General features: G+C 38.3%; 2 protein-coding genes across 10 annotated transcripts; one reads left to right on the top strand and one right to left on the bottom strand.

The window, feature by feature from the left end:
• The first annotated feature begins 28,767 nt into the window (after nt 1-28,767).
• On the top strand, nt 28,768-81,452 carry DNM1L (dynamin 1 like). Of its 8 annotated transcripts, XM_047739521.1 has the most exons (21): nt 28,768-29,003; nt 51,635-51,782; nt 55,040-55,078; nt 56,484-56,530; nt 56,929-57,000; nt 59,578-59,664; nt 61,595-61,757; nt 63,639-63,759; nt 65,124-65,255; nt 66,322-66,528; nt 69,903-70,023; nt 70,249-70,404; nt 70,648-70,737; nt 74,109-74,201; nt 76,772-76,828; nt 77,891-77,968; nt 78,281-78,313; nt 80,154-80,330; nt 80,489-80,598; nt 80,730-80,889; nt 81,172-81,452. In XM_047739521.1, the coding sequence occupies exons 1-21, from the start codon at nt 28,902-28,904 to the stop codon at nt 81,226-81,228; spliced, it is 2,250 nt and encodes a 749-aa protein (XP_047595477.1). In that variant the 5' UTR covers nt 28,768-28,901; the 3' UTR covers nt 81,229-81,452. The 8 variants fall into 8 exon arrangements, with proteins under 8 accessions (XP_047595477.1, XP_047595478.1, XP_047595470.1 ...); XM_047739522.1 differs by lacking the exon at nt 78,281-78,313; XM_047739514.1 differs by lacking the exon at nt 55,040-55,078 and having other exon boundaries at nt 28,771-29,003.
• On the bottom strand, nt 77,491-102,865 carry YARS2 (tyrosyl-tRNA synthetase 2). 2 transcript variants are annotated; one of them, XR_007129211.1, is made up of 6 exons: nt 102,066-102,865; nt 101,083-101,250; nt 87,477-87,632; nt 87,049-87,219; nt 84,205-84,447; nt 77,491-78,764 (listed from the first exon to the last, which is right to left on the bottom strand). XR_007129211.1 is itself a non-coding variant. In XM_047739523.1 (5 exons), the coding sequence occupies exons 1-5, from the start codon at nt 102,842-102,844 to the stop codon at nt 84,288-84,290; spliced, it is 1,434 nt and encodes a 477-aa protein (XP_047595479.1). In that variant the 5' UTR covers nt 102,845-102,865; the 3' UTR covers nt 78,824-84,287. The 2 variants fall into 2 exon arrangements, 1 of the variants encoding a protein (XP_047595479.1); XM_047739523.1 differs by lacking the exon at nt 77,491-78,764 and having other exon boundaries at nt 78,824-84,447.
• Nucleotides 102,866-107,744: the final 4,879 nt, after the last annotated feature.

The following is a 107,744-nucleotide window of genomic DNA, read 5'->3' as shown; positions in this document are numbered from 1 at the left end:
ACGCCTGGGTGGCTCAGTTAAGCGGCTGCCTTCAGCTCAGGTCATGATCCCACTGTCCTGGGATGGAGTCCCACATCGGGCTCCTGCGGGGAACCTGCTTCTCCCTCTGCCTTTGCCTGCCACTCTGCCTGCCTGTGCTCTCTCTCTCTCACTCTAATAAATAAATAAATGAGATCTTTAAAAAAAAAAAAAAAGGTTATTAGAGAGAGTGTGTGGGGAAAGGGTGAGGGAGTGAGAATCTCAAGCTGACCTCACTGAGTGCAGAGCCCAATGCAGGGCTCCATCTCAAGACACTGAGATCATGACCTGAGGTGAAATCAATAGTCAGACACTTAACTGACTGAGCCACACAGGCACCCCAAGGATTATTCTTTTTTATGACAGAACATTCCATTGTATTTGTATATACCACATCTTTATCGATGGATACTTAGGTTGCTCCCATATCTTGTCCATTATAAATAATGCTGCAATAAACAAGCAAAAAAACCCACATCTTTTTTAATTACTGTTTTATTTTTCTTTGGGTAAATACCCAAAAATAAAATTAATGGGTGTTATGATATTTATATTTCTATTTTTAACTTTTTGAAGAAACTCTGTGCTGTTTTCTTAAGCAGCTTTGTCAATTTGCATTTCCATCAACAGTCATGAGGATTCCCCTTTCTCCATCCTTGCCAAGACTTGGTATTTCTTGTCTTTTTGATAGTCATTCTGACTGTGTAAAGTGATACCTCATTGTGGTTTTGATTTGCATTTCCTTGATGATTCGTGATGTTGAGCACCTTTCCATGTGTCTGTCATGCATCTGTAGATCTTTAGAAAAATACTTTTTCAGGTCCTCTGCCCATTTTATAATCAGATTATTTGGCATTTGTGTGTGTGTGGTTTTTTTCTTTACATATTTTGGGTATTAACCCCTTATTTAATATATACTTTGCAAACACCTTCTCCCAACTAGTAAGTTACCTTTGTTTCCTTGATGGCTTTTTCCACTGTGCAAAAATTTATTGGTTTGATGTAGTGCCAGTTATTTATATTTGCTTTTGTTCCCCTTGCCTGAAAAGACATATCTAGAGAAATATTGCTAAGGCTAATGTCTGTGAGTTTACACCTATGTTTTCTTTTAAGTTTTGTGGTTTCAGGTCTCAGGTAGGAGTCTCTAATCCATTTTGAGTTTGTTTTTGTGTGTGGTATAAGTGGCCCAGTTTAATTGTTTTGTATGTGGCCATCCAGTTTATTGAAGAGATCATCTTTCCCCATTTTTGGTCCTGTTGTAAATTTATTTACAATATATACATGGGCTTCTTTCTGGGTTCTCCATTCTGTTTCATTGATTTATGTGTTTGTTTTTATGCCACTACTGTACTGTTTAATTTACTAGAGCTTTGTAGTATAGTTTGAAGTCTAGAATTGTAATACATCTAGCTTTGTTCTTTCTCAAGATTGCTTTTGCTTTTGGGGTCTTTTGTGGTTCCATATAAATTTTAGGATTATTTGTCCCAGTTCTAAAAAATGCTATTGGTATTTTGATAAGGATTGCCTATTTTCTGTAGGATTTTTATGGTTTCAAGTCTCACATCAAGGTCTTTCATCCATTTTGACTTTATTTTTGTGTGTGGTGTGAGAAAGTGGGCCAGTTTCATTCTTCTGCATGTTGCTGTCCAGTTTTCCCAACACCGTTTGTTGAAGAGACTTTTTCCCATTGGATATTCTTTATTAAAGATTAATTTGACCACATGGTTGTGGGTTCATTTCTGGGTTTTCTATTCTCTTCCAATGATCTGTGTGATTATTTTTGCGTCAGTACCATATTGTTTTGATCGCTATAGCTTTGTAATACAGCTTGAAGTCTGGAATTGTGATGCCTCCAATTTTGCCTTTTCAAGGTTGCTTTGGCTATTCTGGGTCTTCTGTGGTTCTGTACAAATTTTAGGGTTCTAGTTCTGTGAAAAAATGCTGGTGGTATTTTGATAGGTGTTGCATTAAATATGTAGATTGCTTTGGGTAGTATAGACAGTATTTTTAACAGTATTTGTTCTTCCAATCCATGAGCATGGAATGTTTTTCCATTTTTTTGTGTATGTCCTCTTCAATTTCTTTCATCAGTGTTTTATAGTTTTCAGAATACAGGTCTCTTACATCCTTGGTTGGGTTTATTCCTAGGTATCATGTTGTGGGTGCAAATGTAAAGAGGATCACTTCCTTAATTTCTCTTTCTGCTGCTTCATTATTGGTATATAGAAATGTAAGAGATTGCTCTATGGTGATTTTGTATTCTGGAACTTCACTGAATTCATGTATTGGTTCTACCAAATTTTTTGGTGAATTCTTCTCTACATAGAGAATCATGTCATCTGTAAATAGTGAAAGTTTGACTTCTTCCTTACCAATTTGAATCCCTTTTATTTCTTTTTGTTGTCTGATTGCTGAGGCTAGGACTTCCAAAACTATGTTAAATATGTTTACATAACATGTCAAACTATGTTAAATAACAGTGGTGATAGTGGACATCCCTTTATTTTTCCAGACCATAGAGGAAAAGCTCTCAGTTTTTCCCCATTGAGGATGATATTAGTTATGGGTTTTTCATATATGGCCTTTATGATGTTGAAGTATGTTCCATCTAACCCCACTTTGTTGAAGGTTTTTATCTCGAAAGGGTGTTGTACTTTGTCAAATGCTTTTTCTGCATCTATTGAAATGATCATATGATTCTTATCCTTTCTCTTACTAATATAGTATATCACATTGATTTGCAAATATTGAACCACACTTGTAGCCCAGGAATAAATCCCACTTGATTGTGACAAATGATTCTTTTAATGTACTGTTGGATTTGCTAGTATTTTGTTGAGAATTTTTGCATCCAAGTTCATTAGAAATACTGGCCTGTAGTTCTCTTTTCTGAGGAGTCTTTGTCTGGTTTTGGAGTCAGAAGAACGCTGGCTCCATAGAATGAGTTTAGGAGATTTTGTTCCATTTCTATTTTTTGGAACTGTTTGAGAAGAATAAGTATTAACTCTTTTTTAAATGTTTGGTAGAATTCTGCTAGGAAGCCATCTGGCCCTGGACTTTTGTTTGTTGTGAGATTTTTGATTACTGATTCAATTTCTTCAGTGGTTATTAATCTGTTCAAATTTTCTATTACTGTTATAGTTTTGGTAGTTTATATGTTTGTAGGAGTTTATCCATTTTTTTCATATAGTTTTTCATAATCTTTTATAATTATATTTTTATGGTGGTGTTATTTCTTCTCTCTTTTTACTTATTTTTTAAAGATTTTATGTATATATGTGTGTATGTATGTATTTTTGTGATGTTATTTCTTCTCTTTTCACTTATTTTTTAAAGACTTTATTTATGTATGGATACATACATACATAAATATGTATTTCAGAGAGTGAAAGAGAGCCTGAGCAGGGGGAAGAGCAGAGGGAGAAGAAGAAACAGACTCCCTGCTGAGCAGGGTGCCTGACATGGGACTTGATCCCAGGACCCCAGGATCATGACCTGAACCTAAGGCAGACACTTAACTTACTGAACCACCCAGGCATACCCTATTTCTCCTCTCTCTTATTTTTTATGTATTTGGGTCCCTTCTCTTTTCGGTAAGTCTCGCTAGATGTTTATTAATTTTATTAATTTTTTCAAAGACCCAACTCCTGGCTTCATTGATCTGTTCTATTGCTTTAAGTTTCTATGTCATTTATTTCTGTTCTAATCTTTATTATTTCCTAACTTCTGTAGGCTTTAGGCTTCGTTTATTCTTTCTGTAGCTCCTTTAGGTGTAAAGTTAGGTTTGAGATTTTTCCTTGCTGCTTGTGGTAGGCCTATATTGCTATATGCTTCCTTCTTTCCTTTTGTTGCATCTCAAAGGTTTTGGACTGTTGTGTTTTCATTTTCATTTGTTTCCATGTATGTTTTTAATTTCTTCTTTGATTTGACCCATTTATTGTTGTTTAGCCTCTGTGTATTTGTGGTCTTTCCAAATTGTTTCTTGTGGTTGACTTCTAGTTTCATAGTGTAGTGGTCAGAAAAGGTCCATGGTATGATCTCAGTCTTGTATTCGTTGCGGCCTGTTTTGTGACCTCATATGTAATTTATTCTGGAGACTATCCTATTTGCCCTTGAAAAGAATGTGTATTGTGCTGTTTTGGGATGGAATGTTCCAAATATATCTGTTAAGTCCATTTGGTCCAGTGTGTCCTTCAAAGCCATTGTTTCCTTGTTGATTTTCTGCTTAGGTGATCTGTCCATTATATAACTGTGGTGTTAAAGTCCCCTACAATTATGGTGTTATTATCAATTAGTTCCTTTATGTGTGTCATTATGTGTTTGGATGCTCCTATGTTGGGTGCATAACTGTTTATAATTGTTATATCTTCTTGTTGGATTGCCCCCTTTATGATTATTTAATACCCTTCTTTATTTCTTATTACAGTCTTTGTTTTAAGGTCTAGTTTGTCTGATACAGGTAATGCTATTCGGGCTTTCTTTTGACATCCATTTGTGTAATAATGAGTCTCTTGGGGCACCTGGATTTTAAGCATCTGCCTTCACCTCAAGTCATGATCCCGGAGTCCCAGGATCAAACCCCACATTGGGCTCCCTGCTCAGCAAGAAGTCTGCTTTCCCCTCTGACCTCCCCCTTCTCGTGCTCTCTCTCACACTCTCTCACTCTCTCTTTCTCAAATAAATAAAATCTTTAAAATAAGTCTCTTATAGGCAGCATATAGATGGTTCTTGTGTTTTTGGGTTTTGTTTTGTTTTTTTTTAACCCATTTTGATGTCCTATCTCTTTTGTTTGGACCATTTAGTCCATCTACATTCAAAATAATTATTTTTTGTTAAGATTTTTAAGTAATCTTGGGATGCCTGGGTGGCTCAGTTGGTTAAGTGTCTGCCTTCAGCTCAGGTCATGATCCCACAGTCCTGGGATTGAGTCCAATCAGGCTCCCTGCTCAGCTGGGAAATCTGTTTCTCCCTCTGCCTGCTGTTCCCCCTGCTTTCTCTCTCTCTCTTTCTCTCACACGAATAAATAAGATCTTCAAAAAAAAATTTTTTTAAGTAACCTTTACACCCAACATGGAGCTGGAACCTACGACCCTGATTCAAGAATCATACACTCCACCAACTGAGCCAGCCAGGTGCCCCTCAAAATAATTGTTTGATAGATATGTATTTACTGCCATTTTACTACTTGTTTTGTCATTGTTTCTGAAGATTTTCTCTGATCCTTTGTCACTTTTGGTTTCTCTTTTGCAGTAAAGATTCCTCTTTAATATTTCTTGCAGGACTGGTTTAGTGGTTACAGACTCCTTTAGTTTGTTGTTTTGTTGGGGTTTTTTTTTTTTTTTTTTTTTTTTTTTGCTTTTTGTTTTGTTTTTAAGTAGATTCCATGCCCAGCATGGAGCCCAATGTGGAGCTTAAACTCATGACTCTGAGATCAAGACCTGAACTGAGATCAAAAGTCACACCCTTAACTAACTTAGCCACCCAGGCTCACCAACTCCTTTAGTTTTTTTTCTGGGAAACTCTTTATCTCTGCTTCTATTCTGAATGACAGCCTTGCTGGATAAAGTATTCTTGGGTGCAGATTCTTCCCATTCAGCACTTTGAATATATCATGCCACTCCTTCTGTCTTGCCAAGTTTCTGTTGAAAAGTCTCCAGCTAGCCTTACAGGTCTTCCCTTGTAAGGTAAGTGTTTCTTTTGTCTTGCTGCTGCTAAGAAATTTTTCTTCATCATTGTATTTTGCAGTTTTAATTACAGTATGTCTTGATGTTGGCCTGCTTTTGTTGATTTTAATGGGAGTTTTCTCAGCCTCCTGCATCTGGCATTCTGTTTCCTTCCTCATATTAGGGATGTTTTCTGCTATTTCTTTCTGTCCCCCCCCCCCACCCTTTCTCTCTCTTCTTCTGGGACTCCTATAATACAAATGTTATTATGTTTGATGGAGTCACTGATTTCCCGGTTTATTCTTGTGTTCCATAGTTATTCTATTGTTCAGCTTCATTTTTTTCCATTATTTTGTCTTCTATTTCACTTATTTGGTTCTCTGCTCTTTCCAGCCTATTTACTGCATTAAATCTATTTTCCAAATCTCATTTATTGGATTTCTGACTCAACTCTATTATCTCGGTGGTAAGGATCTCTTCTGATTTCTTCCATTATCTTTTCTCAAGTCCAGTGAGTATCCTTATTGTTGCTTTGAATTCTCCATCAGGCATGTTACTTACATCTGTTTTGCTTAGATCTCTGGACATGGCCTTATCTTGTTCTTTCATTTGGGATAAATTCCTCCATCTTGGCATTTTGTCTAAGTCTCTGCCTTCTTCTGTGTGTGAAAAAAAAAGCCAGTTATGTCTCCTGATCCTAAAAGTAATGGCCTTATGGAGAAGAGGTCATGTAGTACCCAAGGCCTGGTGCTTCAGGGAATGTCTCTGGTGTGTGCTGCATGTGCTCTGCTGTTGTGTTGTGGGGGCTCTATCCTTAACAACAGTCATCTGCAGGGGCTCTTCTTGCATGCTGTGCAGTTTTTGGTTTCTGGCCTGAATGTGGTAACTTTTAACTAGGCCTGAACCACCATCACCTCTTGCCTACATTACTGCAGTAGCTTTCTAATTAGTCACCAGGCTATCATGCCACCCCTGCCATTGTCAAATAATCAGCCAGGGGAGTTAGTTAAAGCACAAGTCAGATCGTGTTGCTTTTCCTCTCCAACCCCTCCAGGAATTCCCCCATTTCACACCCAATAAAACCTAGGGCCTTGAGTGGCCTCTTAGGCCCTATATGTCTCCTACCACCACCACCACCCTGTACCATACATCTCCTTGCTTTTCCTTAAAGAAGCCAAGTACATCACACCCTTATAACACATACACTGGCTGTACCCTCTTCCTGCAATGTTCCTTCCCCAGATACCTACATGAGTAGCACCCTGCCAGTTTAAGGTCTTTGTTCAAATCTCACCACCTCAATCTCCCTTGAACATGTTATTTTAGATTACAACTGCCTTCACTACCAATAGTAACTCTCCCATTCCTCATCTATTTTTTCCCGTAACACTTATAGCATCTTGTAGCAAAATAATTAGCTCTTTTAATGTTTATTTTTCGTATCTGCTCTACCTACTAGTAAAAAGTTCCAAATAAGGTCCATTTATCTGTTTTGATTACTGATGTCCCAAATCTACAAAACAGTGCCTGGCACATTTTAAGAGCACAATAAATACTTGTGCAGTGCACAAGCTAGGTTATGTAAAAGGGGAAAAAAGTGAACAGAACATTTCTTCCAAAGTATCAGATTGTGAGTATAGACTTTTGGAACAGAGGTCAAGAGGAAAGGAAATCAACATTTTATAAGCTAAACTGCTTTAATAACAAAACCAAATTTCTGATTAAGTGTTTAAAACATAGTCGAGGACTTCAAAATGTGAAAATCTTGGTTAATTTTTTCATAATGGATTTTTGCTTTCAAAAATCAGTCTCAACCCACTATCACCACCATCACCACAGCACCTCAACTGCAGAAATTAGAGGCAGCTGGTCACTGTTCCAAAAAGAGCCAGAGGCACTGAGAGACACATGTCCTGAGGAAGTGGGACTGGCAGGGGGGACCTCATCCAGGGTTTGGATAATGAGTGCCTAGTCTGCAGCCACTTCATAGAGGAAGTGATTCATGGATTGTTTTTGTCCTGCATTTAAGTAAAAACAAAACCAGGTTGCTTTGTCTTAGTAAAGGAAACTCTCTGCTTTTATACAGTAAGATTGGACCTTATAGTCCATTATGTTTTTTTCACAAAATCAATATTTTCAATCACTTAAATATATTATCATATACTGTGAAAAAATTAAGAATGTTGTTTCTATAGAGAATCATGTCCAATGTTGGAAGAAACATACCTTGTCCTAAATATCATCTTGTAGTTTTTCCAATATCTTCTCCACAGTATGTGCTTATGTATCTGTGTATATATGCTTGAGGAGTGGGGAACGGGCAGGCAGGAATGGGACATAAGGAGAATGAATCGAAGGATCCAGGCTCAGTTATAAATATAGGAGAAGGAATCTTCAAATATAAAAAAATTATTTATGGGGCACCTGAGTGACTCAGGCGTCTGCCTTCAGTTTGGGTCATGATCCCAGGGTCCTGGGATTGCACCCTGTGTCATCAGGCAACCTGTTCAGCATAGAGTCTGCTTCTCCCTCTTCCCCAACCTACCCCCTCTCATGCTAGCTTGCACTCTTTCTCTCATAAATAAAATCTTTTTTAAAAAAATTATTTGCTAAAGCAGTCATGATGCTTTTCTTTTTATTTATTTTTTTATCTATCTATTTATTTTCAGTGTAACAGAATTCATTGTTTATGCACCACACCTAGTCCTCCATGCAATACGTGCCCTCCATAATATACCCACCACCTGGCTCCCCTGACCTCCCACCCCCCACCCCTTCAAAACCCTCAGATTGTTTTTCATAGTCCATAGTCTCTTATGGTTCATCTCTCCTTCCAATTTCCCTCAACTCTCTTCTCCTCTCCATCTCCTCCATGTTATTTGTTATGCTCCACAAATAAGTGAAACCATATGATAATTGACTCTTTCTGCTTGACTTATTTCACTCAGCATAATCTCTTCCAGTCCCGTCCATGTTGATACAAAAGTTGGGTATTCGTCATGATGCTTTCCTAAATATACCTTTTTGTTGAGTTTTGACTTTTGAACCATCTTAATGTTTTACATACACACAATAAAACTAAAATTGTAAAACAAAACCTAATATGGAATACAAATGCAAACAAGTGAACCTATCTGTATACCAAGTAATAGCAAAAGAATAACACAGCCAAACTGAAGATAAGAATTAGAAGAACTAATGCACATTTTTATTTTTATTTTTTTTTTAAAGATTTTTATTTTTATTTGTTTGACAGAGAGAGATCACAAGTAGGCAGAGAGGCAGGCAGAGAGAGAGGAAGGGAAGCAGGCTTCCTGCTGAGCAGAGAGCCCGATGTGGGACTCGATCCCAGGACCCTGAGATCATGACCCGAGCCGAAGGCAGTGGCTCAACCCACTGAGCCACCCAGGCGCCCTAATGCACATTTTTAAATGTAAAATATTGACTACATATTCTTAAACTAAAGAAAAATAGACTTACAAACAAATATTGAATTCTAGGTCTTTTGTTTGTTTTTCCCAATGGTATGGCTTCACAATTCTAACATTACTTTTGCTGAGTTTTGGAACCAAGAAAATCAAGTAGTATGTTGAGTATAATGGAAGCCAAATTTCTCACTGTCAGAAAAGGCAGTATGGAAAAGGTGAACATGATAATAAATCCTGTTTTTTGGACTAGAATTGCAGGAATCAGTATGAATACATGGTTTTATAAAATTAGTTAGCTAGGTGGGTATAGTTATACAGATATAGATATATTGATCTGTATAAATATATAGATATGTGTGTGTTCATATATTTCCAAGCTGTCTGCTGCAAGGGTCTAGAAGAAATAACACCCCAGTAATAATGAGCATATCTATGTTGGTTTCTAAGTACCACTTTCCACTAAAAGAAATCAGAGGTCCTTGGAAAAACAGCCGGTTCCAGGGCAAGGGCAGAGAACATTCAAAATAAATCTGGAATATTATATTGTGCCAGAAAGTGGGAAAGTGCCCAAAGAATAATGGGGACATGTCAGAAGAACCAGTAGTCAGCTTAAAGAGACTCCTACTGGTAAAATCTGGGATAGTCGAACATGAAAATAAAAATGGTAGTAGTTATATGTCAACTTTTTTTTTTTTTAAAGTAGCGGTGTCCAATGTGGGGCTTGAACTCACTGATCCTGAGATCAAGACCTGATCTGAGATCAACAGTTGGATGCTCAACTGACTGAACCAAACAGGTGCCACAGTGATATGTCGATTATATCTCAATAAGCCTGGGAGCCATAGGAAATGATGGTAATGGATTAAATTCCTTTCAGTAAAATAGGAACACATGACTTCAAGCTGATATGAATGAATGAGTGAATGAATGAATGGAGAAAAAGGAAAATTTCTTCCCCATAATAAAATACAAACAAATGTAGAAGGAATGATGAAGTTTAAAAAATAACATTTTTATCTGTTTAGCATCATGAGTTCAAGCCCAGGACACTCCATGTGGAGCCTAATTAAGAAAAAGGTATTTGACAAAACATAGTAATAATTTAGGTAAGAATTATCAATAGACGCTATAACAGATGGGTAAGAAATTCTTGAGGACAAGTATATCTCTACAGTCTCAAAGTTGTACCCACAAAATTCTTACTAATTACAAAAAAAAATATAACTTTACAATGGAAAAACCTGGGGACAACACCCTAACTAAATTAGTATCACCAGTGAATACAAACTGGTATCATGGGCTATTGGTCTGAAGCACTAAGAAGGGCACAATATCATTTCTGTGGTATTCCTACCAAAAATGCAGAACCTAATCTAATCACGAGAAATACCAGACAAGCACAATTGGAGGAATATTCTACAGAATGCCTAGTCTATATTAAAAAATGTTAAGGTCATAAAATACAAAGACAGACCGAGGAACTTTTCCAGAATAAATGACTAAAGAGTTAGGACAACCAAATGCAAGGTGTATGTAATCCCGGGTTGGACCTAGGCCAGAATATTTTTTTCCTTCCATCAAAGATATTACTGAGACAGTAATTAACATTTGTAAATGAGATAATTGTATGTGCTAATTTCCCCATTTCAGTCATTGCAATGTGATTATGTAAGAGAATAGCCTTGTTCTTTAAAATACGCACTCAAGTGTTCAAGAGGAAAGAGGCATCAGGTATGCAACATACTGACAAATGGCTCAGCGACGAAAAAGTCAAAGATTAAGCCAATGAAATAAAATGCTTCTAGAGAATCTGGACGAAGGATAAACTAGAGTTCTTGTAATTCATTTCTAACTTTTCTGTAAGTCTAACTTTTCTGTATTTCAAAAAAAATTTTTTTCTAATGTTTTATGGAGTTTAACCTAGTCCTTTATTTTCCTGAATTGTTTGTAAGCCTAAATATTGCAACCTTCCTTTTCTTTATCTCTTTCCATACAAATAAAAATAGTCTCATAAAGATACATAAAGAAGAAACTGTAAATTGTCCCAGGAGAAACAATAGTTTCAAGAAATAGTTTATCTTGAATCATTCATTCATTCGACATCTAAATATTAATTGAATGCTTTCTGTATGCTAGTTGGTTATTGTATCAATATTTAAGGTCTAAGATTACTCTGAATATACTGACAGTAGGTTTCTTTTTAAATTTCTCCAAGCACACAAAGAACTATTCCCATATTTTGTCATTCCTCTAATCAGAAGATGTGTTCTTTGTAAACAAAATACCCTGGATTTTTAAAATACATAAGCTGTAGTGTCACAAAAATGTGTATTTGTCAACATTCATATGGAAAACTTTTAACCCCATACTTGTCAGCTGTGGTTCAACTTAATATAATATTTATAAAGTAAAATAAAAACAGGAGAAGCATCCTATTTTAAGCACAGTGGAAATATGTATCAACAACTATGTGGAATTTTATAAAATTATACAGTGTTTGCTCTTTTTGCTTTCCTTTTTTAAGTAGGCTCCACACTAAACCTAACAAAGGTCTTGAACTCATGACTTGAGATCAAGACCTGAGCCAAGATAGAAAGTCAGATGCCTAACCAAGTGAGCAACTCAGGGGCCCCAAATTACACACTGTTTCAAATAAAAGGAACTGGGATTGATACTAAAAGTATTGCCTTGCTACATATTAATAATTGGTTAATTTAAGTCACCCAAAAAATGGTAATAGATTTTTAGAAGAAAAAACTGTGCGAGAGGCAAAGAGATAACAAGCTGGGTAAATCTGTGATCTTTCTACCTTCCTGTGTGCGTTAGGCTTCTCAGAGACACCAAGGGGCTGCATAAATGTATTTCGTTTACTCTTAAAATGCCAAATTCCAGAAGATCTGAGGTTCTATTGTTTCCAAACGACATTAGAAAAAGTGCAATAGGACAAGTTGTACATTTCCAGATTCAGAAACCAAGAAAACCATGAAACCAAAATGGAATTAGAACACAAAGTCCAGACTTGGAGCAGCCAAAGTAAAGATCAATGTAAGTTTAAAGCTGTGGGATCCTGAGTAATTTCATCTTAATTTTTCTTCTCTGTATTTTCCATTTTTTCTTAAGTCTAAAAATAGAGTCAGAAATTAAGAAGAAACACGCCATTATTAAGGAAATGCTGCCATCCCCCTACAATTATACAACCATTAGTAACAGTCACTCGCCAGAGTTTGGGGCAGTGACAGTGGCCAGGCAGAGAGAGTCCCCTGCTCCCAAAGTTTGCATTAGTATTTGTCACCTAAGCCCCAGTTATAGGATGCAAGTCTCTCACATCTTAGTATGCAACAGATTCCTTGGCCAACATAACAACCGAAATGCAACAAATAAAAATTCTTCAGTTTCTGCCAATAATCTTGGTCTTTATGAGCTCTGAAGAGGGGCGGGCCTGGGATCAGGGCCAGATGGAAGGTACAGGCTCCAGGGAAAGTATTAATTTGGTGCCTTTTAAAACTAATACTTTTAAATACTTGCTTAACATTTACTTAGAGAAAGAAGGAAGGACAGAGAAGTAAGACTTCTGGGGGCAGCTGGCAACCTCTTCTATTGTGTTCTGGGCTCTCCAGTTTTGGCAAGAGAGCTGCATATACTTACTATTCACAAAATGAAAAGACCGGAATCAGCTGGACCCAGTTTCACTAGAAGGGATCATTTACTCACCCGCGCCCCCTCCCCCGAGTCACTGTGACAAGTGACTTTAACCACATTTGGTACTCTGAGAGTTTTGGTAAATACAAGTTTCCCCAAAACACTGTTTTCTACTATGGCTAGTGCTCACTGATACTTTAGTATCCCTTGTGCAATGGCAACACAGATGGCTCACCTGCTCGCCCATCCCTTAATCCAGTTCGGATGGGAAGGAGACAGTCCCTAACCCAGCTGCTCTATGATCCTCCCAGTTGTCTTTCTGTTCTCCACTCTGTTCTCTTATTTCTCCTTAATACCAGAGGAAATTCTTCAAGTGTACCTCCCACCAGTCATAATGAAATCTAAGAGATAGACTGTCACAGCTCAGTCTTGAGTTGGGATCCCCAGATTATGGGTATCTCTTTAAAACACAGGGATCCACTATTTATAGCCTGAGGTCTTATTATTTTAATTCAACGTCATACCCTAAGCACTTCTCTACCTCCAAAAGCAGTTTTTCATAGTCATAGCAAGCATTTGAGGGCTCACTATGTGCTAAGCACTATTCTAGGAACTTTATATGAATTTTTTCGTTTTTACTCCTCCACAACCTGTTCAGCAAATCTCCTACATCCTATTTTTCACTAGTTAATGCTTCAAGGAACATTCTTTTTAAATTTATTGATTTATTTCGGTAATCTCTACACCCAGTGTAGGGCGGGAACTCACAGTCCCGAGATCAAGCATGCCATGCTCTTCTAACAGAAGCAGCCAAGATCCCCAAGGAACATCTTTAACTTGTTATTGAGAGCCCACCTGTGACTGAGGTTAGGTGTCGTAGAAAACTTCTTAAGCGGGTGGTTCTTCCGCGAGGAGAGAGTTGAAAACAGGCACACCCATCCCGCGCATGTGCCTGCTGGCATTTTTGATGTGCTTGAGGCTACCTGCGTGCGGGTGGTGGACAGGGTTATATCATTTTCTCCCAGGTGATTCTGATTCATCCCCTTCTTCCTCTACCTGCTCACCTCCATTTTTAAGAGACACGGTGATAGTCAAAATTGAGGTAAGCATGTTAGTTTTCAGTGTAGCTCTCAGGCTGAATACCACAAGCCCTGCCCGGATGAGACCTCACCGCTCGGACCTGCGCCCTCCTGCCCACCTCCCAGATGCGGAAGGGCTTCACCAATGGTCTCTCGGGTAAGTCGCAACCTGTCGTGGGGTGACTAGGATGAAAACAGAAATAGCTCTCCAGCTGCAAAAGATCCATAAAGGATCTTTTAACGGATTCATAAAGAACCTTTCTAAAAAGGTAAAATATTTATAAAGGAGAAAAAAATTTTTTTTTATAAAAGGAGAAAGGGAGGAGGCAGATGTCCAGGGTATGTTCCTATCGTTTGCTTCCTCACACCCAAGCGCATCGGCTTTCGGCCTGTTCTTCCATCTCCTTTCTCCTGCCTCAGCAGGGACATTTGGCAGAGTCTGGAGACATTTTCGGTTTGTCAGCCCTGAGAGAGGAGTGGTGCTACTGCATCTAATGCAGAGAGGCCCGGGATGGTCCTACAGGGCACAAGACAGCACCCTGACACCAAAAGCTCTGCAGTCCGAAATGCCAGTAGTGCCGAAGCTGAGAAGCTCTGCTCAAGAGCCTTTACTTGCCGACTGTGCTATCCTCCGTCCCCTTGTCCAGTGATCGCCTTTAAGTCCAAATGGAAAGGGAATCTAACCAGAGTGCTTTAGGGGTGTCAAGCAGTTTGCTTATGTTTTCAGTCTGTAGGTGGTATTTAGTAATAAGGTTCTTGGAGCAAAATTCCTTCTCTCAGCTATGAAAACTGGGGACTCGTGGAGACACATGGCTCTCCTAAATCCTGGTGGGCTGGGAATGTGTCCTTTGACCAGCAGAATTGGAAAGTTCCCTTCCTTAAGCGGCCTTGAACTATGAACTTTCAGAGCTATGTCTAGTTCTCTAGCTTAACAACTTTTTAGGATGTTTCTCAGATTTGCATTTCTCTGGGCTGCGATTCAGCCGCCCATAACTACTTTCCACCCCCCACATGTCATTATAGTTTGTGTTTCTGTTGAACTTGTAAATTCAACAGAGAAATAGAATTGGCGTTAGCTATTATTTGATAACTTAAGAAATTAATTTGCTGAGAAAATGTACCCCTTGAAGAAATCCTCTGTGGTTTTTTTTTCTTAAATGATTAACATTCTGCTTGAATACATTTTATCACTATTCATTACATCTCATTACACTTCCTGTGAACTCTTGGGTAAAACAGCCCGTAGAAAGGACTTTAAACATTTTAAAGGACTTTCACAATGGCAAAAGGGCACAGGGGTTTTGACTTTGAAACTCCCCTTCAACACAGCTACCCTAGAGTTTAAATATACTTATCTGGGGGCACCTGGCTGGCTCTGCTCAAAGAGAACGAAACTTGATCTCAAGGTTCTGAGTTCAAACTCCATGTTGGGTGTGGAGCCTACTTAAAAATAAATACACTTCATCTGTGCATGATGAGCTGGGAAGGACCTGGTGAGTGCTCCCATTCAAAGACCTGAATACAGTGCGAAGTGCCTGTATGTACCATGTTTCGGGACTGATGCTAAGCATCTCGTTTCATCCTCACAATCCTATAAGGTAGGTTGAGAAAAGTAAATTCAGAAACTTTAAGAGAACTCCTCAGGAACATGTATTTAGGGACTGCCAGAGGCGGATTTTAAGCTCAGGTTTATCTAGCTTCAGCGGTCACATTTGACAGTAATTGCTACTATGATTGAGCACATTTAATGAAAAACACACTCTGGTAAGCCCTTTATATGCATTAGTTTGTTTTGAATCACACAGCTATTTTTTCATGTACTTCTTAAAGATTTTATTTGTTGGGGTTCTAGGTGGCTTAGTCACTAAGCATCTGATTTAGGCTCAGGTCATAATCTCAGGGTCCTGGGATCGAGTCTGCATTGGGGTCCCTGCTCAGTGGTGAGCCTGCTTCTCCCCCCCCCCCCCACTCATGCTCTCCCTAGCTCTCTCTAAGTAAATAAAATATTTTCTTTTTTAAAAGATTTTATTTATTCAGGCACCTGGGTGGCTCCGTGGATTAAAGCCTCTGCCTTCGGCTCGGGTCATGATCCCAGGGTCCTGGGATCGAGCCCCGCATCAGGTTCTCTGCAGGGAGCCTGCTTTCTCCTCTCTCTCTCTCTCTGCCTGCCTCTCTGCCTGCTTGTGATCTCTGTCAAATAAATAATCTTTAAAAAAGATCTTATTTATTTAACATCGAGAAAGAGAAAGCCAAAGAGCAAAAGCCAGTGGAGGGGAGGGCAGCAGTGAATGGCATAGGGCAGAGGAGCAGCCTCCCCGCTGAGCAGGGAGCCCATGTGAGCTCCATCCCAGGACTCTGAGATCATGACCCAACCCAAAGGCAGACACTTAACCTGCCAAGCCACCTGGGTGTCCCTATTTTCTCATGTATTTTGTAGATGAGCAAATAGGCTCAGAGAGTGTACATCAGTCATTCCAGGTTAGTACTGGTAAACAGAACTTGAATTCAAGCATGTTGTGTCTGCCTATAAAACCCATGCTTTAAAGAATACAGTATACTGTCCCCCCAAAATGCCATTTCCACCTCACCAGGTAGCCCTATATGCATTATCTCATCAATGCTAAAAAATGTTGGTCCCTTTTTGCAGATGGGGAAATTGAAGCTCAGAGGCATAGGTAACCTTCTAAGGCAACACATCTTTCCCCATATATGGATTATACTAGGCAAGGAACATTTACTAGTACTCATTCCACCAGTAACTTTCAAATTCTGTGTGGGTGTCTTCGAGGCACCAGTGCAATTTAAAAGACAAATGAAATCCTAAACAAATTGTGTTCTACATATATACATACATTTAAAGGTATTAAAAAGAATGAGGTGATGCTATATACATTGATTTGGAAAGATGCCAACAAGACAGTAAAACTTAAAATATTTTTTTAAACTTAATTATAAAACAATATGACTCTCCCACGTGTGGGAAATTTCTGAAAGCACACACCAGAAACTTTTAATAGTATTTACCTTTAGTGCAAGGGATTTGATGAGATGCCAACAGAGTTCAGGTGACTTCTACCTTCCTCTTTATATATTTCATTATTATTTTTTAAATTATTACCACTCTTTCTTTGAGGTGAAAAAAGAAAATCTAAATCAGCCTTTAGAGAATCTCTTAGCTTGAGAACATAGCCTAGATTGGGTGTGATACAAGTAACATAAAGGTTGTCAGCATGTTGTTGTTGTATAATGGGATCCAGAGAGTGAGATGTGCGATCTCCAACACACAGTTGGCAAGATGGGTGGCGGGGAGGGCAGGAAAGTGGCTTTTAGAGAACCTAAGATTAGGTTCCAGGCCACAACTGGCTCTGAGTTGCTGATCCTGGGATTTGATTGTTTATGTGAATTTAATGTCTGTGGGCAAAACTCAGAAATGTTACTTCCTGGGGCTTTGAGTTGGCTTCGGGGCTTGGATTTACCATCTACCGAATAGCGCAGCTCAGCTAGGTGTTAGAGACATGAAATAGTTGTGAAACCCTGATAAATAAACTATCAAATTTTAATTCTTCAAAAAGTCACATTTTAAAGTGTGAGGTTTGTTCTTGTTTGCTTTTAATTCCAGAGATATTGTGGGACGCCTGGGTGGCTCAGTCGGTTAAGCCTCTGCCTTCAGCTCGGGTCATGATCCCAGCATCCTGGGATCCAGTCCCACATCAGGCTCCTTGCTCAGCAGGGAGCTTGCTTCTCTCTCTGCCTCTGCCTGCCACTCTGCCTGCTTGTGTTCTCTCTCTCTCTCTCTGACAAATAAATAAATAAAATCTTTAAAAAAATCCAGAGATATTGGAACTCCTAAATTAAGGAGGTTTTGTCAAATTGAGAACTGAATTCTAATCCTGTCTTTGCTAGTAACTGGAGCCGGTTCATCTGTGAGTTTTCTTTAATCCTCACAAATTTTCTGCAGCATTGTCCATAAAAAGAAATTTGAACTGATTTATCATGTGTCCAGAGAAAAACTTAATCATTATAATCTTTACAAGTGAATACTATTCACCTGTTCGAAAGAATATTTTGGGATTTTTACGCACTGATATGGATGATATCTGTAATATAGCAATAAGTGAAGAAAAATCATGAGCTTTTCCCACAATAAGTGAAAAAATAACTATAGGTGTAGTATAATCTAATTTATATTCTGTTTGTGTCTGAATGGTAAAACGTGGGAAGAACAGAAAGAAGCTACTCACTCTCCCATCTAGAGAGTAAGATCAGAGGTGAGGAGGGGCACTTGGATGGTTTAGTCAGTTAAGTGTCTGCCTTTGGCTCAGGTCATGATCTCGGGTCCTGGGATCAAGTTCTGCCTTGGGCTGCTTGCTCAGTGGGGAGCCTGCTTATCTCTCTACCCCTCTCCCCTTGCTTGTGTTCTGTCAAATAAATAAAAACAAATCTTAAAAAATAAGAGGGGAGGAGCTCCTCCTATTTTATATTATTCATTCAATGATATTATAGACAGAATTGTGTCCCCACCTGTCCCAAATGTATATGTTAAAGCCCTATCCCCCAATTTGACTGTATTTGGAGATAGGGCCTGTAAAAGAAGTAACAAGGTTAAATGGTCATGAGGGTGGGTCCTAATCCTATGGTCGTGGCATCCTTATGAGAAGGGGAAGGGACACCAGAGAGCTCTCTCCTTCTACCTGTGCACAGAGGAAAGGCTATGGATGAAAACAAGGCAACCATCTCTAAGCTAAGAACAGAGCTCTACCATAAACCAATTTTGCTGGCACCTTGATCTTGGATTCCTAGCTACCAGAACTGTGAGAAAATAAATTTCTGTTGCTTAAGCCACCCAATCTGTGATATCTTGTTTAAGCAGCTTGAGCAGACTAATACAGATATAGAGATTTTCATACTTTTATCCTTGAATATTCTTTGTTGGGAGAAGCTCATGCCCCTACCCCTTTTTTTGCAGATAATTAAAAAACCCACTTCAAGACATAAACTGCACCCCAAGATAGAAACTTTTCCAATAATGTGACCATCAAGGTTAGGCTGCTGTAGTAAGGATAATTAACACCAAATGCTGCTATAGACCTCTAAATCTTAGTGTCTCTAAACCACAAAGATTTTTTTCTTGCTTATGCTACATGTCTATTATATTTTGGCAGAGGACTCGATTCTACATGGACAGTCAGGCTGACTAAGGGTTGACCATTTTGGTAAATCACTCTTTCAACCTTTGTCCTCAGAGATTGCCGAGTCAGGATAAGGGAGCTAAAATGTTGAACCAGGCTTTGCACTGACCCACCTCAAAAGGCACACAGGCCACCTCTGTTCACAGTGATTTGGAGAAGTAGTCACATGCCCCCAAGCATATTGCAAAGGAAGCATAAGGAAATATAAGAATTATCAAATATTTAATGAATACCAAATGTTCCATCATTCCTGTTATGGACTGAACTAAATTTCCCCCAGAAGATATATTCAAGTCCTAAGTTGAGTACCTCAGAATATGATCTTATTAGAAACCGGGTCTTTATGGAGGTAATCAAATTAAAATTCCTTTGAGTTAAAATCCTTCTGCTGGGGCACCTGGGTGGCTCAGTGGGTTAAAGCCTCTGCCTTCTGCTCAGGTCATGATCCCAGGGTCCTGGGATGGAGCCCCACATCGGGCTCTCTGCTCTGCAGGGAGCCTGCTTCCTCCCCTCTTTCTCTCTGCCTGCCTCTCTGCCTACTTGCGATTTCTCTCTCTCTGTCAAATGAATAAAATCTTAAAAAAAAAAAAATCCTTCTGTCTTCTCTTTTTTTTTTATCTTTTTGAAGATTTTATTTTTATTTTTTTAGATTTTATTTATTTATTTGACAGAGAATGAGAGAGAGAGAGAGAGAGAGAGAGATCACAAGTAAGCAGAGAGGCAGGCAGAGAGAGAGGGGGAGGCAGGCTTCCTGCTGAGCAGAGAGCCCAATTCGGGGCTAGATCCCAGGATCCTGAGATCATGACCTGAGCTGAAGGCAGAGGCTTAGCCCACTGAGCCACCCAGGTACCCCTATTTTTATTTTTTTAAATTAACCTATAATGTATTATTTATTTCAAGGGTACAGGTCTGTGATTCACCAGTCTTACATAATTCACAGCACTCACATAGCACATAGCCTCCCCAATGTCCATCAGCCACCCCGATCCTCCCACCCCCCTCCCCTAAAATTTTTTTTTCTAAGTAATCTCTACACCCAACGTGGGGATTGAAACTACAACCCAAGATCAAGAGTCTTACACTGCACCACCTGAGCCAGCCAGCAGGCACCCCCTTCAGTCTTCTCTTAATATGAGGTCATTAGAGTGAGTCCTAATCCAACAATGACTGGTGTCTTCATAAAAGGACATTTGAACACAGAGACAGACACACACAGAAAGAGGATGGTATGAATATAGGCGGAAAGCAGATTGCCATGTGAAGGTGGAGCCAGAGATTGGAGTCATGTTGCTACAAACACTTGGGCTCACCAGAAGCTAGAAAAGAGCATGGATTCTCCCTCACCACCTTTAAAAGGAACCACTCCTGCTGGCAACTGGATTTTGAGTTTCTAGTTTCTAGAATTGCGAGACAATAGATTTATATATTTCTTTTTTTTTTAAGTAACCTCTACACACAACATAGAGCTCAAACTTAGGACTCTGAGATTGAGTCACATGATCTACAATGAGCCAGCCAGATGCCCCAAATTTCTATTTCCCTAAACCAATGAGTTGGTGGCACTTTGCTACAGGAGCCCTAGGAAATGAACACACTCTATCAAGTTTATGCAGAGAGAGATTTAATGCATGGAATTAGATGTTTGTGAATCTGCTAGAATGACTTGAAAATGAGCTCTAGGCTAGACATCCAGGAATTACTCCCAGAAAAACTGGGCACCAAGAGTTACTGATACATTTATCACAATTAGGAGCTGGCTCTCAGGATCTCCTCACCTTAGCCACTATCTGAGAATCAGAAAGCATCATCAGAACCATTAACTCTAGAACCACATCATGCCCCCATACCTGCACAAGTAAAATGGATGCCTTGTGTAACTTGTCCTTCTTCTCATAATTTAGATCAGAATTTAAGCCTTGAGTGAATGTACCTGTTTTATGGAACTAAAATTATATATGGAACACTGAGTTGTAAAGATATTGAGAAATGTAGTTTTTAGCTTCTGGAGCAAAGAAAAGCCCACAAGAAAGAGGTTAAAATACATTTTGCACAAGCCATTTAAAAAAAAATTTCCTTTTTATGTTTTTAGGTCACTATTTTATAGTTTTTCTAACATCCTTCTTCTGTCTCCTCTTAGATGTTCCTATTGCCCATTCTGCCCTTGGCCTTTTTTTTTCTTTCTATATGGACAAATTCATCTATTCCAAATTTCTCCAGTTCCACCAACCCACCTCCATTATTCCCACCCTAGTATACATTACCATCCTCTCGGACTTGGATTACTGTACCACTCCCTTGAATGGTGTCCCATTCTTCCTTACCTTGTCCCAATCCAGTGGGATGTAACTGATCTTTATAAAACTCATAAGGTAATGTGTCTCTTTGCACTCTTCTCATTTTCTCCCTTACCCTCGGGATCCATCTCTATGTCCTCACTCTCTTGAATTCATCTCTGACTGATGAGCTATTAGTCTGGGCACTTAGCACTCTGGTACAGACCCTCATGCCCTATATTTAGCCACATGGAACTATTTAAAGCATTGAGAATGCATCATGTGCTTTCCTTCCTCTTCATTTTTGCACAAGCTGCTCCTTTTGCTTGGTTTAAAAGTCCTTTCTCTTCCTCTTTGGTCAACTCATATTCATCCTTTCATCCAGGAAGCCCAGGCAAAGTCTTTTTCCTATGAGCTGACTTATTAATTATGTTAATTAATTGTTATTAATTAACTTATCTAATTCTGGCCACTTGCCTGTTTTCTTCTTGAGGAGAGGAAAAGAAGGGCGTTTTGAGGAATGTCAGTGGATGTGTTTTGTTCACTTTTATATCTTAACACCTAATTTAGTATTTAATAGTCCTTTTTTGTTTTCATTTTTATTTTGTTTGCTTTTGTGTTTGCTACTGGTGTGAATAGTGGCATACATTTGAAACTGCTCCCTGGGTTTTGGGCACACCATTTTCTGTCTTTCCATTAACTCACTAGTACTGCTAATTCTGTTTAAAAACTTACTTCTGTTTAGGTAGTAGGTCACATTCTTAGCAGTTATATTATTACTCCTATGTCATAGATCAGGGGTTGGGAGTAAGTAAAACTTCTTAAATAGGTTGATTAATTCAGAACTCTTTTCCTCAGTCTGTACTAGTTCTAAAATGACTTGTTAGTCTTTGGCTAGCCCAGAAGAGGATTTTTAATATGCAAAACATCTAGTCAATCATTCATTCATTCATCCATCCATCTCCATTCATCCATTTCATCAAAATTCAGTAACTGAAGAAGAATTACAATAAAATTCATTAGAAACATAAGTCAACTGTTGGATAAGCCTTTTTATATATTATACATAATGTATTAGTACTTTATGCTATATTTCTTATTCACTAATTTTATAATCATGTCACTGATGTATAAGTTTTATCATCCATCACAATTGTGCAGCATGTTTATAAAGTAGGTTCTTATAAATTCAAATCTTCTCATGCTACCCATTACTGGTTAGATGGGCTTGTTGTGCAATTAGAAAGGAAAGATGTTCAAAGTCTATACAGGCCTGGCTCCTAATGGAAGAAATTCCGAGAAGAAGTCCCTTTTGTTTACCACCGGGTACTGGTAGGCCTTTGGATATGCAAAGGTAGCTAACCAAGGACTGAAAAGCTTGATTTCTCTTTACCAAAAAGTGTGAGCTTATTGAGTTGGTATAGGGAAGACATAAAGGAAGCCTGAAACACAGAGGATAGAGGAGATTTGCAGAGCTTCTAAGAATGTCAAACAACATTTTGGGAACCTGGAATGCAGTTGGAAAGAGGCCAGTGAGAAATTTCCATAGACAAGGTGAGAAAGGTAGTTTAAGGGCAGGGATGTCTAATGTGTAATTTTCAGTTGTTGGAAAGTCACTTTGTATCTCTAGTAATTAGTGAAATATACATGTTTGAGGGTGGGAGGATTTTAAAAATGGTGGAGTTCCACTGGTGTATGCAGAAGGAGGAGAAGACCATCAGCTAGGGAGAGGAGTCGGCTCCATTACTCTTAATTGTGTTGTCACGCTGCCCTCTACTGTGCGGTCAGTATCTCCCCAGATTTCATTGCTGGCAGCTGAACCACATGATCTGCCCCACCATCTGTGGACAATTTCCGGCACCTACTGACAAAGTCTGTGTTAAGCTCGTAGCTCAGGGAGTAGTGCAAATTGATTAAAGCTGTTTTCTTTATCATCTTTCCAAAATATAACAAAGAGGCTTCCCCATCAGAGTTGTGTATTTTCACATTAGATCTCCACGTTCCACTATGATTTGAAGGCATGGATAGTGGCAGCTTGGCTATGATTGATGATCAAAATGTTGGCATAAAATGATACCGAGCAATTATGCTATTAAAAAAAAGTCTGCCTGAGCAGACTGGATGGTCTGCATGAGCTATTAATAATTTCTAGTTATTAATTTAACTCAAAATGAACTTCTTTCATCTGAGATATTGAGTTAGAACAAAGCCAGCCTACTCCCCAGCAAAGTAATTTGTCAGCTATTCTGATGAGTCTTCTGCCAGGCCAGCCTGCTATGTTTCAGCTGAGTTTAACTGCAAATCCTAGCTGCAATTCTGCCAATTCTGACCTCCTTAAATCCTTGCTATTCCAGAATTTCCAAGTAAAGCAGAACGAACCCACCCCCTTCACTAGAGTGATACAGTGTAAGAGGCATCATACTTGGTAGTGGAGATAACTAGCTGTATAAGACACCCCCTCTGCCCTCCTTGAGCTCACTGCTGACCAGGGGGGAAGGGCATGCTATTGTCATGTCCACAGTAACTCCTTTCCTTTCGCAAATACAATGCCTGGCTAAGACGCATATGTCTACAAGGTATGTGGTAAATATGTGTTGAGTAAGTGAGGGAATGAATGAAGAAACTAGGCAGTATGTGTAAAGGTTAGGAATTGGCCAAATAGCGTGTTTTGATCACAGCTCTGCCATGTACTAGCTATGTAAATGTATCATTTTATAAATCCTGAAGCCTCTGTTCAACATCTGTACAGCAGTCCCACAAAGCAACTGTAAAATGCTTAGCACACTGCTTCAGTGAAGCACTCAGTGAATGTTTAATAATATAATGTGAAAAGGGCAAGGAGGAAAAGGAGTGATTAAATATGGGGATTAGAATTCCTAGATTGTGTCTATATATGTATATTTAGAAGTATGGGACAATGTTGGATTTGGGTAGTTTTTTTTTTTTTATGGTGAATAAGGGATCTATTTTCCAAAACCAATTTATTCCATGTGGTAGGAAGCATGATTTCTGAAGACATTGACTCACATCCTGAAAATGCCATAACCAGACAGAGAAAATTCTTGGGTTAACTCAATTTAAAAAATTCTGAAGGGAGGGGTGTGCCTGGGTGGCTCGGTCGGTTAAGCGTCTGCTTTTGACTCAGGTCATGATCCCAGGGTCCAAGGATTGAACCCCATTTTGGGCTCCCTGCTCAGTGGGTAATCTGCTTCTCCCTGCCCCTCTGCCACCTCTCATGCTGTCTCCCTTGCTCTGCTTCCTCTCAAATAAATAAAATCTTCGAGAAAGAAGAGAAAAAAAAAAAATCAGAGGGAAGGCTTCTAAATGTCCCTGCTGGGGTCAGGTCCATCTCCAGAGCAATCCCCTTAACCTGATGTGGTAGGCGAATAACGCGCCCCCCCCAAACATGTCCATGCCCTACTCCCTGGAACCTGTGAAATTTACATGGCGAAAGGAACTTTGTGGATATGATTAAAGGAATGGACTCTGTGCTGGGAGATTGTCTTGGGTTAGCCAGGTGGGCCAATCTAATTGTGGGTTCTTAAAAGCAGAGAAACTTTCTTGGCTATAGTTAGAGATGTGATGGCAGAAGAAGGACATATGACATTGCTAGTTTCGAAGATGTTGGAAGGGGAACAAGAGTTGGAATGTGAGCATTCTCCAATCTGTAAAAGGCAAGGAGATGGACATTTCTGTAGAAGCTGCAGAAAGGAATGCAGCCTTGATGATCATTTTAGCCAGGTAAGACTCACATTGGACCTCTGATCTACGCAGCTGGCAGATAATAAATTTTTGTTGTTTGAAGCCACAGTGTTTGTGGTAATTTGTTAAGGCAGCAATAGAAAACTCATACACCAGGAAAACAGGGTAGAAACCTAGTTTCAGTTCGTCTCCCAATTCATTCAACGTCATCAGCCCTAAGGCAGCTTGCTCATGGAGATCCCTATAGCTTCCACCATTGCCTGCTGTCCTGCCTGCAAGGATAAACTGATTTGAGAGAATGAAGTAGATTATGCAGAGAGAAGCAGAGCTAAGAGGCAGAATTCTGATGCTACCTGAGCCCCCAGTTCCAGTCATTTTTTTTTTTTTTTTTAAAGATTTTATTTATTTATTTGACAGAGAGAAATCACAAGTAAGCAGAGAGGCAGGCAGAGAGAGAGGAGGAAGCAGGCTCCCTGCTGAGCAGAAAGCCCGATATGGGGCTCGAACCCAGGACCTGGGATCATGACCTGAGCCGAAGGCAGCGGCTTAACCCACTGAGCCACCCAGGCGCCCCAGTTCCAGTCATTTTTGAGGCCAAGGTCATGCTAGCTCTTTGGTTATATAAACTAATCCTTCTTTGTGAGCTAGTTGGTTTGAGTTAAATGTCTGTGAGTTGCAACCAAATGATCCTGCCTAAATCATAAACCTATGGTAAGGGAGGGATGGCTGAAGGAGAAGAGTTGTTCAGTTTTTTTTTAAAGCCTTTGGGACAGTAGCTGATAATGGCTTAATGTGAATTCATAGCAACCCACTGAGAAACACATTATCCTACTTTAGATGAGGAAAGTCATATTTATTGGCTAAATGGCTTTCCTATAAGCAAGAATATTCTGAATTTAAAATGTTAAAACCAATATTGGTTTGCTTTGTTTGTCTCCAGTGAGACACATTGCACATAGAATATCCTGCCTTATATATTTTTTTAAGTCATCAAAACAGAGCTACACACTTTTTAAAGGCCTCACCACTTCCTGTTTCTACAGTCTCAAAGACTTTCCTTTTCCTCTGTACCCGATAAACTCAATGGTTTAGAGTCTAGGCAAGTATTGGACAAAGCTGCTGAAACCTAACTGGTGGTCATGGTAATAGGAGGACTTTTGAACACTGACCATGTGGTCATTTCTCCTAGAAAAAAGACAATTAAAAAGCAGTCACTATTATTCCTGAAGCATGTTATAAGACTCTGGATGTTCCCTCCCAAGAGATATTTTATAATGTCAATGGAAATATATAATGCCACATGAAATTCGTGACATTTGTTTTCCTGGAATATATGTATGCTTATTCTTTTAATTTTGCAAAAACGAAAAGACTACATCTATTGATGTCACAAATAAGGTAAAAGCAGTGATTTTTTGCCCTAGGGCACCTTGCCCCTATGAAGCAGTTACTGATTTTGCCCACAGAGCTTCACAAGGAGCCTGCCCTCTCTGTCTGCTTTTTTCCTGTTGGAAGGAATACAGACCACTCAGAGAAAAAGAAGAGATGAAAATCTCTATCAGTAGGGGACTGAAAAGCAAAGTGGGTAAAATCTGACTATTAAATTGTCTTTGATAGAAAATAAGGGGATTTGGAATAAATGCCTTATTTGCTCTTTGTTTTTTGGGGTTCTGAAATTTTAATCTCACTTTGTTTCTGAAATTTTTGTTTCTTAAAACAATGAGAAGGAAATGTTCATAAAACTTGGTAAGATGCAAAACACTACTAGAGGCCCTTCAGGTCTTAGCTTATGTGGTATTTTATTCATTGGTCCCAAAACATTCTGTACTTACAGTGTGTTCTGCTGAACATCTGGCATGTTCCTCAGGGCTACAGTGTGGGGCTGTTCAGGTGAACAGTACCCGGGGTATGTGTGCAACACACAACTTCCCCTATTGCAGGTGGTCTTTTCCCTCCTGGAGATTAAGTCTGGTGATGTCTAGAAAGTCTTGCTTGCATTTTCACTCTTTCCCCTCAGATTTGTAGAAAAAGTGTTCCCATTACATGTTCTATGATACCCAGTCATAACATGCCACCCATTTATAATGGTGTCATCCTGTTACACTGTAAACTCAGATGGGACTGAGATTGTACCTGTCTTGTTTGTCACTTTCTAGAACCTGGGGGTGCATCAGTAAGTTAAACAGTCAAAAATCCCTGGCTTCTAGGAGCTAATAATCTAGCAAGAGGAAAGAGTAAACAAGTTCAATATGTAGCATGTGGACATAAATACTATGGAGAAAAATAAAATAAGGGAAAGGGGCTTTCTCCTCACTTTAATTAAAAAAAAAATTTTTTTTTAAGATTTTATTTATTGGGGCACCTGGTTGCCTCAGTGGGTTAAAGCCTCTGCCTTCAGCTCAGGTCATGATCCCAGGGTCCTGGGATTGAGCCCCGAATCCGGCTCTCTGCTCATCGGGGAGCCTGCTTCCCCCTCTCTCAAGTCCCTGCCTCTCTGCCTACTTGTGATCTCTGTCAAATAAATAAAATCTTAAGAAAAGATCTTATTTATTTGACAGAGAATGAGAGAGAGAGAGAGAGAGAGAGAGAGAGAGCGAGAGCATGAGAGGGGGGAGGGTCAGAGAGAGAAGCAGGCTCCCTGCTGAGCAGGGAGCCTGATGCGGAGTTTTATCCTGTAACTCCAGGAAATTGACCTGAGCTGAAGGCAGTCGCTTACCCAACTGAGCCAGCCAGGTGCCCTTTTAAAAAAATTTTTAGAAGATTTTAAAACTTATTTATTGAGAGATGGTGAAAAAGCAAGAGTGCGCAGGATCTGGAGAGGGGACAGAGGGAGAGGGAGAAGCAGACTTCCCACTTAGCAGGGAACCCCACTTGAGTCTGCATCCCAGGATCCTGGGATCCTGACCTTAGCCCAACACAGACGCTTACCCATATAAGCCAGTCAGACACGCCTCTCCTCACCTACTTGAGATCTTTGCTCAAGTGTCACATTTCTTTACTTCGAAATAAGAAACATTTGGAGGTTTGGAGTAGAGGAGAGGTAGGATTTGTCTAAAAAAGAAAAACACGAATAGTTTCAGTGGGCCCAGTTAGAAAAAAGCAAGTAGGGCAGTTACCAGATCTCCGCTTTGCCAGGAATCAGGCCACAGCAAGTGAAGTTTTATACAGAATATAGAGAACAAGGGCTCAGCCTCCTCTCCCCTCCAAAGCTCTTGACATAAGGTTTCTTAAAACTTTTTTTGTTTGTTTTTAAACACGTTTTTACAAAAATCTAGGCGAACCCGCGTGTTCTAACAGGGGCTGGTGTTGTGTTTTTGCAAAATAGCACCCCACGCTGTAGCACCCTGTAGTATCACTACAGATCTTGTGCATTTGATTGGGGAGCCTGAGGCATCAGCTATCCTTTTAGATTCTTCAGCCCTCCCTCGTTAAGCAAGCGACCCCATAAGGAAATGACATCTTGGATAATCAAGATATTCCGCTGTACTTAACACACATTCATATCTGGCATTTTCACACCCGTTAGGGCCCTAATACATAAGAGAAACATAAATGTATCTCTTCCCTCCTGCTCTCGGGGCCTCGCTCCATAGTCTTTTGATAGGTGCCGGTGAACCATGTCAGAGCTCTCAGCTCTCCGCCCGCCCGGCGCCGCTCAGCCTTCTGGAAGTCGTAGGCCTCGGTGTTCCTCCGACCCAGGACTACAACTCCCGGCAGACTTTGTTTCTCTCCACCTTCCTCTTAGCGCGTGGCCTGCCGGGAGGGGGCAGGTAGCGAGCTGGCGGGCGGGGTCCAATGGGTGCCGGCTCCCGAGGAGAGGGCGGAGGAGAGGAGGAAGGAGGCGGACTCTGGGCCCCGGCCCCATTCATTGCCGTGGCCGGGCGGGCGAGGGTCCCGTGTTTTCGGAGTCATGGAAGCGCTAATTCCTGTTATCAACAAGCTCCAGGATGTCTTCAACACGGTGGGCGCCGACATCATCCAGTTGCCTCAGATCGTTGTGGTGGGAACGCAGGTAAGAGATGAGGGCGGCGTCAGCCCAGGCCAGAGTCCGGGGCGCGGGCCTGGTGGGGGTCTGCGGCAGCGCCCGCTCCCAGCTGGCCTTTGCGGCCTGTAGGGAGAGGGCGTTGCTGGGGGTGCCGGGGCTCCCCGGGCTCTGCCGCGCCCTCCCGCCTCGGGCTGCGTTGCTTCGGGCCTGGGAATCCGGGCCGGGTAGGGAGACGAGGGGCGGAGCCGGCGCAGCGGGCCCGGCGGGTCCCGGGGCGGGCTAGGGGAGGGACCCGCCGGCGGGCTGAACTGGAGTCCGCGGGGAACGGGCGCGGCTTACCCAGCGGGCCGCTGCTTGCAAGGGCACCTGGGGGACGCGCGGGGCACGCGGGGCCACAGTGGGCTTGTGGTGGGCCAGCCAGCCCTTCTTCGGTTGGTTTTAGGGCGACAAGGTTTTTTTTTTATTCCCCTCCTTGCTCAGGGGCTGCGGAGTCAGTTTTGGAACCGCGGGGTCGGGACTGAGAAGGCCGCAGCTGTGTGGCACCAAAGTGTTTTCCTGAAGTGCAATCCGTTCAGGTTTCGGGAACGCCGAAGCAGTTACAAAAAAAAAAAAAAAAAAGCAACAAAACACAAAAAATCCAACCCACTCCGAAACTACCTGTACCTGGGTTTGAGGAAGGAATAACCAGTTTTTCTGAGTAGGCTGTGGTTTTTTTCTTTCATCTAAATTGGGCATCAAGGTTCTCTGGTCTATCCATTTTGTGTCTCATAGATAGCATAATTTTTTATGATTTTTTAATTTTTATTTTTTATTGCTTATTTTTTATTTTTTTATGCAGAAATGTTGAAGAAATAAATTAATTCTAAAGTGACAGAAGTACAAGTTTCATTTTCTCTGCCTGCTGCTTTTCTTGGTTTAAAAAGACTCCTAGGACTTTTATTAGAGTTCAGAGGAACGCATTTTAGAGATTACTTGGTGTATTGATTTTAAGTGTTTTCATTTCTTAATGATCTTTTCTGTTTTACTTGGTTTACTTATTTTCTATTGCTACATCTTGTTACAATATTTTAGTGTAGAGTATAATTATGAGAGAGAATACTATAGAGTATATTCAAACACTGGAGACCTTGGAAACTGTAGACATCCTGCACTCTTTCTTGCATTTAAATATAGTAATAGAAATTATTTCAGAAACATATTTGCTTGGTCTGCTGTAGGATTGGTACAGATTCTGGTCTTTCCTGCCTACATATATTGTAGTACTTGTAACTCCATATTTGTAGTGATCGGACACTAAATCATCAATATAATATTGTGAGCAGTATTTTTGTTTGGCATGTTTTGTTCACTGCTGTGTTCTTGTTCCTAGCTCTGGAACAGTCTGGGGTATGTAGTGAGTGCTCTATAAATACTTTGAATGAATGGCTATTGCTCACTGTAACTAGATAATATTTTAAAACACTGGGACTTCTATCATCAAAATGGATCTGCTTTTGAAAATAGAATTAAAGGAGGTGAAATAAATCTTCTTTCATAGTAATTTGGAAATGTTTCCTGTCTGTGGACCAGAAACTTTCCATATACTTTTAAGAGATTCTCCATGCTTTTTAAGCTTGAAGCAGTAAAAGAATCAGGGCTATTGTGTATCAGCATAAATAGTTTAAAATCAAGAAGGATTTTTCTTACACAAAATTGAGTTTATTTCCATGAGTAAACCTGTTGGCAGAATTAGGAAGGTCGGAGTGGAAAAGTTAAGATCTCACTGTTAGGAAAGTCGTTAATGTGTGCTAGCAAAAACCATCCTAGTAGTGATAGGTATATGCTGTGTCTGTATGTTGATGTTTGAAGTTACTCACAGGGGAAATTAGGTGTCATTGTTGTTTTAAGTATACTGTACATGAGGTTTGAACTTAAAATCCTGAGATCAAGAGTCACATGCTCTACTGACTGAGTCAGCCAGGCACCCGGGGAAATTAGTGTTTCAAAACTTGATTTAATGAAGTTTATCTCTGTTTATGTCTTTATTAGCTGAAATTCAATCCTTTATTATTCAGGTACAGAAGAAATAAGATTACAAACACTGTCTTTTTTCCCATATTTTCTACAGTATGTTGAAAATCTCTTTTACTTGAATATGAGTATATCACTACTTTGTCATCCATGCCATTTAATGTTTTGTACATTTATACAGCACATGTATTACATTCATATTATGTCTGGAATTCATTTATTATACAATAAATGAACTCATTCATTGTATAATAAATGAATTCCAGACATAATAGGTGTTCTGACAGGTAAACTTCTCAGTAGTAGTGAAGATGTCTTCATATAGTATATAGTCAGGTATAGTCAGGTATAGTCACTATCTTACACATTACCTATATCTTAAATGGCTGTTGGTCCCATTTTATTGAACTTTTTAGAACTGTGATTTGCAAACTTAGTGTATGTAAGGATTAGTTTGAAAATAAGTTCCTGGATTCCATCCCCAGAGATTTTGATTTTTTAAGTCTAAGTTGGGCTGGGCACCACAGGTGATTCTGATGCAGATGGTTCATAGATCCTAATTGAAAAGAATTTTAGTGTGTCTTTAACTTTAAAATGCACGAGACTAGAAAAGACAGGGAACCCGAGCCTAAGGACCTACTACCATCCAGTAGCATGTTTATCTTGGTGGCATTCTTGCTAATGTTTTAAATTTTGATTTTTAAAATTGCCCAAGTAATATTTCAAGACGGAGGAGTTGAGAGGAGTTGGAGGAGTTGAGAGGGAAACATATTCATAGCTGTAGATCATTCACAGCTTTTACGGTTTAGCTAAGTAGTTTTCTTATTTCCCTAGCTGAGAGCATCTTAAGAGGGGAGAGAAAAGGTTGACACTTTTAGACCATGGTGTATTTTGTAGGTGGGGGAGATAAGACTTAAACTTGGGAAATTTGATCACTATTTTTTTTTTAAAGATTTTATTTATTTATTTGACAGAGATCACAAGTAGGCAGAGAGGCAGGCAGGCAGAGAGAGAGGAGAGGAAGCAGGCTCCCTGCAGAGCAGAGAGCCCGATGTGGGGCTCGATCCCAGGACGCTGGGATCATGACCTGAGCTGAAGGCAGAGGCTTTAACTCACTGAGCCACCCAGGTGCCCCTTGATCACTATTTTTAAAGTTGAGAATTAGAAGGGTGAGCCCTCCCAAGTATGTAATCCAAACCACCACCCAGTATAGGAATCCCAGTACCCATGACATTTACCTGAGATGCTGGCTCAGAGTTGCTAGTAGGGAAATTTTCACTTTACCTTTTATTTCAGTGATCTCAGCATTCCACCTTTAGTAATTCAAAAAAGAATCTTGGGTTTTAAATGACCAGTTTGCCAACCAACCATTTGTTTCTTTTTAATTTAACATTTTAAAAATGGAAAGATAATTCATATAACATAAAATTCACCCGTGTAAAATTCAGTTTTAGTATACTCCCAGGTTATGCCACCATCACCCCTTTCTAATTCCTGACTTTTTTTTTTTTTTTTTAACATTTTTATTATGCAGGAAAGAATCTGTACCCATTAGCAGTCATTCCCCATTTCACCCTCCCGGCCATCCCCTGGTAACCACTAATCTATTTTCTGTCTCTATGGATTTGCCTGTTTGGGACATTTTTTTTTTTTATGATTTTATTTATTATTTGACAGAGAGAGACACAGTGAGAGAGGGAACACAAGCGGGGAAGTAGGAGAGGGAGAAGCAGGCTTTCCACTGAGCAGGGAGCCCGATGCAGGTCTCTGTCCCAGGACCCTAGGATCATGACCTGAGCCGAAGGCAAATGCTTAATGACTAAGCCATCCAGGTGCCCCTGTTCTGGACATTTCAGTATAAACAATCATACAATATGTGGCCATTTTTGTCTGGCTGCTTTTGCTCAACAGGTTTTTTAGGTTCATCCATGTATTTAACTTCATTACTTTTTATGGCTAGAATTCCATTGTGTAGATATGCCACAGTTTGATTTTCCATCATTATAGATGAATATTGGTTTTTTTCCCACTTTTTGGCTATGATGAATAATGCTGTGAATATTGTTTACAAGTTGTCCTGAGGACATGTTTTCAATTCTCTTGAGTATATACTTAGGAGTAGAATTGCTGGGTTGTTTGTTAACTCTTGTTTAAATTTGAGGAACTGCCACATTGTTTTTTGTTGTGGCTATTCCATTTTACATTTCCTCCATCAATGTATGAGGGTGTCAGTTTCTGCACATCCTCCCCAACTGTTATTGTCTTTTTAAAAAAGTGCTAAATTGGGACACCTGGGTGGCTCAGTTAGTTAAGTGTCTGCCTCTGGCTCAGGTCATGATCCCAGGATCCTGGGTTGGAGCCCCTCAGCTCAGCGGGGGCTGCTTCTCCCTCTGACCCTCCCCCCACTCAATTTTCTGTCTCCCTCTCATAAATAAGATTTTTTTTAAAAGTGCCAAACTATTCTAGAATTCTCTATTTTAAAAAAAGCACATACATCTCCCCTCCCACACTGCTATCTACATTTTAGTTCTGAAGTCTTGCCCTTTCCTGCTGGATATACCTTCATTTGTCTTGTGTTCATAGAGGTGATGATTTTATTACATTTAGTAATTTCGTGCTAGATATTGATCATAGTTTTCATTCGTGTATTGATTTCTTGTGAATATTCTTAGGTGAACTTATATTTTTATTTGTTTCCTAGTTTCTTTATATAGCTCAGTGTTGCTTCCCTTTTTTTTAAGTTAAAAATGAGGCGAAATTTGTATAACCTAAAACTTGCCATTCAGAGACACAGTTCATTGGCATTCATCACATCCATGGTCTTGTGCAATCACCACCTCTTTCTAGGTCCAAAACATTTTTGTCACCCAAAAAGAAAACTCCATACCTGTTAAGCAATGACTTCCTATTTTTCATTGTCCTTTCCAGTCCTGGTAACCACCAGTCTTCTTTCCATCTTTGTGGACTTACCTATTCTGGATAGTTCATAGAAATGGAATTGTAAAATAGGTGATCAGTTTATGTCTGGCTGCTTTCACTACAAATAAAAAGTTTAAAAAATAAGAAAAATACATTTTTATCTGTTATATTAATATCAAAGAATTAAGAGGTCTGTCTTAGTGAAAAATAAAAACTTAGTTAAAAACTGAATCAGGGGACGCCTGGGTGGCTCAGTTGGTTAAGCCGCTGCCTTCAGCTCAGGTCATGATCCTGGGGTCCTGGGATCGAGTCCCGCATTGGGCTCCTTGCTTGGCAGGGAGCCTGCTTCCTCCTCTCTCTCTGCCTGCCTCTCTGCCTGCTTGTGTGTACTCTCTCTCTCTGACAAATAAATAAAATCTTTAAAATAAAATAAAAACTGAATCAGTTTGAGGTAGTGTGTCATGAGTGAATATTTACTACATATTTCCAACTCATGTTGGATCTGATAGCTTTTTTTTTTTTTAAGGTGTTTTTTTTTTTAAGATTTTATTTATTTATTTGTCAGAGAGGGAGAGAGCACGAGCGAGCACAGGCAGACAGAGTGGCAGCCAGAGGCAGAGGGAGAAGCAGCCTCCCTGCCGAGCAAGGAGGCGGATGTGGGACTCGATCCCAGGACGCTGGGATCATGACCTGAGCCGAAGGCAGCCGCTTAACCAACTGAGCCACCCAGGCGTCCCGGATCTGATAGCTTTTTATCAGAGAGAAAAAGCTAAAAATATGATAAAGCCTTTTCAGTGAAAGGGTCAGTCTCAAAATATAAATCCAAAGCACTATAAATTTTTTTTAATTTTAAATTTATTTTTTTTTAATAAACATATAATGTATTTTTATCCCCAGGGGTACAGGTCTGTGAATCGCCAGGTTTACACATTTCACAGCACTCATCATAGCACATACCCTCCCCAATGTCTATATCCCCACCACCTTCTCCCATCCCCCCTCCCCCCAGCAACCCTCAGTCTGTTTTTTTGAGATTGAGTCTTTTATGGTTTGTCTCCCTCCCAATCCCACCTTCTTTCATTTTTTCTTTTCCTACCCCCCAATCCCCCCACATTGCATCTCCACTTCTTCATATCAGGGAGCTCATATGATAGTTGTCTTTCTCCGATTGACTTATTTCGCTAAGCATAATACCCTCTAGTTCCATCCACGTCGTCGCAAATGGCAAGATTTCATTTCTTTTGATGGCTGCATAGTATTCCATTGTGTATATATACCACATCTTTATCCATTCATCTGTTGATGGACATCTAGGTTCTTTCCATAGTTTGGCTATTGTGGGCATTGCTGCTATAAACATTCGCGCAAAGCACTATAAATTTTAATACAGCACACTTTGGAAGAAACTAAAAGATGATACTAAGACCAGGGACACAAATCTCTAATCAGGAAATACAGAGATAGTGAATCAATTTGGGGAATATGTGGGGATGGAAAAAGCAGAAGCATTGCAGTGCCAAGTGAGCCCTGTTTTCAGAGCAAGCTGCCTGTGACCTCCATACTGGAATTTCTGTAGCCACTCACCTTCCTGGAAAGAGCGTGAATATTGGGTATTTAAGTCACTGGGAAAAATAAACACTGTTCTAGCCAGTTGTTGAGGAAAGCCAACCATTATTCGTAATAGGTAAAAAGGAAAACTTAGAAACATGTTTTGATTGGTCTGTATGTGACTCTGTTGACATAATTTTTTGTAATTGAGATATAATTGACATATAGCATTTTATTAGTTTCGTGAGTGCAACATAATGATTTGATGTACATATATAGTGAAATGATTACTGCAGTAAGTCCAGTTAATATTCATCACCACACATAGTTGCACTTTTTTCCTTACGAAAACTTAAAATTTACTGTCTTAGCAACTTTCACATAGAAATACAGTATTATTATCTATAGTCATCATACTGTGCATTATATTCCCAGGACTTACTTTATTGGGAGTTTGTACCTTTGACCACCTTTACCCATTTCACCTACCCCCAGCTTCTGACAGCCAGTAATCTGTTCTCTGTATCTGTGACTTCTTTTTCGCTTTTGTTTATATTCCACATGTAAGTGAGATCATGTGGTATTTGTCTTTCTCTGACTTACTTCAGTTAGTGGAATGCTGTCAAGGTCCATCTGTTTTGTTGCAAATAGAATTTTTCTTTTTTATGGCTGAATAGTATTCTGTTGCACATGCATATGTGTATTAGAGTAGTCTTTTAAGATCTTTTGTATTCTGTGGTAATAGTTGTAACATCTCTTTTATTTCTGATTTCAAGTCCTCATTTTTGTTTTTGGTAAGCCTAGCTAAAGGTCTGTGTATTTTTTATCGTTTCAAAACAACAGCTCTTGGTTTCATTGATTTTGTTTTGTTTTCTTTTCTTTTTAGTCTCTATTTCATTTATATCTGCTTTGATCTTTGATCTATTTCATTCCTTTCCTACTGATTTTGGGCTTAATTTAGTCTTCCTTTTCTAGTTCTTGAGTTGTAAAGTTAGGTTGTTTATTTGAGATCTTTCTTGTTAATATAGGCATTTATCACTTATCACATATTAGATTCACTTGTTAATATAGGCATTTATCACTTATCACATATTAGATTCTCTGTTAGAACTGGTTGTGCTGCATCCTGTAAGTTTTGGTATGTTTTATCTTCATTTGTTTCAAGCTTTTTTTTTTTTCTTTTTTCATCCATTGGTTGTTCAATGGCATGTTGTCTAATCTCCACATATTTACAGATTTTTCAGTCTTGTGATTGATTCCTGGTTTCATACCATTGTGGTTGGAAAAGATTTTTGATATCATTTCAGTATTTTTTTTTTAAAGATTTTATTTATTTATTTGAAAGAGAGAGAGAGAGAGAGAGCACAAGTAAGCAGAGCAGCAGGCAGAGGGAGAAAGAGAAGCTCTCTGCTGAGCAGGGAGCCCGATGCTGGGCTCGATCCCAGGACCCTGGAAGTTACCTGAGCCGAAGGCAGCCGCTTAACCAACTGAGTCACCTAGGAACCCCTCATTTCAATATTCTTAAACTTACTAAGATTTGTTTTGTGGCCTGGTATATGATCTATGCTGGAGAGTGTTCCATGTGTGCTTGAGAATAATGCGTATTCTGTTAGTTTTGGATGGCATGTTCTCTGTATATCTCTTAAATCCATTTGGTCTAATGTGTTTTTTGTTTTTGTTTTTTAATTTTAAATCCAGTTCACTTAACATACAGTGTTATATTAGTTTCAGGTGTACAATGTATTGTTTCCACAATTCTATACATTATTCAGTGCTCTTCATAAGTGTACTCTTAAACCCCTTCACTTATTTCCACCCCCACCCCAATCAGGTAACCATCAGTTTTCTATAGTTAAAAGTTTACATCTGAGTAACTGTGTGGTAGTTGTCTTTCTCTGACTTATTTCACTTAGCATTATATACTTTCTAGATCAATCCATGTTATTATAAATGGCATGATTTCATTTTTATGGCTGAGTAATATTCCATAGTGTGTGTGTGTGTATGTATGTGTGTGTAGCTATCTCTCCATCTTTCTGTCCATCTATCCTGTGTATACACACCACACCTTTATCCATTTATCAATCAGTGAAAACGGGCTGTTTCCATAATTTGGCTATTGTAAAGAATGCTGCAAAAGCTGAAAGGGTGCATATGTCTTTTCAAATTAGAATTTTTGTATTTTTCAGGTAAGTACCCAGTAGTGGAATTACTGGATCATATGGTAATTCCATTTTCAATTTTTTGAGGACCCTCCATACTATTTTCCAAAGTGGTTACACCAATTTGCATTTCCATCAACAGTGCACGAGGGTTCCTTTTTCTCCACATTCTTGTCAACACTAGTTGTTCCTTGTGTTATTAATTTTAGCTATTCTGACAGGAGTGAGGTGATATATCATTGTGTTTTTGATTGGCATTTCCCTAATGAGTAGTGATGTTGAGCATCTTTTCGTGTGTCTGTTGGTCATTCCTATGTCTTTGGAGAAATGTCTGTTTATGTCTTTTGTCCATTTTTTTTTTTTAAAGATATTTTATTTATTTATTTGACAGAGAGAGATCACAAGTAGGCAGAGAGGCAGGCAGAGAGGCAGGCAGAGAGAGAGAGGGGGAAGCAGGCTCCCTGCTGAGCAGAAAGCCTGACATGGGGCTGGATCCCAGGACCCTGGGATCATGACCTGAGCCGAAAGCAGAGGCTTTAACCCACTGAGCCACCCAGGCGCCCCTCTTTTGTCCATTTTTAATTGGATTATTTGGGGGTTTTTTTTGGTGTTGAGTTTTGTAAGTTCTTTTATATTTTGGATACTAACCCTTTCTTGGGTATGTCATTTGCAACTATCATCTCCTATTCAGTAGATCAGCTTTTAGTTTTGTCAGTTGTTTGATTTGCTGTGCAGACTTTTTAATTTTGATATACTCCCAGTAGTTTATTTTTGTTTCCCTTGCCTTTGGAGACATGTCTAGAAAAATGTTCTTCTGACACATGTCAAAGAAATTACTGCTTGTGCTCTCTTCTAGGATTTCTGTGGTTTCAGGTCTCACATTTAGGTCTTTAATCCGTTTTGAGTTTACTTTTGTGTATGGTGTAAGAAAGTGGTCCAGTTTCATTCTTTTGCATGTAGCTGTCCAGTTTTCCTGGCACTATTTGTTGAAGGGATTATCTTTTTTCCCATTGCATATTGCCTCCTTTGCCAAAGATTAATTGACCCAGGCTCTGTTCTGTTCTATTCCATTCTGTTCCATTGATCTACGTGTCTGTTTTTGTGCCAGTACTATACTGTTTGGATTAATGTAGCTTTGTAGTGTATCTTCAAATCTGGATTGTGATAATCTTGTTTTGTTCTTCTTTTTCCACATTACTTTGGCTATTTGGGGTCTTTTGTGGTTCCATACAACTTTTAGGATTATTTGTTCTAGTTCTGTGAAAAGTATTTTGATATGGATTTGCATTAAATTTGTAGATTGCTTTGGGTAGTGTGGACATTTTAATAATATTTTTCTCCCAAGCCATGACCATGGAATATCTTTCTCTTTTGTTTGTGTCATCTTTATTTTCTTTCATCAGTATTTTATAGTTTTCAGAATACAGGTCTTTCACCTCCTTGGTTACGTTTATTCTTTGGTATTTTACTATTTTGGGCACAATTGGAAATGGGACTGCTTTCTTCATTTCTTTCTGCTGTTTCATTATTAGTGTATAGAAATGCAACAGATAACTGTATATTGAGTTTGTATTCTGCAACTTTCCTGAATTCATTTATCAGGTCTAGTAGTTTTTGGGGGGAGTCTTTAGGGTTTTCTATATAAGAGAGTATCATGTAATCTGTCAATAATGGAAGTTTTACTTTTTCCTTACCAATTTGAATTCCTTTTATTTCTTTTCTTGTCTGATTACTGTGACTAGGACTTTGAGTATTATGTTGAATAAAAGTGGGGAGAGTGGACATTCTTATCTTCTTCCTGATCTTAGGAGAAAAGTTCAGTTTTTCCCCACTGAGGATGATGTTAGCTTTGGGTTTTTCACATATGGCCTTTATTGTGTTGAGGTATGTGTCCTCTAAATCTACTTAGTTGAGTGGATTTTTTTTTTTTAAAGGTTTTATTTATTTTAGAGTGTGTGAGACAGGGGAGCAGCAGAGCAGAAAGGAGAGGGAGAGAGAGAATCTCAGGCAGACTTCCCACTGAGCCTGGATCTCACAACCTTGAAATCATGACCTGAGCCAAAACCAAGAGTTGGTCGCTTAACCAACGGAGCCACCCAGGCTCCTGGTGAATGGATTTTTTTTACTTTGTTTACTTTGTTAAATGCTCTTTCTGCATCTGTTAAAATGATCATGTGGTTCTCACCCTTTGTTTTGTTGATGTGATGTAGCACATTAATTGTTATGTGGATATCGAACCACCCTTGCATCTCAGGAATAAATCCTACTTGATTGTTGTGAGTGATTTTTTTCAGGATTTTACTTATTTTTCAGAGAGAGAGTGAGAGCGCAAGCAGGGAGAGCGACAGAAGGAGACGCAGGCTTCTCATTGAGCAAGGAGCCTGATGTGGGACTGGATCCCAGGACCCTGGAGTCATGCATGACCTGAGCTGAAGGCAGATGCTTAATCTACTGAACCAGCCAGGTGTCCCGTGAATGACTTTTTTAATGTATTGTTGGATTCAATTGGGTAATATTGGGGATTTTTATATCTATGTTCATCAAAGATATTGGCCTGTAATTTTCTTTTTTTGTAGTGTTTTATCTGGTTTTGAATGCTGGCCTCAGAGAGTGAAGTTAGAAGTTTTCCTTCCTTTTCTATTTTTTGAATAGTTTGAGAAGAATAGGTATTAACTCTTCTTTACATGTTTAGTAGAATTAGCCTGTGAAGCCATCTAGTCTTGGGCTTTTATTTGGTGGGAGGTTTTGGTTTTGTTTTTTTACCAGCTCAATTTTTTTTTTCAAAGATTTTATTTATTTATTTGTCAGACAGAGGTCACAAGTAAGCAGAGAGGCAGGCAGAGAAAGAGTGGGAATGGGAAGCAGGCTCCCTGCTGAGCAGAGAGCCTGATGTGGGGCTCAATCCCAGGACCCTGGGACCGTGACCTGAGCCGAAGGCAGAGGGTTTAACCCACTGAGCCACCCAGGCTCCCCACCAGCTCAATTTTGTTATGAGTAATTGGTTAGTTCAGATTTTCTAGTCTTCCTGATTTAGTTTTAGAGGATTGTATGTCTCTAGGAATTTATCCATTTCTTCTAGATTGTCAATTTGCTGGCATATTAATTTTTTTCTTTTTTGGTATTATTTTCATAATTCTTGTATTTCTGTGGTGTTGGTTCTCTTTCATTTCTGATTTTATTTATGTCCTCTTTTTTTATGATTCTGGCTAAAAGCTTATCAGTTTTGTTTTATTTTCAGAGAACTAGCTCTTGGTTTCATTGATTTTTTGGGGGGGTATTTTATTAGTCTATTTCATTTATTTGTGTTCTGCTCTTTATTATTTCCTTCCTTCTATTCACTGTGGGCTTTGTTCTTTTTCTAGTTATTTTAGGTGTAAGATTATTTGAGATTTTTCTTATTTCTTGGTGAGGTATGTATCACTGTAAATTTTCCTTTAAGAATTGTATTTTGCTGCATTAAAGATTTGGATTATTATGTTTATGTTCTCATTTGTCTCCATGTATTTTTTTTTTAAAGATTTTATTTATTTATTTGACACTCAGAGGTCACAGGTAGGCAGAGAGGCAGGCAGAGAGAGAGGGGGAAGCAGGCTCCCTGATGAGCAGAGAGCCCAATGCGGGGCTCGATCCGAGGACCCTGGGATCATGACCTGAGCCGAAGGCAGAGGCTTTAACCTACTGAGCCACTCAGGCGCCCCTCCATGTATGTTTTGATTTCCTATTTGATTTCTTCATTGACCAGTTGGGTGGTTATTACTATGTTGTTTAGCATCCACTTGTTTGTGGTTTTTACCAGGTTTTTTTTTTTTTTTTTTTTTTTGGTAATTCATTTTTAGTTTTATACCTTTGTAGTCAGAAAAAATGCATATTTCAGTCTTCTTAACTTTATTGAGACTTGTTTTTGTAGCCTAATATGTGGTATCAACAAAAAGGCTGTGTACTCTGTTTTTGGATGGAATGTTCTGTATATAATTAGGTCCATCTGGTCAAACATGTCATTCAAAGACACTGTTCTTTGGGGTGCCTGGGTGGCTCAGTTGGTTAAGTGTCCGACTCTTAATCTCAGCTCAGGTCTTGATCTCAGCTGGCTCACGTTCTTGATCTCAGAGTTGTGAGTTCAAGCCCCTGAACAAAGACACTGTTCCTTTAGTGAATTTCTGCCTGGATGATCTGTCCATTGATGTAAGTGGGGGTCTTAAAGTCCTTTGTTATTATTGTATTACTAATTTTGTAATGGTAATAATACAAAATAATAAATTTTTTTTTAAAGATATTATTTATTTATTTGACAGACAGAGATCACAAGTAGGAGAGAGTCAGGCAGAGAGAGAAGAGGAAGCAGGCTCCCCACCAAGCAGAGAGCCCGATGCAGGGCTCGATCCCAGAACCCTGGGATCATGATCTGAGCTGAAGGCAGAGGCTTAACCCACTGAGCCACCCAAGCACCCCACAAAATAATAATTTTGTATTATTGTATTACTATTAATGTTTCCTTTTGTGTCTTTGCTTTATGTATTTAGGTGCTCCAAGTTTCGGTGTATAGATACTTAAAATTGTTGTATACTCCTGTGGGATTGACCTGTTTATCATTATGTAATGCCCTTCTTTGTCTCTTGTTAGAGTCTTTGTTTTAAAGTCCATTTTTGTCTGATAAAAGTATTGCTACCCCAGCGTTTTTTGTTTTTTGTTTTTTTTTTTTCATTTCTGTTTGCATGGTATGTTGTATTCCATACTTTTTTTTTTCAAGGTTTTATTTATTCATCTGACCTCTGTCAGATGAATAAATAAAAAGTAGGAGAGAGGCAGAGAGGCAGGCAGAGAGAGAGGGGGGAAGCAGGCTCCCTGCTGAGCAGAGAGCCTGATGCGGGGCTCTATCCCAGCATTCTGGGATCATGACCTGAGCCGAAGGCAGAGGCTTTAACCCACTGAGCCCCCCAGGCGCCCCTGTTGTATTCCATACTTTAACTCAGTTTTTAATATATCTTTAGGTCTGAAGTGAGTTTCTTGTAGGTGGTGTATAAACGAGTCTTTTTTTTTTTTTTTTAAATCCATTTCATTGCCCTGTGTCTTTTGGTTGGTGGAGCATTTAGTCTGTTTACATATAAGATAATTATTGATAGGTATGTACTTTTTGCCATTTTGTTCATAGTTTTTTGTTTGTTTTTGTAGTTCTTCTCTGTTCCTTTTTTCTTTCTCTCTTCCTTTTTATTGATGACTTTCTATAGTGTTACACTTGATTTTCTTTTTCTTTATTTTTAGGTTTGTAGTTACCATGAGATTCATATGTAGGGTCCTAAGTATATAGCAGTCTGTATTAAGTTGATGGTCATTTAAATTTGAACACATTAAAAAAAAACTTTTTTAGTTCCTCCTCCATGTTTTATATATATGTTGTTAAATTTTACATCTTTTTTTCTTCATAATTTTCTTATTTCTCATTATGGCTTTTCTCCCCCCCACTTATAGAAGTCACTTTTCAGTTTTTTTAAAGGCTGGTTTAGTGGCAATGAACTTCTTTAATTTTTGTTTGAGAAACTGTTTTTTTATCTCTCTAGTTCTGAATGAGAAACTTTTTTTTATCTCTCCAGTTCTGAATGCCCGATATAGTATTTTTGGTTGTATTTTTTTTTTCCTTTTAGCCCTTTGAATATATCATGCCACTCTCTTCTGGCTGCAGAGTTTCTCCTGAAAAATCAGCTGATAGCCTTGTGAGGTTTTCCTTCTCTGTAACTTTTTTCCTCTCCTGCTTTTTAAATTCTCTCTTTATCTAACTTTTGCTATTTATATTATGTTGTCTTGGTGTGGACCTCTTGGGTTCATCTTGTTTGCAGCTCTTTGTGCTTCCTGAACTTGGATGTCTGTTTCCTTCCCTTGGTCTGGAACGTTTTTAGCTATTATTTCTTCATATTGTTTTCTGCCCTTTTTCCCTTTCTCTTCTGGGAACCCTGTATTGTGAATGTTAATTTACTTGATGTTGTCCAAGAGATCCCTTAGCCTAATTCTCATCTTGAAAAATTCTTTTTTTCTTTTCGTTCTTCAGCTTGGATGCTTTCCATTACCCTGTTTTCCAAACTGCTAATCCAGTCTTTCGTATCTTCTTATGGGCTGTTGATTCTGTCTAGTGTATTTTCCATTTTAGTTAATATGTTCTTCAAATTTGATTACATCTTTTTAGCATTTACTACCTCTTTATTGAAGGTTTCATCGAGTTCTCCCACTCTTCTCTGTAGTCTGGTGAATGTCTTTATGATCATTATTTTATTTTATTTTACTTTTAAAGATTTTATTATTTTATTAATTATTAATTTATTATTTGACAGAGAGTTAGGGAACACAAGTATGGGAGTGGGAGAGAGAAAAGCAGGCTCCCCTCTGAGCAGGAAGCCTGATGTGGGGTTCAATCCCAAGACCCTCGGATGATGACCCAAGCTGAAGGCAGTTGCTTAACAACTGAGCCACCCAGGTGCCCCTTTGATTGTTATTTTAAACTCTTTTTCAGGCATATTGCTTATCTCTGTTTCATTTAGTTGTTTTTTTCTGAGGTTCTGTTCTGTTTTGTTTGGAGCTTATTCTTTGGTCTCCCATTTTGCTTGACTTTCATTATTTGTTTCCATGAATTGGGTGGGACAGCTACTTCTCTAAACTTGAAGGTGTGGTCTTGGGTATAATCATCCCCTGTGTAGACTGTGTGTGCTTGGTAACTTTGGCTGACTGGAGTGGGGCCCTGGGGCACTCTGTGGTGTGGCCTCCCTGGTGGAATGGCCAGCAAGGAATTGGGCATGGGTCTGGTGATCTAGGGGCCTTCCACTCAGAGGGTACTCTGGCAGCACAGTTGAAGATGAAGGGGGTGCAAGGTTGGGGGTCCCAGGTCTATCCCTACAGAGGGCACCCTGGCAGGGCAGCTAAAGCTGAAGTGGATATGAGCTGGTCCTTGGGTTCTCCATACAGAGGGCGCCCTGGCAGGATTGCTGAAGCTAAAGTGGGTACAAGCTGGTATGTCTGGGGTACTTAGTGCAGGGGGTGCCTTGGCAGGGTGACTAGAGCCAAGGCTTGGTGGGCCAGGGTGTCCTGGAGCACCCTGTGCAGGGGGTGCCCTGTTAGGGTGACTGCAGATAAGATGCGGTGCAAGCCAGGGGATCTGGAGTGCTATATTCAGGGGACTCCTTGGTGGGGTGGCTGGAACTGAGGCAGCATGGGCCAGGGGTTCCTGGGGTGCTCCATGCAGGGGGTCCCTTGGCAGAGTGGCTGGATCCAGGCAGGTGTGAGCCAGGTAGTCCTAGAGTACTCTGTTATCGGGGTGTGCCCTTGCAAGTGATGTGGGCCTGTGGTGTTCTGGGGTACTTGGTGCCTGTGTCACCTTGACATGACAGCTGGAGATCTAGTGAGTGCTGACCAAGGGTGTTGGTTTGTGCCACACTGGCTGATGTGGGCTAGAGACCCAGTACTCTCTGAGGTGGTAGGTTGGCTCTGGCACCTGGAACTCTGTTCCCAATTGTACTATCAAGGTGAAAGGTGAATGTAAACTGTGGCACTTGCCAGCTCCTCCAATCTGGAGAGAGTCCCAGCAGTTCCCCCACTATTTGGTGGTTATATGGCTGGATCTTTTATATACTAATTGCTTTAATATTATTTCTTAAGTAATTTTTAAATTTCTTACCACTAGATATAATGTTAGCTGTGACTTTATTGTAGATATTTTTTGTTAAGCTAAGGAAATTTCTATTCCTAGTTTACTGAGAATTTTTTTTTTTAACGATTTTACCCATTTTTATTTGAGAGAGAGAGAGAGAGATAGCAAGAGATAGAGAATGAGCAAGAAGGGAAGGGAGAATCAGGTACCCCACAGGGCAGGGAGCCCTCTGTGGGGCTCGACTCCAGGACCCCGGGATCATGACCCAAGCCAAAGGCAGTTTCCTAACTGACAAAGCCACCCAGGTGCCCCTACTAATTGCTTTTTTAAACCACAGTTTTTTGTTTGTTTGTTTGTTTGTTTTTCCTCTGTGCCCCTTCATACTATTCCTCCATACTGCAGTTCACAGTGTTGGGGGTAGAGGTTCCTTTCCTTATGGTGTCTGGTTTCTTTATCTCTCTTGCCATTTTCTGTGTGGCCTCTCTGTGTTTTGTGGTGTAGAAGCTATTCAGGCAGAAGTACTGTATAATTAGGTGTAGATTTGGTGTGTCTGTGGAGGAGGTGAGTTCAGTATCTTAAATTGCTATCTTGGATGGGACTCTTGTTTATTGTCATTTTTTAAATTTATGGTATTTAATTGTGGTTTTATTATATCTCCTTGATGATTAACAAGTTTGAGCATCTTAACTTTTCTCTCGTCCTTTTGTGGTTCTGTTTTTGTGAATTTCTGTTCCTATCTCAGCTCATTATTTTCTGTTAGCTTATTCATCTTTTTTCTTACTGATTTGTAGAAGTTGCTTTTGCATTTTGCTTACTAGTTCTTTGTCAGTTATAGGAATCACAAATATTTTCCTCTTAATTTTTTTTTGTATGAGTAAAAGAAATTACAGTTTTACTCTAGATGAATTATCAATTTTTTTCTCTAGTTTTTACATTTTATGTATTAGGGAGTCAGGAAGGTATACTTTAATATTCTCTAGTACTTTATAAACTTTGAAATTCATTTGGAAATTTTTCTCCTTTATTTTGTTTTTTTCACAGCTTTATTGAGATGTTTATATACCATAAAGTTCACCCACTTGAACTGTATAATCAGTGGTTTTTAGCATGTCTATAGAGTATTGCAACCATCACCATAATCTAGTTTTAGGTATTTCATCATTCTAAAAAGAAACCTTGTATCCATTAGAGGTCCCTCCCCATTTCCCTCCATTCCCAGTGCTTGGTAGCCTCTTAATCTACTTTCTTGCCTGTTCTGGACATTTCATATAAACAGGATCAAATATTTTCTGATGACTTCTTTCACTTAGCATAATGTTTTTGAGGTTCATCCATGTTGTAGTATGTGTCAGTACTTTATTTTCATGACTGAATAATGTAAAAAAAATGTATAATAAGCATTATACATGTGGGGCTTAATCGCAGGAGTCTGAGATCATGACCAGAGCTGAAAGTGAGAGTTGGACACTTATGCAACTGTGCCACCCAGGTACCCCTACAACATTTACAAGAAAATGAGTTTGCCATGTTTCTTTGTAAATCCTCTAATACCAGTAAGTTGGGGATGAACCACAAACAGCTCTAAGACTTGTGTATTACTATCTGTGTACAAAGAAGGTGGGAGCAGTGGAATGTGGAAGAAGAAGAGGGAAGCAGTGGAACATCAGATGAATCTGGGAGTCAAAAAATAGACAAAAAGCAATCACTGGAAATCGTGGATGGCCAGTTTAAGAAAGCCAGCTAAAACTGGGTGGGGTTTTGCACACACAGATAATGGGTGTGTGAGAGAGGTCTGTGGTCAAGTCTTAAGGGACTAGAGCATCTTTGTGAAACTTTGAAAACAAACCAACCAAAGCTTCTTTCCATGACCAGTTCTCAAAAGTGCAAAAGAAATGAGAATATAACTGAGCATCGCCTGAAGAATACAGCAAAGGAAAGAGAAGATCCTGATAAAAGTGGTGGAGAGATAAGATATCAGAAAACAACTATATTTTTGAACACATTATGTATAGATGAGGGAGTTTTATGAGTGTGAAGTTAGAATAGCAATTCTAGGCCAAGCTTTTTTCTGAAGTTTAGAAAATGATTGTTGTCAAGTCTCACAAAGTTTTTAAAGAAAAATGAGACTCAGAATAGCAACCCTGTAGACAAGAAAGCACACCAGAAAGACATATCCACAAAGCAGATGAAACAATTAGATATCAAGACAGAAGGCAAGACAAGACATAATCCCACCAAGGCATTACCAAAAAAAAAAAAAAAGTTTGTGTAAGGAAAAAATAAAAACTAGGTGATAGAACTTAGTAAAATATTAGAAATGAAAGAATATTTATTTTAAAAATGAAGGGAATGGAAGGAGTACAAGAGCAAATAAACATTATGGACAGTACCTTGAGAGAGAAAGATGAAAAGGAAAAACATTAAAAATAAGGGTAAGAAATAGTTGTAAAACAAATTTGACAGAAGCTAACATTGAAAAGAGGCACAGAAAATCCAACATATGTATAATGGGAGCACCGCCACCCCTCCCACCCCCCCGCCTGGCCAATAAAGCTAGTAAGGGAACAGATACTAAAAATTTAACTGAACTAAAAACAGATTTGGAATTCCATTTTGAAAAAGCACAACACATACCTGAGAACACTGACACGGAAACACCAACCTTGAGATATAACATAGTCTAGTAAATTATTGGACTTTAAAGGAAAAATAAAAAGCCCTCAGACATGTAGGCAAGAATTCACAAAGTCTCTTAGAAGAAGAATCAGATTTTTGTTATACCTTTCAAAAGTAACCGTTCAGGAGAAAAAACATATTTATGAGAAGACTTAGGAGAGAAGACACAATTTATTGTGGAAATTTTATGTCTTAAGATATTCAAGAGTGTATGAACCCAAGATTTTATATATAATCAAGCTGATTTTCAGGTATAAAAGGCCCAAAGTGTTACATATGTGTTAGAATTTGAAGAATATTGCTTCTACTAGCCCTCCCGAGGAACCTATTGAGAACAAGCATCAGAGAATCAAAATGACTAGAGAGGCATTAATATAAGGACTGATGTTATAATGACACTTGCAGAATCAAATGATGGGTAAAAAAGGGGAAAGTATGGTCTACGGAGAGGTGGGAAAGAGAATGGAGGGATTAAATACAAAACATTTAAAAAGTTATTTTCAGTTATCTTATTGGTGGTACCACTGGTAGTATTTGGAGACTCTGCAATGTGAAATAAAAGTAAATGAGTAATTGTGTATTCTACTTCTGTCATGAACTTTGTCCTTAAGAACCATGATTCTTGGTATAGAGGAAAAGAGACAACTTAGTTTGAGAAATGTATATTTGTGTATGGGATGGGTAGGGCAGGTGTTGGTAGCTGAGATAGAGAAATAAGCTAAATGTTTTAACTCAAGGAGTTTTTAAAAAGAGGAGAAGAGGGGGCACCTGGGTGGCTCAGTGGGTTAAAGCCTCTGCCTTCAGCTCAGGTCATGATCCCAGGGTCCTGTGATCGAGCCCCACATCGGGCTCTCTGCTCAGCAGGGAGCCTGCTTCCTCCTCTGTCCCTCTCTCTGCCTGCCTCTCTGTCTCCTTGTGATCTCTGTCAAATAAATAAATAAAATCTTTAAAAAAAAAAAGAAGATAACCCCTCTTTTTCAGGGGAGGGAAGAAGTAGAAATTAACAGTATTAGAAAAATAACTACAAAATGAAATCAGTAAAAGATTTGACCAGTAAATCAGTTTAACAATCAACTGGAAAATTTGGTCAGGAGAAACAACATAAGGACAAAATATTAGAAGTAAGGAAAATGAACAGTTTCTGAGAATATTATAAGCAGTATGCCTGTAAATTTGAAAATTCAGGGAGTTAGATCATTTCTTTTTTTTATGGACAGGTTTTATCAAATGCATAAAGAACAGGAAATTTCCATGTTTAAATTTTTTTAGAAAAGAAATGATAGAAATCATCCCATTTTTCTTTTTCTTTCTTTTTTTTTTTTAAAGATTTTATTCGAGAGAGAGAGAGAGAGAGAGATCACAGGCAGGCAGAGAGAAAAGGGGAAGCAGGCCCCCCAATGCAGGGCTCTATCCCAGGATCCTGAGACCATGACCGAGCTGAAGGAAGAGGCTTTACCACTCAGCCACCCAGGCTCCCTATCCCATTTTTCTTACTGAGATGCATAAATCGAGACACTAAAACTTGGCATAATCTTCAATTTGACCATTCCACTCAACATTCCTTTTCTTTATCAGAGGGGACTTTTTTGGACAACATGAGTGAGCCCCTATGTCCTCTGGCATCTGATAGGATTTGGAAATGAGGAGCCCTGGCAGGAATTGGAGAATAGAGGAGATTAAAATATTTATTCCTGTAGCTCATTCTCTGTAAGATGCCTTGGGTTGGCCCTCCCTCTTCTCAAAGTCCTAGTCTTTTCTTCAGGGCCTGTATAGGTGTTGAGAACTTGCCTGGGTTATTGTACTATCCCTTGTGATTTCTGTGAGCCTTATCCTCAGCTTTGTAAAGAGTCTGCTTGTAAATAAATTCTCCTTAAATTAACTAACTTGAGTGGGCCATCTGCTTTCTGTAGATTCTTTCTGATACAATAGATGAATTTAGGATTTTTGCTCTTGTAGAAAATATGAAAGTAAAAGTTGTATTAGTTTTGCCTAAGAAGAAGTATAGCACAGAAAAAATATTCCATACAGAAAATATTGCATATAAAATTAAAGTTATAAACATTTAAGATGTATAGATTAGGCTTTTATGTATTATTTGTTAATTTGCTGTCCTTTAGTATTGTATTTATGTTAAGTTTCCTGAGTGTCATCATTGGATATGTTTATATAGAAGAATGCCCTTGTGAATGTTCTTAGAGATAGATATGCTACAATATTTAGGAATGAAGTGTCATGAGATATATATATATATATATATATATATATATATATATAAAATTCTCAAAGAGAAAAAGAAAAAAGAAGTGGGTGTTTGTAATAGACATAACAGACATAAAGCACATGTCAAAAATTAATTGGTGCATCTTTATTAAGATATGAACATCCACTGTTAATATTCTCAAAACTCTTGTGGCTTTGAAATTTTCAAAATAAAAAGGGGAAATATTCAAAACAAAAAATGAAACGCATGGATAAACAGTTTTGTAAAACTAATAAGAAACAAAATGCCAGCATTTGAACAATCACTGAAAAATACAGAAGGCCTTTAAGCAAAATGATCCTTGACTTTAGTAATAAAGGAATGTAAATTTAAATGAGTTGTCATTGTTCATCTATCAAAGTAGCAAAGGTTAAGAAAAGTGATAATTCCAGTGCTGTTGGGGGTGCAGCAAATTGCATGGGAAGTTTAGCTTGGTTCCTGCCATCTTGTGTGCAGTCTGACAGTATGTGAATACTTAAAATCTCTGTGCTCTTTAATCACAGCCATTTCATTTAATGTATAAAACTGATAAAGTAATATGTGAGTAAGGTTATATGTATAAAGCATGTGCACTGCAGTGTTGTTAATAGCAAAAACCATTTAAATGTCCAAGCCAGTGTTTAGCTTTACAAACAGTAGAATACTACTTAACTTTTAAACGCAGAAATTAGTATATTGATATGGAATATTATCCATGATTGCTACATTAAAAATAAAAGCAGGTTATAGGACTACCCCATTTAAAGTAATATGTGCTCATAGGCATAATGTTACTTACCAGTATTATACAGGTTTTGAAAACCTGGTTGGGAGAGTATCGAAAAAGGTGGGAAAATTTTAGGAGAGTGGGACTTTATTTTTTAAATTTTGGCGGAGGGATTGTGGGACTTTATTTATTTTTAAAGATTTTATTTATTTGACAGAGAAATAGCAAGAGAGGGAATACAAGCAGGGGGAGCGGGAGAGGGAGAAGCAGGCTTCCCGCTGAGCAGAGAGCCCATTGTGCGGCTTGATCCCAGAGCCCTGGGATCATGACCTGAGCGGAAGGCAATGCTTAATGACTGAGCCACCCAGGCGCCCTGAGAGTGGAATTTTAATATTCTCTTTTTTTAATTATAAAGAAATAAAGCTCATATAATAGAAAATATAACTGAACTTTAATTTTATTTAAACATTTTTGCAATACTTTTTCCTTTAATTTCTTTGTATGGTGCTTTGTTAGTATAGTTTTATTGAGTTATAAAAAAAAGTCTGTAGGGGGGCACCTGGGTGGCTCAGTTGGTTAAGCATCTGCCTTGGCTTGGGTCATGATCCCAGCGTCCTGGGATTGAACTTTGTGTTGGGCTCTCTGCTTAGCGGGGAACCTGCTTTTCCCTCTCCCTCTGCCTGCTCCCCCGCCTCCCAACACTCTCTGTGGAGAAACTAATTTTGCTCTTGTGTATTTTGTTTTCAGAGCAGTGGAAAGAGCTCAGTGCTAGAAAGCCTAGTGGGGAGGGACCTGCTTCCCAGAGGCACTGGTATTGTCACCCGGAGACCTCTCATTCTGCAACTAGTCCATGTTTCACCCGAAGATAAGCGAAAAACAACGGGAGAAGAAAATGGTAAATTTTAGAATTGAGATGAAAATTGTTTAAAAATTCTTCATTTTTGCTTGAAAATTTTGCTTAAAAATACATGAATTGATTAGACAAATCAGTGGCTATAACAAAAGCAGGAGTCCTGTAAAGAGAAGTGGAATGCATCATTTCTCTTGTGAAAAAAAAAGTAAGTTGGTTTTTTTTGAGGACCATGAGTAGATTTGTTTGGAATAGTACCTTTTCGGTAATTCCCCTTATTAGTAAGCTGTCATTAATGCTTAGGGAGGATTTAGTGAGGTACTGGGTAAATAGGAATCAGTTATTTTATTTTATTTTTTTTTAAAGATTTTATTTATTTATTTGACAGAAAGAGATTACAAGTAGGCAGAGAGGCAGGCAGAGAGAGAGAGAGAGGAGAAAGCAGGCTCCCTGCTGAGCAGAGAGCCCGATGTGGGGCTCGATCCCAGGACCCTGGGATCATGACCTGAGCCGAAGGCAGAGGCTTTAACCCACTGAGCCACCCAGGTGCGCGGAATCAGTTATTTTAAAGAAAAAATTTTTGTGTCTTTTGGAGTGTTTTAATAACTTTTTTTCCCTAGTGTTTAAAACAATGTTTTTATTTTTTAACTTTGATTTAGAAACTTAATCTAGGTTTTAGTTCAGAGATTTTAAATACAATTAAAATGACTTTGCTTTTCAGTACAGCAGTGTTATCTCACCTTCCCTTTTCTGGTCTTACCATGTACTTGCTAATTTTGAATCTTTTGCCCTTTAAGCTAATAAAATATTATTTTTAGAAAGAGTTTATTTTATTTTTATTTTTTTTTTTTTTTGCTATCTTTCTCTTGCCAAGCCTTGCCTGCATAGCACATACTATTCTGATTTTTCAGATCCACCCATTCCTGCAATAGTAAATGTGGAATATTAAGATAAGAAAATATACACTGTCCTTTATTGCAGTCCTTCTTTGGTTAAACTGAAAATATTTTGAGAAATGCTAGGTCTATAAATGGATATTAAATTGCTTATTAAGTATATGTCCTACTTATATTAGTGAGGTTGGAATGTTTGATGCAAATAATATATTTTATCTTCTTCAGTGTTTAGCTCAGACTTTCTGTCTTATTTATAAAACTGTAAAATGCTCTAATGAATACATTTGCAGCAGTGTACCATGTTTGTTACTTTTCTGCAGAGATCTGTTTACAGTGCACTTTCATTCTATTTCTTAGATTCTGATCTAAGAAGGGATGATAGTATTGATGAAATTGAAGTTACTTTAATTTGTATTTTATTTTTCCATTATTATAAGACCGTTGGTGATGATAGCCTGATTTTTTTTTTAAGGAAGTTAAAAAAAACCCTATTGTGATGTAGAAAGTTAATCACTGAAGCAGGTTAATGAAGTTGTAGGTGTTAACAAGTAATATTTTTGGATAAATTGCCAGAGGACATGTAAGAGCCTCTTAATTATATTAGGTAGTGTCTTGATATATTATTTATCACTTTGCATTTCTGTAATATTTCTGTATTATTGAAATTCAGAGTCTTGAACTTAGTCATTTTGGAGTATCCTATGGTTCAGCTTCATATATATAGAATAACACTTAAAATTTCATTCCCACTAAGTTATGTCTTCAAATCAACCAAATACCTTAAACTAAGACTTTAAGGAACCATATGGCATTAATTAGGTCTCTTTCTTTTAACTTTTTATTTTTTTTCAGTCACCATGAAAAGGGCAGATGATAGATATCATGCCTCACAGAAACTGTTTGCAGAGCTGGGCAGTATTTTGAGAAAAGGGTGTACGTTTCAGCTACACAAGTGTCAGTTCCTCAGTATCTCTGCTTGTATGTTCACTGTATTTTGTTGATGTCTCTTCTTGGTGGTGGTCAGCAAATCTGCATATCTTGACCTATATATATATATATATTTTCAAAGCTTAGTGCTTATATTTTATATAAAATGTAAAACCTCACTTAAAATGACAACTCAGTTACCCAGAACACAAAATAGATTAAATAAGTTTTGAGTATTAAATTTCATATGTCCTATTAATAACTAGCATAGTTCCTTAGTGTCTCACCAGAGCCTCTTTATCCTCAGTATGAACAGTCTACCTTGTCATAAATCATTGTAACCCAGAGAAAATCAGAAACAATGAAGCAGATAAACAATTAGTTAGCCACAAGAGTATGAACTTCCTCCAGTCTGACAACCAGAGAGGAGAAAGGGAGGAAAACATAACCAGACGGAAAATTCAAAAAAGAAAAAATCAGTCTCTAACCATTTTGTATAGAGATTTATATCCTCAGAGGCTTTGTTATATAAGAGAGGCCTACGTTATCAATAATAGATTTGTTTAAGAGCAGTGTGTTTTAGGATGATATGGAGTAGTATAATCCATTTTAGATACAGGTCCATCAAAACTGACTAAAATAAAGTATTTTAATGTTTAATAAACATAATTTAGTTATCAGGAAATTTTATTCTATGTTGAGTCCTTCATTCTGCCAACCAGATAGGATAATTGAGGTGTCAATGTATAGAATTTCTTAGCTTGCACCCCCTTTTGCCAATGTAAAAGAATTTTCTGAAAAAAATCTTACCAAAAACATATTCATGCTGTTTTAGAGTAAGATGGTGGTTTAGTTTGAACTTCATGATTATCTTTCATATATTTTAAGAAATAAATCAAGCTCTCCTCAGATTTCTTTTTAGGCAAAATCCAGAAGTAGCATGCTGATTAAAGACCAAAATTGTGTTCTTTTAAATTCAGTATATATTTCAAAGAACATAATAATCCCTTACATAGCTCAATCTTTGTGAATAGGGTAAATACTTGTATATATTTACTTTTGAGGTGTTGAAAGATGCATTGGGTATGCTTTGTAGATCTTTTTGTACCAGGCCATTTATCTTCTCTCATAGTCATAGATATCAAGTATATCAAATATTTAAGGCAAATTTTTGAAGAGTGAATTAATTTTAATCCAGTTGTGTTAGAACTAGAAACCAGAGGTAACACAATTAGTTGTAATGGAAAATAACAGTAAGTTATGACACATAGTATGCTTCATTTATATCACTTAAAATCTCTACATCCCTTTAATTATAATTAATTGTAGTGGAATTACAGTTGTAAAGTTTGAATAATTGAATGCTCTGTGCATTTGAAATGTGTTCAGGTTTCTGCACATTTGATTTTTTAAAAAGGTTTAAAATATTAGGGATAAGCACTAAACTTCTCATTCTGTGCTGTTTCTCTTTAACTACAGACCCTGCTACATGGAAAAACTCAAGACACCTTTCTAAAGGTTTCCTTTATCCATTTGTTTTTGACCCTTCTTTTTCTAGTATGCCTGCATGTGTGCTTATGTACTCTTACAGGCTGTATGCATTATTTTTCTTCCATTTTTATTTGCCTATCCACATTGATTGCAGGTGGTTCTTGTTACCTCTTGGCATTGCATCAGAATACAGGCTTTTTTTGGTGGTGAATGTAATTTATTTTATTTTTATTTTTAAAAACATGCTTGTTAAGCCAGGCCTCTTGTATATGATAAGGTAAATTAAAAACACCCCTTTGGTATGTAGTACTTGCCTCTGTGAGTTCTGTTCACCTAGATTACTCCTGTCCTCCAATGAGACTTCTTCGAAGAAGGTACTAAGCTTCAAGTAGGTGAGCATTTTACTTGCAAAAAGGATCCAGTTTTATTTGCCTTATTTCCACCGAAGAAATAAGTTTTTCTTCAATATTTATTTGAAAATCTTTTAGTCCTTTTTATTTTGATTTCAGTGGCTGATAATGCATTATTCATAAACTCATTAAGACATTTAAAACTCTAAATTTGGTGAAAGCAAAATAGCTATGCTTAGGGAAGGCAGTTAGGTTAGCTTTGTACAATTAAACACGTCTAATTTCTCTGAGAAAATTAGAATAAAACTTGCTTGCCAAGATTTAGACCACTTGAAACAGTGCCTGCAGTGAATATATTTTCCTTTTTTTTCAGCAAGTGCAGGAAGAACAGACCTATTACTGGAAAACTTCATGGAGAGTAGCATCTCTACAATAGTTATGCTAGAGTCGTCTGTCCCACCCTCCTCCCCAACACACACTCATTTCATTTCTTTCTAACGTTCATTTCCAAGGGGGGGACATTTACCTTGAAAATGCTTATGAATCACAGAATGCACTATTGATGGAGCTCTTTAAAGGAACACCAAGTTGTAACTTATAGGTAGCCAGTAGGAAACCAAATTTTAAAAAAGTGGATTTAATAGCTATTTCATTCACATATTGCAAACTTTTACCTTATGTGTGGAAACCTTATGTGTGCTTTTCGCATTACTCAGTAGGATTTAGTTTTTCTTTTAGCCATTTGCTTGAGTTACTTTCATTATATTAACTGCTTATGTGTAAGATACTTAAAAACAAAGCATATACTTTTGCTATGATATAGTTACATGCAAAATATGAAGTGAACAATTTTATTTGTAGAATCTAGATTTCAAAAGGAAGACCTGTGAGTAACTGAAAATAGTCACTGCTTGAAATACAGGATACAGTTTTTAAAATATGAAAGTACAATTTAGTAGATCTTAAAATACTGCTTGTCAGTGGCAAAATAGAAACAAGTGATAACTATGTTGCCTTTTTGAACTCCTGAGATAAAAAGGTAGTTCCCATAGTTTCCAATAAATGGAGTTTTTCTTTTTCAGGGGTTGAAGCAGAAGAATGGGGTAAATTTCTTCACACCAAAAATAAGGTAATTGATCACACAAGAATATTATGAAGAAATAACATTTTTGAAAAATTTACAAGTACTTGGTAATTTAGTTTCTTATCATTGGTGGTGTGGTATATTACCTTGAAGCCACTGTTCCTTGTAAAGTAAATCTTCCCTTAGTAACATTTCTAACCATAGCAGTTTATTTGGAAAACACATTAAGTTGAGCTTTATTGTAATTTGGAAATTAACTTTTGTGGGATCAGGCAGCTTTGAAAAACTCATATAAAACTCCTTGGCTCAGAAAATATGTTTATGTTAGAATTTACTAATTCTGTGAAGCAGACTCATAGACTTCTTTGAAATTTATTAACCCCTCACTTAAAAACTGTTGAGCTTGCTATGAGTGTTGTGCTTTTTGTTTCAATAATTTCTAGCTTTACACTGATTTTGATGAAATTCGACAAGAAATTGAAAATGAAACAGAAAGGATTTCAGGAAATAATAAGGTAGGCATCTTTTAGAGCTGGAACATATAAATGTCAGTAAATATATCATTGAGATTCTTTTTTTTTTTTTAAGATTTTATTTATTTATTTGACAGAGACACAGCGAGAGAGGGAATACAAGCAGGGGGAGTGGGAGAGGGAAAAGCAGCCTTCCACCCGCTGAGCAGGGAGCCTGATGCGGGGCTCGATCCCAGAACCCTGGGATCCTGACCTGAGCTGAAGGCAGATGCTTAATGACTAAGCCACCCAGGTGCCCCTCATTGAGAGTATTCTGTATATAATGTATGATGGGCATTGTAAATTCCTAGTCCTGGTATTTGAAACTAACGGAGGTTTTCACATATATATAAAAACCTTACTTAAAATCCCATTTGTTTCTTAGAGCTTATATATACTATAAGATATTTCATTTAGATGTTTATTCTTGATCTTCTGATGTACATACCACTTGTATAATTTTTCTATTTAATACTGCTACAATAAGTTATCTTCTTCTGATAGACTGTACTCTAACTCAAGAGGGATTATGTAACTTCTGAGATTTTGAAGAGCTCTCTTTCTTACCTGAGTAAGGCTAGATTCACTTAGGAAAGCAAAGAGAGAGGTTTTTTTCAGTGAAATTAAAAACTAACATTAACTACTGAATTGTTTCCCTGTTTTCTAATACTGAGAATTTAAACTAGATTAGGTATCCAATATGCCATTAATCTTGACACCAGGCACTATCAACTGCTTCCTATAAATGCCTCTGTTTTCTCTCCTTGTTTATTCTTGCTAACTTTCTCTGTTCCCTTAAAAATTTTTTTTAAACCTCCATTCTTGTATTATCCAGAGGCCATTTAATCCCACAAGTGGGCCCTAGCCCAGTATTAATATTCAACAAATACTCATTGAGCCCTTTTATCTCCCAGATGCTGTGCTGGAGAGGTTGTCCTGACAGAAAGGCATTTTGGGAGCCATATCAGTTCTTTATGCCTAGACAGGATATTTATCTCTTTGACCAATTAAGCTTTATTCGTTATTAAACTGGTAACCTTCGAGTTGCTGCTGCTGCTACCATACTTTCTTGAATTTCTAGTAATATGTTGTATAGAAGAAGCAGAAAAAGTGGTAAGGGACTAGATTATATTGTCCTTAGTCCTGTGATTGTATCGGGGATAATCTTGACTTTGGGGATGTTGTTAATCATAATACCAGTCTGAATTCTTTCCTGCATTCCCATGGATTTACTGAATTTAGGAATTTTACAGTGCTTGTTTCGGCAAGCTTCTATACTAAAATACAAATTTTACATAGGGCTAGAATTTAGAGTGGATGTGACTACATCCACTACTTTCCTTTCAGAAGGGAAAGTTTTAGTTAAACAATGTCATGAAGGATTGAGTCTATATACCAATTAGATGTTTAATTTATGGTGGGGATGTCATATACTTACCTAGCAGGTTTTCTTACCCACAGTGTCCAAAGGATGAGAAGTCCCCTACCCCCAAATCTGTGAAAAGTCTCTCCTTTCCTAAGTCATGTTTGTAATGAAGTAAATGATAACTTTGATCTTATGTAAGTAATTTTATATGTATAAATATCTAAATGAATTCCTATGCCTAACATAAAGCCCTGAAGGATTTAAAATATCTGTGAGATTGGAATATTAAAGGCATTTGAGCAAAGCTTTGTATTGGACATGAAAGGGAATACCTGAGAAGTACACATACCTGAGTAGGTATGCTGAGTATCAGCATATGACTTTGGAACGTTGGTGTATTTGAAATAGAAAAGTAGTTTGGAGTAATCTAATAGAACTCAGAGTAAAAGATGTTCCAAAAAAGCCTTCTGGGAAATTAGAATTTTCACTGGGTTAATGAAAGAAGATATAAGGTGTAGGTAAGATGAGAGGACGTTTTCAAGGATAAAGAAGGGCAGGGCACGTGCAGAGAGAAGTTATGTACATTTTCTGTGTGCCTTTTTACATATAGCTGGCTCAGCTTTAAAACTTGTAGAGGGCCAGTGGTGAAGAGAAGGCGATCTGGATAATAATCTCAGTCTGGAGAGAAAATAGAGGTATCTCTCACCATCCAGATTCTCTCTACTTGAATTCAGAGATCTAAGATATGGATACATTTTCCAGGGAATATTTTAAAATACACGCTTTTGCTACTTCATATTCAAAGATTAGGAGCCAAGTTGATTTGGAAACTTGTTATCCCATGCCTCACTGTCTACTCCAGAACCTTGGAAATTTGGATAGTGATACAGTTTTCTTTTTGTTCAGCACTAAGTCTATTAAACATATTTAAGAAGTTGTGTCTGTTTAGAATCAGGAGAAAAGCATGCGAAGTAATGCAGCGGAAATTTTTGTATATTAATGTATAGGATTGGATAAAATTATCCCCTGCTATGTGGCTGTCTGTCTTACTTGCCATGTGTTTCATCAGGTTTTGATTACTGAAATGTTTATGGTTTAATTCATATGTAAAAACTTCTAGTGTCTGTCTACTTGAAATGTGGTGTACTTTAGCATTTCTATTTCACCTAAATTTTAATGTGATTTTAACATGGTATTTTAAAACTTATTTTTAGGGAGTAAGTCCTGAGCCAATTCATCTTAAGATTTTTTCACCCAATGTTGTCAATCTGACACTTGTGGATTTGCCAGGAATGACCAAGGTAAAAGATTAGTTGTTACTCATTGTGCGTTTGGTCATGTTTGTTTTCAGTTGTGGTGGTTTTTGCTTGACCTCATATGAGAATAGTCAGCTTTCTTTTTTCCCCAGTCAGCTTGGTCTATTAGCTCCATTCCCTTCTCCTTGAAACACTTTCTTTACTTGGCTTCCAGAATACCAGGTTTCTCTCCAGTCTCACTGGCCATTCCTTCTCTCTCTCTTGCTGGTTTCTTTCCTCCCATTGTCTCCAGAGTGAGTGCCTCAGAGCTGTTTTTAGACCTCTTGTCATTTGGGTACACTTAACCCCTCTTGATGATTTCATCCAAACTGTGGCTTTAAATACACGAGTGTCTGTTTGCTGACAGCATGTAAACATCTCCAGACTCACATATCCAACTGTCTATTTGACATGTACGCTGAAGTGTCTAATGGGCATTTCAAACTGATGTGTCTTGTGCTAAATTGCTGACCTGTCCCTCAACCTTACTGCATCACTCTGCAGTCTCCCGTACTTCAATAATTGACAAGTCTTTCCTATTAGTTGCTTAGCCAAAAAGTTTGTAGTCATCCTTGACACTTTTTATTCCACACCCTACTTTCTCAGAAGATCCTTCTTTCAGCTCTTCTTATATTTAAAATATATACAGAACTCCACTATATCTTACAAATTTATAGCTACCGTCCTGATCCAGCCACCACCCCGTCAGCTTGATTACTGCAATAACCTCCTAATAGGTCTTCCTCATAATCTGTTAAGTAAGCAGCCAGAATGATGCTATTAAGGTGAAAATTAGATTGTGTCATTCCTTTGCTCAAAATCTCGCCATTGGTTTTTCATTTTCATTCACAGTAAAAGCTTAAGTTCTTTTTTTTTTTTTTTTTTAAAGATTTTATTTATTTATTTAACAGGCAGAGATCACAAGTAGGCGGAGAGGCAGGCAGAGAGAGAGGAGGAGTCAGGCTCTCTGCTCAGCAGAGAGCCTGATGCAGGGCTCGATCCCAGGACCCTGGGATCATGACCTGAGCTGAAGGCAGAGGCTTAACCCACTGAGCCACCCAGGTGCCCCAAAGCTTAAGTTCTTAAAAGTGAAAGTGTCCCTGTTCTTCTTACTCCTTCTGCTCTAGTTTTCAGCCCTTACTGTTCATTCTGCCAGAATATTCTTCCTCCAGATATCTGTGTGTACCTCTCCCTTACTGGCTTCAGTTCCTGCTCATTCTCTTTTTTAAAATTATTTTATTTTTTAAAAATATTTTATTTATTTATCTGTCAGAGAGAAAACAAACACAAGCAGAGGGAGCAGCAGACAGAGGGAGAAGCAGGTTCCCCCGTCTGCTCATTCTCTTGAATGTCATTATCTGAGTGACTTCTTCCCTTTTTACTCTATTTAAAAGCATAATCCTATTTATTTAAAAGTATAATCTTCTCTAATCATTCCCTAGCTTCTTGTTCTGCTTAATTTTTTCTATAGTTCTACCACCACCTGGATACTATATATATATTTGCTTATTGTCTACTTCTCATCACTAAAATATAAACTCTGTGAAGACAGGAATTTCAGTCTTTTTCTAATCACTACTGTGACATATCTGATGTAGAACAGTGCCTGAAATATAGTAGGCTGCCAATAAATACTTGTTAATTGAATGAACAAATGAATTTGTCTCTATATAGTTATCATTGACCAGTCCTTTACATGGTAAACTTGGTATTTGCAAGAGGTACATTTTGCGACTTTCACATACCACCAAATTCATATATCCCACTATTAGTCATATACTCTTTTTAAATTTAATTTAATTTTTCAGTGTATATTCTTTCTTCATTTTAACTATCTGTGAATGGAGTAATACCTATATTCTGTAGATTAAATGGGGGTGGGGAAAGCGGAGTCAGTTTTTATTATTAGCTCCTTGTTCATCTCTGTTTGGTTCAGGTGCCTGTAGGTGATCAACCTAAGGATATTGAGCTTCAAATCAGAGAGCTCATTCTTCGGTTCATCAGTAATCCAAATTCCATCATCCTTGCTGTCACTGCTGCTAATACAGATATGGCAACATCAGAGGCACTTAAGATTTCAAGAGAGGTAGATCCAGATGGTAAGGACAGATGTTAATATTGAATGAGATGGTTGGTTAACAGCGGTAAATCTACCCTCAAGAAAGGAATATTTATTTTTAAAAGTAATTTTTCTAGCTATTAATACAGATTTAAAAAATAATGTGTTCCTGTTTTGCTTATAATTACAAGTAGAAATTCTGATGGAAAATAAAGTTTTAATGGGTTAGTTCCTGTATAGTCAAGGCAAAAACACTTTATATAATGTCCATATTTGTAATGGTTGCCTAATGATTTTAAAATTATAACAGGTTTTGCAAAGAGGGTTTGTTTTATATAAATAAAATGATTTAGATTTTTGGATGGCTGACTTCTAAGAATAACTATCCTAAAAGCTAGTCATTGTAGATTGTTGTGGTATAGTAGAAAATTATGGTATCTCTATTCTGCAGAGGTAGGAAACATTTAGACAAGGCAGAGGAAATTCTTAGAAATAAAGGTAAACTGCTTTTTTTTTTTTTTTTTTAAAGATTTTACTTATTTATTTGACAGAGAGAGATCACAAGTAGACAGAGAGGCAGGCAGAGAGAGAGAGAGAGAGAGAGAGGGAAGCAGGCTCCCTGCTGAGCAGAGAACCCATTGCGGGCCTCGATCCCAGGACCCTGAGATCATGACCTGAGCCGAAGGCAGCGGCTTAACCCACTGAGCCACCCAGGCGCCCTTTTTTTTTTTTTTTTTTTAAAGATTTTATTTATTTATTTGACAGAGAGAGATCACAAGTAGACAGAGAGGCAGGCAGAGAGAGAGAGAGAGAGAGAGAGGGAAGCAGGCTCCCTGCTGAGCAGAGAGCCCGAGGTAAACTGCTTTTATGAAGCATTCATAACCCCAAGGATTATGTTCATAAATCCTAATTTAGTTCATACTGTGGATCAGTTTATGGGATTTGACTTATGTTGTGGTGTGCATCACTTAGTATATATAAAATGGAAGCTTGTAGGTGAGTAGTTCTTATTGCTGCTGATAAATGTGGCTTTGCCTCATACAGGAGCTAATTTTTTTTTAATTTAATTTTTTAAATTTTTAAATTTTTAATTTTTTTTAATTTTTTTTCCCCTGAGTATTCAGGTTCTGTGAGCTGTGAGCTGTGCCATGTTTCTTTTTTCCTGCTTTGAAATAAAAATTTGGTAGGAAAAGTTAATGCTAAAACTGCTAATTAAAATAACCATAACAGTAACTTTTTAAAGTTTTTTTTTTTTTTAATTTCAAGTTTTTAAAGAAATTTTTATCTCACATCATTTTAGATTAAAAGATAAGCCCTAGGGGCACCTGACTGGCTCAGTCAATAGAGCATGTGACCCTTTTTTTTTCTTTCTTTTTAAAGATTTTATTTAGTATTTGAGAGTGGGAGGGAGGGAGGAAGGGAGCAGGAAGATGGAGGAGAGGGACGAGCAGACTCCCCACTGAGCCTGGAGTCTTAACTAGGGGCTTGATCTCATGACCCTGAGATCATGACTTGACTGAGCCACACAGGTGTCCCTAAAATTAGTATTTATTTATCTATTTATCTTTTTATTTTTATTTATTTGACAGACACAGCGAGAGAGGGAACACAAGCAGGGGGAGTGGCAGGCAGAGGGAGAAGCAGTCTTCCCACCAAGCAGGGAGCCTGATGCGCGAGGCTCGATCCCAGAACCCTGGGATCATGACCTGAGCTGAAGGCAGACACTTAACGATTGAGCCACCCAGGTGCCCCTAAAATTAGCTTTTAAAAAGTATTTGTCAGCAAAGGTTAGAAAAGCATTACCAAAATGATGAGAGATAATGTTAAGGGGAGATTATAGATGAGGATTTTTCTTTATTAATACCTAATAGCTTTATTTAATGGATCATTTTCTTTTCTTTCTTTTTTTTGCATTTACCAGGTCGCAGAACCTTAGCTGTAATCACTAAACTTGACCTTATGGATGCGGGTACTGATGCCATGGATGTATTGATGGGAAGAGTTATACCAGTCAAACTTGGAATAATTGGAGTAGTTAACAGGTTAGAAATCAAGAATAGAATAAGAATTGCAGCATTCCCATTTCAAAGCAAATCTGAATTTTCAAAGGCATTTTAAAATGTGATATTATCCCTCTTTTCCCCTTTTACTATAATCTTGGTATTGCTAGGAATTCATTGCTGTAAAGGAAGAAAAGAGATTCACTAAACCCTCCTGTGGGCATTTGTAATGGAAAGTGTTTTTAAAGTAAGTAGCCCATAAAATGGGATGAAAATTTAATAGCCAGGCTTGAAAAATTTCTGCCTATTATGTTATACACGAGGAGTGCACTGGATAAGGAAAGAAAAATTATTTAATTTGCACATGATTAAGAAAAAGTTTGTCAATATGGTGGAAGGATTTTAATAAATTCGTTTAACAACTCTGGCATTAGTGATCCATCATAATTGCCAGGATGTGACTTGGAGACATTTTACTAAAGGTCCTAATTATAAATAGCTGGTGTCAGTAATTGTGGAAAGGAAACTACTATTGAGTGTCTAATTATGCGTTAGACCCTCTCCTGTGAGCAGTTTGGAAATGGTATCTCTTTGAACCTTTACAACATCTCTGTGAGATAGGAATTGATATTTATTTTATAATCAGAAGACTCAAGTTATACATCTACCAAAGTCACATGGTGAGAACAGATTTCAAATAAGATCTCTCTTAGCCGAAAGCCTTTATAAAGTAGGAAGCACTGAAATTAATAGGAGATCTGGGTTCTACTCCTAGTTTGTCCATAAACTAGATATATAACGTGGATTTAAATGACACCTGGGTCTCAGGCCTTTTCTAAATGAAAATGTTTTTACTAAGTGATACCGAAGACCCTTTACAGTGTCTGCTTTATTTGTATGTCCTTTGTCACCCGTACTTCAGTTTTTTTTTTAACCCTCCACTCTCTTTTCATGGTATAAAACTGTTGGCATTTGTAAATGACTGCTCTTTAAGTAATTATTTTTGGTAGAAATTAGTTGTTTGTATATGGGTAAAATACACAGCTGGTTGTCATAGTCATACTTTTTTTTTTTTTTTTTACTTGTCTATCCCTGTTACTTCAGAGTACTGCTTTTGACCGTAGTTAATGGTACCAGTGAGGCATAAACTATTCAGGTAGTACAAGTCAAAGATTGACTCTTGGTGGAAGTGTTTAACCTGTAACCCTGGGTCGATTAATGTCCCTGAGCCTTGCATCCTTTGCTGTAAAATGGGCCAATACCTACTGCATAGAATTATTACAAGAATTAGATAACACAGTCCATATCAGGCATTACTACAGTGTCTGGTGCTACCATCATCATCTAAGGTATGCAGAGGACACATTTGACTTTTAATTAAACAGTTTGTTATTTTTCAACCTTAGGAGCCAGCTGGACATTAACAATAAGAAGAGTGTAACTGATTCAATCCGAGATGAATATGCATTTCTTCAAAAGAAATACCCATCTCTGGCTAATAGAAATGGAACAAAGTATCTTGCTAGGACTCTAAACAGGTAACGTTTTTACTCTTGGAAAATGAGGTCCTTTTGGTTTGCCAGTAGGTGTCTGAAAACTCTGATTTTTTAGTTCCTTATATTTTCATAACATTCTTATGTGTACAGTTTCAGGTTTTGTTTCTTGTACAGTAGGTCCTTAAAATGTAGATGTCTTCTTTTAATTTGGGTGGTTGGCATTAAATTATGTATTCTAGGAATGCTCAAGGGAATTTTTTTTTTTTTAAGATTTTATTTATTTATTTGACAGGCAGAGATCACAAGTAGACAGAGAGGTAGACAGAGAGGAGGAAGCAGGCTCCCTGCTGAGCAGAGAGCCCGATGTGGGGCTTGATCCCAGGACCCTGGGATCATGACCTGAGCCGAAGGCAGAGGGTTTAACCCACTGAGCCGCCCAGGCACCCCGGTCAAGGGAATTTTTAAAATGTCTTAATTATGAAGTTCTTGACAGTCAATTTACTTTTGGTAAGAGAACTAGATAGCAGATGACTTAATTTCCACTTGGAATTTTAGGAACTAAACTAAAATGTATAATTTTCACATAAACGATTCTTATTTTAAATGGATATCTTCTGTTCTTATTCATAAAAAGAATTTAAAGTATATACCTTGAATCCTTAATACCCACTTATGGTAGAGGGACTGGAAAACCTTTCTAGGTAATTTATAAATGACTGAAATGAAAGCTGTTTTCTCTTACTTTTATCTTATTCCCTAAATAAAGGCTGATGGACTTGGATCTTAGTAAGATTGATTTTTCACTGTGCTAAGTACTCATAAAAGATAAGTCAGAAATCAAAATTTTTTCAATTTATATTTGGTTCTCTAGCAAAAGCTACATTTTGGTGGGTTGAAAGCAAGTTTAAAAAGTGTTAAAACCAAGTTGTCTTTGTTCATGTCATTTTTTTTCAGTAAGTATTTACTTCTAGCCTAAGATTGCATTATTTCCTGGCAGGACAAGTTATTTGACAGCTTTTATCATTACTGGCATTTTAAAATTTTGACTTATTTGGGTCTTCAAAATATAGTTTTACTTTAAAATCATTTCTTTCTAACCTTTTATTAGGTTACTGATGCATCACATCAGAGATTGCTTACCAGAGTTGAAAACCAGAATAAATGTTCTAGCTGCTCAGTATCAGTCTCTCCTAAATAGCTATGGTGAACCTGTGGATGATAAAAGTGCTACTTTACTCCAGCTTATTACCAAATTCGCCACAGAATATTGTAACACTATTGAAGGAACTGCAAAATATATTGAAACTTCAGAACTGTAAGTAAAAAATTTCTCTGTGGATTTGGTTACCTGACCTGCTGGGTTACTTTAGCTTTTTTTTCTTTTTTAAAAGATTTCGTTTATTTATTTGACAGAGAGATCACAAGTAGGCAGAGAGGCAGGCCAGGCAGGGTGGTGTGGGTGGGGGGCGGGAAGCAGGCTCCCTGCTGAGCAGAGAGCCCGATGTGGGGCTCAATCCCAGGATCCTGAGATCATGACCTGAGCCAAAGGCAGAGGTTTAACCCACTGAGCCAACCAGGCGCCCCTTACTTTAGCTTTTGTAACAGTGACTTTAACTCTGAGATTTTCTGATTGTGATTTATAATCTGCAGAAGAGTATTTTGCAGAAATAATAGGATCATGTCTGATGTATGTGTGAAAATGCTTTGTAAACAGGTAAAGCACAGTAAAAATTTCAGGTTTTTTTTTTTTTTTAACAAGACTTTGATAAACATTTAAAAATACTTGGTAATTTAACTTTTTAAATGTTTATTTCTTTAATAGACACACTTTTTCATGAAAGAAAAAAAATGCAGATAAGAAGAATAGAAGGACAAAATTACTTAATTCCACTATCCAGAGTCCCTGTTAATTTTGGCATGAACCTAGACATTTTTCTGAGCATCTGTAAAACATTATAAATGTCTGTATTTCAAAAATCAGATCAAAATACTGTCATGCTATTTTGGAATTATATCCTCAAATCAACTTGTCATAAACAGCTAATATTAGTTATACATTTCTATAATCAATCTTTAAAATTTACATGGCATTGGGGCGCCTGGGTGGCTCAGTGGGTTAAGCCTCTGCCTTCGGTTCAGTTCATGATCTCAGGTTCCTGGGATCAAGCCCGGCATCGGGCTCTCTGCTGAGTAGGGAGCCTGCTTCCGCCTCTCTTTCTGCCTGCCTCTCTGCCTACTTGTGACCTCTCTGTCAAATAAATAAAAAAATCTTTAAAAAAAAAAAATTTACATGGCATTTTACTTTTTAGATATACTCTTTTCTTAAACCAGTACTCTACTACTGATTGATCATTTTTATTCATACACATATGTAAACAGTGTTGTGATGGACTATTTTGGGGGCATGTATTGGAGTAAACCCTCAGGCTAAATTCCTAGAATGGAATTACTGTGTCAAAGGGAAAGAACATCCTAAGTGTCTCTTACTGTTGCCATACTGTTAGTAGATTGTATTGTTGTACTACTAGCAATATATAAAAATGTTCATTTCTCTGAACTCACTTAAAGAGAGAGAACTTTTAATTTTGAAGTAATTATAGACTTCCAGGAAGTTGCAAATAAATGTACCTTCCTAGGTCCTGTTAATCCTTTACCCCATCTTACCCCGTGTTGACATTTTGTATAACTGTAGTACAGTAACAAAATGAGAAAATGGAATTGGTACAACCCAGAGCTTATTCAGATTTCACCACTTGTGAAATTACACATACACTTGTGTGAGTATTCTACGTACTTTAGTGTGACCCAGGTGGCCTTTTATGTGCGTTAACTCCACAAAGACAGTATTGAACTCATTGGTGAATGGTTGGTTATTTTATGTATTTTTTTTTTAAAGATTTTTTTATTTATTTATTTGACAGACAGATATCACAAGCAGGCAGAGAGGCAGGCAGAGAGGAAGGGAAGCAGGCTCCCTGCTGAGCAGAGAGCCCGATGCGGGACTCGATCCCAGGACCCTGAGATCATGACCTGAGCCGAAGGCAGCGGCTTAACCCACTGAGCCACTCAGGCGCCCTATTTTATGTATTTTTTGCAACTGAAGTAATACTTACTATTTTTTTTAACTTGGCAAAAAGTCAAGCGTTACATTTTTAAAAACAAAACCTTAAACATATTACCCATCACAAAGGGTCTCGCAATAGTATAAAACATCCTACTTAAGATCTTTTTTTTTAATATATATAAGTTGGCTTAAAATGATAGACGTTCTGTGAGAATATATTTATAGAGGGAGATATATATATATATATATGGCATATTGAGGGAAATAAAGATTACTAAGGTGAACCTTTAAAAAGCTTAGTGGGCAAGGTAAAACAAGGTAACACAAGGCACCATTATGTGGCAAACAGGCGTATAATCAAGTATTTTTATTTAAATATTTATAACATGTCTCCAGAAATGTGCTTATAACATATATGGGGAGTTTTATAAGTAGTTAATAAAGCAGATAATCTGTGTAATCATTTAAGCCTTTAAAACATTGAAGAGAGACCAGTTTACATTTCGCTCGAGACTGGGAGCATGCCATAGCTAAAGATGTGTTTAGGTTGGGCTCTGAATAGAGTTTGGAGAGGCAATAAGTAGAAGGGTGTTTTAGGCTTTGGTACAGGAAATAATAATACAGGGTGTATGTAGAGAATCGCATGTACAGTGATGGGATATAACAGGAGGTAAGGCAGCAAAGGCATCTAAGAACAAGACTGGAAAGTCCGATATCTTCAGATTTTGGAGAACTTCCTGCTATAGAAGTAAAACACTTTCAGTCAGAGGAGTACCCATTTTAGAAGGATAATTCTAGTCATTATGGAAGACTATTTGGAGAAGGCGAGGGGAATCATACAGTATTTGTCCTTTTGTGTCCAGCTTATTTCACTTAGCATAATGGTATGCTAGTACCTTCTGCTTAGACAACGGTAAGAAAGTAGTGCTTAATAGAGAGTTAATTTGTTTAAAGCAGAAGCAAAATGTAGCCCATTGGCTAAGAAGGATTTTTACATTTTTAAATGGTTGAAAAAAATTCAGAGAATATTTCATGATGTTAAAATTACGCAGAATCCATATTCTAGTGTGCATAAGCTTTACTGGAACACAGCTGTGCTTATTTGTTTATATTTTGTCTATAGCTGCATTTTTGCTCAGTGGTAGAGTGGAGTCATTTTGGCAGAAACTGTATGGCCTGAAAAGCCTAAATTAGTTACTGGCTGGCCCTTCATACAAGGAAAAGTTTGTCCATTTCTCCTGTAAATTCTGAATAAACAAATAAGATACGTTTATTGTCTTTTAAAAAGCTCGTAGTCAAAGAAAACTAGGGCAGAGAAAAGATGTTTAGTAGTTCCTAGTAAATTGATGTTTTTTGGCAGAATAGTTACTCTGTGTGTGTGTCTTTGCACGCAAACACATACATATACGTTTGACAAATGCCTTTTGTGGAATGACTCTTCTTTAAAAGAAAAAAATTAGAAACTCGTTCATAATGGAGTTGAGAACACATGGAAATGATCGAAATGAAATTATTAATCTGAGACTCAGAAAATAAGACCTTAAAATCTTAATAGGAAGACTTTTAACTTGTAGCTTCTTTCCCTTTTAGTAATAATGGAAACCATGTACTTCATTGCCTTTCAGATGCGGTGGTGCTAGGATATGTTATATTTTCCATGAGACTTTTGGGCGAACTTTAGAATCTGTTGACCCGCTAGGTGGCCTTAACACTATTGACATTTTGACTGCCATTAGAAATGCTACTGTGAGTATATTTAATTTTTAGATTTTTTTTAAAAAAGAGATTAAAGGTTTATTATAATCTTTAACCAATTTTTAGCACTGTCTTTTTAAATGAATTGTATTTGTGTTCTCGTACCTGATATTAGGAGGCACTTTTCATGAAAAATACTAAAAGAATCATTTATTTTAACCTAGGGAAGAACTGAAATTTTGTATAGCTGTAATAAGAGCTCAGAAATTTTTCTAGGGTCCTCGTCCTGCTTTGTTTGTGCCTGAAGTCTCATTTGAGTTACTGGTCAAGCGGCAAATCAAACGTCTGGAAGAACCCAGCCTGCGTTGTGTGGAACTGGTTCATGAGGAAATGCAAAGGATCATTCAGCACTGTAGCAATTACAGTACACAGGTAACTGTGAAATGTCTCATGTGTCGGCTGGAGTGGTACAAGACAGGAAGTGCTGGTTTCTTATGGTGGGAGGAAACATGGAAGATGGGCTAAAAATAACTTAAAATATGCATTTTCCTGATTGGAAAGTGATTTGAAGTAGTATGCTTAAATGTAGCTTAAATTCTAATTCAGTATTTCAGTGATTATTTAATTTTCCTTTAAACAAAGCAGTCTATTCTATTTTGCTTCCATCATATATAGGAGTTGTTGCGATTCCCTAAACTTCATGATGCCATAGTTGAAGTAGTGACTTGCCTTCTTCGTAAACGGTTGCCTGTTACAAATGAAATGGTGAGCTGTTATTTTCACAAATCATCATTATAACCACTGTTAAAGAAGTTTTTTTGTACAGCAATAGGAGTAAATTTGAGTTTAGGCTTGTTTCCCAGTGTATTAGGAAGATAAAGAACTGAACCTCACTCTTATTTCAAAGGACACTTCAGTAATTCTGGCATAAGGTACATTTTGCTTCATATTTTAATCATTGTTAGCCTGCGGCCACAGGTTTTCATGAGAATGGAGTTATTGTTGGGGATTGTGAATAGCTTTGCTCTATTATATAGCGCCACTGATCTAATGGAAAATTAGTTTTATCACCAGCCCCAGTAAACTGAGCCTTTATAGCAAGCTGTTTTAACTCTGGTACATCGGGGTCATTTGGCCATTTCTAGTTTGCTGATTTGAGGACGCAGTACTATAATATCATGGTTGCTTGCTACTATTTTGTGGGTTGCTGCGATCTGTAAACATGTTGAAATTGGGAAAAACATGGGATAAGCATTAGAGATTGCCTTTATGTCTCTATTTGTTGGCTGAGTGTTTTGTTCCTTTTCTGGTCACTAAAAGTACATTTGGGTCCTTGGCTCAGGAAGGTGGTAAGCCCCAATGGAGGTTTAAGGTTTACTAAGACTACAAAACCATCCCTGGAAGTGTAGAATGTGTGCGCTGCTGCTCGGATGTTTCCCTATAGCGAATGTGACCCTCAGGCTGAGAGGTGCAGGGATATAGTAAGCCTGATTTCAGAGTTAGTGATAGCACGGAATCACTGGAATTTTCATTTGAATAGATGCTTTTCACCTTGGTTCTTGAGGGTTTCGTACTCTCCTGATACCTGAGATTCATTAGGGCAGCACATATGAAGGAGTTCATTTAATCTCTGCAGTGCTGGAGAAATTAATTTCAACTTTCCATTGGATTATTGTCCCATTAGGATTTCAAACCACTTTGGAGAAGTGTCTGTTCAAGTATTCTGCCCATTTTTTTAACTTGACTGTTTTTGGGGTTGAGTTTGAGAAGTTCTTTGTAGATCTTGGATATCAGCCCTTTATCTGTAGGGTCATTTGCAAATACCTTCTCCCATTCCGTGGGTTGCCTCTTAGTTTTGTTGATGGTTTCCTTCGCTTTGCAAGAGCTTTTTATCTTGATGAAGTCCCAAAGGTCATTTTTGCTTTTGTTTCCCTTGCCTTTGGAGACGTGTCTTGAAAGAAGTTGCTGTGGCCGATGTCAAAGAGGTCACTGCCTATGTTTTCTTCTAGGATTTTGATGGATTCCTGCCTCACATTGAGGTCTTTCATACATTTTGAGTTTATCATTGTGTATGGTGTAAGAGAATGGTCAAGTTTCATTCTTCTGTATATAGCTATCTAATCTTCCCAGCACCATTTATTGAAGAGACTGTCTTTTTTCCACTGGATATTTCTTCCTGCTTTGTTAAAGATTAGTTGACCATAGAGTTGAGGGTCCATTTCTGGGTTCTCTATTCTGTTCCTTTGGTCTATGTGTCTGTTTTTGTGCCAGTACCATGCTGTCTTGGTGATCATAGGTTTGTAATATAGCTTGAAATCAGGCAGCGTGATGCCCCCAGCTTTTTCTTTTTCAGCATTTCCTTGGTGATTCAGGGTCTTTTCTGGTTTCATACAAATTTTAGGATTGATTGTTCTAGCACTTTGAAAAATGCCATTGGTATTTTGATCAGGATGGCATTGAAAGTATAGATTGCTCTGGGCAGTAGAGAAATTTTAACAATGTTTATTCTTCTGATCCATGAGCAAGGAATGTTTTTCCATTTTTATGTGTCTTCAATTTCTTTCATAAGTGTTCTGTAGTTTCTAGAGTGTAGATCCTTTACCTCTTTGGTTAGGTTTACTTCAAGGTATCTTATGGTTTTTGGTGCTATTATAAATGGAATTGATTCCCTCATTTCTCTTTCTACAGTTATATTGTTAGTGTATAGGAAAGCAACTGATTTCTGCACATTGATTTTGTATTCTAACACATTACTGAATTGCTGTACGAGTTCTAGTAATTTGGGGGTGGTCTTTTGGGTTTTCCACATAAAATATCGTAAGAAGACATATAAATGGCTAATAGATACATGAAAAAATGTTCAACATCATTAGTTATCAGGGAAATTTAGATAAAAGCATATTGAGATACCACCTTACACCAGCTAGAATGGCAAAAATTAACAAGACAGGAAACAAGTGTAGGAGAGGTTGTGGAGAAAGGGGAACCTTCTTATACTGTTGGTGGGAATGCAAGTTGGTACAGCCATTTTGGAAAACAGTGTGGAGATTCACACTGTTTTCCATTTAACTCAAAAAGTTAAAAATAGAGCTACCCTATGACTCAGAAATTGCACTATGAGGTATTTACCCCAAAGATACAGATGTAGTGAAAAGAAGGGCCATATGTGCCCCAGTGTTCATAGCAGCAATGTCCACAATAGCCAAAGTGTGGAAGGAGCCTAGATGCCCTTAAACAGACAAATGAGTAAAGAAGATGTCCATATACATGATGGAATATTACTCAGCCATCACAAAGGATGAACAACCCACCATTTGCATCAACATGGATGGAACTGGAGGGGATTATGATAAGTGAAATAAGTCAAACAGAGACAGTTATCATATGGTTTCACTTACATGTGGAACATAAGGAATAGCATGGAGGACATCAGAAGGGAAAAATGAAGGAGGGGAAATCAGAGTGGGAGATGAACCATGAGAGACTATGGACTCTGGGAAATAAACTGAGGGTTTCAGAGGGGTAAGGGGATGGAGGGTGGGTGAGCCCAGTGATGGGTATTAAGGAGGGTATGTATTGCATGGAGCACTGGGTGTTATACGCAAACAACATAATTAAAAAAAAAAAAAGATTTCAAACCACATATAATATTTAAACCATGTGTGTCTAATTAAAGCTGATCAATCATTATCTCAGGTCTTTAAATGTGTCCTTTACTCAAATAAAGTTAACATCTTTTATATCTGATTATGAAATGTTTCTTGTTCAATCTGAACTGAAATTTTGACACGGAATAGCAGATGATCTGAGATTTTAATAGCAAATTTACATAAAGCCTTGGAACTTAGATTTGCATCAAGGAATTTTTTTTTTTCCCTAAAAAAATACTTCTAACTATTTTACTTCCTAACCCCTTTTGAAGTGCAATCTTAGAAGCTGAGATATAAATAATTCAAAAGAGAGCAAATTATTCTGTAGCATAATATGCACCAGTTAGAATATATTTATTGAGTATTGACTCAGGCATCAGTGTCCCATACTGTCTTTTTTAGAACTGTTTACTAAGTTTTACGTTACCTAAAGTAGAATTAGGTCAATATGTTTTTGTATATAGCCTAATTTTATTTTTTTTCTAGGTCCATAACTTAGTGGCAATTGAATTGGCTTATATCAACACAAAACATCCAGACTTTGCTGATGCTTGTGGGCTAATGAACAATAATATAGAGGTAAATACCATTTGAATTGTCACTTTTGAGAGAAAAAAATCCATTGTAAATCAGTTGTATCAAATTTACAGAGCATGGGATAACTGTAAAACACATGTGGACCATGTTATTGTCTAGTTACATCCCAGGACGTATGCTGAAGGCATTATGTTATGTTAAATCTAATTCTCAAAACCACCTGGCAGCATTATTCTAATTTTCTGTTTACACAACTAATTCAGAGGGGATCTAGGATTCACTGATTTAATGAATGCTCCCTTTCACTAACTGTTGTAGTTTATTCAGGTTGAAGAGTGGAAAACTGAGTGTTTAAAATTGTTTCCATTTGGCTCAGAAAGCTGGGAAGGAAACATTCCAAGATTTACATAAATTAATACATTTTCACCTGTACCAGAGTGGCTACACTTCATGGCTCTTTTTTTCCCCATTTGAAGTGAATTTTGGAAGTTGTATAAGATCTCACATGGAGCCAAGGCTGGTGGATAAAAGAGTTTACCCAGATGCTGTTTTTGTTCTCAGCTACTTTTATCCAAGAACAATAAATTTTTTGGCTGCTCCTTAATCCAGTAAGACCTTAGAGTTCCCGTCTTTATAAAATTTCTTTTTATGCATATGGGTGGAGAGAATATTGTAAATGTGCAGTTTGGGAACCGGAAGGGACACTAGATCACCAGCTTCAGTCCTTTGGTTAAACAGATGAGGACACTTAACAGTGTCACCGTGGTGCTTATTTTGCCAGGCCCTGTTGGAGGAAACAAGCACCTTCTCTCCAACAGGCATAGAGAACTATTTTTTAGTTACTTCATTGAGAGGACTCAGTATCAGAAAAAATTCCAAAATGGACATGAGTAGGTTACTTCAAGCACTTGGAAGGTGCACTAGAAAACAGTTAAGTTAAAAATTAGTGTGTTTACACTATCTTAGAATAAGGGTTTAGTTCTAATTACAGAACTAAAGGTTCTATTACAGAAACCACCTTCAATAGAAAACTGATGTACCAAAGTTTCTGTAATACTGACAATGTTATTTATGATATGATTTCTGCTAAGTTTTGTTTTGTCTTAGACAAATGAGTATGTCTGTTTTTAATGATTCCATGACTTGATCTGGATATTCTCATTAAATCTTTACAACAGCTTTTTGAGGATAGGTAATGGTAACCATAGACTACAAAACTGAGGGCTTATAGAGTTGGTAACCTGTCCAGTTAACAAAGTTAAATAAGCCAGGACTATTGTCCAGGCCAGCCAAGGTCATAACTGGTTGGTAACAGACTATGATGAGAATTTCTATGATGAGAAATTCAGAAAATTTTTGCAGGAACAAAAGTCTCCTGCCTTTTGCTTTGTGTCCCTCTTCAAAATGTACATTTTAATTATTCTGAAGATTGTTGAAATCCACATATTTTTATCATCTCATGTTTTTTTAATCACTGGATTCCCTCATGAAAAAGATGAAAATCAGCCAAGTGTCTGTCAAAAAGAAAGTCTTTACACATAAAAGATCACTGTGGAAGCTTTGTTAACATCTTTTTTGCAGGTTTGAGAGTGCTCATGAAATGGTTTCTTCTTAGGAGTAATTTTGACTTTACTTAACCTAAATGCTTTCCTGTGTCTTTGTCTCTGCCTGCAAGAAAGCTGGGAACACCTCCATCTTTCTCTGTTGTCCCTCTTGTCCCTGTCACGGTGCTTGATATACAGTAGGTGTTCACTGCCTGTTGATTTGAATTTAAGAATTTCTTAAGCTTTGTACCAGAGCTACCTGATAGTACTGGTAAATTTAGAAGAGTGGGCGGTCAATCGGCCTGTTAAATTAGGTTACAGAAAGGACTGTTTTCACGACGTTTATTTCTGGGAGATGGTTTAGGATAAAGAAAATGAACATCCTTAAAGGAAAACCTCCACCACAGGTATTTAGGGTCTTGTGTGTGGGAGTTTTATGAATTTAACACACAGGTATGCAGGTTAGAGTGATTTTTTTTTTTTTTTAAATTTTTATTTAACAGACAGAGATCACAGGTGGGCAGAGAGAGAGGAAGGGAAGCAGGCCCCCAGCCAAGCAGAGAGCCCGACGAGGAGCTCGATCCCAGGACCGTGGGATCATGACCTGAGCCTAAGGCAGAGGCTTAACCCACTATGCCACCCAGGCGCCCCTAGAGTGATTTTTTTTTAAAGGACTAGTTTTCTGTCATCTGTGCATTTAAGATTCTACATGGTGTGCTGGAGGGTTGTGCACACATTTATGTGGGGACAGTTTAAATCCGTGACTTCCAGTGGGAAAGGCAGAGATGTTGGCCCATCGCCCCTCAACTGAGAATCCCCCATACAGGAGCCACTGTTACTGACGTTGTATTGTATCCTTCAGGTGTGTTGGGCAGAAAAAAAGATTGAGAAGCATTGGGTTAAATGATTTCTTGTTTGTTTTAAAATAAAATTGTGGCATGAGTTCCAACAGTGAGAGGATATACTGTAAGTTATTCCACACTTTTCAATTCAGCTGAACATTTTTTAGTAGGCTTCTCTCTCAATGCTCTGATAATCACTTTGGTTTTGTTTTGTTGTGTTTTATAGGAACAAAGGAGAAACAGGCTAGCAAGAGAATTACCTTCAGCAGTATCACGAGACAAGGTAAAAAAAAAAAAAAATAGTATTTTAAAATCATATTCCCAATATGCAAAGGATTGGTAAGCCTTAATATGACTCAGTTCTAGAGTAGTAGTCTTTTCTTTTTCTCCCTTTACTATTCCATTGGAACTATTTCATTGTTTGAGTAAAGGTCTGCAAGTTTAAAAAGAGGTTGAGTAATTTAAAGATAATGGTATCTTGAATACATTAGAAAAAATGCTTAAAGGTGGGTTTTAAGCATTAAGCTTTTATTTTTTTAGAAGATTTATTTTGCAAGGGGGGAGAGACAGAATCTCAAGCAGACTCCATGCGGAGGACAGAGCCATGGGGGCTCGATCTCAAGACCATGAGATCATGACCTGAGCTGAAACCGAGAGTCAGAGGCTTAACCAACTGAGCCACCCTAAGTATCAAGCTTTTAAATCAAAGTTTATGGTGACTTTATCAACTTTGTAAAATTAGTTGAAATGACCAAGAAGGTATTTTGGAGAGGGAAGGTAAATATGCACATAATAGATTTTAGTTTTCTATAAACAGTTGCATAGATTAAAATATGTGTATACAGGGGCGCCTGGGTGGCTCAGTTGGTTAAGCGACTGCCTTCAGCTCAGGTCATGATCCTGGAGTCCCGGGATCGAGTCCCGCATCAGGCTCCCAGCAACACGGGGAGTCTGCTTCTCCCTCTGACCTTCTCCTCGCTCATGCTCTCTCTCACTGTCTCTCTCTCAAATAAATAAATAAAATGTTTAAAAAAAAAAATGTGTGTATACAAATCTGTTACCTTGAATTCTTTACCAGAAAAGATCTTAACAGATCCTAGAAATAAAAATGAAGCTTTTGAATTTGGATTTTCCTTAGTTATTCTTCTGAAGAAGGCTTTTAACAAAGGTGATAACAGTACAGTACAAGGAGTAAGGAAGAACAATTTTTTATCTCATGGTTGCTTTTGTTTCTCATGGTTACTTTACTATTTTGATACAGAGAAAAACAATTTACACTCATAGAATGTTTCTGAATGCATTTTTGGCATCCTTGATTTTCTTTCCCTGCATTTTTTGCCTTTAGTCTTATAAAGTTCCAAGTGCTTTGGCACCTGCCTCCCAGGAGCCCTCCCCTGCTGCTTCTGCTGAGGCTGATGGCAAGGTCTGTTCTGATTCTTAATCTAAGCCTGCATGCCTAGTTGTTTGGTGCAACATAATCATCTGGAAACAACACACTGAACATTAATGTGGGATGTTGTGTTAAGGTTAGATCATTTTAGTCTAATAGGAATTTTAAATTATATAACAATGTATACTTCATAAATTGTTGACATGCCTTTCTTTTGCTTACAATATAGAAGATGCGCACGGAAAGATAATTTAAAGAGGAAATTATCCTGCACTTTTGAAATTCAAGCTATTGGTATTTAAATTTTGCTTGTTAAACTGCATGTTTTAACGTATCTTTTAACAGTTAATTCAGGACAGCAGAAGAGAAACTAAAAATGTGAGTCTTGCTTCAGAATGGAAATGTACCTTTGGTTCTCACTGAAACACTGTCTTCAAAACCACTGAAGCTCTTTGTATAATAGCATCTATCTCTTGTCTGTGTTCCATTTTTTAATGTTTCTCTTACCTAACTAATCCCTCTAAGATGGCATTAGTTCTAGTTTTAACATTTTTTTAAATAACAAAAGGCTTTCCTCCTAGTTTTGACTTTAATATTGTGGTAGGGAATTAAGATTCCAGAGGTGGCAGTTAATACTTCTGGACATTTCCTCTTTAAAGGGTCAGAGATCTGTCCAGGACTAGTGGATCAGCCTCTCCTGCTGCTTGCCTGCACGGCCACGTGGTCTGCCTTGTCACCCGAAACGTGGGGCTTAGCATGTGCCTCAGCAGCTTAAGCGAATTCGGAAAAAACGGACTGGGAGAGTTTGAGACTGTCAATTCTTGATAACCTGTTTGGGGGAAAATGAGATAATCAGTAAATTATTCAGACCTTCCTTTGTTTTTTTCCCTGCCTTTAGCTCCTTTCCTCACTTACTGTCCAGGTTTAAGATTCTGAGCCTCCTAAGTTTATAAATGTCTTATCCTCTCTCAGCCCGCTGTGCTCAGGTTCTATAGAGAACCGTCCAAATCATTGCCTTAAGTTTTATTTCACTTGTGGCGTCACCCTGAGTTGCCTTCCTTTCCTTTTCATCATTCAGGCATCTAAACAACTAATTACTCATTTTAAGATTAGTTTATAATATACTGCTATATTTGGACATAGCATATCTTAACTGATGTATTACAGGCAAATGTGGGCCAGTGTTTTGATTCAGAAGGATACCCCAAACTGACTTTTTTAAAATCTATCTTTCAGGTGTGCAGTATTATAATTTGACATCTGTATGCACTACAAAGCGATCACCCCCAGAAGTCTAGTTAAGCATCCATCGCCCTACAATTGAACCCCAGCTTGTTCTTGATCTAGGATTTTGTTTTTGAAAACTGACATATTTTTAACACTTGCCATAACACCCTTCGGTTAAAAGTCTGGATGCCACCTTAATTCCATTTTAGATTGTAAGATCTTTTTAAAGAGCATGTAAAAACATTCCTAAATGTTGATCAGTTACTGTTTTTCCCATTAGTCTAAACATTTTTCTTTTATAAATCAGCTGACATATCCTAGAAAAGAAGGTGCAGAAGTACTGGTGATTACTAGATTTCTTTCAGTAGATCCTTAAGAACATAGACATGGAGGAAACTTACCTTGGGTTTATGTCACGTTCCACATTTTAGGCAGCTTAAAGTCAGTATCAGCCTAAGAACTGTTAGTGTAAAGAGTTTGTAGTTGTATCCTATAGTATTCTGTTGACTATTAAAAATGTAAACTAACTTGGAAAATAGATAAACTCTGAAGTTTGAGACATGAGTTCATAGGACTTTTGGAAAGATCAAGTTCAACAGTGTAAGGTTACTTTGAAAAAATTAAACTGACTGGCAGTTCGGTTTTCTTTTGTGCTTTTAATAAGCACTCTTAAGGGCAGTTTATACTTTTCCCACAATTTACTGTTGGAGGGGTTGGCAAGGAGGAAGAATTTTAAAGTTAGCGAATGATAAAGAAAAATTAAATCTATGGGCTGAGGCCTTCCAAAGAAAAGATAACAGAACCTCTTATTTACGATAGCTCAGGTTGCCAGTTACACATGCCACATGCCATCTTTTTCTGACCCTGTTATCTGTCTGAATAAAATTCCAGATGGTACTGGATGTGTGTTCTCCTTGTCAAAGAAGATGAACTTTAAGTTAATGTCAGATCGGATACAGTTGGAATAGGTTTTGGAACATGTTCTTTTCAGGTTGCATCTGGAGGCGGTGGGGTTGGAGACGGTGTTCAAGAACCAACAACAGGCAACTGGAGAGGAATGCTGAAAACTTCAAAAGCTGAAGAGTTATTAGCTGAGGAAAAATCAAAGCCAATTCCAATTATGCCAGCCAGTCCACAAAAAGGTCATGCTGTGAATCTGCTGGATGTGGTAAGCCATGCGAATGGGTTACACACTAAGAAGATAACCGAATTACTAGGAAAACACTTCAGAAAAACTAAAGGAACTAAAAGTTACAAAAACTTACTGAACTTTTAACCATTTCAAAATGGCACAAAAGTGAAATTTTTTTCTTTCCCTCCATTTAGCCTGTTCCTGTTGCACGAAAACTATCTGCCCGTGAACAGCGAGATTGTGAGGTCATTGAACGACTCATCAAATCATATTTTCTTATTGTCAGAAAGAATATTCAAGACAGGTTAGTACTATAGTACTAAATCAGACTCTAATACTGCTCAGTTATTTCAGAATCTGTTGTAGAAATACATGTGTTTTAAAAATTTTAGGCTTTTATTCTAAATAAATGGATCATCTGGTTTGGTTTTGCAGTGTGCCAAAGGCAGTAATGCATTTTTTGGTTAATCATGTGAAAGATACTCTTCAGAGTGAGTTAGTAGGACAGCTGTACAAATCGTCCTTATTGGATGATCTTCTGACTGAATCTGAGGATATGGCACAGCGCAGGAAGGAAGCAGCCGACATGCTGAAGGTATTACTGTCAGCGGTTTTGAGTTTTCACAGTTGGGTCGTGGATACAAATACTACATTGTTAAAAATGCATTCTTATCCTTGGAGATAGATAGTCCTCCTATAAGGGCTAATCTTTTTTTTCGTTGGTACTTGATTAGACTTTTAGATTCAAATTCCAGAGAAGATACTGGTTAATTTAAAGCTACCACATATAAAGAGGAGTGATTACGCCCACATAATTCAGATTTTTTTAATATCAAGAACTTAATAAGCATCTACAGCTTTTTCTTTTTTAATATAGGCATTACAAGGAGCCAGTCAAATAATTGCTGAAATCCGAGAGACTCATCTTTGGTGAAGAGAACTATAGAATATGGGGACTTTGTTGACTCGAAATTTGCTAGTTACTGCCTACTTGAGTAGAATTTTATTTATGAACTCCTGTGTATTACAATGGTATGAATCTGCTCATGTTAAGAGACTGGCTATAAGCTGAAAATTTTACTCTGTATTGCAGAACAAATCATACAGTTAATCCAAATAATAAATGGCTGTTTCTAAAGTTGCCCAGTACCTATAAAATACATCAAGTCTTTCTTGTGACCATTTCATTTGAACTTAAAAAGAGCTGTTAATGTTCTAGTTGTGCAAGCAGTTTGCCTGTGGATAAGATGACCTGTGTAATCTGTTAGTAGTCTTAAAGCTGCTGCCCTAGTCCTGCAAGAAGAATGCACAAGACACCATTTCCTACAACTGTAATGCATGCACAATATAAACTGGTCTGGCTTTGAAAGATGTGAGTTGACAGGTTACTCACAGTCATTGTATTCCACCTGTCCTTCAATTTATAGTTTTACTGAGCTTTGCTGCAGCCTTTGATGTGTTAGTAAGAAAGCTGAAGGCACAAGAAGGTCTGGAACGTTGACAGTGATGCAGTGTGCGTGTGTAGCTACGCAGCCCTTCCCCTTCTGGGCTTACGCTACCCTAGTGCGTTAAAAATCAAAGTATCTTTGATCCTTTCTTAAACCTGGAAGGATGAATTATATTGTTCTGCATTAAAAGTCATCTAGACTTGATTTTCAAATATAATAATTCAGATCCATCTTTAAATTAGATCACTTACACCATGTCCCAAGATTCACTTGAAGCTGGGACTTAAAACCAAATCCTGTGGTGATCATTGAAGTGTATCTTCTCTATTAGTTGGTTAAAAAAAGTTACTTTTGCTTCACACCAACAAAATGCATTAGAAAATACTCTATTTTAGAGTGGAACACTATATATATAGTGGAACTCTATATAGAAAAATACCTGGACACAGCCACACATCCGAAGGCTTGGGCTACTAAAATGCATTCAAAGAGGTTGGGGGTGAGGTTTAGAACATATTCACATTTTATTAAAATTCCCCAGGTGATTCTTGATATGAATTACATTAAAAATTTTAAGATACGGGTCAAAATCCTTAAGGCATTTAGCTCCATCTCTGACAGATACTATATTTCCATAATAAAGAATTTACTGAACATGTTAACCTATCTCCTAAGTTACGACATTTATGAAGAACTCCTGGCAGAGAAAGCATGTCTGGTAACTTGAGCTTACGGTACTCATTTACTAGCAAACAACAGGCTCAGCAACTGACCCCAACCATGAACAGATTCAATCTTCTCTAATATGGTACTCCTTTGAATCTGTGAGCAGTACCAATCTGGAGAGAATGCACACTACCTAAATGTCTGTTAGCACACACTCTGAAGTCACTCTGCCATTCTTCAACCTCAGTGTAGCCATCCATGACTGACTGACTTCAGATACATCAGATGACTACCATTTCAGACTTTTAAACTTGTAAGGGGGCGGGGAACTTAACAGGGCATCATTCTCCACATCAAACATTTCAAATTGGAAATGTTACCTTTAAAGATAGGTTACGGTAATGTACTTGCTGGCACTACACACCTTGTACAAGAAAAGCAGAGGCAAGAGAGGTTTGGAAAGTTAGAAAACCTTCCTTTGTTGGCTCTCAAACTGAGTGAAGCTCTGATATGTTTAGACGATCTCTGACATTTACAGTGGACACCTGTATGTTCTTGCTATGTAAATAAAATTGCTGGTATGAAATGACATTAAAGTTTTGTCAATAAATGAATTCTTTTTAACTTTGCTCCCAGAGGTTTAGATAAACTATAGTTTAACACATAACATTAATCTAATTGGAACATAATACAGCTTATACTGTATAAAAGTTTTTACAAATTTTTTCCTATTAAATTCTCACAATTCAGAGATTATTACATCTCCAGTTTCACACATAAAGACAGTGATTTGTTCCATGTAATCCAGGTAGTAAATGCTTAGAATTTCAACACTACATGCTTTGCTGCCTATAAGATTTTCTAGAAGGAATCAAATTGTGAACCATTTTGTATTTGTGTATTTCACTTGGTCCTCAGGGAAATACACTGATATTACCCTGATTTTTGAGATGTGGAAACAGTTCTAAGAATTGACTTGCCTAATGTGTAGAGAGCTTAATTAGGTCTGGATTCTAAGTCTGGAAAACTTCCCTTACCTGAATTCCTTATGATATTCTCCTATGATTGGATATTGGTATAATATTTGCCTCTGTTTTCATTCTAGTTACTTTTCAGTTTATCTCAAGTTGCAATCTGCTTGGAGACAGACGCTGAAACTTAAAGCTAAGTTTCCAAATTTATGAAATACTGCTGCCTCAGTAATTTGGCAAAACAAAGCTGTGAGTAAATTTAATTATACTGAAACACAGGCAAGGGACTAAAAAACTCAATTAGAAACCTTCTGAAAAGTACGGATTTTTGTTCTTTGAAAGTAAACTTTCTACTAGAATTTCTCCTGCCAACTATGGCTTAATGTATGTAATACCTGTCTTCTTAAGGAGAACTGGATTTAATCAACAACAAAAAATTCAGAAATTTACAAGTTTCCAATACTATTTTTCACATTTCTAATGTGAACACTAGAGGCCCTGCTGGTGTCCGTGAGTCAGATGAGGGAGATAAACCCCTGATATAAAAGTATCCATGAGTCCTTACGCCACCCTCTTTTTCACTGTTCCTCCTCATCTCTAAAAAGGGAACAAAAAGGATAGGATAGTTCTTCCATGAAATAGAATTTTTAAAAAAGAGATTATCCCTGGCACTCATAGTTCTATGGTAGTCCTTAACACCTGCAGCTCAGGAGATAAAATACCGCATTATTACACCAGCACTTGTCTTAACCACCCTGTGGAAATAAGAAAATTACTCACACTCTGGGGCCTAGAGAGTACTCCATTCTCTATGGCTTGACTTACATGAGCAAAAGTGTAAGTTCTGGAGCCAGCCTTTGGTACATCTTAGGAGATGGGTAAGTTTGAACCACCTGAAGGATTTTTCATCATAGCTGAAGCCATTTTATAATGTAGAAATTCCTTTTTCCTATTTTTAGTAATGAAAGTCCATTCTTAAGAATATGTTGTCCAACAACCAAAACACACTCAGGATTCGTTACTTGTCTGTGATTTATACTGACTCCACCTTCTGTTATCATCCGATGCCTAAAAATAGAAATGTTTAATTAGAATCATTTGACTTATATTGCAGAGGCTCTGCAACTGAAACCACTTCGCAGTGAACTGTTACCTTCATGTTCACTCTACTAGATTCTGCCTCCTTCAAATGCTTTTCAAAAAGGAGCGGATTTAAGGCATAAGTTTCTTGTTTAGTGGAGAAAAATCTAGGTTATTTCATAGCTCTACACAGAAATATTCAGTTGGCAGTGGTTTAAACATGAATAGCAGGATCACCTGGAGAGTGATTCTTCACTCACAGAGAAGAAGCCTCCAGAAATACAAAGAGGGCAATGCTGCTTTTTGTGAGTTCCCATGAGATACAAGTCGCAACTATGTAGTCCTGTTATAGAAATCTTTAGGAAACTTATGAAACTGGTAAATCATTGGAAATTATATTCTGAGACTATGCAAATAACAGCAAATTGTTAAAATTTTGAGAATTTTTTAAAAAGTGAAATGGGCTGATTTCAGAGATGGAATATCAGTAGCTTATCTAATTGCAGTTTAGTAACAATTTTTTTGATGGTGTATGTAAATAGGTTTTACTTATGTTATTTACTTACTGCCCAATTCATTCAACATTTATAGAGCCTTTACTATACGCTAAATATAAATAGTACTGGAAACTAGTGGAGAGAGCCAGACTATTCCACAGGGATTAAATGCTGTCACCGGTAGGAAAGATGACTCTGGGTGCACACTGGGTTGGTGGAGGAGCTAGAAATTGTCCTGAAAGAAGAGACATGGAAACTGGGATGGTGAGTAGCAGTTACTTCCACAAATAGGGTGAGGAAAACATAGGGAGTAGTAGCTGGAAAGAAGCAAAAAGTGAAGAAAAGGTCTAAAGCATGAAAGGCCTTGGAAGTCCTTGTGAAAAACAAATGTTCATTTTCTCTTATCTGAATGTTACCAAATGACAAAGAAACCACTACTACACGTGGTTTCATAAAACTCAACAGTTTTCTATTTAAGGACAGATTTCTTTCTCTTAGGAAGTGTTACTTTGGTCTGTTTGCTATAGTTTCCAGATCATGATCTCATTTTGCTTAAATGACAATCTTATTTAGCTTACACAATCTAAAAAAATGTCAATATTAAGAACTCTGTCTAAATCAGATATGCTGTCATCCTAAGTCTTGGTACAATTTCCAGTATCAGTAAATAAACCACTAGAAAAGTTCAGAAGAAAATAAAAAATGCTTCCACAGTAAGGAAAATCCTTAGAACCAGTGACTGACTCTGGGGAGGTATATGGCACCACTCCCAATCCAGTGTACATGAAATAATGAGCATATTAGGGAATCAGAAAGGTTGGAATAGCAAGTGATAACAAAGACAATGGATATTTTCTCTATACAGAATAACCAAGGGCTTTTTAGGAGAAACATAAAAATCTAAAATAACTGAAAGAAAATAGCAATTTTAACAAATGTCATTTATAATTATGACTAGGAGCTGACAAGCATAGGACTTGTGGTCAAACTCCAGGAGATGAAACACCCAGGGTTTTCTGGCTAACTAGTGCTTTTCCTTCTAAATCACTCTATTTCAGTTTTAAGTGCAAAAGAATCAAGTATATGCTGGATTACTTTTTTGTGGAACACTTTTATTCCCTCATAATACCACATAACTGAGGAAAAAGCATTCTACCTACTTCTCGATAAGAAAAATGGAATTCTCTGGGGCACCTGGCTGGCTCGGTCAGTTAAGTGTCTGTCTTCAGCTCAAGTCATGATCCCAGCGTCCTGGGATCAAGTCTCAGGTATGGCTCCCTCGTCAGCGGGGAGCCTGCTTCTCCCTCTACCCCTTGCCCGGCTTGTGTGCGCTCCCTCATGCATGCGCTTTCTCCCTCCGTCTCTCTCTCTGTGTCTAACAAATAAATAAAATCTTTATTAAAAAAAAAGAAAAAAGGAATTCAAGAGGAATAGTAGGTAATTTATAATACTAGTTTTAGGAAGTAACACCATATGCTTACTTCATTTTCAGAAATTCAACTAATATTCTTTAAAAATTTTATTTGTCAGAGTGAGAGCACGTATGCACACAAATGGGGAACAGCAGAGGGAGAAGTGGGCTCCCCACTGAGTAAGGAGCCCAATGCAAGACTTGATCTCAGGACCCTGGGATCATTACCTGAGCCGAAGGCAGATGCATAACCCACTGAGCCACCCATGTGCCCTCAACAAATATTGTAAACAGGTTGGGCAACGCCTTTACTCCCTCAAATAAAGATGATACAGACTGAATATGAGAGGGACCATGTGAATCTCTTCACTTTGGTCTCAAATTGTGACCATCCATCCCCAAGCTGACTAATCCCAGTGCATCTGCTGATCACAGTGGTCCCTTCAGTATAGGCCTTTCCAGCACTGGAGGAAAAATAGATTTAATGAGAGACAGTATGGGGGTACCAGAGTTTATAGAAAATTTAGAGTATTTTCAACAATAGGTACTCAGTTTTCACTTTAGTCTTGGACTAACCTAACTTCTGCCAGGAATAAGACACCTTGTGGCACTACGGAAACATGCTGTGAACTGTAACATTTACTGCTGAATGAACAGTGACTGAAAGTTAAATCATCTTACCCTCGGGGACCATCTGGAATGGCATTTGCTTTGCGGCATGTATCTAGGACACTTGTTCCTGGGTCAAGAACTAATTCAGAAAATGAAGCTTCTTTAAACAACTCTCGTAACTCTTGATCAGACATGACCTCCAGGGCATCGATGCTGCTGTGATAAAGGGCTTGCGTACACCTGAAGAACACATCGAGAACCACATCACGGGAGTGCTTACTCACAGACACGTTCTAATAGCCAGTTCTAAAACAGCAACGTTTATCTTGTAGAAGTCCTACTTAGCTCAAGATGATCTTTCCCACAAAAGCTATTCTAAAGCACTTGTCAGACACTGACAGTCCTTATAGTGGCAAATGACACAATAGCCCTAATAAATTTTCTCAAGTCCATTAACTACATAGCTTTATCCAGTGTTAGTTATTCCTAAAGGCCACCTTTTAGCAGAATCCAGCCCTTCTTGTCCATGAACGAGCTTTGTAACTTCTGCAGCGAGTCGCTTCTGAGGACCCCGCTTTTCCGGCTCTTTAACATGCAGCTGCATGATGTGGTCAATCTCTGGAAGGGGCAGGAAAGTGAAGAGCTTCAGGTACCTGTGGGACAAAACATACATTGCTGGTGTATACATGGTGTATACAACACACCTAATTTTTGTCTCCAACTCCCTTTCCCTTCAAAAGACATCCTGCCTACTTTTAAATTTGCATATATTTTTAAGATTTATTTATTTTAGAGAGAGTGAGTGCATGCATGAACATGAGGTAGGGGAGAGGGAGAAAGAATCACAAGCAAACTCCCCACTGAAAACAGCCTGATGCGGGGCTCCATCTCACAACCCTGAGATCATGACCTGTGCCCAAACCAGGAGTCGGCCGCTTAACCAACTGAGCCACTCAGGCGCCCCTAAATTTATTTTTCATTATGAAAAATAAACATGCAGAAATGTACCCCAAATAAGATACCCATGCACACACCAGCCAGACTGAAGATGTTACTATTTTGCCATCTTCACTTCAGATCTTTCCTTTTGAAAAGGCATGAATAATATAGCTCTAGATGCCAACATATTCCCCTCCTTGCCCAGGAATAAGCTAATCTAAATTCGTACCTACCCTTCCTAAGCATGTTTTAATACTTTTGTTTTCTGTATACGTACCCATAAATAAAAAATGTGTAACTTGAAAATTGACATTTTATCTGTAGCCTTTAAAAAAGAATCTTTTCTTGGTGAAAAACACATAGAAAGTATACAAATCACAAACATAGTTTAATGAATCAAAAAGCAAACATCTGGGGCACCTGGGTGGCTCAGTGGGTTAAGCCTCTGCTTTCGGCTCAGGTCACGATCCCAGCGTCCTGGGATCAAGCCCCGCATGGGGCTCTCTGCTCAGCAGGGAGCCTGCTTCCCCCTCTCTCTCTGCCTGCCTCTCTGCCTACTTATGATCTCTCTTTGTCAAATAAATAAATAAAATCTTAAAAAAAAAAAAAAAGGCAAACATCTATGTAATCACCCCCCCATCCAGAAATACCTCGTTTCTTCTACTCAAGAAAACCCAGATGTTTTTACATATACTTCTGCCTTTCCAAATTAACCACTCTTCTCCCTTTCAAGGTAATCTCTTTGTTTTTCTTTAAACTTCCACTACTCTGGTATCCCTTGGTAAATGGCATCGCTTTGTTTTGCCAGTTTTAGGCTTTATAAATGGGATCATACCGAATATATCTTCATGTTCAGCCTCTCTGGCACATCAGTATGTTTGGCGGGAGACGCATTCACGTTGCTGTGTCACCACTGTTAATGTACAGCGTTCTGAGCGGTGACTACTTCATGTAAAGTATGTAGACAGTCTACCGTGGATATCTGCGTTGCTTTCGCTCTTGGACAGCTGCTAATAACGTGGCTATGAATATTCCCATGTAGTTCTCTTGGTGCACAAACCCAGGAGAGGAACTGTCGCGTCACACACAGGTTTATGTGCATATTCAGGTTCAGTAACACAGACACCTACTTTTCCAGAGTGGTTCTGTAAGTGCTGCATCTCTGTCTGACCCTAAGCTTTGGATTGCCATGGCCTCCATTCCAAGCCCTCCCCCACACAAATGAGCTGCTGCCTGCTTGCCACAGCTGAAGGCTCATGAGCCAGGCAAAGCAGCCAGCCACGGCCACACAGCAAGTTCCCCTTTTAGAAAGCTCTGGATAGGGGCGCCTGGGTGGCTCAATGGGTTAAAGCCTCTGCCTTCAGCTCAGGTCATGATCCCAGGGTTCTGGGATCACGCCGGCTTACCCCTCTCTCTCTGCCTGCTTATATTCTCTGTCAAATAAATAAAAAATCTTAAAAAAAAAAAAAAAAAAGAAAGCTCTTGGTAACTCAGATACCTCAACACTTGAGTGAACCCATTTCTCCCTTCCCACTACCTAATTTCCGCTCTTGTGTTTTAAATCTGCCAATGAAGAAGGGCCTCACAAAGGCCCAGGCAGAGCCCCAGGACCATGATCTCTGCCTCTCCCTAACCGAGACCTCCAAGTGCCCCACACCCTCCAGAACTTGTAGGGAATAAGATGTTTTTCCAAGTTTCCTGATGGTTGTTGCTGAGGTGCATCCTGCAATCCTTAACAATCCTTACAATCCTGTAAGAACCATGAAGGCCAGTTCAGCCACAAAACAGACTCCAGTCAGGGAAATGTGGGTAGGAGACACACAGTCCCACTATGACCCACCACTCAATGTTCACTAGGGGAGTTCTCCCTCCTCACCTACCAGAATATCCTTTCCTCAGTAATTAGCCCTTCTCGGCACAAGGCCTGAAGGACCCTCATTTCTATTAGTCACTAAAGGCCTTTATTATTAATGGTCTAGGGGCACCTGGGTGGTTTGGTCGTTAAGTGTCTGCCTTTGGCTCAGGTCATGATCCTAGGGTCCTGGGATCGAGTCCCAAATTGGGCTTCCTCTTTGGTGGGAAGCCTGCTTCTACTTCTCCCAATCCCCCTGCCTGAAGTCCCTCTCTCACTGTGTCTGTCAAATAAATAAATTTAAAAAAATTAGTGATCTGATCATCTCCTTAGTCCACATGGCCCTGATCACACAGCTCTGGAGACACTGAATTACTATGGCAGCAGTGACACTTTAGGAGAAAGACGACAGGCAATACACAGCAGAGGTGATATGCAAAACCGGGACTTGGTGGGATGGCATCCAGCGAGTGGTGCTGTGTTCCCAAGTGCTGTGACCTACCTGGTCAGCCAGTTATTGTAAGATGGGAAGGTAAGGCAGACCCCACAGTTAACCTCGAGTACTACCATGCAGTCCTGCTGACAATACCATGTTCCCACTGTTCCAGACGCAGCCTATCAGTGGTGATGTTGACAGGAATGACTGGGGGCTCTCGCCTGGGCCCTTACCACTTGTGGTGAGCCCCTAGAGACATGACCATAGTGACCCAGATGACCCCCTCTTCATTTCGAAAACTGAAGAGGCCCCAAGTGACCCGGAGTCCAGAGAATTCTTTTCATGAGGTGCTCCCCCTAATTACAGGGCAGCCCTACTACATTTTAATGGGACTGCTGAAACCATTTAAAAGACACTGGGGGGCCCTGACAGGCTGCTAGGTGTAGTGGAGATTACTATCCAGGCACCCAGATGCTTCAAACCTATGCCATTACACACCCACTGCCCCAGAGGGGTTTCCCCTTGAGCAAATTTCCCTCAACCAAAAGGAATTCCTACCCACTCCTTAGTAAACTCCCAACTTAATTTTGTCCTTTTCTGAAAATACACAGGTTAAACTCTCCTGGGAGTTATAAAATTTCAGTGTTCCTGGTCACTTAGTATCTGGACAGCCAGTCTCTAAACTCTAGGCCCTAATTAATACTAGCATTCTCCCAGCCACAGCCCCCTTCTGCCATCCATCCTCTTGCCACATGGCTGCCATCTATTCCCGGACACCAACCCAACCCCTGCAACTCCTCTGCCCTCTTCTTTAACCTCAGGGTTGGCAGCCACCTAAGCCTCTACACTAGGAACTGGGTAGATCCCCAGGACTCAACCCACAATAAAAATGCATGGTCCTTTTTGTCCCTATTAGATATCAGGACTCAAAGTCACTGTTATTCCAGACAAAGCCTCTAAATTCTTCAAAGGGAAGCCCTTCTACTTACAGGGCATTCCTAGTAAAACAATCAAAGGTGTACAAATCCATCTGGATGTAACTAACTACAGGGACCATTTACTTCAAACAGCTTCTTCTGGTGGTGGCTTCCTTGGCCCTTTCTTTCCCTATTACAGGCATGGATGCACTGGCACAATGCCACACAGAACCAGCCCAAGTTCTTAGTCTTCTTGGGGGGATTTACCAAGTGGATGCCAGTGACTCTCCCTCCTGTGGGCAAAATGGTAAACACCCCCCAATACCAATTTAAACAGGGCACTAAAGGCCTATACCTTGTTACTAAAGATGCTGAGATGGAGTCTTTAAGCCCACAGCCTCCCCTTTCAAAGGCCCCATCTGGTCAGTACATAAGTCAGTCACTAATGAATGGAACCTCACCATTTACCTTCAAATCCTTAATACTGAGGTCTCCCCAATTAAATGATAATTCCTAGTATTACAGAATTAATTAAGGACACATATCTCTGGGACAAGCAGCATGCTGGCATTCACATTACATGGGTCCCAGAAGGAAAACAGAGAATAGGGGCAGAAAACTTAATTGAAGAAATAATAGCTGAAAACTTCCCTAACCTGGGGAAGGAAAAGACATCTGGGTCCAGGAAGCACAGAGAGCCCCAAATAAGAACCCAAGACAAATGATAATTAAAATGGCAAAAATTAAAGAATCTTAAAAGTGGGGAGAGAAAAGCAAACAGTGATGTCTAAGGTAACTACCATGAGGCTATCAGCTGATTTTTCAGGAGGCCAGAGGGAGCAGTACCGTGTATTCAGAATGGTGACAGGAAAAAACTACAACCAATACTCTCCCCAGCAAGGCCATCATTCAGAATTAAAAGGAGAGATAAAGAGGTCCCCAGACAAACAAAAGTTAAAGGTGTCCATCACCACTAAACAGGCTTTACAAGAAATGTTCAAGGGACTTTTTTAAGTGAGAAAGAAGAGGCTGTAACCAGGACTTAGAAAATTATGAAAGAATTCCAATGGTGAAAGCAAATAAATAGTAAAGTACCAGATCAATCACAAAGCCAGTATGAAGGTTAAAAGACAACAACAGGAAAATCACTTCTATCTACAATAATTAGTTAAGCAATACAAAAGACAAAAGGATGTAAAACAGGATATCAAATACATAAAACACAGAGCAAATACATAAAAACGTAGCAAACATGCTTTTTCAATGTGTTGAAACTTAAATGACCATTAACTTAAAATAGATGCTATATGCATAGGATGCTATGTATGCACCTCACGGTAACCACAAACCAAAAATGTGTAATAGATACACAAAAAAATAAAAAGAATTCAAGCATTACACTAAAGAAAGTTATCAAATCACAAGTGAAGAGAGCAAGAAAGGAAGAAATGTACAGAGAAGAACTAGAAAAACAATTACCAAAACAACAAAAAGTACCTATTAATTAATACTTTAAATGTAAATGGACTAGGGGAGCCTGGGTGGCTCAGTTAAGTGGCTGGCTCTTGATTTCAGCTCAGGTTATGATCTCAAGGTCCTGGGATCAAAACCTGTGTCAGTGGGGAGTCAGCTTGAGGATTCTCTTTGGCCTTCTGCCCTTCCCTCTCCATATGCTTGCTATTTCTCTAAAACAAATAAATAAATCTTCAAATGTAAATGGACTAAATGCTTCAATAAAAAAACACAGGCTGACTGAATGGATAAAAAAAAATCCAAGACCCATCTACATGCTGCCCACAAGAGTCTCCTTCAACTTAAAGACACAAACTAAGAGTGAACAGATGGAAAAAGGTATTCTATGAAAATGGAAACAAAAGAAGCTGAGGTAGCAATACTTACATCAGACAAAATAGACTTTAAAAGACTGTAACAAGAAACAAAGAGCATTAACATAATGATAAAAGGATCAATCCAATGAAGATATAAAAATCACAAATACCAATGCACCAAACATGGAAACACCTAATTACATAACACAAATATTAACAGACATAAAGGGAGAAATCAAGGGGTACCTGGGTGGCTCAGTCAGTTAAGCATCTGCCTTTAGCTCAGGTTATGATCCTGGAGTTCCAAGACCAAGTCCTGGGGTGGGTGGTGGGGCAGGGGGAGTGTGGGGGGTGAAGCTCAGGTATCTGCTTAGCATGGAGTCTATTTCTCCCTCTCCCTCTGGCCACCACCAACTAGTGTGCACATGTGTGTCCTCTATTTCTCTCTCAAATAAATAAAATCTTTAAAAAATAAGAGAGAAAAGTCAACAATAATACAATAGAAGGGGACTTTAACATCCCACTTACAGCAACAGATAGGTCATCTGGGCAGAAAACTCAAGGGAACTGTGGCTCTGAACAACATATTGGACCAGATGGACTTAACAGATATATACTGAATATTCCATTCCCAAACACAGAATACACATTCAAATGCACACTGAACATTTTCCACAATAGACTGCATGTTAAGTCACAAAACAAGTTCAATTTATGAAAACTGAAATTATATCAGGCCTCTTTCTGGTATGAAACTAGAAATCAATTACAAGAAAAAAAAATCTGGAAAAAACACAGACATGTGGAGATGTAACAACATGCTACTGAACAACTAGTGGGTCAACAAAGAAATCAGAGAATAAACTAAAAACTGCCTAAAAACAAATGAAAGTGGAAACATGATATTCCAAAATCTTTGGGACATAGAAAAAGTAATTCTAAGAGGGAAATTTATAGCAATGAAGGGCTGCCTCAAGAAACAAGAAAAACCTAAAATAAGCAATCTAAACTTACAACTAAAGGAATTAGAAAAAAGAACAAAGCCCAAAGCTGGCAGAAGCAAAGACGTAATAAAGATCAGAGCAAATAAAAACAGAAACTTAAAAAAAAAAGACATGAAACTATGAGTTAGTTCTCTGAAAAGATAAAATTGATAAACCTTTCACCAGATTCATCAGGAAAAAGAGGACTCAAACACATAAAATCAGAAATTAGAGAAGGTATGACTGACACCACAGAAATAAAAAGGACTGTAAAACACTACCATGCTTAGGGGCACCTGGCTGGTTCAGTTGACAGAGCATGTGACTCTTGATCTCAGGTTTGTTGGCTTGAGCCCCACATCAGGTGTACAGATTATATAAAAATAAATAAATAAAATCTTAAAAAAAAAAAAAAAAGACTACCATGCTTAACCAAAGAGGTAGAATATCTGTAATGTGCAAACTATAAAACACTGATGAAAGAAACTGAAGATGACACAAACAACTAGAGAGACAGTCCATGCTCATGGATTGGAAGAATTAATAATGTTAAAATGTCTGTACTGCCCAAAGCAAACTACAGATTTAAATGCAATCCCTATCAAAATACCAAAAGCACTTTTTATAGAACTAGAACAAATAATCCTAAAATTTGTATGAACCACAAAAGACCCAGAATAGACAAGATAGTCATGAGAAAGAATAACAAAGCTGGAAGTAACACATTTCCAAATTTGAAGATATACTACAAACCCACAGTAATCAGAATGGTACTGGCACAAAAACAGACCCATAGATCAGTGGAACAGACTAGAGAAAACAGATATAAACCTATATTGCTATGGTCAATTAATCTGTGACAAAGGACAAATCTGTGACAAGAAAATACAATACAATCCCTTTAACAAATGGTGCTGGGAAAACTGGACAGGTACATGCAAAAGCATAAACTGGACCACTTTCTTACACTATACATTAAAAAAAATTCAAAATGGATTAAAGATCTAAATATTGAGAACTGAAACCATAAAACAAAAAAACTATTGGGACTACACCAAAATAAAGCTTTCACACAGCGAAGGAAACCATCAACAAAACAAAAAGGAGACCTACTGAGTGGGTTTTTTTGCAAATGATTTATTTGCAAATGATATATCCAACAAAGGATTAATATCCAAGATATATAAAGAACTCACACTTGTATATTGTATATTTGTATATATACAAATATAAACATTTGTATCAAAAAGATAAGAAATAACGTATTGGTGAGAATAATCAGAAAAAGAAACCCTTGTGCACTGTTGATGGGAATGTAAACTGATGCAGCCACTGTAGAAAACAATATGGAGGTTCTTCAATAATTAAAAATATACCACAAGGATCCACTGATGGGTATTTGCTAAAAGTAATGAAAACACTAATTCAAAAAGATATGCATCCCTATGCTCAGTGCAGTATTTTTTTTTTAAGATTTTATTTATTTATTTGACAGACAGAGATCACAAATAGGCAGAGAGAGAGGGGAAAGCAGGTTCTTCACTGAGCAGAGACCCCGATGCGGGGCTTAATCCCAGGACCGTCGGATCACTACCTGAGCTGAAGGCAGAGGCTTTAACCCACTGAGCCACCCAGGCACCCCGCAGTATTATTTACAATAGCTAAGATATGGAAGCAACCCAAGGGTCCATTAATAGATAAATGGATAAAGAAATGGTATATATACAGTGGAAAATTACTCGGCAATAAAAAAAGAATGATTATCTTGCCATTTGTGACAACTCCAGTGGATCTAGAGGGTACTACATTAAGTGAAATAATTCAGGCAGAGAAAGATAAATTCCACATGATTTCACTTATATGTGGAATCTAAAAAACATAACAATTAAAAAAAACCCCAAAACAGCCACAAATACAGAGGACAAACTAATGGTTGCCAGAGTGGGGGGCTAGGGGATGGGAAAAATGGATGAAGAGTAATAGAAGATACAGGATTCCAGTTAAGGAATGAATAACCATGGGATGAAAAGGTACAACACAGAAAATAATCAATGGTTTAAAAAAAAAAAAAAAAGGACTACTATGGAAAATTATTATATGTCTAACATATTGAACAACTTAGAAGGAATGAAAAATTCTTAGAAACATAAAATCGTCCAAGATAATCAGGAAGAAATAGAAAATCTGAATAGATCAGTTACTTGAAATGAAACTGAATCAGAAATCAAAACCTCCCAAGAAACAAAAGTCTGGACCAGATGGTTTCAAATGTGAATTTTACCAAACATTTAAAGAGCTAATACCTACTCTTCTCAAACTATTAAAAAACTGAAGAGATGAATGCTTCCAAATACATAGTATAAAGTGTCAGCATTACCCTGACACTAAAATCAGACAAAGACACTTCAAAAAAAGAGTATTGCAGGCTATATATCCTTGATGAACACAGATGCAAAAATCCTCACATATATTATCAGACTGAATTCAACAATACATTAAAAGGGTCATTCCCCATGGTCCAATGGGATTTATTACAAGGATATAAGGATAGTTCAATTATGCAAATCAATCAACATGATATACATTAACAAAAGATAAAAAACTATATGATTATCTCATTAGATGTAGAAAAAGCATTTGACAAAATCAACATCCATTTATGGTAAAAACTCTCAACTGAGCCCCACATGGGATTACAGGGAACATACCCCAAAATCCAAATATGAAAAACCCACAACTAACATCATACTCACTGGTGAAAATCTCAAAGCCTTTTCACTAAGATCAGGAACAAGGCAGTGATGTCCACCTGCCACTTTATTTCAGCATAGTACTGGAAGTCCTACCACAGCCAAAAGAAATAAAAGGCACCCAAACTGGTAAGGAAGAAATAAAACTGTCACTATTTGCAAATGACTTGATACTATATAGAGAAATCCCTAAAGACTCCACCAAAAAACTACTGGAAGTAATAAATAAATTCAGTGAAGTTGCAGAATCCAAATTAACACACAGAAAACTGTTCCATTTTTATACAGTAACAACAAAGTAGCAGACCAGGAAATTAAGAAAACAATCCCATTTACAACTGCATCAAAGAGTAAAATACTGAGGAATAAATTTAATGAAGGAGTAAGAGACCTGCACTCTGAAAACTATAAAACACTGATGAAAGAACGTGAAGAGGACACAAATAAATGGAAAAATGTACCATGCTCATAGGTTGGAATAATATTGTTAAAATGTCCATACTATCAAAAGCAACATACAGTCTTTATTTATTTATTTTTGGGCGAAGTACAGATTTAAAGCAATCCCTATCAACATACCAACAGCATTTTTCACAGAATTAAGAACAATCCTAAAACCTGTATAGAACCACGAAAGAGCTCAAATAACCAAAGCAATCTTGAGAAATAACAAAGCTGGAGGGATCACACTCAGATTTCAAGATATACTACAAAGCAATAATAATTAAAACAGTAGGGAACTGGCCCTAAAATATATACACAGACCAACAGAATAGTGAGCCCAGAAATAAACCTATGCCTAGATGTTCAATTATTCTATGACAAAGGAGCAAGAATATGCAATGGGGAAAAGACAGTGTCTTTAATAAATGGTGCTGGGAAAACTGGAGAGCTACATGCAAAAGAATGAAACTTGACCACTTGCTCACACCACACACAAAAATAAACTCAAAATGGATTAAAGACCAAAATGTAAGACCTGATACCATGAAAGTCCTAAAAGGAAACAGGCAGGAACTCTTGGGACATCCACCTTAGCAATATTTTTTGGATTTTTCTCCCCAGGCAAGAGCAACAACAGCAAAAGTAAACTAATGGGAATACACCAAAATAAAAAGCTTGCACAATGAAGCAAACTATCAACAAAACGAAAAAGCAACCTGCTGACTGGGAGCAGATATTTGCAAATGATATATCCAATAAGGGGATAATACCCAAAATAGATAAACAACTTATACAACTCAACACCAGAAAACAATCTGATTAAAAAACAATCTGATTTAAAAAAATTAAAAAAATAAATAAAACAACGCAGACATTTTTCCAAAGGAGAGAGATAGCCAACAAACACATGAAAAGATGCTCAACATCACGAATCATCAGGGAAATGCAAATTAAAACCACAATAAGATACTGCCTCACATCTGTCAGAACGGCTAATATAAAAAAGACGGGAAGTAAGTTTTGGCAAGAATGTGGAGAAAGGGAACCGTCATGCACTGTTGGGGGCGGAATATAAACTGGTATAGCCACTACAAAAAAGAGTAGGGAGGTCTTCAAAAAATTAAAAATAGGAATTTGATACCATCCAGCAGTTTCACTTCTGGGTATTTACCTGTAGAAAACAAGAACACTAATTCAACAAGATACGTACACACCTATTTTCACTGTAGTATTATTTACAACAGCCAAGAAATGGAAGCAACGTAAGTGTCCACTGACAGATGACTGGCTAAAGAAAAATGGAATATTACTATTACTCAGCCGTAAAAAAGAAAGAAATCTTGTCATTTGCAACAACATGGGTGGACCTTGAGGGTATTATGCTAAGTGAAATAAGTCACTCAGAAAAATGCCATGATTTCACTTGCATGTGGAATCTAAGAAACAAATGAACAGATAAAACAGAAACAGACTTAAAAATACAGAGAACTGGTGGTTGCCAAGAGTGGAGGGGATGGGTGAACAGATGAAGAGGATTAAGATATACAAACGTCCAGTTATAAAATAAGAAAGTGGGGCGCATGGGTGGCTCAGTGGGTTAAAGCCTCTGCCTTTACCTCAGGTCACGATCCCAGCGTCCTGGGATCAAGCCCCGCATGGGGCTCTCTGCTCAGCAGGGAGCCTGCTTCCCCCTCTCTCTCTGCCTGCCTCTCTGCCTACTTGTGATCTCTTTCTCTGTCAAATAAATAAATAAATAATTTTAAAAAAATAAATAAATAAAATAAAGTCACAGGGATGAAAAGTACAGCGCAGGCAATACAGGCAGTAATATAATAATAATTTTGTAATAAGGCAGCCAGTGACTACAATTATTGTGATGAGCACTTCATAATGTATATAAAATGTCAAATCACTATGTTGCACACTGGAAACTAATCTAATACAGTATGTCAACTATACTTCAATTAGAAAAAAAGGACAAAAAAAAATCTGATGCCTCTAAGTGCCTGACACTTTAATTGCCAAATTATCCATTTTAAAGACGTTCATTTTGAATAAACATACTGCCAGCTGTTATGATACAGTTAGTAGCAAACCAACTAGATCCATTACCAGGCCACCCTTATTTATGAAGTTTCTCTTCTAGAAAGCCCTAGATAACTGACCACTTGAGTGACCCTGTTTCTCTCCTTCCTGTTCCCTAATTCCTGCTTTTATATTTTAAAATTTCCCAATAAAGGGTGAACCTACAAAGCCCTAGGCACCCCACCCTTTGTTTACAATAAGGCTGTGGCCTAGGTCCACACTCCCTCCCTCTCTCTACCCAGGGCCTTCTGTGTGGCCCTCCAGGACCTGTGAGTAAGAAATTTTGTTTTTCAGATTTCCCTGATGGTTGCTGCTGAGATGCACCCGGCAATCATAAGAACCACAAAGCCCAGTCCAGCCTCAACACTGGTTTTGGTCAGAGAAAGGTCTGTGGGCTTGCCACAAATGGTATGTGCCCAAGTGAGTTCCTCAAGCATTTCTAGTCAATAACACCACTAGCAATTGGCTGAGACTGATACCACAATAAGTTCAGTCTCCCACCACCTTGGAACATTCTCACTAACACCTGGTATTGCTAATTCTGTTTCTCCATCCTGGAGGGTACATAACAGTATTTAATTGTACCTCTATCTTGCATTTTCTCCTCATTATTAAGGCTGAGCAACCTTCTCAGATGTTTTGGGTCTTTTGGACAGAATCTTTCTGAAGTGCATGCTCAAGCCTCTACTTATGTTTCTACTGGGCTTTTTCTTATTGGTTTATGGAATTTGAGTATAAGCTCTTTACACTTTTAGTACATGTAATGGATATTCTTCTACTCTTAATGGTGACTTCAATGAACAGTAGATCTTAATTGTAATTTAGTCAAATCTTTATTTGTATCTCATTTAAGAATCTTTCCCTATCCCAGTTATGAAGATATTTTCCTATTTATCTTCTGAACACATGATTTATTTTTGTTAACAGTTAGGTTGATAATCTACCTGGAACTGATTTTTGCAAACCGTGTGAGACTAAGTTTCATTATTTTCCCCACATAAGACATCTAATTATCTAAGTGAAATTTACTGAAAAGATTGTTTTATCCCGATGTTCTGCAGTGCCAAAGAGATCATGTGACCACAGATGCTGGAGTCCACCTGGATTCTCTAATCTTTTCCATTAGTCTCTTTACTAAATCTTAAATTTAAGCATGAGCTTTAAAACCAAAAATTACTAGAATTAAGATTTTAGAAGAGTTGCTGGATACACATTTAGTCATAGAAATTAACTATATTTTTATACATTAGAGCCAAATAGAAAAGGAAACTTTCCAGATGTCAATTCTTGATACATCAAAACCCTAAAGTGTATCATCAAATGTTTGAAATAAATCTAAAGGAAAAAACAATTATTGAAGTTTGAGAAGGCATATTTTCCACTCTGGAAAAGTTATTTTTGGTTAAATTCACCTTTTTTTTTAAATTGCAGGTGTATTTTTCTCATTAATTTATATTCTTTGAAGAGTTTAAGATGTGAATTAATGAGAAAATCATTTTTTAAAAAGGATTTTCAAAAGATGTAATAAAGAAAACAAACTTTAGAGACAAAGGTAAAATCAAGTTTAGTCCAAGTTGATGATAAAAGGAGTGAAAAAACTAGAATACATAAGTGGTAATGTCTTAAGTACTTGTTAGATGTAGATCACAAACCTGGCTCTAAGTTTTCATCAATCACAGTGGTTTCCTGATCTAACCAACAAAAAACTGTTCAGAAGAGTTAAAATTGCAATGTTCTGTGTCTTAAACGAAAATCTAAATGAAAACAAAAACACAGAAACTATAAACATAGAGATTCAATGGCTAAAACTCTGAGTTTATAAAGCTAATTTTTCTCAGGATACTATTACGATACTATTAAGAACTCACCTTTCTACCAAATCATCCTGCTGCCTGACAAAGAACTGATACAATTCAAATGGAGAGGTCTTCTCTCGGCTTAGCCAAACAGCATTACCAGCCGACTTTCCCAATTTTGCTCCGGTTGTACTTGTAATTAGAGGAACAGTGATTCCAAATACATCTTCTCCAGTCAACCTAAGCATAAAGAAAAACTTCATTATGTGCTTCAAGCACAAGTGATGGTAAGTTCTGGAAATCCTTCTTCAGATTTCATTCTGGTCTCTTGCTCTAAGAAAACTTCATTTTGTAAATCTGAATTTTTGTTCCTCTTAATTGGAGGAATTGCTCCTCTTAATTGCACTCAATCCGTTTTGGCATTTGTCATTCTAAAATGCAATGGCACCAGTGACTCTGAGGTCGTTTCTCCATCACTAGGTCCTAGAAAACTGTAAAGTCCGAGGGAGAACAGGAAGGAAAACTGGGTAAGGGGAAATCAGGTAGAGACACTAAGAATGTTTTAAGGGATTCTAAAAATGAGTTATCACATGGGTTAGCCCTGTAGTTGAACTCCCTCAAGAAAATGCGATTAAAATCTACCTTATTTGCCAAATATTTGGAGTTGGAAAAAAATTTGAGATGCCAACCAAAAACTAACACTAGCTTCATGGGACCTGCAGAGCTAAATCAGAAACTACTCTAGGAGACACGGTCGCATTCAAGCATAAACAACGAAAAGCAGAGTTACTAAGGGGAAGCAAAATACACAAGCTGTATTCTGAGTAGTGGTCTATTTCCTGCAAAGCTCTAAGAATACGTTGCATGCCTAGTATAATTAATTCAGCCCTTCAACTTTCGTGAGCTAGTCACATTAACACCATTACAGACTTAGCGGAGTAAAACACACAAGGATTCAAAAAGGGCGTCATTCTCCAATCGTAATAGTTGATCACAGGCTATTCACGTGTAAATTATTAGGTCACAAGATTTTTCCTGGGTCTTAAGGAGCTTACTTGTGGATAAACTCGTATCCGGACACGATATTGCCCAGCTGATCAGATCCACCCAGCTGGACCCGGCATCCATAATGCTTGAACAAATAATAGAAGTCATAAGCCTGGAGCACCTGGTATAAAAATTCTGCCAAGCTCATGCCCTCGGGACTCTTGAGCCGGGTTTGGACGCTCTGACGACTCAGGAGCGTGCCCATGCGGAAATGCCCACCCACAGCCGTTAGGAAGTCCACCAGGTGTTGCTTCTGGTACCAGGCCGCATTGTCCAGTACGGTGAAGCTTCCCCAGGTCCGCCCATTCGCAAAGAGCTGCTGGTGATTAGCCACCATGGCCTCGAGCCCTTGGCGTAGGGCGCGCGCATTGCTTCGCACGCGCTCTGGTTCCAGCGCTTCCCGCTCCTTGGTACGGCCGCTGGGGTCTCCCAGGCGCGCGGTGGCACCTCCTACCAGTGCGATCACATTGTGGCCCACTCGCTGGAAGTGAAACAGGCCCAGCAGCGCTAGCAGATGCCCCACGTGAAGCGAGTCGGCCGTGGGGTCAAAACCGCAGTAGATGGTCTGGGGAAAGTTGCCCGTGCCACGGTCGAAGAGCTCTGGGAGCTCTATCTTCGTACCCCTCTCGGGGAAGAACTCCTTGAAAAGACCGCGAGCCTTCTGCATCGCCAGCAACCCCTGAGCGCCCGAATGGGCCTCACGCGGTCCCAGGAGCAAGACTCCTGATGGGCCTGGGGTCCCAAACCACCGGCCCCGGGAAAAGCACCGCAACACGGGGGCCGCCATCTTGGCGTCGGCACGAAGGGAATGCTGGGATTTTATGGCTCTCGCCACACCCCACTCAGTGCCAGCCTCCTACAATTTCTACGGAAATTGCTTCCGTGTTTTTCTGCGCATGCCTGAGTGGAGCGAGGTGGTCACTTAGCTACGGAGCTTGAGTTCTCAGCAGTCATTGGAGTTCTGACGACCCAAGTGGGGATTGTGTTTACCGTCAGTCACCTTAAATTCGCTAAAACTTTATTGACTCATTCGTAACGTAGGTGTGTCTGTGATCATAGTTCCTACCTCACAGGGCTCTTGTGAGGACTAAGAATGAAAGCACTTGGCACCTGTAGCTCTCTACAGATGTTAGATTTTGTTTAAATTTTCACCTGAAAAAATTGTGGTGCACAAGTTCCTCCGAATTCTTGGTTCTATGCAAAAATTCCATAGAGGTTGTCCATAGAGGTTGTAACGGGTTAGAAATTGGTTTAACTTAATGGAGAGTTACGGAGTTGGCGTTGCGACCCAAACTCGTGATAGCGATTCCCCGCGGATGAGAGCGCCACAGGCATCAGCATACATTAGTTTCTCCAGGAGGTGGCAGTCTTGCCCAAGCTATAGCGGGAACAAACCCTACAATAAATTAAATGCAGGAAACCCAGTTTTATTTATCTATTTAACAATTACAGGTAACCAGGTGGGACACAGCTTTAGTATAAGTGGATTCAAATTGGTAATCACATTGCCACAGCATGGCAGGTGCTGTCAATACTCCACTCACCAGGGATGGGGTTCTCATTACCCGCGTGCTGGCACGGAAACCAGCTCCAAAACCCTATTTTAGAGTCTCAATTCTGAGACCACTTTCAGTACCAACTGTGTAAGGTCGAGTTGGAGATTCGTGTGCAGAAGGATCATTGGGGTGTACTCTTGGAAAAACCTCTGTAATGAAGTAATGGAGGCAGGCTTGAGCTGAGGGAGAAGTTAAATTGTGAACAGTTTGCAATAGGGGCCTCAAATAATCCTGGGGGGGGGGGAGCTCTGGAGCTGGGATTTCCTCTCAGATTCATTCTAAATTGAAACAAGGGACAGGCCTTGTCTATTGGCCAGCCATTAAATGTGGGATGTCCCTGGAAAGGAGGCAAAACTTTGGGCAAGGCTTTGGCAGAGAGCTAGAGGCAGAAATGGACTCAGCTGTGAGCTATCAGCAACCGGTAAGCTCAGCAGCTGGGGGATGGAGCTCTGGGTCCTGAAGCAGACATCTGGGCCGTTGGCCAAATTACTCCCCAGGACCTTTCCATTTTATAACATTATAAAGTCATTTAACAAAATGAAATAATATTTTAAAAATTAGTTTATTTGCATGTATAATTATCAGCAAATGAGATTATCATTGCCAAATGGTAATTGTGATAGGATTTGAGATATTTATTCAACAGGTTATGCAATAAAATCCCAAATACTTAACAAGCAGGATGTGTTCTTACATGTTGCTATTCAAAATATCTTAAAATCTACAATTATAACCTGTTTACCTGCAATTTTATTTCCCACCACTTTAATCAGAGACATATTTAAGTATGTGTAGCACACAGCATATAGTTTTTTCTATTTAGTACCTAACACAGGAAGATCTGAATATTTTTAAAGGCTATCCTTCATTTCAGAAGTTTCTGGTAATAAGACAGGTAGCTATCTGTGGTTTTTACAGGTATGTTAGTAATCTTATACCTGAAAGTATGACTTCATGTTGTGGTTTAATTACTTAGTCACGTCAGGAAGTCATATGTCTCCAAAAGATAGGAGCAATAGAAGGGGGGGACATTTAAACCTTGGGAATTATTACATGGCTAAAATTTTATGGGCCTGGACCTATGACTTGAGCTTGGCATGAGACAAGGTGCATAAGTTGATTCTTACTGTTTTTACTGGCTTAAAAAGGAAATAAATAATGTTTAAAAGTATTTTATTTTTTAAAGATTTTATTTATTTATTTGACAGAGATCACAAGTAGGCAGAGAGGCAGGCAGAGAGTCGGAAGCAGGCTCCCCACTGAGCAGAGAGCCGGATGTGGGGCTCAATCCCAGGACCCCGAGATCATGACCTGAGCCACCCAGGTGCCCCTAAAAAGTATTTTAGAAAGCATGACTTATCTCAACTGTGATAACTCAAAGTTAGCTGACCTTGAATTAGTCACATCAATTTCTCAATTACCCTTTCCTGCAACAGAAAGCCACATAAATACTCACTTTGAAAGCACCCCTATATTATACAGTTTGGTTTCAAAACATAAAAAAAAAAATTACAAAGGTATTCAAAAGGCACAGAAAGAGTAATAATTAATACTGTTTTAATTGATTTCTCACAGGTTATGCCCAAGCTTAAAGTTAGGCAGTCCTATTGAATTCTGATCTCTATCTGTAGTATGGAACATATTCAAATTACAGCAAAGATGTGACTGGGGCTAAAATATAAGCTGTCTAAAGGCCGTAGCAAAATCACAGCAGAAAGGAGTCTAAGAAATTCTGATCATTACAATTTTTAGAAGAAATAGTTTCTTCAGAGCTGTTGGTTATAGGAGGATATTAGACTTAAAAACAAAACAAAGCCAAATAAAAAAACCTGTTACTAAATGTCCCTTTCCAGGCACCTGGGTGGCTCAGTGGGTTAAGCCTCTGCCTTCGGCTCAGGTCACGATCTCAGGGTCCTGGGATCCAGCCCCACATTGGGCTCTCTGCTCAGCAGGGAGCCTGCTTTCCCCAACCCCCGCCACCCCACCCTGCCTGCCTCTCTGCCTACTTGTGATCTCAGTCAAATAAATAAATAAAATCTTAAAAAAAAAAGTCTCTTTCCTTTCTACATTGGTAATATCAGAGAAGGATACACACAATTGTTCTTTCTTTTAAACTGCTTTTGTAGTCAGTGGAATGACTTGTAGGGCTCACAGTTGCCATAATTCTATGCACCTGATTCAATACCCATATGGCTGGACAATGTTTTGAGATATTTATGGGTTGTTTTTTTCTTCCCCCATCCTTCATTTCCCCTTTCCATTCTACCATTTAAGTTGGTAGTAAGCTCTATGTCTCAGTACCTGGGGGAAGTCAGGGAAGAATGCAGAGTAAGTCTGGAAATTTTATTGGCTTTTGTTTCCAAAAGTTGAAAACCTAGAGACAGGATAAATTCTGAGAAAATAAGCTTGGAGAAGCAGAAGAGAAAGAGACACGATTCTCTTTATTATTAATGAGGGCACCAACCCTAGCAAGAGAGCCCAGGCTGTTGGCCTTACTTGCAAGAGGAGCTGGGCATTGCTTTCTGGCCTCAAAGAGCTGATGCACTTCAGGCCTGGGGTTCCTGGCCTTGCAGAAGGTTCCTCTGCTCCATTTGAGGCCGTGCAGTGCCCGAGTGCCATCTGGAAGCCTCAGAGAACCACTGTGGGCTTGGCCAACAAGGATGGCGGAATCCAGATCTAATCAGATCTAATCTCCAGAATAGATAGAAAATTGTTCTTTCCTGGGTATCCTGTAAGATGATCAAATTTTAGAAATCCTGGAAGATTCCCTCTTCTGTGGAGCTCAATAATGTTGAAGTAGTTTGCCACCATTACAGTTGGTTCAGGACTCAGAAGTGTGTTCATTCATTTAAAAATTTATTTAACAAATATTTATTAAGAGCAATTGATACGGTTGGGGGGTAAGAAAAGAAAAAATGAAAGAAGATGGGATTGGGAGGGAGACAAACCATAAAAGACTCAATCTCAAAAAACAGACTGAGGGTTGCTGGGGGAGAGGGGGGACGGGAGAGGGTGGTGGGGATGTGGACATTGGGGAGGGTATGTGCTATGATGAGTGCTGTGAAATGTGTAAACCTGGTGATTCACAGACCTGTACCCCTGGGGATAAAAATACATTATATGTTTATTTTAAAAAAATAAATTTAAAAAAAAGAGCAATTGATAAGTCAGGTACTATTCTCTAATGGCTTAGACATATTCATGAACAAAAAGAGGATCCCTGCCCTCATGGAGATGAAATTATTTTCTGAAGTCATACTTCTCTGAGCAGTCCTGTTCTTCACTGACTTCCTCCTTCTGACGCAGAGCCCTTTGCCACCCCAGCCCTGGGGCAGAGAGAGGGAATGAGTCCTAGGTGACTGTTCAGGAACACGCAGGTTGGGATGGGGCAGAGGGAGAGAAACACTGTGGAAATATGACAAGGGAAGGCCCCCACCTTGAGGAAGAGTGCTAATAGAGACATACAGCCAACAGGATCCTGGGCCACAGAATTCACATAATTCTTCTTTGGATCTGCAGTTCTGTCTTCCTTCACCACTGCTGCACCGACTTTTTCCCTCAGGTGATGTTTTCCCCAACACACTCCCTTTCTGCTCCACGTTTGGTGATAGCTGGTGCAGTCCACACCAATATTTTGTCTCACAGGCTCTTTGCCAGGATTCCTTCAAGAGCTGCTTGTCTGTGTGCTAATGTGATGAGAACAAGCAGGCTTGTCTCCTAGAAACAGAATCTTGGAGACACCAGTTGTGATTGTTTTTTGAAGAGCTTAGTTCAAAAGGATAATGTCTTCAGACCAGATAATTTTGGAATTTGCCTATTTCTCAAGTCGCCTGAGTATTTCTCTGGTCTCTCTGACATAGTGCACAAGTGGACTGACTAATCAACTCATCATTCTCCTTCCATCAAGGCCAACTGAACTTGTGTCTCCACTGGAGAAGAAGTCAAATAATATCAAGCAGTCTACATTTTGTAGAGTGTTTCCACTTTGATTCAATTTATTTTTGTCCTTTTCTTTTCAGTGTCTCCCATACAGGCTTTATGAGCTCCTGTGGCAAGCACTGTATGGTCAATAATCTAACGAGAAGCAAGTCCAGAAATATCTCCTAACTACTCTTCTATACCATTATCATG

The sequence above is a fragment of the Lutra lutra genome, chromosome 8 (assembly GCF_902655055.1).
Source record: "Lutra lutra chromosome 8, mLutLut1.2, whole genome shotgun sequence".
NCBI lineage: Eukaryota > Metazoa > Chordata > Mammalia > Carnivora > Mustelidae > Lutra > Lutra lutra.
The sequence above is the reverse complement of the archived record's forward strand: the minus strand, read 5'-3'. Positions and strand labels throughout refer to the sequence as shown.

Excerpts from the sequence above, each read along its gene's own strand:
- DNM1L (XM_047739521.1), top strand. The coding sequence starts at position 28,902 with ATGGAAGCGCTAATTCCTGTTATCAACAAGCTCCAGGATGTCTTCAAC. Across the intron at positions 29,004-51,634 it reads TCGTTGTGGTGGGAACGCAG|AGCAGTGGAAAGAGCTCAGT; the intron begins GTAAGAGATGAG and ends TTTTGTTTTCAG. Across the intron at positions 66,529-69,902 it reads TATATTGAAACTTCAGAACT|ATGCGGTGGTGCTAGGATAT; the intron begins GTAAGTAAAAAA and ends ATTGCCTTTCAG.
- YARS2 (XM_047739523.1), bottom strand. The coding sequence starts at position 102,844 with ATGGCGGCCCCCGTGTTGCGGTGCTTTTCCCGGGGCCGGTGGTTTGGG. Across the intron at positions 87,220-87,476 it reads GGGCTGGATTCTGCTAAAAG|GTGTACGCAAGCCCTTTATC; the intron begins GTGGCCTTTAGG and ends TGTGTTCTTCAG. Across the intron at positions 84,448-87,048 it reads ATTCCAGATGGTCCCCGAGG|GCATCGGATGATAACAGAAG; the intron begins GTAAGATGATTT and ends TTCTATTTTTAG.